Genomic DNA, 126,469 nt, shown 5'->3' with positions numbered 1-126,469 from the left:
AAGCCTGCTTTTATAAGTCCAGTGTTTTCAAACACGGAACTTGAACCTTATAATGTAAAAAACAAGATCTCAACAATGCTACACCAATCCAGAAATAATAAAATTACAATGCATCAGTGGGTTAAAAAAAAGAACTTACCTTTGCAGAAGTATATTTTGTGAACAACTAGCCACACTTAAATAAAACTACTGCTTTCCTAAGGTGAGATGATATTATGCTATTCATATTCATCTATCATTTCATCAGATATTGATAACTTTAGCGAGGTACAAATATAATTAAAGGATCTACAAGTCAAGATTGCACTGCTAACAGAGTCCAGCAGATGGCACACAAAATTTATTTGTGCACCTAGAGCAACTTCACCTGTTAGCAAAGTCCCTCTTGACCTACAAAAGCTAAAAGAGCCAGACTTCCACCATCGTAATTACTAAATACTGTTAGAGATGGAGTCATTCCAAAGTCACTGAAAATGTATAGCTGGAGACAAATCTAACCACCAATGGACAGACCTTACTAGCATTATTCTGACTGGTACTGGCATTAGAAAATTATCTTCACATACTGAAACTGTTCTCCCAGTCTACCAAGTGGAATCTATATATAAATATATATACATATTATTTGGCATCGAGGTTGATAGAACCTTAGTAAGTCCCAAAATGATTTCTGAAAAATTGTGAAGGTCTGTTGGGATTTTAAGTATAATTCATCTAAACTTCATTATTTTGATGTCTTTACACTATCTCTCTTTCCCTCAATTTGACATTTTTATATGCTATTTTACTCCATTGCCTGGTTAATTTAATTTAGTGTGTCTATGGCATTCTTCCACAGCTCATAGTATAACAGGAATATGTAATGAAATATCAGTTATTGAAGGAAGTTGATTTTTGTGTATTAAGTGATCCTTCAATGAATAATTCAAGTCCTAGTACTTCATGTGGCCTCACCACACTATCACAAGTAATTATAAGCTCATCAGTCCAAGAACTTCCATAATAACTCTTTATTCTTTAAATAATTGCTGGGCAGAATCAAGACCAGTTAACTCCACTGCAAAGAAAGATAGATTTGATACAACATGCACAAAACCATTAAGATGCCTGATTAGAGATGAAAATACCTCCCATAGGATTTCAGCCGTTTCATTCTTCCTTAGTTCTAGAAGAGCTAATTAGCATCTCACTCAATGCTTTATAAACTTATCCCTACCTTGTAATGACATAGAGATAGAGCTGAATTTCATTCTCCATTTAGCAGCCATTGAAAGATTCTTGGCAAGTAATTACAGATCATAACATCTATATTCAGAAACTTCACCTTCTAACACCTTTAAGCTTATTTGTCCTCATATTCATTCCAACAAACATTAGAAGAAACTATTATTCAACACTGAAAAATATAACGGAGACATGAGAAGATTATAAATCAGTATTATTATAATATTAAATATGGTGCTAACTGCATTAAGAAAATTGCCACTTACTTCCATTTCAGAAAGCACATTATTAAATTCTGTAAAAGGATTAGATCCAGCTACTGAACAAAAGCAGCTGCAAATGGTGCTTTTTTTTATTATATATATTTTGCGTTTGATGGAAAGTGAAATGTTTTCAAATGAAATTTCACTAGCTCAGATGTATAAATAAAAATGAAGCTACATTGATTTCATCTTCCTTCTTGCATAAAGGATAATGCAAAGAAGTCGTATTACAGAAATGTTATCATTCTCTTATATTACTTCACCTAAGGATCCCAGAGCTCTCTGTAAGTATCAATCAAGATTTGAAGGCAGAACTGACTTGGTAAACTCAGATCCCATAGAGAGGTTATGGTAAGAAAAAAAAACAACTAAAAAACAATTAACTGGTTAGCTCAGTAGCTAAATGTCTGAGAGCACCTTAACAGACAACGTTTGGTCAAAACCCCAGGGCACTCGGAACATAATCCAATTCAAACACCTTTGCCAAGTTGTCAGTATATATGGCCAGAGTCTGCTCTGTATCTGTGACATTCTGTGAATACTACGAGTAAACAAGATGGAGTATACAGTAAACATTTGTCTAGTACCACCTAAACTGTATGATCAAACAACATAGCCAAAGGTTGGTAGAGCAGGAAACACATAATACGTAGCAGTACTTCGGGCAAAACATATTGTAAGACTCAGGGATAGCAGAAAGGTTATTGTTTACATATTGTTATTAGGTAGATTACCAGTGAATTTTTGGCTCATGCCATGCATATTCTTTCACTGCTGGGAAGTATACTGCTTAGCATCTCTAGTGCTAGAACCTCAATTTTATTTTAATATTTGCTCAAAATTGTATCAAGGAATTACTGCTCCCCATTGTCAGTTCTAGCTACTACTAGGGCTCTTTGCAATAGGAGAAAATTGTCACCTATAATATATTACAGACATCTAAATTTTACTGAAATCTGAGTCAAGATCTGTGTTCAGGTAATCATGGAGCCATATTTGTATATTCATATTTGAGTAATGATGTGGTATTAACATACAAATATTATAATATATTTAAAGCCTAAGTCTGCTATGCTCTTGAAGTTATAAAGCAGTTTGCGAATATCTCAAAGCATACTACTGAGCATCCTTAAATTTAGAAACCATTTATTGAATTTGAGTTGAAGTCTGCTAACATAAATCTATTTCTTTATTGACGGGAAGGTGAGGAGTAGACAGGGAAGAGTTTACCATCTTTGAGTACCCATCTCTGTAGAAGATGGGCGCAGGGATAGAGCATGAACAGAGCAATAGAAGATTAAACCAACCCAAAAACTGTTTCAGCAACTGACTTCTGAAGAGGCTGATTAATTAGCATGGTGTTTTTGTGTAACCGCACTCTTTCAAAAGAAATACCACAGACAGAATGGATCAGAGTAAAGGAATGTAATGAATATTTCTGCCATTGAGCTTTTGAAAGGCCAGTGATATTTATATGTTAGTCCACCATTAGAAGAGTCAAAAAATAAATTGAAGTGTGACATTTATTCAACAAGACTTTTTACACAGAACTTACAAAGTGTGGTTTATAGGAATTGATTTCAATATTCTGAGCAAATATAATGAAATAAACCCCACCAATTTTGCACAAGTCTTAAGTTTTCTTCTGAGAACGTGGAAAAAATAATTCTAAACATATTGTTTTAAATTTTAAAAATTTTAAATAACAAATGTACAATACTCTTCTATTTAAATTGCAAGAAACAGCAGTGCCTATGCACGACATAAATCCCAGAGCAAGTCTAAGATAACTAGACAACTAAACCCAAACCACTACATTTATTGAACAAAAAGAATTGCTTCTACTGGGATCAAGTTGGATGTACACTTAAACACATCTGTCACACTCAGAAGGAAGGCCGAAGCCAGACACGTGAGATAAAACAATGAGGAGTGATGCTTAGACAAAAATCTTCCCAAAGAATCTTCAGTTTAACAATCCCACAATAGTAAAAATGTCAGATAATAAATCTGATTGTGCATTCAATATTAGCAGTACAAAAAAAGCCACGTCAGGATTTTTTAAATGAACTGGGGAACAAGTGCCATCAGATCTACTTTAAATCCCCTGCCTCCAGTATCTCTTTAGAATTAAAGGTCTTCTAAAGTCAAGCAACAAGAACAAAACAATCATTGCAAAGTGTTTTCAATTAATTGACAGAGCAGGTTTCATGTATTAATATCAACATGTTTTTGCCAACTCTTTATAACATCTTCAGGCCCATAGCAATGACTCACAAAAATAATGTTTGTGCACTAGGTAAACAGCTGATAACAACTGTAACAACTGTTGCTATTACTAAAGAATACCTGAGGAATTATTGTTTTAATGCAGTAACAATACTAAGTGTGTACTTGCACCCACAAAAGAAGGTGCACACTTTTCACATAGTCATTGCAGTCAATGACAAAATACTGACTGCACAGGATGCTTGATCAAGACATCATGACAAAATCACAGGCGAGCAAAGAAAATCTGATAGCATCATTAAACTCTGAACTAATTAATATTGAGGACGGGCAGTTGTTTTATAGGAATATGCTCTATAACATGTAGAGCATTCTGTGCCAGCTGTGCACCTGTCTCTATGCATTCAAGAGGAATCTGTTTGGCATAATGTATTTACAGAATATTAATCATATATGCAAAATAAAGACCCATACATATGGTACATATAGTAGGGGAGTATTAATGTTTGCCTCAAGGTTAGTATTTCTTGAGTATTTCCTAAAGTTGAAAGATATCAGTACACTGAAAGAGAATCTGTTCCTCTCAAAACTATTTTTCAGAGCACATCATTCATTAACAGCTTCAGTTTTTTCTTATTGGAAAATATGATTTTTCTCATTATTCCAATACATATAATAGATCAAACTGTTTATTTGTAGTCATCTCCTTCTGCTCATGCACCAGAATTGTATCTCTCACTATTAATTATTTTACAAGAAAGACATCTTGCTGTTCTCATGTCCTTTCTGCTAGATTAGTCTTCTCTTCACCTCTGTGACTGTTATTAGCTGAGAATAAGCAGGGAGCTAATTTTACATGAGACATCCAGTTCCAAGGAAAGTCTCAACCATCTGGAATGGATGTGAGAAGATTCTTTACACTCAATTTTATCAGGCTCCCATATGGTTCTGAATTATTCTCTTTTTTTTGCAGAATAGCAAAGAGACACTCAGCAAGATTTCCTGCAAAACGCATTCCTCCAGTATTAGTTTATTTCATGTTGTCTGGTCAGCTTGTTAAAGCCACTACAGGATAGAGAGAGTACTGGTAAAAAATAATATTGTAGAGTATCGCATCTTGCTGGCTAGAAGTGAAAGTAGTTCAACGCTCTCCAGAAATAAAGGTCTCTCAAATAACTGTTTGACTGCATTTCCCATTACTACAAACTACCACGCTACCACGTCTGACCTGTTACCTCTTTCTCAACTGTTGAGTAAGTAGGTGTTAGCCACAACTCTTCTTCTGTACTTAAGAAATTGCTTTGCTAATAGTTAGACTAACGTTTTTTAAGTTATTTTCTCCCAGCCTCTCTGCATCCTGATTTCAAGCCGATCCATAGTAAGAGGTGTTTCAAAAGAATATTAGAAAAGGGAAACTCTTATCCTCATCATTATAGAGCCCAGACCAATACCAATCTATAATTATGGTCTTGCACAAAATGGTTCAGAAAAATATCAATTAAAACACCAAACCTCAACCCATGCAATATTCCAGAGACATTAAAATATGAAAAACTTTCCAAGCTACAGAACAGATATAGTAGCATCAGCAGATCGCAATTTGCTTCTCCTCTGCTGTCACAGAATGCAGCAAGCATGACAACTGGAAGCCATTCAGCTGATCAGTAATCACTTTCATGCTTTCCAAAATGTTTTCCATCGAGGACAATAAATTCTTTTGCATTTCACAAAAAACAAAAGTGGAAAACACTTCAACAAAAAAAAGTTACTTCACTTCCACTTTATATAATTCTTACACCAAATTAGCATGTCATCCCCACACCTACACAAGCTGTACATTCACAGCAAAGACAGGAGAACTAGCTATGCTTTTGGCTGGAAAAAAAGAAAAAAAGACACTCCCTGAAACATAACCCTATGAAGAAACAAAAGCTCACTAGAAAATAGCTTTAGTAAAAGCAGAGATCATATCCAACCCTAATGATTTTTGTTCTTTGCAATCAAATACTGCTGACTACAAGAAGCCCCCGAAGGCACAGGGAGGTTTTTCCTTTATGCACTTCAGCTCAAGCTCTTTATGAATTATGAAAATTTTCTTAAAAGACTGAGAAGTGAAAAGTAGAGAAATGATGGAAAAATCTTATGTTGAAGACATTTAGAAATCTGAATCCTTCCTGCACTAAGTGCTTTCTAAAAGGTTCCATCACTGCCACATCACCTGCAGAAGCAGGCACCTGCATGTAATTTACTCCAGGCTGCTCTCTTCTTCAGCTCTCAGCCTGAACAACCAGCAGTCTGATTGCCATCAGGATCTTTTGCTATTTAACACATACTGTTGTCACACAGAAATGTGAAAGTCTAATATATTACGCCCCAGCTATATTATGTGTCCAGGTTAGCTGCCTGGGCACAATGGCTGGCATTTAACAGTGCTAGGAAGTCCTGTTGAGTGTTCTCTTTCCTCTTAATCCTCTTGCCATGAAGACATTTCAGACACTGTAGCTCTTAGAACTATATATAGGACATACTGTACTGATTTTGAAGTTGGATGGCACCTGGAGTTCTTATATCACCACAGCAAGTTGTGAACTGTGAGAGGCTCTTTTATCAAAATTAAAGATATCGCTATTGGTGTCCTGTTGGAAAAATGTGACCAAATAGCCCTACTTGAACAGTAAAAAAAAAAAAAAAAGAAAAAAAAAAAAAGCACAAAGTGTGCTCCTTCCCCTTGCTTTTCATTTAAGCTGCTATTTGACCACTCATAAATATTTTGTCTAAGATTAAACCTCAGATACTTGCTCCATCAGAGCAGCAAGCATTACTTGATTACATTTCACATAATTCTCAACAGTTTTTCACTCATGATACCTGATAAAATTCTACAGAATCCAGAAGACAAGACAAATACATATACAGTGAATTGGTTGATTGGACTATGGAAAACATTGCTGAAACAAATAGACAGCAGTCGATACAAACTCTCTCTGTCACCTCTACTAAAGTATTTGTCATAACATCAAGTATTTTGCCTTAAAGTCTAAGGGAGCTTCTGTAGCAGGGAATATAAACCTATCAAATACCATATCTTATTTTAAAAAAAAAAAAAAAAGCTCAGACCCTGTACTGCATACAAGTGACAGACACTAAAAGTCAGTAAAATATTGTTTTCTTCCCATTGTTCCATAATACTTTTGCTTTTATTTCCTTTCAGCATAATCTGACACAATTATATTATGTTTTAATCTATTAAGATTATATTAAGATTGTTTCTAAGGGCTAGACAGCAGATCAATATGACAAAGTACTGCAGCAGTATACAGTGCAGCTGAAGTTAAGCATGATACACTGAGCAAACTAATATATAACTAAGTCTTCTGGGAGTAAAAAGGAGATTTTCCTTGTTGAAGGCCTTGAATAATGCATGTTCATATTCAATCATCTTGTAAATTAATCTATAATACGATGCAAAACAATATTGAATAGGACTTGAACAGTAGGATATTTTATACAGAAGTGTGTTCTTGACTCAGGGTTATGCTCACAGAGTAACTGCCTGCTTTTGCACTTCTGAAGTCAGGGAGATGGTAATAGGATGCCTGAATAAAACCTACTTTTGAAGAATAATTTGGCAATGGAAGCCTGCATTCCACTCATGAAAAATTAATTCTTTTCTTGATTATCATTATGGTGTATGCTACAGAAAACAGTGATAGCACCAACTGATTGCCAGAAGCGCCCTTTTCTCCAAGGCTCAAGGTAGATCACATGGGGATAGACACACAGCTCAGTAATAACTGTATCTTAGGTAGTCTGAACCTGTCCTTTCCCACACCCCATTCAATAGTGCTTCCCTTAAAAGTCAAACACAGTTAAAAGGAGGGATTTGAATCGATTCCTTATAACCAGGCACACAAATGGAAATTTCTCAGTACTCTTTGGCCAAATGAAAATGAGATAATACAAACAAACAAAAAAATCAACAGATCAAACAGGGAATTCTGTTTTTCTGTGCTTTTACTTTCTTCCTCCAGCAAGTGTTCAAAGGTGCTGAAAGGGTAAAATTCAAAACTTCTCTGTAACAACATAAAATGTATATAATGATGCTAACATAGTTCATAATCTCTGCTTGACTGTATGATTTTGAATTATCAAACTGAAAGCAATTAAGGGCTCAGAATGATTAAATCCAGATGAAGACTAAATTAATTAACTTTTTAAAAAAGGAGCATTGCATCTTCTGGTAATTAAATTTTATTAGAAATTGGGAAGCAGAAGCACAAGACTAAAATAATTGATATAATTGATCCATTGTTTTCTGGATGAGAAAGAACCTTAACTAATGCATGGCACTCACCAAAGGAATCGTAATTTTTGAGAGACTGAAAAGTCTCTTCAATAAGCCTTGTTCCAAGAACAAAATCTCAGGTTAGTTCAGAAATACATGATCTTTAATTTACATTCCTGACACACAAACACACCAAATCAATCAGTTGGCAAAGATCTACACATTAAAAAAAGGGGAGGGGAGGGAAGGAGAGGGAGGGAGGAGGATTTAATTTATCAACTCTTCTTTTGCAACTCGGTTTGACATTGCTGGCTTGGCTTGGGATAGTTCAAGAGATCTGGATGATAATCACGTAACATGGATTTCTTTCTGAGCTGTGAGGAACTGAAAACCCATAGCTCCACAAAGTTAGTACATGCAAAACTACTCACAATAATTCAGGGACTGGATCCAGTGGCCTTGACTTGATTCCAAATTTTCTTCATCTCTTTTTAAAGCAGAACAGACCAAACCTGACATCACTTATCTAATCTTCCTAGTTTTCCAAACCTTACTGTGTTAAAACAATTTAACTGAAATGAAATGTTAAGAAGATGATGAGGGAAAGATCAAAAGTAACAGGAATTGGCACTGGGATTACGTTGCATCCATTTACATGCTGCATTTATGCAAATGACAGATGTGCTGCAGAGATTAAAGGTGAGCTCAACTCATTGGCAATTACGCAAAGAATACAGATCAGCAAATTAAAATGCTAAAGGATAGAAATGAACACAGCAATATGATTGTTTCTTTTTTAAAAAGTCTGTTTCTATTTCTATTGTATAATTTCCCTTTCTGTTCAGTAGTGAAGGGGAATGGATGTAAGCATCCAAGCTTGAGCCCCCATATGTGGAGAAGTTTCCACTGATGCACATTAGAAAACTAGGCGTTAATTTCTTCCAACTTCAGTTAGTCTTTCCTCTGGGACATCTGGTCTTGTGTGCAATGTTATATTATTGACACTTTCTGCTCTTCCAGGACAATCATTTTGAAATGATGTCCCCACTTTAAATACTCTACAATGTGCTTTTTAAAAATGAGAATGTCAGCACAGCCCTCTTTCTTCATTATGGCAACAGATGGATTTCTATTTCTAAATAGAGAATGTAAGATGAAACCAGATGTAATGCAACATGCACTGCAGTGAAACTTAGTCACTTAGTGACAAACTTAATGGTCCGTGTTATACAGAACAAAAGGGAAATACTTGTTCCTTGTTAACTCTATGGAATGTGTAAGTGATAAATGAGATCCAGCTCTAAATAATTCCAGATATCTTTTAAGAGCCAAAATGCATTTGCAGAACACTTTCCTAAAGCAAAATCAACACTTGTGAAAAGAAAAAAAAAAAGGGAAAAAAAGGGGGGGGGGAAGGGAGGAGAAGCTAGAACAAGAGAAAGACTGGAAAAAGGTGGAATCAATCATTCCTTTTCCATTCAAATTTCAATGAGTTTATGTAACTTTGAAGCTCTTGTTTGAAGCTTCAAAATCAACACTGCAGAGGCAAAGTTACGGCTTCATCCATCAAACAGCATTAAGTCAATTGTACTTGTAGTAGAGCTGATTGTTGAATTTCTAATAAAATATCTTCTCATCTGAAAATGTCATTTGCTGAAACTGAACACCTTCCCCAGAAGCTTTTTTCTTCCAAAAATGTATCCTCAGGCCAACGGCACTATTTGGCAGAAGGGAAATAGTAATCCCAAAAGTAAGATGGGATTATTTAAAGCTGCTCTTTCTGTTGGCAGAAACTTAGGTTGAAGCCTTTACTTTAATTAACATTTCCATTCTGCCTTGTTTTATGGGTTTGTAGTGTTTTTGGTGGTTTTTTTGTTGTTGTTGTTTGTTTTTTTTAATTTGGGTTTTAGGGGGTTGGTTTAGGTTTTTTTGTTTGGTTGTTTTTTTAAGTGTCCAATACAAGTGAAAGAATACTTAGAACAGAAAATGTATTGGAGGTCCTGTAAGTATACTGAATTAATACACTGACTAGGGTTGAAAGAAGAGGCTAAAGCTGAAGAACAGCTGAGAACTTCAGGCCATATGCATGCATAATGAGCACTAACCATCTCCACTAATTCTCTGATCAACCCAATGTTGTAATGATACAGGGAAGGTGAAGAACAATCTGACCCATGAGCAAAGGGCTTTGTTATCATTCAAAATAAGTTACTACTTCATTATACAAGGAGCACATATGGCTTTCTTATGGGGCATGCATCTAACAAGCATTCCTTAAAGCAACACTTACAGAATATCTGAACTGATTTAGAATAGATATAGGTCTAGTACAATTTAATATTTCTTCACAAAATATTTTTGCATTGTTTTGTTACTGAAGGAATTTTATTTTAGCTGCTAGTGCTAAAAGGAAAAGCATGGCAAACTTTATTCACCTCTTCTATAAGACAAATGTACAGTCCAAAGACTTAATATTTCCACTGAGCGACCTTCATCTGGACAAGAAACAAACTAATCAAATATGCTTTGAAACTTGCTAGCCTGCCGATACCCCAGCTGTGTTACTATGGCAGACAATGCAATGGGAGTGACATCCCCATCATAATAAACAGCTAAAATAGAGACAATTCTATTACAAACTAAAATGCACATTTTGTCATCTGTTACTATAATACACAACTGCTGAAAATAGGGTCTCACAAATAATGATAAATATTCATTAGGACACCATTACAAAGCTATGAAAAACATGGTCAAACCGAGCTCGCGCTGCTGGCATGGCCGTATTACAAGTCATGACACCTTCTCTCTAGATGCCCTCTCAACTGATTCTGAGCAATCCTTTGTCCTGAACATCAGGAGGTCACGTGAATGCTCAGGAATTCACTGCAGATTCTTAGTGCCTTGAATAACAAGTTTTTTAAAGAGGCACAGAAGAAGAGTCTACAGGTAGGCTGTAATCAGTCAGGGAAAAGTCAAGCTGGGATAGCCGACCAGCTAAAAAGAGAATGGATCCGGAAGACTCTCTCATGGTGGAGAGAAGGGGAAAACTTGAGGGGTCTCATACACATCTTTCTTCTTTTGCTCCTGTTTGGAGTGCAAGATATCAGAACAAAATGGAAACTGGCAAAAGACAAAAAGCAGCCCTACTCCATTCACATACCAACACACTTGGCATATTGTGTCTGCAATGGATGGCTGAAATTCAGTTTTAAGCAAATATTTCAGCCCTCCACCTGCTGGCTATACTTAGTGCCTGCAGCCTGCAAGTCAACAGTCAACGATTTAGATTCTGCACTGGCAAAGTCCAAACTCGGTATTATTACAAGGTAACACACCGTGTTCATACCTCACAATAGGAGACTGTGTCAGCTGAGAGGTTACTGAAATTACAGTCTCAAGATTATAAATGATACAGCTACAGTTCTACAGTAAGAAAAAGAAACGCTGGAAATTTAGATAGATACCAATTTAGAAACCAAGGCCTGAGGTACTAACAAAATAATTTGCTCTTTTCCCCATAGTTTTTATATAAACACTCTGCACTGCATCTCAACTGGTCATCAGCTTATCAAAGTACTCTGGGGAGATAAATGAGAATCCTTTTTTCAGAATATTAAGTTAATGAAGGCATACTCCTCTTAGCTATACATATAGAGGCGGGTTAATAATAACAGGCAAAATCTGAAAAAGGAGCAGATAAACCTTTGTAATTATCTTGATTACCAATAAAGGGAGTGAAGAAACATGAGCCAAACAAAAACATCACCACCTACAACAGGAGGTTGAGGTTTTAATAACCAAATATCTGAAACAGTCTTGAGATTATTCCAATATTCCAATTATTCCATATCCCAGCCCTTGTTCCACCCCAGGACTTGACCTACCTAAGTGCACAGGAAAGGAGAGACATTCTCTATAAACCAGAAATAAGAGAAACAGTGAATAAAGACTGAGTCATCACAACCAGAACTCCAGTTTCCACCTACACTTGCACAAACACAAGATGAACAGCATTGTTTATGAACACTGACACATCTTAATATCAAATGAGTCATTGCATAAGGTATTTCAGGATTTTTACCATAGCACGTGGCACAGATATAACAAATGGACTGCTTAAGTCAAGCCCATGTGTTCTTTGTCCAGCACTTCATAAGGTTGCCTTTTCACACAGCATGTACTTTTCTCCGCATTAAGACAATCTCACTTTAAACAGAAGTCTACTTTTGAAACTGAATTTGCTATCCTAGAGTAAGCCTTGCTGGTGTTCAGTGTAGTCTTGCATTATCTACAGCACTAACTGTCCATGCTTGTACATTTCTTACATCTGCTTTCATTTCTAAAATCAATCCTTAAAATTTTGAAAAAAAAAATTTCAAGCTGCATAACCACTTAACCAAGGAGAACATCTCCCTGCTGGATCCTGAAGTTCACATCATTTGACTGCAACAGCGCCAGCAAACTGAGCTGCTAACAGCAAACTCAGAATCAGTCCTCACTCCTCCCTGTGATGCTGTGAAGCAACAGCAGCACCACCACAGGATCCACATCTCTCTGACTGTGCTGAACGCTGCTTTTTAGAACTCACATACTCAAGAACTCATTAGAGTTCACTCATTAATCCTTCATTTAAAAAAATTAACAAACAACCAAGATTACACAGGTCCAGTTTTACCCCACATAAAACATCTTTAACTCCTGTACAACATCACGTACTATAGATCCTTCTCTTGAAATACATGGTACAAAGAGCTGCGTGGCACCTGGCTTTAACAAGGTTCTGTAGAGGCAGTTTAGAGGTCATTATCTGAGCTGAGTTTTGTGATGTGTGAATTCTTGTGAACAACTGTTCTTTAAAGCAGTGGGAATATTATTTTTTAAGCTAACCAACTATCATGCTTGCTTTGGTCCCTGATATTCTCCTGCAGCATTTATGTTTGTAGACCTTTTGATGTCTTCCCATCATTCTTCATATTCTTTCATTATAACACCTGTTGCAGCAGTCGATCTGCCCGTAGGCTTCTGATATCCACAGTGAATCCACAATGACTAAGCTTGCTACTCATTTTAACTATGGACACAGAACTGAAAGTGTGGTTATATAACCAGCTCCTGGATGCTACCCGAAATCTGTTGCTTTACTTCTGATCTCAGGAATGAAGTGGGCTTCGTAGCCTTGCACAGAGAAAGAGGGCTCACATTCTCACATTTTGAAACGCAGCATCATCTCTTCAGGTTTTGCTTACATGCTGAGTACTCCCAGCGAGGTGCTGTCTATCCACACACTCCACTACTGTACGAGTTGAATTCAACACATTCATATATTATTTTAAAGGTACATCGCATCCCTCAAATGCGTACGCAAGAGAAATAACTCACCTGGAAGCGGTCTGGACAGCAAGTTTCTATGTAATTTCATTCTCTTTACTGGGAATGTTGTAGAACTACATGTAATCTAATTGTTTACATTGCATGCTCCTAAAACAACCCATAAAATGCAATTTTAAGTCTGGGTTGATAATATTTAGTTATTTATAGATAGGTGGCTAGCAGAATGCCTTCTGCCATGCTCTTAGAAATGGTCGTGAAGTAACATCCACACACTGTCAGATGAAGATGTTTCCATACTGCTCTTTAAGTCACATCAAGCTCATCAGAAACCACAAACAAGTCTATTAACACTGTACCATTTGCAGTAAATCCATGGACATCCGTGAGCTGTTCCACATGCACAAACATCATCTATGATAACCTTTAGTTGGAAGGGTGCTATGGTGTTCATCAGAAGTTCTATACGAAGACTGATCTCAACTATTATTTTGCTGTTTCAGTCACAGGTGTATCATTCCTGGACTGAAATCCCCAGCATGCGTAGAAGAGTCAGATGGCTATAAAACAAGAATGACAGCACCCAGCACAAAGGAGCACCACATCTGGTCAGCTGCAAATCACTGCATACTTTAAGACTTCTGATAATATCTAACTTGAGAAGTGAAATTAAACGTGCAATCCTTTGCAGATCTTGGATTTTTTTTTTAATTTTTTTTATTGTTTGTGTGTGTGTGAGAAAGCACATATAGCAGATTGTAGTAATTGAAGAGGTCTAGGCAATACTGTGACGTGAATAAACATTAGCCTCCAAAACACAACGGTTTTGAAATGAAATGTCTGATGGTTTCTTTTATTTCTGTTGAATAGAGGAAAGCAGTACAGAAAAAGGAATGACTTTGTTATTTGCTAATGTATAAAACAAAAAAAAACCTTGACAAAATAATGGTATATAAAACCATTCTGAAGAGAGTACAGAATAGGTCCTCCACAGTCTCTTAGCAACAAAATTTTCTCTGCTTTCTCAGAGTATCATGAAGTTGTGGAATCCTCCTCCCACACATAATTTGAAATCAAGGATGAAAACACAAGAATGACCCACCTTACTGGCTAGAAGCTGAAAACACTTTCACAGCCTGCTGAAACACAGATCAGCAACAAGCAGCATCTGTTGCTGCCTTAACTGAATTTTACTTGCAACTTGGCCATAATCAATAGTTAAATGTAGCAATCGGAGAAGCAACCCAGGTAATAACAACAAAACCCAACAAAACGTGGAAAGAAGAGGAACGTGACATTAAAATAACTTCAGCAACCACATCAAAAATTAATGTATGGTAGTAGAGGGAAAACTGATTTTAACTGGGAGCTCTCCACTGGCTTTCTCTAGATAGCATCTGAATGAGGTCAAAGCAAAGCCCATTCCCTCCAGTATTTTCAAATGATTCCCTTAAAATAGTGCCTTTATTTTCCCAACCTAGAATAGAGAAAGCAGAAAGAAGATTCATATTCTGGCTAGTCAATTTAATCCCGTAAGATCAATAATAACAAAATTTAAAATCACAAGCTAAATAAGCATCTAATTTATTGGACCTTTGAAATAATAATAGGCCACTTCCTGGCCATGAAAACAGAGAAATTATGGCCTAACCAATGTGATTTGCTCATTGTTTCATCAGAACTTTTTCCACCAACAGAGCTAACAGGTGCATTTTCACTTCCAGAAAATAGCTTTCCTTTCTTTCATTACTTAGAATGGAATGTAATGAATGAAAGAATTTGTTAATCTCCAGCAAACGGCAGAGACGATTTGCCAGCTGGGCATCCTTGTAAGCACAGAAAGAATTACCATCCCTCAAAACAATGGCAAAGGATCTTAATAACAATAATCACTAAAGGAGTACAAAAATCCAAAATGCTCAGGAAATTCAAATTAAGGTTCAATACTGAAAGCCATAATCTACAAGCAAATTCCTACTTTTTAAGGGAATAGAAAAGCAACAAATCTAACAGCCAAAAGATTGGACATGAACGTTTACGTCATTCAGCTTTGATGGAAATCTTTTTATAAGATGAGAGAAGAAGAATAGCCCACAGTTTTAGGGAAGAGGAAGATACTTGGATCTGACCAACCTCTTACTGTTTCTACTAAACTCCTCTTGTGCTCATCAACCCCTAGGCTCAGTCTATTTTTAAGCAGGTGAAAAACATCAACTGACAGAATTATTCTTTCTGATAACCTACCAAGAGCAATGCATTTCAGTGCAAACAAAACCAGAAAAAAATTATTATTCTTCCAACATCTACCTTACTTCTTTTCACACTGAAGCTAAGCTTCAGCTCCAGCTTTAAATCCAATGCACCAAGAAATGCCACAGCATTACTTTTCTCTATCATAAAAGATCATAACTTTTCTGACACCTCCTGCTTAAAACCCAAAAAGTCAGAAGGATCGTGAGGCCCCGCTTTCACGGTCTGTATTCGTACTGAAAATCAAGATCAAGCGAGCTTTTGCCCTTCTGCTCCACGGGAGGTTTCTGGCCTCCCTGAGCTCGCCTTAGGACACCTGCGTTACGCTTTGACAGGTGTACCGCCCCAGTCAAACTCCCCATGTTTAGTGTTTTCTATGTCCCCTAGCTTTACACCAGTACCAGGATGCAGTCTGGCTGTGACTGCTCCCTCAGATCTTCTTTAAGCCCACACCACCAAGGTAGAACACAATTCAAGTCCAATTACTAAAAATGTCTGTACAACATTAAGTATTCAGAACTGATGCGCTGCATCTCTTACTATAGCAATATATACAAGCAAAAAATACTGCACTCTTTGGAATTTCTCTCCCCAACATAGGACACATGCATACTGTCTAAACAAGAAGAGTCAAAGCTCTGGATCTCTAAGTGTCTAATGGCACACAAGAATTGAAGTAATACAGACCCTTGTTCAATATTTGAATTCTAAGTTTACAATTTGAATTTGCAAATCACCCATGGATGCATTTTGCAACTACAATTTATTACAAATGCACACAAATGTAGGAGAGCTGCTCCAAAAGTAAAGCCTCCTATTTAATTATGTAACTCACTGTGGCAGAGGCAGATGTTGGTGGTATGGCAGTAGAGGCTGAACCTCCCCAAAAATGTTCCATTACATTTTGTTGACATGTGACAAAAGGCAGCTGAGGGGCGAGTTTGACAAAATGGCACCTGACATGAGAGTGCAATGAAGCAAAGGGATGGAATTTAATTCCTTCATGGGGAAGAAAGCTGCATCCATCGACATTCATCAACACTTATTGCTCATTTATGGAGACCAAACAGAAGACGTGAGCACAGCGAGGTGGTGCATTTCAGCAGTGGTGATAACATTATGAAAGACAAGCCACGCTCCACACAGCTGTGCAATTTTTATTATTTTTTTTTTTTTTAATGAGTGTGACATGCAGACTCTTATTCACTGCCTGTGAAAATGCACAGTTAATGATGGTATCCATGTAGAAACGGTGTATTGTAGCTGAGAATCTGTTCTATCAAATAATGTTATTGTCCTTTTTGTATCTGTTTTAGTTTCCATGGTAATAAATAAGAGGCATTACTTTTGGAGCAGCCTACATATACATGTGCTGGCTGGCTTCTAGACATCAGTAAGAATCTGGTAGTTCATGAGATGACAGAAGTACTGACAAAGGAACTACCAGCCTTTGGTACTGGTAATTACACTTTGCCAGTAATTATGCAGATAGATTTCAGGCTGTTTCTGATTTCCCTGTGATGTCGACATACAAGTTACCCATTTAATGAAGGTGAACCATTACACAGAATATTCCATGAGCATATCAGACTGGGGGAGATGCTGCTCTGTTGAATACACTCTGTAGAAAGAGCACTTAAAAGGCATTATCACAAGTTGTGAAGGAAAGCTTTAGGAATCAGTGCTACAAATACTGCATCCTTGATGCTATATACCTAAATACTACTAAAGCGATCTGTGAGATCAGAGCATACAATCTTACATTTCTAATGTAGAGCCAAAAAGATTTAATCCTACCCTTGTGTCTTCACAGCCTATTACAGGTAAGTGAAACATAAAGGTGATGTACAGGGGGGCCTGTGATTTAATGATGAAGAGACATGAGAGTCTGCTTGATGGGATAGGATGTAAGGCTCAGTTTGCAAGAGGAAATGTTAGGCAGGAAGGAACAGAGGCAGTTTGCCAGCTTTCTACTGTGCAGAAACTGAAAATCTAAGAGTTCAGGTAGGGCTCAAAAAAATAAAGGTAGAACCCTGTGCATCACATATGACTTTAAAAACCATATTATTATACCATTCTCCATATTTCACAACAGTCCTGTAAGATACATACATAGATGCTACTGTAGCTGGGCTACACAGGTATTTAGAATACAGTAAAATTGTATGAGCATGTAAGCATGATTTGCAGATTTGCAGTGAGGAAGCTTTTAGGATCTGTGTTTTTTTTCAGGCAGATCTCCAGCACTCAGATCAACGAGAAGGATTTCAGATAAGTTCCATATGGAGTGAAGATCAAAACCAGATGGAACAGAAATATGAATGGAGGGGCCATACAGCAACACAGCCACAACAGACAGCATGGTGCCACTGGGAGTACCTGTAACACCTGGGGCAGCTCCCATCAGCTCTGCTGCCAGCTCCCCTGGTCACTTGTGTTTGTAGGGATTTGCTGATAAGCGTATTAAATGAGCCTTGAGAAAAGACACTGTAGTTCCTAAACATCCTGAAAACCTGTGTGTACCCTGGTAATAAAGGGAAGACGCAGAGCTACGGGCAGTACTTTACTTTATAACACTAAATATTATTATGAATATACATAATTTATACTAAATACAAAAAAAAAAAAAAAAAAAAAAAAACACAAGACATCAACATCCTCTATGTGAGGTTTAGTTTAATACACATCTAACTAGTACATATATTGCTGTCAGTAAAGCTTGTGTGTTCTTCTCTGCACCAGTATTGCAATGAGTGGAAACTCTGAGGCTCAGAGCTCGAAGCATATGGAATTTTCCAGGTCACATGTGAAGCCAAGCACTGGACTCCGCTGGGCAGGCAGAGGGAGAAACTGAATTCTAACCATATGTTTTGAAATGAAACAATATGCTCTTCTGTTATAGCTGAAGACTTCAATAACCACTTTACAGTCAGCAGCAATAAAAAGGGAAAGTAATACTGAAATAACATTTGCCATGGAATAGAAAGTAATTACAGCATAGAAATGAGAATGCCCAATGTATATATCACAAGTCTGACGCACGACAATATTAAGTTATATCATTTCCATCACAATATTTATTAGGACTTTCTTTTAAAGGACAAGAATTAAAACAAGTGGGATTCAGTTGCCATACAAAATATTCCAGGCAAACACAGAAGCACTTGTGCATTTCATAGGATCACAAAAACTGATCTGTCCCTTTACCAGCTGAACGATGACCAGGGGCAGAGAAGTGTGAAAATTCAAAGCTTAACATCTAAGTGCGATGGTAACAAACATCCACACGAAGCTGGGTAAAGCCTAGCATACCTCGGAAGCACAGACAGCTGCATTGCATCAGTCTCATTCCATGACTCAGAGCACGCTGTACCAGGCAGTACACACACCCTCTTTGGGCAGGATGTGTTCTACCATTGCACGCCCCTGCAAAAATCACTTTGGTATTTTGCTTTTTCTGCCCTGCTTTGCTTTACTTCACCCAGAATTTGTGAGGATTGGAAATTACTGCTGGAACATCACTTAATCAAAAACAGTCCGGAAAATAAAGTGATTTTAAATGCAAGCCTACTGTTCCCATTAGCCTTAAATTATTGTACTATTTCATTGGGGGAGTGCTTTTAATTCCCACTCCTACCAGTAAAAAGCAAATAAATAAAACAAGAGAGATACACAGATTAAACTCTTCCCAGCTCTCAGATTCTGGTCTTGCTGTGATATCTCTGATTATCTTTTGACTTAATCTCAGCGTTTTCCTGTTGCTATGTCATTTACATCATGCTAGTAGATTCCTGCAATCGATGTGATGTGCACACACTTCAGATTTTGCATTTGCTCCTCACAGTGCAATCACAGAATCACTAAAACTTCAATGTTTTTCCTTATACTAACTTACTGCACTATAATCAGCAGTGTTTGCAATACCACTTATGGTTTAATGAAAGCAATTACAAACAAAAGTCAAAATTTGTTTCCATGGAACTGAAAACAAAGGCACTCTCATAATATCACAGGCCCAGAATCTGACAGCAACTTGCCAAATTGTTTTACATCTACTTCTCACTCTAAACATTGAAGATCATCTTCAAAATTTGCAAAATAATAAACAGATAGAAATGAGCCTTTCATGCAGTTAAACCCTGCAAACCACTGAAATTCTAATTCTAATGTGTGAAATTCTAGAATTCTAATGTGTGTGTATTCCAGGGCCAGGAAGTTCCAGGTCTGTTGCTTCTTCAAGCTCAGACAGATTAGATGGCCAAGGAACACACTAGGATTCACCTGCAGCTATAAGGCAAAGTCTGGCTCCATTAAGAGGTTCTCATTTCATGAAAACTAAACTGCCATTCTTACACCTGCACAGCACAGAATAATCACACGTCACCGAAACAAACTTGGCAGGGCCTCTTGGTTCAGCCTAGAAAACCTTTTGTCACAGTGCACACAAAATAGAGAAAAGCCTTCATGTTTTTCAAGAACATCAGGCACAGCCTGATGACAACAGGTAACCTCACACATGCAGATTGAAGGCAGCATTTGGGTATTACTATCCCCAGCAACACAAAGATCCACATGGTTCTGGGAGAGAAGCAGTGGGTGCCCCATCCCTGGAGACTTTTGAGATCAAGCAGAAACAGGCTCTGAGCACCTGACAGATCTGTGGGTGCCCCTGTTCATTACAGGGGGTTGGACTGGATGACCTTTAAAGGTCCCTTCCAACTCAAATACTTCTATGAATTACAGAACAAAGATAGATTTGTGTTCTATAGCTATAAGAATAAGCGTCTGGCTGGAGATTGCAGTGGCCCGTAAAGATGGCACCGGCCCTCATGATGCAACTTATCTACAGCCCAAATAGATATACCAAGTCTGTTTTAGGGCACAATTTGGTTCTCATTTATAAAAGTAGCCTTGCTGTGACTTCCATATGAGAATTAAAGATACGTTTGGCTTCTAATTGCAGGAAAGCAAGGAGAGAAGAGTGACCAGGGAGAGATCTGCTGGAGTCCCAGACTCACCAGCACCAAACTTGCAGCCTCAACCACCTGGCCTTTGAGATGGTAGAAGGCTACAGCAGACTGTGAGCCATACGCAAAGTGCACCACGTCTGAACTACACTTTCCATGCTCAGAGTCAAAAGCAATCTTCCAACATAGCCTTCATTCACCAAATGGTGCTGGCAAACAGCCCACCAACGGCTGCCACATTCATCTCTCCAGTACTCTGCCGGGCACTCACTAAGCAACGAGAAGTGGCACATCTCTGTTGGCCTCTGTTATCCTTTCACCGATGGCGAAGAAGACCAAACAGGGATCATTGCGGGGAAGGAGCAGTGAAGGGAAAGTGGTAACTGAAAGTCGGGGGATGCCCACAAGAACAAAAAGGGGAAAGAAGGGGGGCAGAGCGCTGTCAGTTCGGTCCCATTTTAAGCCCAGGACCCCAGCTGGGGGGGAGGCCGCAGCTGTCGGGCAGCCCCCGGCCCTCCTCCCTGAAGCCCAGCCGAACGGCCCCAAACTCGCGTAACGCTGAGGCAGACCGCTGCCTCCTCCCACCCCCTCCCCTCCCCGGAGCCCGCCCGTCCCCTCGCCCCGGCAGCCAATGGCACGGAGCGAGGTGCTGCCTGCGGCGGCCGGGCGGGGAGCAGAGGAGGAGGAGGAGGCGGCAGGCGCTGCTCGTCGCTTGCTCCCCGGCTCCGGGCGCTCCTGAGCCGCGCCCTCGGTTCCCTGCCCCACCGATACCTGCAGCATGGACTCGGACTCCGGGGAGCTTAGCGAAGGCGAGCTGGTCTCACCTGCAGGTAAGAGGACCGCGGTGATGCTGGGGCTGACTGAAAGCCGCCGATGCTCGGCGCGGGGAAGGACCGCCGCCGTCCCGCCTGAGGGAGCGGCTCGCGGGACTCGGTCAGCTCTCGGGATGGCGGGAGCTCCGCGTGCCGCACACAGGCTGCAAGGAGCAGGAGGAGCGCGGCAGCTCTCTGTCCCGGCCGTTGCCCGCCAGGGGACGGAGAGAGTTACAGCCACGCGTGACGTGACAGCCGGTTACATGAGCAGCGCTGGCGCTAATCTGAGCCATTGTGCTTTATATCCAGAGGGGGAAAAGTTTCTAAGGCTGCTCGGGCTCCCGCTGCAGGACCTCGGCTGGCGGCCGCTTGCAGGCGGTTAGCCCGCCCTCAGGCCGCCGGACGGCTTCGGTTTGCGAGCCCTAACTTTTCACCAAAAGAGCGTACAAATGCTGCTGCTGCTGCGCTGCAGCCTGCGTAGTTCTTAGATGAGGCAGAAGGAAGAGGAATAATAATAATCCCTCCTGCTTTTCCAAATCTCCACATTCTCACGTCCTGTGCAGAACAATAAAAAGGGTGTAATCAAACGGTGCCCTCTGCAAGCAATGAAATGGAGGCAAACTTGCATGAAGTCCAACGCTACAGAGGGAACCGGCTCTACCCCTGCGGCTGGTGCACAGCCGTGGGCTCAGGGCCAGCTGCCCGGCGGTGTGGGCTGTGGTGGGGGCACTGGCAAGGGCTGACCGAAGTGCAGGCAGATCCACGTCCCCTCCAGCTGCCCACCGTGCTGGCACCTCCTATGAGAGCATTAAACCAGTGTGAGACTAGCAAGTGCAATTGGAGTAAAGATCACCATAAACAGACAGGAAGTTACCGTGTTATGTTATGAAGTAGTCTGCGAGAAACACATTTTCACCTCCGTCTACTTTAGACCACAAGGATCTCTGAAATCTCATAGTAGTTCTGTTAGCACAGATGGGACAAACAACCTTAGGAAGCCATAAGATAAATAGGTGTCATCTCATCTAACCTTTATAGTCTTCAGTCTGATCCAGTTTTATCTATTAGAGGCATCTACTTGCAACAACTTGCTTTGTATTTTCTTATTTCTTTCTCTAGATTTTTAGTAAGACTGGTAACAGGTGCTACAGCTCCTTACAGACATAAAGCTCTGTTAAGCTGAAGTTATCAACAGAGATCACCAACAGTTGCAGTTTGTCATCCAGATACACAAAGCAGTGCCTGAAGTTACAAGTGTTACATTTATAAAGGAATTAACATAGTATAGCTCCACATGCCAACATCATACTCCTGCAGTAAAAAGATTTTTCTTTTAAATAAATTGAAAGTAACTATACTTAGAGACTGCCATGTGTATTTTATGTCATCACTTGCTAGCTGCCAAGAGCTGATGTTCATCATGCTCCTCTGCACTTTTCCTTCTTAGTGCTAGATGAGGGAAGAAGAGCCTGGCATTTTGACTGAACGTGGTAGATGCCTATAGAATAAAATTGGAACAGAGTGAAAACTGTTTTTGTCTTAACCAGCTGCAATCAGGTTTCCCTAAATTGAAGTGTTATTGCTTGCTGTTTGTATCCCTCACCCTCTCCTGATTTTCCCCCCCCTGCATCTCATTTGGTCTTTCTCTGTACAGTGCCATATGTGCAGTGCAGTACCTCGCTGACCGTGGGTGTCCTGCTGTCAGTCACTGCTGCAGGCACAGAAGCAGAGAGGCTGCAGCACAGCTTTCAGTCACTGTACCATACCCCACACACCCAGTGACCAGGGGCATTCTACCTGTGGATTGCAGGGCAAGCAGAGTGCCATGGAGAAATATTTGGGTTGAAGCCCCAAGAACGTCCCAGTTGTGGCCATTGATCTCAGGACAGCTAGGGTTTCATGCCAAAAGGGCCCATTTAGCTTGTTCTCCTTTAGCAGCCCTTGCACTCCAAGTACAAACAGCAGTAACTTCAGCTTGCACAGCTGCAATCTCTTATGGCCACTGTCCAGTTTTCAAGTTGTTCACACCCAATGCAATACATCACTAACATCTTAGACGCTGGTGCAACACAGATGTTTAAACCTTGTTCAGGGTCTGCTCATCCTACAGTACTTGGCCCTTTGCTCTGCCTGGGGGAGCAGCATTGCTCCCATCACTGAGACTTGGGTGTGAGCAGAGCAGGGGTCTTCTTTGTGTGCCCCCACCATCTGCCACACGTGCTCAGCATCCAGGAGCCAGCTGGAGGCTTGCACTGAGATCCCAGCAGCCTCATTTCCTTTAATAGCTCATTTAAAGCCGAATCTCCAAGGAAGCAGAAGTAGTTTTTCTGTATTCTAAATGTGTTGTCATGATAGCATCTTTATATTTCTTTGGTGCAGGCAAAAAGCTCTTTATATGCTAGTAGCTCAAGATGTTAGCTCTACTTTAAAACAACAGAAACCACAGCTCAGCACACCAGAGCATCCAACTCCACAGCCTCAGCTTCCACCAGCCCAGCCTGCTCATACTCATCCATCACTGCTTTGCATTGAGTTGTTCATATAGTCAGGAATTATATACATTTTATATATATATATATATACACATGTACACATACAAGATAGAACCCTGCTGAAAGCACTGAACAGGTCTTTGCAGTTTTGAAAAAAAAAAAAAAAAAAGTGCATTTAGCACTACATTCAGTGAAGTTTCTTGAATTTTATTATACACACTACAAGTCATACTCCTTTTCTTGTCCTATAGATAAGCTTCTGGAAGCTGAGCAAGTAATCTTAAAATAGAACATTGTTCCCATTTTTTTCCTGTCCACCTATTGAGAGGTGTGGGGGTTTTGTTTGTTGGGTTTTTTTTTTTCCCCCTCTCATTTTTCTTTTGAAGTCCTTCAGGAGAATAATGTATTTTTCCCCCAGTTCTCTCCCAGCAGCCTACCATATGAAGGTATCATCTGCTGTGTCACCTTTCAGACCAGCGTTTCACAAAAATCCAGGTCATCTCCAATAGCAATTCTTTAGCAGTGGATTTAGGAATTTTCCTTGCAAGAGAAAGGCAGCAGACCTTCATTTGGTGCACATCGCCCTAGGGCCCTCAGCTGAAACAGCAGGAATTCAGCCAAATAGGTTTTTTTTAATACAATATTGATTTAAGCTTTTCTACAAGCTACCAGGTCAGAACAGAGGTTTCTGTGTTTGTTTAATAGAACTGTTACGCTACACCATTAACATATGGTAACTAGAAGCTTGGTCTTTGAAACAATACCGATTATTTTCATTAGGCTTAACATATCCTGCAGAGTAGACTGTTGCTGGTGCCTTCTGCGGCTTTCCTCCCACTGAAGTCAAGAGAAATTTGGCCTAGGAAAGAGAGCAGCTTGTGCTCCAAGTAGAGCTTTAAATTGGTGATAGGATTTCTTGGAACATTAGCCCTGTGAAGGCTACAGCTTTGTGTGATGCCAAGGAGAACAAGATGAAAACACCCTTACGCCAGGCTTGCATCCATAAAGACAGTGGGAGTCTTATAGTCTTCAATAGGGCCAAGATCTCACCCTGTGACTGCTGGCACAAAAACATCGATGCATTCTAAAATATTTGATAATTTCTCTGAACTCTACCCTGAGGAAAAAACACGTGCTTAGTAAAAACAACAGATTTAAACATTATTTAGTGCTGTAAAATAGCCCCGACAAACATGAATATTTTTTCCAGAGCTGTAATGTTATTTGAATCACAAATGCTTAGCAATTTTTTTTCCCTGAAAATTATTTACCACGCTGTGTGAACTGCCTGTACTTTTGTGATATTCATCTCTTGATCCTTTTGCATATTTTAACAATGTTTTACAAAGCTCAGTGCCGTTTGAAAGCCAATATAGTCTTGTAAATAGGAAGTTAATTTGACAGTGTACTGTGAGATATTTAGCAACATACAAAATTATTGGCGGCGTTGGTAACATACTTGAGTGCAAGCAGGCACATCGTAGTTTTTTTGCAATATCCTGCTGGACGTTTGAACAAATATTTATTAAATCATGATAAAGTATACTTTGCCCCAGGGAACTCCTGTGTCTTTTAATAGGAAGGGTTTCAATTTAAGAAAAGAACGTTTTGCTTTTACATGGAAAAAAAGTCACATGGAACAATATCTGCTGGGCTTCAGGAAAGCAGGCAGCAGCAGTAGGTAATAGCATGCTGTAAGCATGGAAAGAAGACTATTTTTAATGGAAGCTGCAGACTCTCCAAAATGCTTCTGTAATTAAGTGCTTACTAATACCTGTTTAACAAAGTACTCTCCCTTCTGCTGAAAAACAAACAAAAAAAAGGAAAGCTGGTTTAAATGAGAAGGACAGACAAGAAGTAGCATGTCTCAGAATCCCATACTCCAAACCCTCTTTCAGGGCTCCATGGGTGAAAATGCAGGCTGTGGCAAGCATGTACCCAAGTTCTCTGCCAGGACAGGGCAGGTGAAAGACGCCTCAGATGAAAGGGCAGCAGCTGCAGGGCAAGCCATGAGCTGAGAGCCCGCCTGGGTGAGTTCTCTTGGACCGCCTCACTCTTCCCTCCAGAGAACACATGGGCTGCTGACTGGCATACAGACCCCTCTTTAGCATAGGGACTGTCAGATTAGGAGCCTCATCCAACTGAAAAAAGTAAATCTCTGAAGGGCAAGAACCCAGTCATGCTGTGTTGGTTGTACAGACCATAAGTAATCTCATCCTTGTGAAGCTGAGTAGACTATTTGTTTGAGCAGGTCAACCTGTTCAGGCTTCTGTTCTGATATAAATCAAGTGGAAATACAACGTTCATAAAGCAGTTGATTGAAACCTAAGCCCGCCTGTTTGTGCATCTGCGGACCAGACTGCTGAGCAGCAATCATGGATAGTATATGAAGTTATTATGAAGTAATACCCTTTCTCAGCAGCTTTGATGCGCTCCAGTAAGAAATTTGTACCATAGTAAAACACATCCCTCCTGCACACGTCAGAAATAAAAGGCAGATGTCATCAAGATTTTCTTCCCACTTTTGAGAGGATGGCATATTGAATCATGTGGTCTCTGAAGAGCTAGTCATCATGGATGAAGCAGATTCTGACTCTCAGATGGGGATAGTGGGCAGGCTTATTGTTGTGCATAAAAATTTGCTATTCTTAATCAGAATTTAGAAAAATCCGTGGATAAAGACAAACCTTGCCTGCTTATGCATAGGAATATAAAGCTGCAACTGGTCACAGTCAGTGATCATTTCTGTCTGCCTTGCATAAGCCTGGAATGACAGTGGATACCATTTGATATGACATGTTGGCCACAGCATATGCCCTATATAAAGCTACACACACTTCCCCTCAAAAACCATCATGCCTTTTTTGTATAAATGCTTTTGTTTTTTAAAATCTTTCTTTGCATCTGCACCAAAGACTAAAGAAGTCATAGCAGGAAAAGCAGGTCACCTGAATTTTCTTGGTAAAGTTGGAAGAATAAAGCTGCGAACCTTAGGTAAAAAGGAAAAGAGTAAATCAGCCCGATTCCTGATTACATCAGCTGAGTGAGAAAGTTCTGGAAGACCTGGCCTGCTTGAGAAGCCTTTTCTATGTTCCTTTTACCTACAGCATCACCTGGGGTGAGAGCCCTCCCCGATCTCATGAAGTAAGAGAACCTTTTAAATTCTTAAGAGCGCTTACTGTTTTCTCTAATGAACTAAACAGAGCTTGGCTGTGGGCCCTAGCAGCGGTAACTGAACTGTTTATCTATTAATATCTATTTTGGCACTGTTTGAGCCCACGCAAGATAGCCTCCCACAAAATGTCCTGGCATGACTGAGGATAACAGTGGCCTGTGCGAGTTAAACAACATTTGGAGTGTGGGAAAGAATTCAGTTTGTATCCAGATGGCACTATTACGGCACTCAGAGCAGCTACATTGGGCCAAGACCTGGGTTTGGAGCCTTACCCAAATAAAGTGAAGTTCTTTGCTGCTTACCTGCAGAAATCTCGTTCCAATTAGCTCATGAGAGGGGAATCTTATAAGCTGACAGAAGTCTAGTTCTAGGAACCGTGTGGAAAGCTGAGACACAGTTTCTGCAATAATCACAATTTCATACTCAAGTCCCAAACTTTCACTTGAGAAGCCAAGCTGAGCTCAGGAGCTGCTCGGTAGTCAGTGGTTTTCTGCTCTTTACAGAAGCCATCGTTACTGAAAAAGACTGAGGAACAGCAAGTCACTTCTCAGTCCTTCCCATGAATTCCTTCCCAGTGAAGATTCTGCCATCAGTCTGTGCTGCCTACAGTTCTCCTTCCTACAGAGAAGCCAAGTGAGCGGTCTCAGGATAGATACAGGTTTCACTAACATCTGCCAGCAGAATAACAGATTGCAGATTACTTCACCATGAAGACATTTGGTCTTCTTGCCAGTGCTAGTTTAATATGAAAGGTAATCTTCTGCTAATTTATAATATTTGTGTTTCAGAACACCTCTACCACCAATGACCATTTTATTTCTGGCATTAACTTTGTTTATCCAAGCAGCTTAAGTTTTCCTCTCTTTGAAGAGATTTATTAACACTATTACTGTGTCACTGTTTCCTCTCCAAGGAGTTTTCTGTTTACTTCCAGAGCATTTAATTTACACTGTCAAATCAATGACAAATGCAGATCAAAGAAATCTAAGTTTCCTGGACTTTGAAAAGTGAAGATTTTGAGGAGGTTATTTATTTCAGCATAACCATTTTTCAGACGATGTTTCCAGTAAAAACTCGGTACCATGTAGCATTATGCCAGGCACATGTCAGTGCTTTTTGTTTACTCATGTTTAATTTTAAACTTTGTGTATTTGTGCACGACTTCCCCCTTCACTCAAAGCAGAAGGAGATAGGAAAGAGGTATCAAGAACAACCTTCATGTTCACTTCAAAGCAAGTTATAACTATTTTGATGCATCAGCTATAAGTATCAAAATAGTGAGGCATCTTTTCATTAATGATCTCCATCGTTAAGGAAAATGTTTAACCATAGATCCAAAATTATCAGTACAGTCATGACTCACAGCTGCTGGATTTCTTAGAAAATAAAGAATCAATGAGGAAAAAACACTTCAGTTACAAATCTGGGAATGGAATAAAACAGTTCATGAGTATAATAATAATAATAATGTAAAGACCTCACAGCATGCCAGTATGACACTTCTTAACAACTTGTACTAATGGATAACCTTTAAATATATCAGGCTCACTAGCACACACAAAAGATAAATAAGAGCCATTTTTGATCAGTGTTTGTACCTGGTCTCTATCAGAACCTAACTTTTAAGGTGCAAGTCTAGCCAGAGAGAACTCCTAGCCAGGAGTATTTGTTCTCAAAGAGTGTATTCCCACGTCAGTTCTTAAAGGTTGGTGTCAGACACCGTCCTGCATAAGAAAGAAATGACAGCACTTTGCATCTCCGGAGCAGACACAGCTGAGGTTTCACTCTCACCAATCCCCTGCTTTCCCCCACTAAAAAAAAGAAAAAAGAAAAAAAAAGACCCGTACATTCATCCAGCACAGCACTGCTGGTATTGCTCCACAAAAAGTACTTCCTTTACACAAGTCATACAGAATTGAAGAAAAGCCAAGAACAAATCATCTTTTTAAAGACAGATGAATACCAGTGCTCACCATAATTCCATGATTCAAATGTTACATTTCGGATTGAATAAGATTCCTGAGAACTTAGAACACTCGCAGCTCACGGCTGGTCATCAGCCGGTATCAGTTTATCCTCCAGACCAAGATACCTCTTGCAGCTTTGAGGACTATTTCCAAACGGAACTAGGGTTCTTTCTAACCAGTTAGTATCCAGCCCAAGGTCAAAAGAAAATCATGCTGATCTCACACTGATGTTTGGTTGTTGCTGAGTGATGGGTGCGCACCCAGGGGGGTGGGGAAGAGTTTCAGTGCTGTATGGTGGCACAGGGCAGGGCCACACTGCACTGTGCTGGGTGCACATGGCCCATAGGTTGGGCAAGCCTGCACTACTCTTTTGCAAGACTCAACTCTTTCAATCTTGGTCTGATTTCTTAACTCATTTCTTTTCAAATACTCTTGAGTTCGCAACTTCTACTGTTGTGAAAAGCAAATGCTGTTCCCTTCAAAAGGGAAACTTGGAAGTAAGATACTGTCATCTTAGAGGAATTAGACCCTGGCAAACAAACAATCCCAACAGCGTGTTTACAGATGAGAAGGATGTCAACCTCGTTATTAGGGCATATCTAAAAAAAGGAAGTTCAATCTTCAAACTCCAAAGCAGGTACCTGCCCCAACAGGAGAACGTGCTACTTCTACAGGTAACAGCAGCTTCTCTCTTATTTCCAGAGTGCATTTCTGAACACCTGCTTGAAGAAACAGCATATCCTCACCTCCTAAGTTAAAATCTCTGGGCCTGAACAGCAGGACCAGGGGCAAAATTGCATTTCTCTCCAGACAGCACCCACATATTGAACAGTTGACCATTACTGATCAAATGAGGTCAGAAGAGGACACTGCTTTATAGACATAGCTTAATTAAAAGGAAAACGGAGCCTAGTCCTGTAAGAGTGTTCCGATGAACCACTGCATGCAGAACCCCTCCCAAGCTTGCCAATACATTCTTAAATGTTTTAATAAATCAGAATGAAAAGAGACTGTAGAATTCACAGGATTGCCTCCGGGAAGCAAGCAGAAGCTTTCATCCACAACAAAGGTGAGAGATGTTTGTGGAAGCAAAACTCATGTCAGCAAGATGAGAGCAGAGAGGAACAAAGGAGGCAGAAGGAAAAGAACATGAAGCAAAGGAGTTGCAGGTTCCCTACAACACCAACTCAACATGTACACCCACCTTGCCACTGCCCCCCTGACACGGCTAAGCTGAACCCAGCCAACACTACAGGCAAATCCACCCCTTGCAGGGCCAGCAGCCACCTTGACACTTGGGTTTTATTTTCATCAGAGGAAACTCACTTTTATTTTAGAGACTGCCTTAGCTTTGTGGTTTTGCCTTGGCTGATTGAGAGTGAGTTTGGAGTAGACATCCAGCAGGTAGGGAGATGACAGCTCTGCCCAGGCACAGCCCCACACAGCATCCCTCCTCCATTCTCATGCACATCACAACAGAAATGACACACATGTATTATGATTTTGCAGCCAACTCATCTGTTCAGCTTCCACATTCCCACAAGAGTTTTGTCCACAGTTGCCTGTCCATATATAGAAGGGAAGTAGCAGTTGCTGTTGCTTTGTTTAGAGCTCTGTGTATTCACCTTTTAGAACGTCTGTAGGAATGTACTGCCTTAGCAACAGCTGAGTAGTGTTAAGACTGAGACGAGTGATGTGCAGGAAGGGAGTTTAGAGGGTCTGAGGAACCACTGTTCAATGAAATTATGAACAGTACTGACTAGAGCTTAATTTCCTTAGAGTTGCTACAGTCAGTGACAAGGAGGTAGAAAGCTACACGTGAAATACTTTGGGCTGCGCACTGTTAAACACAACTAGACATACCAAAAAACCAATGCAGGCAGCCACAATTACTTGAGTTTTTTTTTTTTTTTTAATTACATACTCGTTCCTTAAACAGCTCTTCTACATTTATAGAGTTCCTTTTTCCTCATAGCCACATATGAAGGAAATTTAGATAGCATATGTGCTGTTCTATTAAACAACTAGTACTAGAATACTTTGTTTCTTCCCTCATTTCTGTAGAGGTTAAAGAAATAGTTATGCTTTCTAACAGGGCTTATAATTTAGGAACAGTTGACACTTACTCTTAGTCACTATCAGTGACACATAAGTTCTGCCTCCTCTACAGATCCTATGTTATTAAAGAGTTTGGAAATGAATCCTTACATAAGCAGTTCTTTACCATGAAAGCCATAAAAACACATATGACATCACAGAACTAACAAAACTCTCAATAGTTTGGTTGTTGAAAGCTTTACAGCTATCTGCTTGAGTTCACTTGGTTTGAAACTTGGCTTGGTCTAAAATTTTTTGAGGCTGAAAACATTTTATATGAACAACATGTGATTGAATATAGCTAGACCTTTCCCCCCTCCCCTAAAAGAGCAGATAAAAATAGTTTTCTTCAGCTATGGAAACACTATATATAGAAGAGAAGCTAAATGCTTTCAACTCAGACTTAACAGTTACTTGGTTTGTTTTTTTGTAAGCATTAATGCCTAGAGGAAGAATTACAGCAAAAAATATTAAGTTATTTCCTTCATAAGAATACAGACAGCATCAGAAACAGCTTAGTAATTAAAGACAATGTAAGGTATTACCTGTTGGTTCACATTTTTTCCACTCTGGTACTGATCATACCCTGGCAGACAGGCACATCAGTCTTAAGACCTTACTAAGGGGAGGCTCTTCATCTCAAGAGGCGCAGTGCAGAGCAGCAGCTCTGAGGAATAGAGCATTACTGGCCATTTCGTGCCATCCAATTTGCAGCCTGCTGCTGGGGATTTCCTGCCTCCCTTTCTTGCCCCTAAGGAACATCGTGGCTGGGAAACTGCCATGAGAGAACTGCACACAGTGCTGCTGCAGCAGTGCTGCAGAAATCCTGCACCTCGACCCTCTGCAAATACTTTCTGGACCTGGAGAGCCTAGATTGCGCCAGGAGTTGCAGTGGTTTCTCTCAGTATTTGGTGTGGTTATGCCTTCTTTGTTTTTAAAGCAGATCCACGAGAAATATACGCATGCATACATACAACACTGTTATTTGAAATTACTTTCATTTAGGAAATACCTGTATACACATCTTCTGCAATGAGGAGAGGTAATCAAGGGCCACCTTGCCCAAAACAAGGCTTTTTACAAGCTTAAAAAAAAAAATTCACCTCAGGAAATTACTACCTGAGCCAGTCGCAGCACATCGGCTGGTTCTGCAATACACATTCACAATACACATTCACCCACATGTGCCATACGTGTTTTTGGTTTTCATCATTAGCACTGTGCCAGGATTCCTTTCCTCATGTGATATTCCAGTAGTTGTGAACAAGTGATACCGTACTCACATTAAACATGTGCTTTGGGAAAATAGTAACTGTTTGGCCATCACTGTTATACACTGGTGGAGGTAACTGTCATCTGTATGTCTTCTAAAACAAAATTTGCTGCTTTAGTCTTTTTAAGTAATGCTTTCCTGAATTTCAAAGTGAACAGGACTTGAAATTTAAGGACATGTATTAACCACATTGTGAAGACAGCCCAATTTCTTCTTGAAAAGATCTCATGGGAGGCTGTGCAGTCTGAGGGATAACGTGCTGGACTGACAGCAGGGTCTTAATCACAGCCTTAAGCAAGTATTTCAGTTGTGTCTATTTCTCCTCCCACTTCTGATCTGCTTTGTCCATTCACCTCTACTCTTTTAAGGTCATATCTTTCACTGTGAGTCTGTGCAGTAAGGATACCAATAAATACTAACACCAGTGCATCATCGCTGCAGGTACATTTACAGGTCTGAGAAAGCTTCAATCCCTGAGGACACCTCTGCAGCTGACTTCATATGGAGAATGAAAAATACACAGGTGGCATTTCATGCTCTTTGAGAAGTCTCATAAAAGGCTGCAGGTTGAGAACTTGCTCCTTAGCCACGCTTGGCTTTCTGTTACGTTAAGCAGATGACTCTGCAGCTTCGTTTTAATTAACTAGTGCTACTGCTTGTCACGAGACAATAAAGGAATGTTACAGACAGAAGTAGAAAATGTTTTATTACGTTTTTGGGAATTCAGCTGGAAAAAAAAAAATCTCTCGTGCTTCTCCATCTTTCCATTTGCTTCCGATTTAGGCTGTCCAGCTCTCTGGCAGTGAAAGCATGTGTCAAAAATAGTTCCAAATTACAGTTTCTATTGGGAGGGGTTTTTTGTATGTTTTTTTTTCCTTCCCCTTTAATACATGAGCTGCTTACTGAAATAAAGAAAGCCTTTCACCCAGAATTTATGAGAACAAAAGAAGTCTGCCAGAACTAACGTGCTCATGACTGCTGGCATAATCTCCATTATAAGTCTTTTAAAACACAGGGTGGGATCAATCAGAAAAGAGCACTGTCAGCAGTGGAGGGATGCAGGCTGCTTTCCATGGCTGCAGTGCACGCACCATGGCTTGAGTCCACATTGTCCCCAAGAAGCCCACTGTAAATTGGAGTGACAAGCATTCCCCAGACCACCTGAATTCATCAGTTTTCTTCATAACTCCAGTTTCTGTATTTCCATGTGAACAATTTGTGTGGACTTCCCATACGAAACCCTACAGCACTGTCTTCTCAAGTCAGTCTGCATGGTGCCAAGCTCACTATTATGCAGGTCAGGAGATATAGAGGTTTTCTGAACCTGTCTGGTAAGACTTCCCTGCAGAAAGCTGGTTCCTACAGTAAGCTGGTTCCTACAGTGTGATAGGTGCTTCAGAACAGTCTACCTTCTGTCTCTTAAACTCAGATAAAGCCTTTGTGGAAGGAATAATAAATGATGATGTAAGGTGATAAGCTCTAGTAACCTGACAGCAGACCTCTTGTTCTAGGACACATGCTGAAGCCTAACCTATAGAAGTCTCCAAAACCACTTTAATCTGAGATACTAACAGAGCTGCAACAGTAGTCTTACTTACATAAACCTAAGTTGAAATCTTGCTAGTTAACAGCTTTAGTGAATGTTACCTTCCTTCTCTTACTGCGCAGTCTGTTTATTTCACTTAGAAATGAGATCACAACAGGACAACCTCCCCACTCCCCACACTGGAAGTCTGCTAAAATTCTTTACAGAGAGAGTGGTAAGGTGCTGGAACAGGCTGTCCGAAGAGGTTGTGGATGCCTCATCCTTGGAGGTGTTCAAGGCCAGACTGCGTGGAGCCTTGGGCAGCCTGGTCTGGTATTAAATGGGGAGGTTGATGGCCCTGCCTGTGGCAGGGGGGTTGGAGATTCATGATCCTTGAGGTCCCTTCCAACCCTGTGATTCTGTAAAGCTCACTAAGGCACACAGAGATTAATGTCTGCTGGAGACAGAACAGAAGCACTCCACTTATTTGTAGCCCATGAAATGATTTTTTGTACTGTCAGACTAACTGCAAGAGCTGCAAGCACTGCATTAGGCTCTGAAGGTATACTGTCTTAGAAAAGAAGCACCTCCTCTAGCCTACCTGTCCTATCCCATAAAAGAATGCATTAGATGATAGATAAAAAAATATGAGGTTGAAAAAAAATTATCTGAAATTGATACTGAAACTCAAGACATAGTGATTTAAAGCATAGTTCAACAATGCAAGATTTTTGACACCGAACCAAACTTATTCTAACTTCACTTTCCATACAAGCAAACAGAACAGCCTTTGCCAAATATATCCTCGACTCTATCTGATTTTCAAAACAGACAGACAGTTAGAGACAAGCTTTAATCTTTATGAAGGAAGATCACAACCCCAGTTAGTATCTGTATGGATAGCCCACCAGTCCCAGCAACAGCCAAGCAACCTTTACTGGCTGTAACCTCAGAACTTCCAAGCCTTGTTGATTGGTCAGTTACCTAAAAATCACCTGCAAATTGGTGATTAACACATTGATTTCCAAAATATAACTACAGCTCAGTATTGATTATTCTTACCCCCAAAACAAAATCAGAAACTTCTCTGCTTCTAGCTGGAAGATTATAGAATATGTTATGAGATCAAGTGTGCACCACTTGTATTTTATGCCATCAGGCTACATGAGGTTTTTAAATACACAGCCCCTTCTTGCCTCACTAGACTCAGTTCAAATTGTTCCCCCTTCTCTCCCTCAGCACACCTCAGGTACTGCTGGTCCATAGCAGATACAGAAGGTACTGCCCCACAGACTGCTCTCACCTGTGCAGAAGCTCATGTTCCTTCAGAAAGCCAGGTGCAGCCACCTTCTGTGCCAGCTGGCTCTGAAAGTATCACCTAAGTCATCAGCAAACTGTACCTGAAGGTCTGTCACTCATATCTTGTATTTTCATATTATGTAGCCTCGAGCACAAGTTATTACTGACAGCTAAATGAACACACACATGTGCTTTTAAATGAGACCTCTATCTCCTGTAGGTAGTCGTACATGAAACCTGGCTATTGCCTAGAAGCTGTGAGTGTAAATCACACCTGCAGAAGAAAAAGGCAAATTTCTGCGCAGTTAGGAATACACCATCCAAGCCTAGAGACCAATTACACGTTGTTTTACAGCTCAGTACTACAGTGAGGCCAAGAGGCAAATTAATACCAAGTGCAGTTGCTGAGGAGCAGATCCACTTTCTGGCAAACCTGAGAATGTCGTGTCAGACATTAAACATCTGGGGTCTTTGCAGTTTTTGTCTTGTTACAACAAAGCCATATATGGAAGGAAAAAGTCTTAGAAAAGTAGAACTGTTCCTAAAGTGACTCAAGATAGATGGTCTGTTTAGTCTATTGTAGAAATGTGATTTTTTACAAACAGGCAAACAAAAAGGAATGTTAGAACTTAAGAATTATGAGTTGCCTTAATCCTTTGTCACAGTGCTATAAGTTTCCCTAGAAAAGTCTGAACAGACTGAAGGGCATTAAAATGAGGCTTTGATATGTGCAAGAACAGGTGAAAGAAAGGAGGTCTGGTAGGTTTTAGGTTAAGCCTTAACAGATGCAGCATTCCAGAGTCCTGCTGCAAATGCCAGCCTCATCCTGACCAACAAGTGAACATAGGGAAAAGCATTTATTCTTCCTAAGTCAGCAGGCTACAAAGTCAATTGGGCTATGCAAGATGAATTCATCAGAGAACACTTATTGAAATACAATGCATGAACAAGGCTACTGCAGAAAGCAATCGGCATAATGTTCAGCTATTCCGCTGCCAGAAATAAACTAATCAAGCCTTGATGATACTTATTTGAATACTAGGATGGTTAAACATTCATCTACCTTTTACATTAAAATGAAGTACCTCAACAGAAAGCAATTAAATTATAATATGACATTATTTCCAGGGCACCTTTTAGCTTACAGGGTAAGGCTCCATGCTCTTTCAGCAAGCACCACTTCAGCATGGAGCATATACTTGTTTCTACTGATTAACCCAACTGGTTCCTCTCTTTCCCCGCCTCCCTGCCGTTGCTAGAGAGTCCTTTAAACACATAATCTGATAGATTGGCAAGCACACATGATGTCTGCAGAGATGACATGTTGGTTCACGTGGGACCCTACAGAACGTCCTTCCAGATGCCACTATCAATTTGTGGCTGAAGAATTGCAGCTTCAGATATTTATATGTTTAGAGTTTTTTTGTTTTTTGTTTCAGCAAAAGCATCAGCCTGCATTACCAGTTAGATCCATTCTCAGTTCCATGGGATAATAGACCAGAGTACACCGACCACCCAGACAAACACTAGTTTCACCGGTAGCTTTTGGCTTCCCTTCATATCCTCAAGAGCCAGGATAACACAGACTGCAGAAACCCTATACACGCTTGCTTCTTCCTACAGCTCTGTGAAAAACCACTTTTGTTTATAGACATTTCAAGACAGCTACTTGAGCTGCCCAAAGTATGCCCTGAAACAGATGAATGCTCCCTCCAGCCCAAAACACAGCCTCTCACACTGCTCAGCAACAAATGGCCACACAAGACCAGAAAAAACAAGAACACCACAATACCAGCATAGAAAATTCACAGTCTCCAACAACCAACAGCTTCAAGACCTCTCAGTAGCACCAAGCACTCACCTGACAAGTTGTGCCCAAGCCTTCCACAAGCACCTTCTTCTCTGTACTCCCTGCAGCAAGCCAGATGCCTTCCCACCACCTCTCTTCCATTTCAAGCACCAGGTGCAGGTACTCAGCAATGCCCTTGATTGGCTGCTGAGGAGCACCCTGTGCCATGTGGGGCAGGATTCCTCTTAAGATGGTCTCCCTGCTCAAAGGGAGCCCTCTGCCTGGGGGTGCCAATGTTATGTATTGGCCCCACTGTTCTTCCCTTTCTGTGCCAGGTGCATTTCCCACATAAATGGAGTTTTCAGCTGCTAGAGTGTTTTAGATTCTGTTCAGATTGTTGAAAACCAGCAATTCTATTGTTTGTCTTGCAGTGTAAAATTGGTAATGTGAAATAAGCATCTTCAGAACGCCGTAATTTAAGTGCTCAAAATACTTGATTAGAATTATGAGGAATCATCATAATTTCCCACCTTGCTATTAATAAAATCAGTTCCTTTTTTTTGTGTAGCATTGGAACAGGGCATAACCTTGCAGCTTTACACTGGTAAAACACCCACAAGGTGAGGAGATGGATGTAAGTCAGACATTATTTTGGAAGGAAACAGAAGAATATTTTTCTAATCAAATGTTACAGTTTTTCCAAAGTAGCAACAAGTAGCTGGTAGAAATCAGGTCTGTGGAAATTAAATGCTGAAATGCCATCTCAGACTGTGCAAGTCAAGCTTTTCAAGCCTGCAAGGAACATAGCACCAGAGTAGGAAAATGGAAATTTAAAATTAATTGACTACCATGCTAGCAGGTATTCTAGGTGGAAGTTCTCAATCTGGAGATGTTATTTGGGTTTCTCTTGAATATCCTTCACTCTGTCTTTCATGGTTGCTAAGAAACAGCAGCATTCCAGTACAGTAATCTTTCCTCCCCCATTCTGAATGATGGTTAATTGGCCTATGTGTGAAGCTGGCTTCCTAGCACAGCAAAGTTTATGTTCAAATACAGAAAACAGTAGAACTGGAAAACCAAGGTTTCATGCTAAGTACACAGTTTCAAATGGCATAAAGCTTTGGAAAGTTCACATTTACCAAAATACTTTTTAATACTTGTGTGTAATAAAGGAATCATGATCAGCTGTGTCCCAAAATCTCTCCTTTTTCAAACCTTCATGAAAATTCTCAGCTTGAGTGTGAAATCTGCTGGCTACAAGGACAAGGATTAGGTGATTGAATAAATTGAAAAATAATGGTGGTGTTCTCTGAGGTGGACAGCATAAATGGACAAAGATATTTGCAGTTTAAGAGAAGAAGATACTGCTGGTATTTTTTCAGAAGATTTGAAGGTAACATTTTTGTATGGAAGTTAAAAAAGGAATTTTGTACAAACTATATGAGGATACAAATGTTTAGGTTACATAGAGACAGATTACTCTCTCAGATACTTTCTAAATTGAATGTGGTGGGAGTCCAAATATAGGGCTGAGCCTCTTCATCTTAGATGTTATGTAAGCACTGTCCTTCAGGAAATATTTCAGTGAGGACATTACCTTTTCAATGATTAAGAAATTGCAATATTGAAGAGGCAGGTAGTTCTAATCCCAGCTTTCTACTTTCAACCTTTTCTTTTCAACCAAGAAATTCTTCTCTATACAATTTGATATGATTTTCCTAACTCCTGCCTGGAAGGGAAAGGGTGGGATATGCGTCTGTTTCTTTTCACTTTCCATTCCCAAACAGGAATGTTGCAGAATGACATTTCTGGCACAAATGCAATAGACTTCTCAGTTCTCATTGAGCAGAAAGAGACTCTTAGATCAGCTAGGTGCTAAGTGTTATCATTAATAACTGGCTAGGTCTGCACTCTGTCAGGTAGCCTTCATTTTAATGGCTGTTTACTAGTAGCAACACACTACATGGTGATGGTTCGTTAAGTGAGACTTATTCTACAACTGGGAATTGAAAATACGTCTTTCAGTTGTGGCATCTCTACCGATGTCTAAAGGGTTGAAGCTAAATCATCTTTGATGTTTCTCCCAACCCAAACCATTCTGTGGTTCAGCATGATTTAAGAGGGGAGCTTTCAAATTATAAAATGTAGAAAATGTTTAAAATCCTTATTCGTTGAATGTATGCAAGTATGTGTTGCTATCTGCAGATGGAGATTTATAAGTTATTATTACTCTGATTATCTCTGAAGCCTCTGTTTTCTTTCCTCTCCATAAAGGCATAAAGATTGATACATCTTGTAAGAAATCAATGATTATTTCATTTTGCTACTGATTGGGATGTCAAAGGGCTCTTAGGATGTATTGTAAATAACCAATTTGACAGAATCCGCATTGGCAGTGACTCAAAAAGAGAAGCTATGATAATTTTTGGAGCAGCTAAGTGCTATTTTGGATGTGAGCTGCTGCTAAAGGGGCTGAGAAGGTTAAACTTTATGATTAGCAGGGGCGGCTGCAGTCCTGATCTGGGAGAGGAGCACACACTGCACAGCTCCAGTAACATAACAGAACGAATGGATTGAGCTGAACTGTGGGTGAGAGGGGGATAAGGCTTTGCCTTCTCCCACTCCTTCCACTATCCTATTCCAGCTCTGGTAAAAAATTTCTCCATTTGATATACTTATATGATTTGATATATATAGTAAGGACCTATGGTCCATATGCTTGTAAGGTCTTACATTGGCCTTGTAGCAATTCTCTATATGTTGCACTACCCCAGATAATACAGCATTAAAAAAAAAAAAAAAACACCTTAAATTCTGCCTATAAATGACTGTTCATGGCTGGTCTTGTTTGGTAAGTGTTCTTAAGAAGTTAATGGCTTGTGAGAGTGCAAGCGGATATTCCATAAAAATTTGTTTAAGGGCATGTGTTTAAAGTACAGAAAGATGTATTTTTATGTGCTACTGCCCTCTGAATGTCATTGTGAAGATGTAGGGAGGTGTGTAACTCACCAGGAGGGTGGATTTTGTTCCTGATCTGATTTAAAGTACCGTTTGATTGTAAGCAATATTATCTAAGAGACTGACAGGCGTAACCATGGGGAACAGACACAGTTTTTGCTATCCATATACAACATAAAGGAAAAGCAGAGATACTTTTCACACGGCCAGAAGCTGTCCTCCCCCTGCTAAAGGTGCATCACTCATTATCTTAATTCTGTCTGTCTCTGTAAGGATGTACCATCTCCCAGGAAGACAGCTGCAATCCTGTAGAAGCATCCGTTTAGACGTAGTTCTGTGCCCTGAAAACTTGAGGTTCTAAAAAAGGTTTTATTGAAAACAGTAGATTGTTCAGTTATATGATCCCATGGATAATTCCATTCTGTAGGAAGGAGAGCAGTTTGGGTAAAGCTGTGTTCTGCCTGCAAGCCTGAGTAACTGCTGAACATTGTTTCAGGGAAGTTCTCATGAAGGCTGGTGGAGGTGTGGAAGTGTGACAGATGGATTTGGCTTCATGAATCCACTGGCTGAAGCTCCTATATGTGGTGTGAGCAATGATAGCCACTATTACAGCATATGAATTGTCATACAGGAAGGGAGGAGCTGGCAGGATGTACAGACACTAGGCAAGGACTGAAGGACCGCCTTCCTACATTCCCACTGGTGTTTTCTGGCAGATCTCTGTGGTCCAGTGTTTCAGCTTTCAAAAGAAGCTTTTGGATAAAGGCTATGGAATAGCCGCTCCATTTCCAGACAGAAAGCAGCAGTTCAGACCCACCAACTGTAGATTCTTTTTAGAGAACTGCTCCAGAAGTGCGTCAGTGAAAAGCAAAGCACAATAAGTTGCTGTTTCAATGGGCAACTGAGGAATACCCTTGTGATGAGTTATTTCTGTCTTTCTTGTACAAGAATTGTTTCCATCATTTTAAATCGTTTTTCCAAGTAACGCAATCTGGTTTCATTTTCCAGCTAAGTGGAGGAGAAACCTTTATTTTAATCTTGTGAAAGATCAATCAGTGACTAGATGAACCAGTAACACAGCTAAGTAGATCTGCCAGAGACACAGGAGCCTGCTGTCTACTCCAAAGTACTGGGGAAAAAATATTCTTTTTTGAGTGGCAAACTTCAAATAGGTAAAATAGGCAAACCTCACAATCATGACAATCCGTATGAACTCCAGAGGAGAAAAACTCCTTCATCATGGAACAAAGGCAACTCTGCAGCAGCAATGACTGTAGGCAGCAATGGGAAGACTGACCTCTCACACTCCAGTAGTTACTGCAGCAACTTTCACTGTTTTGCCTCATTTTGCAGATTACTTCACATTTCTTCAGTTGAGAGCATTTTTATAGTAAATTTAAGCTTATAGTTAATTGACTAAGTTTTCTTAATTACCTTTTTAATCGATACTTTGAAAAAAGGTCATGAGCTGCTTTGGTCTGATTATGTCCATTCAGGTCTACACAGCCTAGGATTCAGCCTAAACCAGTAACTTTCTATAACATTTTTACCTTGAAAATAGAGCCTAACATCTGTTGAGTGTTGTGACATTTTTTCACTCTATAGAGAGCTGGTACAAGTGCTATACACTGAACTGTAGTGCATAGGTGGTTCATAAACTCTCTGTAAGCTTCTGAATTTCTTCCAGTGGGAAAGTGGGAAAGTGAGTGCTTTGTGGTTTGATGGATTTGTCTTTTCTTTAGCACTTTTGTTTTTAATTAATTCATCTTTATTCCCCTTCTAATACATGAAGTCAGGGAGTTACGCCTATTTCCTTCCATAGCCTAGGCAGTGTATGCATTACTGCAGAGGTCAGTGTTTGCTGCACTGCTCTGTTTTCTGCAATTTTTTGATCACAGTCATTATCAAAGACTAAACTATAGAGATCTAAATGAGCCATCAGAAGTCAGAAGCTTTGAAGCTCCATATAACAACTCGTCCTAAAAAAAAAGCAAGAGCTTAAGCATCACCAGCAGCATTTATACGGACAAGAAAGAAACCTTTCATGTAGAAAGCACCTACAGAGACTCCTATGGATCACCACTGCATGAAAGGATACCAAAGAGGGGATGTGTGAGACTTCTGTTGTACGAGGTTAATGCGTTATCTGCTCAAATCATGAGCAGCAGAAGAACAAACACAAAACACTGAGAACTTAATGAAAAAAAGCCCATCTGATTTAATTGGAAAGCATCGCTTGGCTCACTTCTTTAGTAATTGTTGGAAGCCAGCCCAACTCTTTATATATTTAGAAGTGATATAATTCAACTCATAAATAATTTCTCAATAAGCAACAGTTCCCCAATGTATGTGATTTCATCCTGCAGTGTTTGAGAAATAGGACTGCTCGCTTCATTTCAGCCATTTACACTTTATGATAACAAGATTTAACCACTGTTTATCTTAGAAGTGGGATATCCCAATAAATGCACGTGGTAGCCTGTGAAATGACAAAGGCCTTAGACAGTAGATAATAAAACCTGAAGCAATTATTACTGTCCTGTGGAGTCACAGAGATGAAATTACAGAATTTCATTGTGGAAACCTACATGAGTGTTTGCAAGATGAGACCTGGTTAAAAGGCAAAGTCTCATTTCTCAAAAATAAGCAAAATCTAATGGTGCTATGCACACACATATGTATGTACACACATCTTTTGTGTGTGTCTAAGGGATGTTGAGTCTACAAAATGGACACCAGTATCAGCTCCATTAGTCTGAAGATGAGCAAAAAGCTGGATTTGCTATTGCACAGCACAAGCTCAGTTTTTCAAGCAATATTGTATGCAACAAACTAATGGAAACAATAAACGCAGGAAGTAAGAGCTGTCTGACAGCTTGAAATATTGACAAGAAATCCTATGGAATTTTATCAAAAATAAATGCATTTCAAATAATATTTCAGCCCTTCAACATTTTCAATCAAAGCAGTTTAATAAGAAAGTTCTCAGCTTATATTAAAGATTGGTATTTCTTATAATTCATGAATTTCCCTCTCCACAGTTGAAGAAGTGAATACAGCTATAACCAGTCTGAAGGCCCTTTCAGACCAGAGTAAATACTGTTTTTCAGTCAATCATCTATGAAAACAAAAGCAGTGATGAGGTCAGAGCTCCTTCTCTTGCTACAGAACCACACTGGTTTATCAGCATATGTGCAAGTACAGCATTTCACACCAGAGAATTTGGCTTCATATTTTAGAAAGAGCAAACAAGAGTTTCAGAGGCTGAAACTGTACCTCAGGGCAGGAGAAGAAAAGGCTGCAATTCCATTTTGGTTCAACGTTTATGTTCTCTTACAGCTTTAGCACAACTTTCAGCAAGGCTCTGACTCATCATTGGGCTATTATTCAATATGGCCATTAAACAATAGTTTGCATGAACAGGGTTATCTTTGTACAGGCAAAAAATTAGGATGCATCAGAAAAAATCAAGATTCTTTACTCTGTTTTTACTCCAAATTCCACTCAGTTTACTCAGAAAGTGTCCTGTAACAAAGCTACACAGTAAGTTTAAGCAGGGCTTGGCTGTGGAATCCCTGGCTGCCAAAGTAGCGAGTTTTGATTAGTTTCAACTCACTTTCAGTTAAAAAAAGCAACAAATAGTGCTGAGAATCTACGAGGTGCCAGGGCTGGCAAGCTGGCCTCCCCTGAGCCTTCCCAGGCACAGCGCTGCTCTGAGTGCTCTCTGGCACTGCACAAGGAAATTGCAGTGCCTTCTCTCTTTTTCTTCCCACTGCAGTGGAGTTATGGGGACAGGCAGAGCAGAACAGGTTTGTTATTGTACAAGGATGAGGATTATATATTTTCAAGTGGAGGCGGCATTGCTGGTGTTCATAACGTCTTGCAGCTATCGGGGCTTTGGGCCGTTCCACTCACCACTTAGCTCATGCCATTCAGTGCTGCACATCTCAATTAGGAAAAGCAAGCCAAACAGCTTTACTCTGCGGAACTCATTCATTAGCTACGTGCTGCTACCCAGTGCTGCACATTCTGCAAGGATTCGGAGAGGAGACTTTTTCCACTGAATCCTATAAAGGCTCTGTGCAAATACATCTGTTACCATAAAACTGAACTGTTTTCCCCTCCCCAAGTTAGCACCAAGCCTGATGCACTCAGGCAACAGTGGCCATCTTAAACTGTAACTCCAGAAATACAGCAGAAGGCCAGAACAAGAGGTAATAGACACTTTTGGAATTGTTAGAATTACAAAACAGTTCTGAGAGAAAGCGTCATACACTCTGTACTTGACAAGGAACAAAAATGTGCTTGTAGAAGGGAAGTGATGACCCTTCCAAATTCAGCACTGTACTTTTGTTATCCCGAGGGTGGAGGCTGCAGCTGTAAACCTGCTTTTTCCCATGCTGCTATTAATGCAATACAGAATGTCTGTTAAACAACAAGCAAGCTGACGCACTGGATGTCGTTCAGTACTCTGTATGGTCTTTCCTCATCTAAGTAGGGATGTGTTGTACATTTCCCAGATCATATCTATTCGAGTAGATACTCAGATAAATAACTTTGTGGTCCTACAATCAATGGGGAAAATTTAATGTCACATTTAAATCCCAGCAAAATACTGCATTTCATAGAAATATGTCCTTATCATTTGGAAATGCAGACACTGTCAGAAGTCTAACCTGGTTTGGGCACTTTTTTGGTAAAGGAAAGTCCATTTTTCTTTTATAACAAAGAAAGAGAGGAGGAGATTGCACACTTTAAGAACAGAATGTGATTATAGTTGCCCATATTTAACTAAAACACATGAGCTAGCATATGGAGTAAGAATGACAGCCAACAAATGACACAGAACTAAGAGTTCCAGAGATCTTATAAGTCGTAAGAGCTTGGCAGAATTAGATACAGCACTTCAGAATGTTGTTGGTTTGGTTGGCTGGGTGGATTCTTTTCATTTTGTGCTTTGATTGGTTGGTTGTGGTTTTTAGAACATGATCCACTGCACACATTTCATCATTCCTATCTCTGAAGCTGTTCATCTGCTGCTTTCATGACCCACAGGTCTCTTTTTGTCCTTCCACTTTTAAAACTAAAGCAAGGATAACAGTACTGAAAGTCACTCCTAATGCAGCCACTGACATAACACAATTCATCTGGAATACAGAAATATAAATCACTTATTATTTTATTAAAACAAGGAGGAATGAGGCAAAAACAGACCTGGTAAGATTCAAACTTGCTCTGTTTGTCAAGTTGTCATAGTAAAAAATAAACATAACTAAAAGAAACCAGAAAGTATTCTTCTGCACTTAGAAGATCAGACCTTGAAGATGCCAATGACAAGATTTTGGAATTCAGGACATTGTTTCAGGCCACAGCCACCGTGCAATGCATGGTTGTCCTCCATCCGCAGCAGGAAATTAGAATGCTATCACCAAACATCCTGTACAGAGCCAATACAGTCTGAGAAACATGGTACTCTGCTTTCAAAATGCATACATGTATACAAATAAATAAATAGAACCACATAAGTACTGCCTAGGGTACAAAGGAACTCCGTAAAGAGAGCAAGAGCAAACGTTTTCTTTAAACATTTTTCCTTCTGTGCTTCAGCTTGGCAGGCATAGGGACAACCTTTTCTTACCGTATCTTGGCCATCTAGTCACATTTCTATAGTTATCTTTACATGGGAAATGAAGGAGTGAACCACTTCAAGGCACACACAGTTTCTTTGTTATGTTTATCAACATACAGCTAATAGATAATGCTGCTTTTGTTTTCAAATATATGATCCTAAACAGGTAAATGTAGAAGAGGAAAGTAATGAAACAACACAGTCATACAGCCATATGCAAACTCTGCAATTCAGCTGTATATTTCTGCAATACTGAAATATGCCAAATTACTTCAACAATTTTTGGTCTGTGTTTTATTCTGGGATGAAATAAACAGCTCTAGAATTCTCAAGCACACCCTGTATGTCGGTAACATACCCAGTGCTGCCCTGAATAACTTCTTGTGCAGGGTCACATCTAAAGATTCACTCTAACCAGCACCGATATTCTGTTACCCAGAACTCACCTCTAAGACAGCAACTGCAGAGAGATTCGGATCCAACGTGCAATTCACAGGGGGGAAAAAAAGAAGTCTTAGCTGATTCTAAGCACAAACATGAGGCCAAAATGTTGGCAATGACAGATGACATTTGTTAGGTTCTTCACCCAGTGCCTCCATTTGTCAGAAATCACACATGCTCTCACACACTGCTCACATTTCTAGGCTGTTTCTCTCTATATAAGATCAGGTTTTGGTACTGAGTTTTATTTTTTTAATAAAAGCTTTCCACAAGTGATTTCCATGTATATTAAAATCAAATAAGTGTCATCTGATGCAACATTATACCAGCACCACTGGGCTGCGTTTAATGAGCTCACAAAGCAGGGAGCTGGGCTGAGAGTCTCACCGGGGTGCCCATTGCTGTAAGAAAATGTGATTTTATCATCTTTCTCGTAGGAGGACTGGCTATTAGGCATGCTGGAAGGGTAAAGCAGTCAGAAAGCTTTGCACTTTCTCTGTGAGAATGAGAATATTTAATATTTGAGGACAGGGCATTGAAAGCAGGTAGTGGTAAATCACTTTCAGGCTTTAGGTTTGAAGAAAGGGTAGACAGGCTCCCCAGATGATGAGGAGATGCTGGTAGCATCACTCCTCCATAGAACATGGAGATGCCTGGAGCTAGGGAGGGTCCAGCACTGCCAGCAGCTGAGGAACTTTGCCCGCTGCAAAGGCAGAGATCCCCAGCAGCACCATCAGGCTCAGAGGAAGAGAACAGATTGCTGCAGAAAAGAACCACTGAATAGACTTGGAGGGGGTGGAGTAATAATAAACCATGCCAGCAGCAAGTTTGGCAGCAAGTGTAGCTGACCTCCCTGTCATGGAGCTGAGTTACATTCTGTGCAGTGCTTTGCCAAAGGAAGTTTCGAATCCATGGCAGTGCAGGGCTCAATAACAACATCAGCAGCTCAAATTAGCAGTAATTGAAATGAAGCAAGGAGAATAAACAGAAAGGTTCCTATTACAGATCTGAAAAAGGACAGTTAATTCATAATGTTGAATATATGGTGTGCGATGTCTGCACGAGCAAGGCTGCAAACTTTCTGTCTTTTGGTCTAAGTCATTCCAGGAAGTTTCATTAAATGATGACTGTTAACTAAGGTAAATGATTTAGATCTATTTCAGAATATCACAGAGCCAGACTACTAGGTGATAATAATCTAAATGTTATTGCTAATATTCCATTCTCTGTGAGCAGCATAGCAATATTTGTATTTGGAGCACAAATACTGGTTTATTGTGTTTATTAGGCTTTGTGGTGCAAACCTCTAGCAAATACTTGAGATTATTTTGGTATAAAAGTTACTGCTAAAGAATGACAAGCATACGGTCACTCCTTCTTCATGCTCCTGTCATCACTGAAAAGAATACAAATACATGGTTTGATTGAGGGCTTCTTGTGGCAGTCACTGCCTTCTGCTCCTTGTTTATATCATTAGAGTTGAATGGCCCTGGATCATTGCATGGCAAGTGCAAGAATACAGATAGATGCTGTTTCAGGAAAATCTGAAACATATAAGGACACATGAGCCTGGTATCCTTCTTTCTCTAGACAAGCATATCTTGCAGACTGCCAGGCCCTCCTCATAGAATTGCCTCCAAAGGAAAAGCAGTGCATCCTGGGTCTGTTGTTTAGCATGTACTGGAGGCACTAAAAATTCATGCCTGAGATTAGAAACAGCAAAACAGAGCAAATAGCTCTAGAGGCAGCAGTTGTTTTGGTGGAATTAATTATTTCAGTAAGCACAAATACTTTCAGGAGAGCTGAAATTGTCTTTTATTCAATTGCCATTGCTTAACAGATACAGAGGCAGCAGCTCTGCTGGCATCTGAAACAGCGAGATGAGAACAGCACGGGGGCTGCGCACGTTTTAATCTTATTATTAAGCTGGGCCTGATTCAGGCTGTGTGGAGTCTCTCTAGAGACTGTTATGACTGCTGTACTCAGAGGTAGCATTTCTGCATTATACCAACATTCAGCTGGATGCCTGTATTACGTGCGTAGGTATCAGCAGGAATAAGCTCTGGACACGTGTATTCAGATTTCACAGGCCTGAAGCCTCACGAGGATGGCACATTCTGCATATCTGTGTTTATCACTGAAGCTTATCCATGGATTTTCTTCGGGTTCCATATAGTCAGGGGATTTTTCCACTTTTCCCTCTCCAAATTCAGTTCTGAATCCAAATGGCTGTGTTTTTGTATAAGGGTACGTAGAAGGAAATCATCACTGTTACTCGCATCCTTCGCCAGAATAATAAAACAGACCTCCTGAGAGCCGTCTTGACCACTGCAAGATTTTTTCCAACCTCTTTTCCATTTCTGCTTTCCTGAAATAAAAGGTTGCACTTGGAGTGAACTTCTCCACTACAGGCAGTCATTGCTACTGCCCTTAAACTTGTATGAGAGACACCTTCATGACAGAGGAAGCGTCCCCTTAATCAGGATGTTCCTCTTGATATGATAAATTTCACAATACATAGAGACAACAAATGAGATAAAAGCATGAAACCAGATTATCCCCTAAAGGAGCTCTGATTGTAAAGGCACCCTCTGTGCTTCTTGAGTGAGTTACATCGCTGTGAAAGCATTACTGTCATGCTTATCCTTTCAGTTTAAAGCTAGAACAAGAAAAACATCGTGCTTAATCTAGGCTCTCCTCCCTTTCTTTCCAGAACATCTTCAGGACTTTTCTCTCATTAGTACAGGATAGCAGGACACTGACTTTTGGCAGATAATATTCATGCAGATCTCATACTGAGGAGAAAGAGAATCAAAATAAAAATCCACCTGGTTAGACTCTGTATATTTCCACAGAAAATTATCTTCTTTTGCTCTCCTTGTTGTGAGATTTGGCATGTATTTTCATTAATTTTTACTAGGGTATACTGATGGCTTTGTGATTTAACAATTCATTCTCTAGGTTAAAGAAAAGGCTGGACAAACACTGGTCACTTGTTATGACAGGATTTCAGGGAACTCAGCAGGTGGCCCTGTTCACGTGGATGGATGCCTAACAGCATACGTCTTTTTTCCATCTCCTGTACCATTTTAGTGCTGTGCACATCCTGCCTGGGTGCTTGGCCTCATGCCACAGGTGAGCCGTGCAGAGCAGATCGCCCACAGGACACACTGAAGTCCAGATCAGGCTTCATCTTAAAGGAAAGGAGTCGTAGATCACATCTGAGGCATGCAGCAACATGTGCTTCTTCCCACCAGTAAGCCCCCGATCAGATGCACAAAGACTTGTAAGAAATGGGGAGCGTGATGGATCCCAGCTGCGCAGCACTGACCAGCATTCATTTTTTCCTTCAGGCAGGAGTTTTCCATCCAGAATCTGGGTTGGCCATCTCCCCAGTAGCTGGTCTCCTCCAGAGACATCTTAAAAAGAAATAAAGGCTTTCGCACAGCATAACGTTCTGTAACTGTAAAATCTTTATTTTTTTCTTATTTAATACAACCAGGCAAACAGTAGAGCATTGTTTTAAACCCTGAGTAGATGGAGAATCTTCTAGTTTCATTGCTCTCCTTTGGGAAAAAGCTTCTCTTTCCTTTTTTAAGTACTCCCATCTTCCGCCTTTTCAGTTTCAGCTTTGCTGTTAAATACTTCTCTAGCACGTTCAGCCTGAGAACAAGCCATCGCTTTATCCCTGGATTGACAGCACTGACATATTCAGTTTGGATTTTGCACGTAAAGGTATACATACAGGCAGTGTGTGCGTGGGCAGCTGCTTCAGTGTTACAGCCTTCATCTGCTCTCAGCTGAGGAAGAAAGCTGAGCTAAAAGGAATTCACCCATGGGCTCCTCAGCCGGGATAAGCAGAGGACTTCTCTTTTTTTTTTTTTAACTGCAAGCCCATTGGTTCATTTATCACTGTTCCACTGAACTAACTCATTAAAGATGGACCCTGTGCTACCAGTACTGAGATCATAATTAAACAGCAAATAGGTTTGGTTTCTGCACAGGGGGCTGTGTGGTACAAATCTCTCGAGGAATCCTTAAACTTTCAGTAGAAGGGAGAAAAAAAAGCACTTAAAATGAGTTACAAGAAAGCAAACCAGGCCCCATTCAGACACTGATAATATCAGCAGTTCTTACTTGGAAAGGAAGGACGCCCTCAGGCCTCGAGGACTCCAAAGGCAACATTCCCATCTGGTGTTGTGCCTTTGTTAAAAAGCTACAGCACAGAACCCCAGCTCACTGGAGCTGAGCGAAACAAAACTTTCTGCTTCAAATGGCAATGAAGTTCCATGCTGTTTATGAGGGCAGAGCAGGGGCTGATGTCCTGTCACCTATTATGGTAAAGGTTGGAGGAGCGGAGCAAAGCACCCCGTCCTGCAGGCAGTGTGGGAGCGTGCTGTGAGTGCTGCGTCCTGGGAAACGGCAGAGAGCAAAGGGGTCCTGCACGTGGGAATGGGCAAATTAACCTCTGAACTTGAGTATTCCCACACTAGGAATAAAAGTTTTGGACTGTGCTTAGGTGCTTTAACAAACCTAGGCCTTCATGTTCCTGTTGGAAAGCTTTAGTAAATACACAGGCATAAGCAGCACCCACACACCTTATAAGCAGCAGCTCTGAAGCATACAAAGTGTTATCACTGAGCATTGCTGGAGATGAAGGTTTAAAAGAATATTTCTGACATAACTGACTTGCACACCTGCAGAATCTTCTGTATGAGAAGTACTTTTTCTAAATGAAAAGCCATAGGATAAACTGCAGATCTGAGCGGTGTGGTGGAGGACGGAACTGCTGGTTCAGTCCTCTCCCCAGGAAGCCCAGCTGGTCAGCAGCAGCCCCCCACCTCCTGCACTCACAGCTCATTGTTCTTGGATCTTTGTTCACCTTGACCTTGTTTAGCAAAAATGCTTTCCCTCCCCCCCACTTTCCTTCGGCCTTGTACTGTGCTGCAGAGTAATGCCATCTTTAGTTTCATGGCATCCTTGGACCAGCTGTCCCAATTCCTTGCTTTCTCACGGAATTTTGTACATCCCCAGAGCATGGATGTGGTTATTTTTCATGCTAATCTCAATATATCACAGTCAGAAATAGAAGTACTCTATGTAAAAGGCAGAGGGGTGCATCTCTGGAGAAGGAGCAGTTACTGCAAGAAGAAAACTTCAAGCTCTGAAATAAACATACAGAATTTTCTTCCTGAGCGCATAAAAAAGAGGGAAAAAGAGAAATCAATGAAGCAGTATCAGAAGTGAAGCACACATGTACTGCACGGAGGCCATGTTTATACTTAGTGATGATACTGCCAAGCCTTGCTCTACAACATATGACCATACTCCTACTGAGAATTGCTGGCTTCTGTGCGACTGCTGGGGAAGGACTACAAAGCATCTGAGCCACGGATGCACAGCAAGACTTATGCCTCCCATTAGCCAGGAGTTATAAATGCGGTAATTACTAAGCACAGATCTCACAAAAGCCCAAATACCTCCATAGCCCTCATCTTCCCATTCATTAACAGCAATGTTAATGTGTGCAAAGGGAAAGAATCTAAACAATTCCTGAAATGGGAGTGAGGTCCCCTAAGACCTGCTGCAAGCACTCAGACATGGGAGCAGGGTGTAGCTGTTCCCTGGCTCCAAACCCACACGAGGAGAGCAGGCACAGATTGGACCAGCAGATCCATTTCTGGGCATTTGCAAGCAGCTGCTCAAAGCACAGGCCTGTGGGGCACGAAGCACCTGCCACCATCCAGGCTCTGCTGCTTCTTTTCATTTTTGGATTTGTTTTCTTTCCCCCCCTGTGGACGCACATGTAATTTGTGTGGAAGGGACAGCAGGAATGATGGTGTGCACTGAACAGAAAGCTGCAGCAGCTGTCAGTGAGGTGGTTTTGCCTGTTGCATGTCAGGGTGCCTGGCTGTATTCCCTATGGAATGCAGGCAGTGCTCACAATTACAGCTTTCCCTGTTTTTGCACAAAACAGAGTCTACCAGCTTGGAAACTGCACACGAAGCAGCACCAACAGCAAGTTCTGCAGGTCATCTGCAAGACACTGCTATACAGTAATTGTGTCTGTGTAAAAACTGGAGAGCTAGGAGACCTTACAAGGTTTGTCAGGGCTTGTGAAATTCTGTGACAAATACCTTGGCAAGAAAATCTTCCTTTCTTGATAATAATGACATGTGTAGAAGAATACGAGAGTTGCATCCTTATGAAGGATGAGACATTTTTCCCCCTCACAAGAAAATCGACTTGCTGTTCATTGCGTGCCTATATTCTGCCTATGCATAAGGCAGTTACTTAGCGTGTATCAAAGAACTTACCACTGTCCTGCTGGGAAAATCACACAGCTTAACATGCAAACAAGAATAATTTTCTATAGAGACAATGATTTATGTAACTGGACTGTTACACAGTCACCAAAATACCTTACTTGTAAAGGTTCCTCATCTTTAAGGAGAAGGTGTAAGAAGTGTGATGAACGTGGAGAAGACAAAGGAAGTTAAGAACAAAATATTTCAAAGACTGAAATTAAACTCTGAGTTAATGCCCAGGATTTGCTGTAAAGCACACTGAAAAATCACTGACAGTTTGAAGGCAGAAGAATTGGTTCATAAGCAATTCAAGATGTCCCCATTTGCCTGCACAGGGCTCCTCACTGGTTTCTATGAACTGCCCATATATACCACAGCTCCTGCTGTAATGCTGTACATATATCAGCACACCTTTCTTATCTAGAAGGTTTTCTTGATCAAACTTACAATTTAAAGAGAAATACAGCCATTAGAATTATAAACTATTTCCATCTCAAAATGCAGGGACAGCATCAATAGCAGTTGCCAACTGCCACATTTCCCACAGCATTACACAGCTAGACTTGAGCTGCTTGCGTGCAGGGCTGTAGTTTCACATTAAAGAGAGCCTCCCCCTGCAGTCTCACTGCCTGAAGCTCATTCCCAGTAACAAATGTATGGGCTATTATGGCTCCTGCTACTGCAAATTCCTCCCCTGGCTCAGCTCACAGCCACTGTGCGAGCGTTTTGTCTCACTGCATCAGCCAGAGTTACAGGGGCATTTTCTTGGGTAATGATGTTCACTACTTTTGATGTATTTTGCACTTGCTATCAAACAGCAGTAACACTGAAAGACTTGAAGTCTGTTTGTAAAATACAGTGATTGATGCATCAAAACCTTTTTCAGTTGTATAGCAAAATTGGTTCTTAAAAACCAATACTTTATTATCGCTGCTGGCAGACAGACTTACTCATCAGCACAAGACCTGAGCAATTCTAGATAAGAGGAGAGCCGTGTTTGCTGCCTGTTTGTGTAGCAGTGGTGCTGCATGAGCACTCCGCCTTGCTTACACCAACTGCCAGAAGCCAGCCAGGTGTTTGCTACTTCGGCACAGCTGTGTGCGTGTTACAAAACAGGAGGTACAAAATTTAAACTAAGCATTTGAAAGCCAGTCTACAAGGATACTGATGTGGCAACTAGATGTTAGCAGCCAGTCCTAGACCTTGCTTCTGATGCAGGTTACCAGATTAACAAAATTCAGGTGGCTGCTTTCAGAGCTGTGACCTGGTCACCCACACACACAGAAAGGACTTCCTTTGCCAGCTGTTTTTAGACACAGGACGTGTTTCAGTTCACACCCTATGAGGGCAGCAGGAGGAATGCTCAGCAGTGCTGTCAGAGCTGATCATAGAACAGCTTGGGTTGGAAGGGATCCCCAGGATCATCGAGTTCCAACCCCCTTATCACATGCAGGGCCACCAACCTCCAGATCCAGTTCTACACCAGATGTCCCAGGGCCCCATCCTTTCTGGTCTTGAATACCTCCAGGGACAGAGCACCCACCTCTCTGGGCAGCGTGTTCCAGCATCTCACCACTCTCTGTGAAGAACTTCCCCTGACACCCAATCTAAACCTTCTCTCCCTGAGCTTAAAACCATTCCCCTTTGTCCTATCACTGCCTATCCTTATAAACAGTTGAAGGAAGCAGCAGCTGAGCTGCTCCTCGCCAGCTGCAGCTGGGAGCAGGGCTGGGGCACTGCAGCAGCTCTAACCCACTGAAGGAGCTCCTCAGCTCCTATGCCAGGTGCTGAAGGCACTGTTGCAACTTTGGGTTAAAGTAGTATTTTCAAAATATAAGCCAGCTGCTGAAATAAGATCATCTTTGGGCATCTCCAATCCCTAGGCTCCCAGAAAGTGTTACTTTGCAGTGATTGCTGCTTGCATGACGTATCAAGATGAAAAAGTAGAGTTGTTTTGTTTTTTTTTCCCCTCCATTCAGTCACGTTCCCTCTGGCTGGAGCTGTTGCTGCCATTTTCAGCCTGACTTCTGAGGTTTGGACACCAGTACTTCCCCCTGGGGTTGTGCAATTACCAGTCCCCCACCTCCAGTTCCCCCTGCAGAAATGAGCAGCCTTCTTATGTACACAGTAACCATTTAGAAGTGTTAAAAGTGTGAGTGCTGGGCCCCCTGTGCTTACACGTGTTTAAACTGGCCCTCCCTGAATGCTGATATATTCCATCTGGTCTATTGGATTTCTTGGCTTAAAGTCACTGGAAGCACGGGATGTTTCTCCTGCAGCAGTCCTGCGGCTGTCCAGGAGCAGTGTGTGTGTGTGTGTGTGTGTGTGTGTGTGTGTGTGTGTGTGTGTGTGTGTGTCAGCAGCTCGCGGGTCGCTCCGTACCAAAGTGCTGTGAGAGAACTTCTTTTCCCGCATTTTTTTCTGCCTGGTCTGAGAGCTATTTTGAAATCCTGAGTTCTGCCTTCACTTCTGCTCATCTGTTCCATAGCGTGAATGATACACAAAGGAGAAGTGCAATACATGCATTTGCCTCTAGCTACCATTTTATATCACTAAACTTTTTTTATGACGGCTGCAAATTAAGCAACAGAGTTTTTTTGCTGTTTTTACACGTTCTCCTTTCTGCTTTCATGCTAGCTTTTTCTTGTCCATAGAAGCTTAATGAATCCTACTCTTATTTTCATCAGAGGTTACTTATGCTTTATAAGCTATTTATCTCAAGATAAAGAGACATTACGGTGAACCGTGTTGTACCAAAACAAGCTGTCAGCCCGAGCTGTCGATAACAGCAGCAGGTTTGAGCAGCCATAGAGATACCTGCTGCTTATTTAACTCCTGGTAGGAGCATTATGGAGCCATCCAGGCTGCAAAAGTCCAACCGTCATCCTGACCTAATGAATCGCTGAGCCACATCCCATCGTGCCACAGCTTCTGATACACTCCATGCAATGGCACAACTTTTGGCACTACTGCCCTGTTTGTTCATACCCAAACTCTACAGCTTCTGGGGCAGGTGCACAATACAACATGAAGATACATAGATTGCACATGAAGCATTGAAGTCATGAAAACAGTAAATTCCTTTTGTGCACAGCAGTGCCCAACCCCAGAGCACTTTCCGCGGTGCAGCTCTCAGGCAGTGGCAGATCAGAGGACATGCCTGTTCCTTGGCTCTGTCCCCCTCCTCCAGACCGGAGCACTGCCAGCAGCTGGATGGGTGCCCACATTTCCGGCAGCTTTGCTGACTCCTTGAAGGCTGCCTCTTGCTGCAGAGGCTGCACTGCATTTAAAAAAAAATGAGGATTCAGGAGTATTAAAAATAATTTAGCTTCCTCATCATCTTCATTCTCCTGCACACTTCCCTCTTTTTCAGTTCAAGATGCAGCCCTTCAGTAACATGCAGCACAGCTGCACGGACCCGTCTGGACTCACATCATCTCCCAGCCCTGCAGACCTCAGTACCTTCAGAGCCCTGCTCACCTCTACGGGGCTGGTGTGGGCTCAGCAGGGATCCAGCAGCACAGAGCAGCGCAGCACAGGGCAGCCAGCATTTTAGCTCAGATTCAGGTACTCTCAGTTTCAAAGAGAGGTAACACACAGCTGCAGGTGTCATTGCTTCAGGTGAGGCAGAGGAGGCATTCAGCTAATTGGTGGATCAGCACAAAAGCTGTAACAGGCACTATAGTAACAGCTCCCAGCATCAGATACCCAATCTGACCTTCACAAGTGGGGCAAAACCAGATTGATTGCTTCATATCCCTTCTCTTCAAGCAAGCCAACATAATTTTTTAAATAGCACTTGGCAAACTCCACTTCTGCAGACCAGCTCTACTCCATACATTTTTACCTGCGAATGAACACTCCCTTCAGAGTTCAAGGAAATGCCACTTGAGCCTTTTGCCAGCGATGAAAATATCTTAGCTGCAAAACTTTATTAAGGCTTTGGCTAAGAAGTGGCTAATTAGATTCATCTGCTCAGGGTGGTTGTTTCCATGTCCTTATTTCCAGAAAGTCAGTTATGTTCTCTCCCATGCATAGTGGGGGCATGTACTATGTCTGCTGTCACTTATGTAACGATTGAATGGATATTTACCAAAAAATGCATTCACTGAGCATTTGATTCTAGCCATTTTGTACTTGCTACAGCCATCTGGAATCATATTATTTTGAGAATATTACAGATGCTCTTGCCTTTTAGGCTCAAAAACTCCTAAAATTCTTACAAAAATCTTATTTCCCCTCCCTAGAGCTGCCGAACTCTTTTCACACTTCTGTCATGAGGCAGTCCTGTTATCCAGCATCCCTGTTATCAGGGTTCGTGCATACGAGGCATCGCTGTGAGGGGCAGATGGTGAGGTGGCGAGTTGTGCTCAGCACTGCTCTGCAGAGCTGAATGCAGGCAGTCCCCAGACTAGCACTGGTCAGGCTGTGGTGACCCCACCATGAAAATAGAGGTTTGTGGAGCTGTGCAGAATGGTGCTGAGGGGTCAAATCCCTTTGCATGGCCTTTTGGAAGAGCTTTCATCATGCACGACTCATTGGGTGACTTAAAGAGAGGAAAAAAGACTTGAGGCAGAACTGGTCCGTACTTCAATGAAAACTAAGACATCTGAATTTCTATAACAGGGACTAACCATTACCTTGCAAAGCACTGTGCTGGGAAGTTAGGTTTTCTTTTTTAGGTTTGGTGTAACGTTGTTGAATGCTAATAGCTTCTATAACGCTGTTTCTGATTTGTTTTGCTGTGTGAAAGAAAGCAGAAAATAGAAGCGCTGGCTGTAGGAGGCGAAGATGTTTAAAGAGAAATGTATTGCAGGAAGACTTCCACTGTAAACCTGCCGTGCTCAGAAGAGCCAGAATTTCACGCGGCTCACCTCGTGTTGTGCAAAGAGCAGTGTCCAAATGCTCCTCAAGCTCCAGCAGCTCAGGGCCGTGCTCACTGCCCTGGGGAGCTGTTCCGTGCCCACCAGCCTCTGGTGCAGACCTTCCCTCCCCTCCACCCACCCCTCTGCAGCACAGCTCCACGCTGTTCCCTCAGGCCCTGTCACTGCCCCGGACAGCAGAGCTCCCTGGCAGGAGCTGCAGCCTCCATAGGCCTCCCCTCAGCTCCTCTGCTCGGGGCTGAGCAAACCCAGGGACTCGGCCACTGCTCACACAGCACGCCCTCAGACCTTAAATGTTCTCCTAGCTCTTTGGCCACTCTCAAACAGTTTTATGTCCTTGTCAGCACAGGGACAGATGACTGGACTGGCAGCCGGTAGAGACAACACAGCAGTGGGATTGTCATAATGCAAGTAAATTAATATCCCAGAACTCCCCTGCAATTATTTGCAAGTTCTGATGAAAACAGATACTGAGCACCCGCATCCACTTAATTAATAGCAAACGCTTATTACAGAAACAGACACTAATATTCATCTTCCATTTTCCTTTGTCAAATGCACATAATTATTCATCACAGGTACTATTTATATTCCAACACACTGCAATGTGAAAGAATGCTCTCATCCTGGTTTTATCATTTCTAGATTAAATCACCGTTTTTCTATTTCTTCCAGTCAGCAGACCAGGCCCACAATTTGCTCTCCCAATGACAGGCAATTCTTTCAAGCGCATTGAATCATGTTTTCCAGGTGGTGGCTCAGCTGAAATTAAAGGGCATTCTTTTGTACAGCTCACTAGTACAGATATAGTGCACAAGGAATGATGACAACTTCAATGTGACATTCTAGTGAACTTGGAAAACAATTTAAACAGAACGATAAGGGGCTAAGACAAGGGGGAATGGTTTCAAACTAAGAGAGTGGAGGTTTACATTGGATATAAGGAAGAAGTCTTCTACAATAAGAGTGGTGAGGAGGTGGCACAGGTTGCCCAGAGAGGTGGTGGGTGCCCCGGCCCTGGAGACAGCCCACATCAGGCTGGAAGGACTTTATCAGCTGTAGGTGTCCCTGTTCATTGCAGGGGAGTTGAGCTAGATGGTCTCTGCGGGTCCCTTCCAACTCAGATAATTCTGTGACTCAAATTCCCATATCTACTGCTGCATCGTGGAATAAAGAAAGCACCAAGAGGCTGTGGTGAAGCACAACAGTTGTGAGTGAGGGAGGGCCATGTGGAACACGATACAGAGATACAGACATCTGCACCCCCAGCCACTGACAGATCCCTGCCGCACAACTGAATTACAGCAGGCTGTTACAGGCACTATTTATATGCTAATGGCTGGAAAAGGCCTAATGAGCTCAGGGTCCAAAATCAAATCAGCACTGGAACTTTTTTTAAATCTCTTAGCATTTAGGTTCCCCAGCAGCTGGCAAAGGGCCCAAGTGCTCTGTTCCTCACCTCACAGCAAGGTCCCCAAGCTACACACATGCTCATCAGTGATGAAGTACCCTTGGAGCCAATGGGGATCCTGCTACATAGTTCTAAACTGGAGCCCATTTCAGATGAAATCTTTCCATTTCCTTTATTTTGTCCACACAAAGTCCATGAAAAACAAACAACTTTAAGGTGAAAAGCAGAGGAAGGTCAAATTAATCACTACCAGTTGTTATCATAGGATGGCTTGGATTAGAAGGGACGTCAAATATCATCTAGTTCCAACCCCTGTATGGGGAGGGTTGCTAACACCAGATCAGCACTAGATCAGGTTGCCCACAGCCCCACCCAGCCCAGCCTTGAACAGCTGTAGGGATGGGGCATCCACAGCCTCACCATGAAAAACTTCTCCAACAGCTATTCTAGATCTCCTCTCCTGCAGTTTAAAGCCACTACCTACCCATGTTAAAGGTTGGTTTCCCTCCTGTTTATGAGCTCCCTTTAAACACTGGAGGGCCACTCTCAGGTCTCCTCAGAACCTTCTCTTCTCCAGACTGAGCCCAGCTCCCTCAGCCTGTCTTTGTAGGAGAGGTGCTCCAGCCCTCTGGGTCGTGCTCGTGGTCCTCCCCTCCCCTTTATTGGATCAAGTCCAACAGCAGTAGCCACGTGCTGCACATGAACTGCATGCTCTGACTCTGTCCTGAGTGAAACCTGCACAGACAGGTAAAAGAAAAATGCAAGATATTTGTATTTATTGATGAATGTACAGAAAGTAGCTGAGGTATTTTCAGCTAGCAGAATCACATGTATTGAGGCAAACGAAACCGTATCCTAGAGTTTTGCAAGTCGATAGCAAATGAGAAAGGCGTAGTTACTGGAGACGAAGCAAAATAAAAGCACATCTATGACTGCTGTAGTGGCCCGCACAGAGGGTGCTCAGACTGACCGCGCAGCAACAGTGCCTCCCAATGGCAAGAGGTAGAATTCCTTCAAGTTTGAGTAAATATTTGCAAATATTTTGTTTTTCTTATTTACATATATAGGCACAACATCAAGAGAGCTCTCTACCAAGAAAGCTTTAACACAGAACTACTGACCAGAAAAAGCTCTGCTGCTAGTGAACCAGTGGCTAGCAATGACCTGGCCTGGGGATCCCCCACCAGGACATCCAGTCCTCCATTTGTAAGAAAAAAACCTCAGTGACAGCAAGACCTGAAACATGGTTAACACTTAAACACACAGCTACTGCTTTTCTTACCTGATGGTAAAAACGATTCACCAAGTAAAATTAACATTTTCCCTCTTTTCTGCTATCCTGAAACAGGTCCCGATTGTTTCAGTTCCAAGAATCTTGCACTGCAAGCCCAGAAAAAGATCCTGAGTAAAATGGCAACCAAAACCATGGCTAACATGCTCATCGATGACACAAGCAGTGAAATCTTTGATGAGCTGTACAAGGTAACAAAGGAACACACCAGAAACAAAAAGGAAGCCCATAAAATTATGAAAGACCTGATTAAAGTGGCAATAAAAATTGGGATCCTCTATCGAAATAATCAGTTCAACCACGAAGAGATGGAAATTGTAGACAAGTTCAGGAAGAAGCTGAATCAAACTGCCATGACAATTGTCAGTTTCTATGAGGTAGAATACACTTTTGACAGAAATGTTCTTGCAGAACTCCTGAATGAGTGTAAAGACCTTGTGCATGAACTGGTAGATCGGCACCTGACACCGAAATCCCACGGGCGCATCAACCACGTCTTCAATCACTTTGCAGATGTGGAATTTCTAACTGCCCTGTACAGCCTGGATGGGGATTGTCGGCCATACCTCAAAAAGATCTGCGATGGCATCAACAAACTACTTGATGAGAAGATCCTTTGAAACTGTGCTTGGAAGCAAGAAACAAGCCAAAAAACTTCTGCCTAGAACTGGCCACCCTTCATGAGCCACGGTGAGCATGAGAGCATCCTTCCTGCGCTTCTTACTGCAGTCTCCAGCAGGAGCCAGAAGGTGCTCACTTGGCACACGATGAAGGGAAAAACCTAAACCAGAAAGCTATCAGTTATAATGTTTTGTTCACAGATAACTGAGTCTTTTCCAAGGTGTGGCATGAAAAAAAACTGCTGATATATATTGTTCAGAAATAGATTGCTGTACATCATGATCTTACTAGCTTTGTGGTCAAGGCTGAACACATGAAAAGAAAGTAAGCTCAAAAGCATGGCTGTGTTAAAATAGGTGATGGCAAAAGAGCAATGCATGGAATTTACCCAGACTGCCCTTGGTGTGTGCGTTTTTACTATTCCAACAGCAAGTGAAAAGGCTTAGAAGGTAAGGCTGTGATGCGTTAAGCTCTTTCCTTTTAAAATGATCAGGAATCAGTGTGAGACTGCATCTCTGAATTCACATGGTATTTAAGTCTATTTAGGGATAATAAATAATACAAACAAGTAAATCAGAATAAAATTTAAAGAGCTGCTCTATGAAACAATATTTCCATTAGAAATTTTTGGCTTATACTCAAAAAAAGCTTCACATGAATTTTGAAGAACAGCTCAGTGATTGAAGCTCAAAGGCAATCAAGAAAAAACATGAAGTAGTTCCTGAATTCTCCCAGTCTCAGGTGCTGCGTATTTGATAACGTTGGATGAATTCAGGCTGGAGATGCTGCTGCTCTTTGCATTCACACTGTTCTGTCAGAGCAAAATACTCCTTGCGAACATTTTGCACTTTTGAAGAGGAACACAATTAAGTAACCACTTGCTGTACAAAGCAACATTAACATCTCATATCCTCAATAGATAACATTCAGCCTCAGTAAAGCTCTCATTTTAATGTGTCCATAGTATCAATTTGTGCCAACAATGACAAAAAAGAACCCCACCTGCTTTGCTCACAGTGCCATCTGAGTGCAGTATGTCCACAGCCCTTTGAAGAGAACGCTACCAACTCTGGTGAGCTTCGTAAACAACCCACTGGTTCAGAGTGTTCTGCTTTTTTTGTTTTTAAGCAAAACGCACCGCTGTCCTGAAACAAAAGATGTTTTGCAAAGGAATACTGGTTTCTGTCAAGTTTTGCTATCATTAAGGAAGAGAACCAGAGCAGATAAGCCAGCTTGCTGCTTGCAGAATCTTACAGCTGGGTTGATGCTGGCTGACCCTACATAAAGGAAGCATGTGCAGAAATCTCTCCTTGCCCCATGCCTCTGACCTCTCAGACTCACCTCAGTCTGCCAAGACATTCAGTGTCATGGGGTTTCTCCATTCTCATGACACGGCAGACACTCCCATATATTTGAAAGCCATCCCTCCCTAAGGAGAACTTCCAAGCACTGTCACCTATTACTTCACGACAACAAAAAAAATTGTTGTCCCATTTAAAATCTTAAATACAGAGGTAAATTCTGTTCTTCTGCCTTTTCTCACTCTGAGAATAATTGCTGTACTTCCCTACATACAGCTGAGAATACACATACCTCAACTATGTGTATTCTCTGCAGTTGTGCTAGAAGCATCCATTCCCAAAAGAATGCATTTCGAAGCAAGTGAAAATGGCAGCACAAAACATTACTAGAGCAGTTTGGTATCGATGTAATTCTCCGTCATGTTTCCTTCAACCACGAAGAGTATATTCAGTAGCAGTGAATACAGACTATTCCTTTACAACTCAGCGTGGGAATGAGATATGAACTTTTGGGACTGGAAGTCTGTTAAGATTTGCCTTACAAGGTTGCAAGTTTCAACATTTGCAGAGTCATATTTACACACACCATTAGCTGCTTTCTTTCTCAGAGCACGTACCTGTCAACCAACACTTCTGAACCACAGTTATTATATCCAGAACTCCTGTTCCAGTGCACAGGTCACATCTGTGTGTTTGTTTCTCCTGTAGCAAATATGTCAGTTTGGTTGGTTGTTTGGATTTTTTTTTTTTAAGCCAGAGCAAAAGATTATTCAACACTGAAGATGTCCAAAACAAAAGGGATATCCTGTATACGTGAATTTTTGTGTGTTGCAAGTGCCGATGTTCCAGATTCTGATATTTTAGACGAGCCAGCTGAACACCTGTCATCTTATTTATAAATCAGAGTAGCCTTAAGGAAAGAAGATGTTTTTTAGTATTTATCATACTTGCATATCCAGTATATTCATTGTTTACTTTTGTACTAGTAGCTTGCTATGTAACAACATTGCTAAATACTGGCAATGGTCATCTTAAGTATATGATGTATTATCATATTCGTGGATTAAAAAAATGTGTGATTACTGCCCTTTTTTCTTTCACTTGATTTCTTTGTTCTACTACCCAAAGTAAACTGAAATTGAAATGAGTTCCTTCCTAAGAGGAAGGAATTGGTTTAATCTTGTCATCTTCAATGTTTGCAACTCTTTGAAGACCACGTTTTGTGAATGTAGGAGGAAGGAACATGGACAAATTAGGTGTTTAAAAGAAAACTGGAAAGCAGCGACAAAGGAAATCCCCATTTTTCAGACTCCTCCATCGTTAGCACTTGAGCTAACAATGACACTGCTCCATCCATCCTGCAGTATGGCTCTGGGGCTTTCAGCCTAAGAACCTCCCTGCAAACCACATGGAGGACCTGCCTTCAGGGCCCAGCCTCTCCTCAGTCAGAGCCAAGAAGGTACCTCTGTGCAAGGCCCACAGCAGCTGTAACATGCCCAAGACCCAGCTCTTTAGCAAGTGCGCCTTGCAACTGTTTCATTATTTGATTTAGTTCCTATTTAGCTACCTGTGATTTAAGTTAGAAGACATTCCTGGCACAATTCGAATTCCAGTAAAACACTGCTCTTAGGTTAATTTTATTAGTCATACCATGGCAGGACTTGATATTCTCTGCTTCATCACTGCCAACTTTATAACATAGAAACATTAATACTGAAGAAATCCTCAAGAGTGACTGCATTTGGCATCCTAATGAAGTTGCAGATGTACCACAGAACAGTACATTGCACTGAATGTGAAATCTTATTTGTGTTGAAGAAACACTCTCATAGAAAAGCATATTAAATGACTGACCCTGAAAAGACCAAGAGGTAAAACACAACTTCCTCTTACCACAGCAACAGAACTGTGAAAGCAAACCTTACCCTGCATGACCTCAGCAGGCCTACTTCTATTTTTACCAGCTATGATACACACCTCAGATCCAGAAAAAGACACGTCCTTGTCACACAGATAATACAGCCTGAGGGCTGGATGGTGGATGGACAGCACTCACTAGGAGGAAGTTTCTATCTTCCCAATATGTAAAAAACATCAGGCAATATCATTTCCAAGCTACTTGCAAACACAGAAGGCCCTGAAGACAGTGCTATTCCTTACACAAATTTATCCTAGTTCCTCACAGGAGGGGCTGGGAATACCTAACAAAGTACTTTCACCAATTTTGACTCTGTCATTAAAAATACTTGAAAATACTTTGGCAACAGGAGAAGCTGATAAAAACAGGAAAAATACTGTTCCCATACAACTTCTCTGTTGACTCCAAAAATGTCCTGAACTCTAAGATGCCTGCAGCACACCACAGTGAAACAGTGAAACCTCCTGGTACCTCAGGCTCTCCAAAATGCTGTTAATCCACCTGTTCAGAAAGTCACTACACTCAGAGCAGCCACCAGTTGTCCTTGAAAGTAAAAGTCTTCATGCTAATTAGATCACACGCTCACAGTTCCTTCTAGCCCACTTCTACACATCTTATTTCACTTTCCCAGAAATCACATTAATCCTTCAAGAAAGAAAGGAAACCAAGTCACACACCCTCCCTAAGTAAAAAAATCCCTGCATTTTTCACACCTACCATCATTAATAACTCCATACCAGAAGTGGACAGCATCACTGCTTTGCCCAGTCATGCACTGGGGGTGAAGGTTAAGGACAGGAAATACCACTTCAACTATGAACAAGGCTTCACACTGCTGCATTCTGGTGATATCTGCAGGGCACCAAACAAACTGATTACTTCTTAATTAAACTACAAGAAACATAAAGACTGTGAGAGATTAAGAAAATTATAGCTGGGCATTCTAGAAATAAAGACTAATAGGTACAAATTCTGCAAAACCCTTTATGTGATGTAAGCATAATTCTCTTAGAACTGCATATTTATAGCTTACCATGTATTATCATACAGTGGAAAAGGTCAGAGAGCATTCACACGAGTTATAGAAGGCATTGCTTTTTCTCTTTTTTAAACACTAGACCAAACAACTGAAATGCTGACATGGTTTAAATGCATAGGCCAAAAACATACTTTCATTACATTTCACATAATTAGAAAAGTCCAACTGCATAACAGAAGTCAGATTTACCAGCAGAAAAATCATTTGCTGGAGATTATCCCACTATCAATCCACTTTCATCTATATAATCTTTCTTGAAGTGACAAGTAAACATTAAAGTACGCAGAACATTAAATATATTTACAGGTTCAGTGCACTTAGATTTCTCAACAAGGTACTGAAATGGCAATAGAAAAAGAAGGAGCTTCACTTTGACAATACAAACAGCATGACTTAAAGAAAAAAAGGAACCATCAGCACATTAACATTGTTACAGTGATTTCACAAACATTTACCAAAACACAGCAAACAGTGCTTTATTCTCCTTTCCAACCAGTGCTTATTGGGTAAGAATCAACAGAACTAAAAGTTAAAACTTCCTTGTTAATATTCAATTTCATATTAACATTCATGAAAGAGAGAATCCTACCACAGACATCATTTACATAACTTCTGAGCCATCCGGACAATTTTCGTGTTCTTAAATAAAACCACAGAAGATATATATAATTTTTATAGTATTAAAGATTTCATATATTGTCTAAATAAATTGAGAATGTTGGGTTTTCAAGGCTGTTAAGTTATTACTGGAAGAAGAGGAAACGATACAAACACATTCATCGTAAACACTGGACCAACTCAGAGCTCATATGCCCTACTGCAGCTCCCAGGCACGCACACACAGTACAGCCACATCTGTCATATTGAAGCTATTCATAATTAGAAAATGTAAATGAAGTTTTCATCACATGAATTTTCTTGGACAGAGAATCTAGCCATATTAAATATAAGGTGTCTGAAAGGCACCTCCATGATCTCAGACTTGATCCACATGAAACATCTCAGATGTGGCTCGAACACTGGGGTGCTGCTGACCCCTAAGGAAAGGGAATGGGACTGGAACATGGACAAAGAACTGCAGACAGGAAGTCACTGAAGAGTCTTAGATCCCATCCCATGACATGCTTTCAACACAATTTCACATGCCTGTCTCCTACCAAGATCCTACCAAGATGTTTCCGCTTACATACTTCAGTGCTAAGCCAAGATCATGGCAGGTGCATTACTCATTAAAACTCCCATTTTTAAAATATTTAATAGCTTTTGTTGCTACATAGGTTACTCTGTACCACCACCAATGTGGGACTCGTTGCCACCAGCAGTGCTTATAAAACAATTTTAGAAAAATTTAAGATAATCAAATGAACCTGGCAAGTGTTCAAGTCTGAGTGCATAAAAGAGATCTGTTTGCTTTAAAACCATATTTAGGTAACTGCTACAAAGAGTGACTGTTGACACCTACAAAAGCTGCATAATGAAAGTAAGTACTTTCAGTCATTTACAACAAAAGAAATTTACATTTCAGTTGAACAGATAACAGTACTTTATGGATTATTTGGTAGTCACTGTACAGTCCTGAGCACGTTTTTGCAGGCATATTTTAGGTCATCATCCTTCCCTCTCAAGTCCAAGACTAGTGCCGGCTGGAAGAAAGTTGTGAATACTTCTGAGAAGCATACCTTAAATTCACTTTGGTAATTACCAGCGTAACTCTATAAATGCTTCACTTCCTTTTTGCACCCCAAATAGATTAAGGCAGGTACTATTGTTATCAGGATTCTTCCATCACCTTTTGACACTGATAGAGCAAACCATCTGGAAGAGCAGAACAAGGTGATCTGAACCACAAAGCCAGCATCCCTGAGTGAGTACGACAGTGCAGCAGACATGGCACAGATGGAAGCAGCTGGCATGCCAGTATTCCCTCATTACCTTAAAATAACAGAAGCCACAGGATAAAAAGTGAAGTAACAATTAGATACAGCCATAGCATCATTCACAAACCTCTGATTTTTTTCCACAAACATTTGTATCTTTTCCAGACCTCTTCAGTATGCTTACAAGTTTGCCCCCTTTAAAATGTACTGTTTGTTTCACAATTATACAGCAACCTTTGCACAGAGCTGAGTAAGGCCAATAAAATCCCTATATGTCCCTGTGTTTACCATGCTCCCAGATGTTCAGTTTTGAAGTGTAAGGTACCTGTGTCCATGTATTTATTTCTCTAGAAAAATAAGTCAGTAAACAATCTTACAGCATACCTGCACTCACCTATAATATCAACAATGTGGAGTTTCAGCTTTTGATGCAGTACACTCAGAGCTGCTGAGAAGGAATCCTGAGAGGATGGAATTTTAATATTCTGTTTCACATCATTGGAAAGAGACAACCACAGCTTCCCAAAGTCTTCTGTAGTCATTTCCATTGGCCTAAAGTTCACCACAGATCACAGTAGGATAAGGTACATTAATCAGAATAAATCTGGTGTCCTAAAGAAGATTCTATATACAAAACTTTCTGAATAGAGCAAACATCAAACAAGTGCAGAGTAGTTTAAGTAAACCCCTGCTCTTCACAACTTATCATTAAAGCTTCTGTATCTTGCTTTAGGTTTCTAAATTAAAATACAGATTCTATTTATGCAAAAGATCTCCCTAGTTTTGTTGGGTTTTTTTTTGTTTGTTTGTTTCGTTTTTAAGCATGAAATTAACAAATTACTATTATTAAAAGTCCAATTACATTAAAACCAGTCAACTCAAGATGAAGCCTTGTGCTTTCATAACCAATACTTAAGACAATCCCGCACTGTCCAGTATTCAATTGAATATACACATCTTTAAAACTGCAGTTTTGCTTACCTGATGAAATCCAGCAATGATAAAGGTACTGAAAATTCAAGGCGAGTTTCCATTTCTGACTGGTAATTAACAAAGCCAGAAATAACTCCCTGTGTACAGACTTCGTCCATGCACACACACCTCTGACAACTTCCCATGCTCTGAGCTTCAATCACAGAAAACTGGCAGGCAGGGCTCTCCAGAATCTGCATCATTTTTCAAAAGAAACAGAATCTTAGTGTCACTGATTAGACTTGCATTCACTTTCAAACTAAAGGAAGTGAATTCAGAAGTGAAAAATTCATACGTATTTCTTACAGAAGCACGCAGCAGGAAATCAAATCAAGATGAATAAGAGAAATGATGCAACATGTACATATCAACTCACATTTTAACTTTAGTACAGAGATTTGTCATTATCTTTTAGAAGCCTAATAGTCATATCACAGGCTTGAAGGAAATGCTTAGAGAAAAAAGAATGTCTACTATATTGAACTAAATACCACAAACTTAAACGCACATGAAACAAAAACTTGCAAGTAAATCTGAAACACGATGGAAAGTTTCTTACCTGAAAATGTTCTTCTTTTTCAAACACTACATTCACAGCCTTAAGTGCAGACGTGTTTTTATTTGAAACAAACACAACGAGCAGCAAAGAGTCAGCTTTCCACACCTTACATAAATACAGAGCTAAGGCATCACTCTGACAAAGTTCTGCTACTTCAGAGTGAGGGAGTTCTTCCAGTTCTTCTGCTAAGGAAGGGAGCAGCACTGTTTTATGGGCATTTTCACACTGAGAACTCTGAGAAGGCTGAAGAATTTCAATATTACTATCAGCAAACAAAGACAATGGGGACAGTCTACTATCTGAAAGCTTGTCATCCAGCCCATGCTGTTTTACAGACTGAGGTGTTTCTTCCACAGTATCTGAAGAACAAAGGGAAGGTTTCCTTAATGTTGTGCGTTTATCTCCATCACACTCTTCTTTAGTAACAGGGACAGTATCAAGTAAGGGACCAAAATCTGAGGCAGCCCTATTTTGCATATCCAATGCCTCCTCATTACTTTGGGTTTCATCTATCTTTGATTTTCTTTTGAACTTCTGAGTAGATAAATCCACTTTCCCCATCTGAAAAGAAAGAAGGAAAATTGAACATGGAAGGAGCTTCTACCAATAAGCTCTGTAAATGTTAACACCGAAACAGAAGGAACAAGGACAAGTAACAACCAACAAAATTAATCAAAGAACAGCTCTTAGGGAAGTGTAACAAACTGGTAACAAAACCTGAAGCACAGTAGGTAAGAAGAAGGAAGTTCTACTGAATGGAATCTACTCTGGATATTGATCAAGCAATTTCAAATCTGTTTCATGCTTAACAAATGATCAGACTACAACAGTAACTTCCAATAGTTTTCCAGTGTCTTGGTGTCATCTGTCTAGTTCTACCAAAAAATGTCCATTTGATCTCCATTTCCACATAAGTATTTCTAATTGTAAATAAGGTTATATACAAACTTTTAACTGTCAAGTCACAGCAGAACCACTTACCAGGCTGACACCAGTATTTGATCCCAGCCCAACAAACAGTGTTGATGCCAGCTGCTGCTTTTCTTTTTCTTCCTCAGAGAGGCTGGAAACTTGATCAGACTGTGACACGGGACATTCAGCCACCCGTCCTGCTAATAAGCTGCTACACGACACAGTCTGTGGCTCATCTTCTTTCCCTACTTTGCTTTCTTTTTTTGGAAGATAACCTTCTTTGCCCCAGAGCTTCCTTACTCCTTCCAGTTTCAGAGTATTTGTCCTAAAAGAGGGGAAAAAAACCAAACAGGATAAGCTATGTGAACTTCGTGCTCATAAAAGCATGCCAACACTCTGCTTTAAACACCATTTGCCACTTTGGCACTTTAATTTACATAGTGAATAATGGAGTACAAGAGAACGCTTTCCAATCTGTGGAAGTTCATGAAGAACATACTTCATTTTAGAAACAAATTAACTCACTCTTTATGCCCCATCTCAGCACTGTTACCAGACGTATCAGAACCAAACGATAAGCCAGTGGGAGACTGTCTGCCAGCCATACCAGCCGAGGACACGCTTGAAGCAAAGGACAATCCATAAGGTTCAAAATTCAGAGCTGCAATACAGACAACCTTTTAGAGTTACAGTAAAGGCTCAAACAAGTAGGAAGGAACTCTTTCTGAAAAATCAATATGTTGTATTACAACACTTCTGATGCTATCCTATTCAGGATCCTATCCTGAATTAAAAACAAATCTGTCCACTTAAGTTTCATTTAGACATGAAAGATAAACGGCATAAATGATTTTATAGAGCATCACTAAAATATCTGCCAATTCTTAATATCTGCAGAGCAAAATATTGTATCAGATCTATGCTGTTCTGTTTGCTCATGCACCTACATAACACATTCTGAGCTCATAGCAACATATCCATATACCACCATCTGCTTTACGAACATTCTTGACACTATGGGCTATAAATTTATTTTCAACACGACAGGCAAATCAGGATTCAGGCCACCCACCTTATCTATGGTTTCTGAAACAAGATGCAGTTTGAGTAACTACTAAAAATTGTTTTAGACAGTACTTTAACATAAAGCAGTCATTGTTAGGCAAGAAGCAGAGCACAGACACTCCACTACAGCCGTGAAGCTATACAGGCTATAGCTCCTTTCTCTCACTTCCACTCAGTCTTATGCTTTCTTCTTCCTAAGAAGGAGGACAGAAGTGCTGGAGATCTGAGAAAAAAGAGGCCTCCTGATGCAGGAGGAGACAGAGCTAATAAAATGTCTGTTCCTTCTTGCTTTATTTATTTATTATTTTTTTTAATATGGATGTTGTTTCTTAAAGACCCTGTGTCATATTCAGATTCAAACACAAACCACATAACAATCAGTTACCTAAAAAAAAAAAAAAAAAAAAAAAAAACCAACTTCAAATTAATAAATTTCACTAGACTGTGAAATGGATGTTCTGTAGTCACCTTTTTCCTGAGAAAGTTTTTCCTCTTGTCTCTGGTGATGGGGCTTATATGGTGCTGCACCCCGGCCAAGTCCCTCAGCCACAAACTCATCCAGAAAAGATAAGGAAGCATCTACCTACAAAGAATTAAGGAAAATGAGAAAGTAACAAATACAAATTCTATTCAAAAGCCTGATATTATCAGAATATCTTCTCTTATCAGCAAGATTAGGATCTTTTGTCTCACACGCCATATCTATCGGTAAGGCTGCTGTATTCCTCACATCCATTAAAATGGTTTTACATACAGAAATTGTTATTCAAGTACACTGAAACAAACTTTGAGCTACAGATTTGTAACTTAAATCGACTCCTCCAATATTAACTTTTTTATATAAACACGAAAAAGCAGAGTGGATGTTCCCTAAAGCAGTGGATTCTACAATTGTATGAAAATACCAAAGGAAAGAAACCTGAAGAATACCATCCATAGTTTGTTAAAGCCACTTCAGCTTACTCAGTACCATGGCACTTTATATAAACATGGGGATGTGCCAAATCCGAAAAAGTGCACCTCAAAACTCACTTTAAGCAGACTAAAGACTGGCACCAATCAGAACTATCAAATATAATTCATCCTGAAAATGTCTTTTAGCAAAATATTTAACTTCTCAGAACTACAGGAAGGTTCAAGAACACACACTGCAGACTTCTTACCACCATGTCATTACAACTAGCATCAAACGGAAGCAAGCCCCTCATCAATACTTTGTCTTCACACAGATGCTTCAATTCAAAGGTATGTTGTCTCATGCAGGTATCTAGAGAGCTACTGAATTCTTGGATTAACTCGTCAACTGTTTTAGAGAAGGAGGCACGCGATGCTATCTTGGTGACTGCAGCCATAATCCACGCTTTAGTTTCAGAGGTAACAAAAGTCTTCCTCAGTAAGTTGTGCAGCCTTGTCAAAATAATTTCTGGATCAACATTTGTAGCGAGGCTGGAATATTCCCCCAAAACCTATGCACAAACAACAGAGAAAATACACACAGTCACACATAGCAGTGCTTTCAGTTTTTAAATTAGTGTGTAGTATCAAATAGTAACAAAATTAAATGCATTCTGCAGACCATCACTGATGCTAAATAACTGTTGTGGTTTAACCTGGAAGGCAGCTGAGCACCACACAGTCGTTTGCTCACTCCCCTTCTTCCCAGTGGGAAGAGAATTGGAAAGCAAAGCAGAACTTGTGGGTTGAGATGAAGTTATTTACTAAGATAGAGGAAAGGATAATTATTATGGCAAATACATGTACACACGCAAAAAAAAAATCACATGTTGTAACTGCTCACCACCCTTCAGTAAGTGCCCAGCTGGCCCATCCAGCAGTGGAAGAGAACAAGAGATGGACTCCCAGCCCCTTCAGAATTCCTTCTGCATGATGTCATGCTGTATGGAATACTGCTTTGCCCAGTTTAATTCAGCTGTCCCAGTTGTGATCCCTCTCAGCTCCCTGAGCCATTTGCTAAGAATGGCTTTGACTCTGTACAGCACTGCTTAGCAGCAGTTACAAACATCAGTTATCAACATTGTTTTCCTCCTAGCATCATACCAGAACACTGAAGAGTTCCTTCCAGCTGAAACTAAGATAGGTCCTCTTAAAAGGACCTTCTACACAAATAAAATGAAGAGATCCTGTATGAAGTAACATCTCTCTACTGGATTTGAGCTCCAGCTTTTTTAATTTTTTCAGTTTAAAGCTGACCAACCAACTAATAACTGCTACAACAGTCAGCACCACTGAGCTGGCTCCAACTGCTCCAAAATGCTGCTGGTTTAACCGATGCTGTATGAAGGTGCTACAAGCAGTTGTGAATGTCAGAAAAATAATCTGAACATCCAACTGCATATCAAGAAGGCATTCCCAGCATTACTGATGGAAGACTGCTCTACCAAAACTACACAATTAAACTACTTCCAATGTGCTTCAACAAGACTTAGTATTTTTTCCTGGCAAATGCTTGAAACGATCTTCTTGTTTGTCTTTGTAAATTCCAACTTAGCTTTACAAAAATCAAAGAGCTGTCTGAAAAGAAAGCTACACATAGTAATTAAGGCCTTACAAAAGCACAATTTGCTTAAACCACAGCCTCTTCCTCAGATGGTAATCGCAGCTCAAGTAGGTGCTAAAAAAGCAGCACAACCAGCACAGGGGCAGTTACCAGCAAGGCTAACACTGCATTTAATAACCACAGCCGGCCTAACTGATAAAGATGGAAAAGCTTTCAGCACGCAGGCAGGTCGATGCTGCTGCTAAACTCACAACTGCGTATTCAATTTTGACCATGCGTCCACCTTACCCAACTCATGACTTGAAGGAACTTCTGTGGATAGAACACATTTTCCTCTTCAAGTAATGCTAAATAAGACCGCACTGCATACGTTCGCAGCTGTTTATCTTCTTTTCCATCATCAAATCCTGGAAAGGAAAAAAGCATACTTCACTTGTAACACAAATGCCACTTGCTGCACCAAAACACGTTTTCAGAAAGCCAGATGATTAAATAACGTTTAATTCTTCAAATCATGTGATGATTTACCTTCAGCCAAAAGCCTCAGAAAGTTGTTAGGGATATCAGGATACAAAACATCGCCTCCAACTGAAAACACTGCATTCATGGTTTGGATGAACCACTCGTTGTTAGGAGCATACCTGTCCACACGTTAAGGAATGAAGTGCTAAGGCTTAACTTCTTTTTAGTTTGCTAATCACTACATTTTAAACTGTGAACGAATGAACAAATGGTAGTGTGAAAAAATGCTTTGATGAGGCTTCACACAATAGAAAGAGATCAGTTCACAAGACTTCGATCTGGAAATCTGCTTACAATACTTGGAGCTCACACTTGCTAACTATCTGGTGTATTCTTTTTAATCTGTTCATCCAGCCTCACTTAATGAATGATAGATCAGCTCTTTTCAGCAGTTCTGCAGCTGTTTTACTAAAGAATAACAACTGTTGTTAAGTACTCAAGAGAAAGCAATGTTGTTTTCACATATATAAATGTGAACAGCCTTTGCTAACTCTGGGGATTGAAAAACATTCGTTTCTGCCTTTCCTCAAATAAATCACAATGCACTTTACTGAATGGACACTTTCAACAGTACAGAAGAAAGAATACACACACTTCCTTGTTTGCATTTTAAAGAGCAAAAAGCACAACTGTAACACTTCGTATTTCAAAAGATTATGAAAGGTGCCTTGAAAGGTACCAAAAGGCATCTGAACAATAAAAGGATATTTCTCAGCTAGTTCTGCTATTTTGCCAGCTAAGGTGATGATAGCATACTCTTCCTTGGTTTCTTTTAAGTAGTCAAGCATCTTCTGAACAATGACAATCACATTATGTCCATTTGTAATTCTATATAGAATTTCTAAAGTCTGAAAGAGAAAGCAAGATACATGTAATCAGCTCTAATGACTCAAAACAGCAATCAGGCAAATAGAAACACTTGAGGATGATACCAGAGTGAGAGCAACTGTCTTGACCTAATGAGGCTCAATTGAAACATTCTGCTTATCTACAAAGTCTGTCACTATTGTTCATAACTGTGCTCTCTCAATACCTGAGGTACTGTATGCCTTTCACACTCTTATTTTAGAAAACTTACTACCCACTCTAAAAATAACTTAATCTGCACTGCTTAAAAATTCACTGACCTCCCTTTTAATAATGGGATCAGGATGGTCCAGACACTCAATAATTGTCATCTGGTGCTCAAGTGCCAGATTAGGATCCTGCTGAATAACACAGGTCAGAGCCTTTAAACCTAGAATATAAGCAATTGGAAATTACCTAAGAGTATGCATCAATACAACAAAAGTAAAAAGTCTTTAATGAAATCCAGTGTCCTTACCTAAGTATTTCAAATTAATTTGGGGTGATAAAACAAATTTTCCAATGCACTTGGCAGCCTTTTCAAGTAACTCAGATTTGGGGTAAATTGTATAAATTGTTTGGACACACTCAAACAAGATGGCTAGGAGAAAAAAACATAATAAGTGGGTATTAGATAATTATATTATGCAAAATTAAACAAGCACACAAGTATACGTGCTAGTATGATAAAACTGAGACTGAACACTGTTCAGTTAATATTTCAAAGCAGCCTTATACCCTGCTACTGAAGGATCTACTTCTAAAGAGCTGAGTATCTGTATTTCGGCTTTCAAGCAGATATTTTGTATACAAAAACATTTCCTTTTTGCAAACAAATGATATCCTCAAGGTATTCAATTCAATTGAAACTTGGAAATATACAGCTACCACTGTGATAAAGCTTTAATTACACAGCCTAGCAGAACCACTCCTTTTGTTACCATCCATTATCATGGGAAAAATGTGAAAGAACAAACTATGATTATTCTGGTTCGGATGGTTTAAAATGCAGTACAGATAAATACTGCCACAAAAGTGCACTACAGCAGGGAATGAGACAATTTGTCACAGCTCAACATAAAAACAAATGAACTGAGAACAAGATAAAATAGAAAACTACGTGGGGACCAGTTCTGTTGCAAGTTGACTTCATTTTTTGTTGCTGTTCCTGTCTAACAGAAACAATTAAACTGAATAAACTGAACATCTGGCAGAGACTTCCTCATGTACTACTGAAAGTTAGTGCCTCTCTCTAACTTCCCTTTTCAGTGGGAGAAGAACTTACACGATGTTTTAGAAAGCAGAAGCAGGCATTACACCAGATCTAGAGCTCTGGACCACGTTCCTTTTCAAAGGAAAAAAACATTGAAAACAAACCTAAATTCCCCCTCTGTTCCATTAGCACAGGTTATTTGGCAACATCCATGTGTCTTTACTTTAAAAGATAAAATAACAGGATGGCTATGTCCTTAACATACTGTGAAACAGCTCTTAGGGCACCAGGAAATCAGACGTGGCTGCTTGGGGAAACACTGCTGTACAGAAATATATCACTTGTTTCACCATTTACTAGTCAGACACCTAAGAACACAGCTAGATTTTCAGAAGTGCTGCATATACATTTTCACATGCATAACATGCTCACCCACTCAGCCTTCCCAAATACTGATAAAGACTCTCACCTACCATAGGTAATATTATGATTTATCTCTGCTCTTCTTAGAGACTCCTCCAAAACATCATACATCAGCTCACTTGTCCTGTTTAACAACAAATATGTACAATTCTTACTTACAGCATGTAGTCTAAATTTCCAAGCAATCTACATAACAATATCAAAAAAACCTAACACAAATTATTCATACCCACAGATTCAATTTAACATGCTAGAGTTCAACAGTTCATCTCTAAATGACATCTAAATGTTTATGGCTTTCAGAAGAAACAACTGCCATAAGAATAAAAGCATCTAAGCAGGAAAAAACACCAACTAGGTACTCTTTTATGTGGCTTTTCACCATGTCGTTTGTTAACCCAGTAACAGAAACTCCAGCAAAAACATATTTCAGGCATATTCCATAATTCCATTAATTGCCTAGACAATTCAGAAGCTGAGAACCTAATTTTTCAATTTAGAAGGTACCTGCTCAGTGTATTGGTTGATAATAAAAATGTATAAGAAGTCCAACTCTAAAATCCTCTTATAAAAAAGGCAGACAAGCTGTTCATGAGATAACAGTCACAGCTGCATCCTTTGCACTTTCAGAATACTAATTACAGACAAAGAGCTGATTACCTTGGATCATCTTTTCCTAACAGCCCCAGTATTCTTAAAAGCTGAATTTGTAACCATGGTGCTGGCACGCTGTGATAATTGAAGTCAATAGGGAGCTTCCCTCCCACTACCTGCTTTAGGATGATTACAAAGCTCTCTGTCAAGTCTTTATACCCAGACGAGCTTTCCTGTGTAACAAAGAAACACAACAGAAATACTTTAAATACAGCACCTCAAAAGCACGATCTACAGACTGAATGCAGTTAAAGTAGCCACCACTTCATTTCTTTAAATCCAACTTCTACACTCTTCCCACAGCATCTCTTCCTTAAACCTACGCTGGTTTCTTGTACATTTGCAACAAAGAGTGGATGTAACTTCAAAGCAAAGGGAAAAAATCATACTGAATTCTTTAATGTTCTGTAGAAGATAAACTTTGCTGCCAGCTAAGGATGCCAGTGATACTGAAATACCTGGATATGCAAGAAGCGTCTGTCAAGCTAAATGGAGAGCTAGTGCAAACATAACACATCCATCATCACTAAGTTAACTCTTCTAACAATTAGGAGTAATACTTTGCTACAAAGCTACAGTACACTAATGCTTAAAATAAAAGATACAAGTAGCTCCGAGAGACGACTCTTGCCTACCTTAATCATTTCGAGATAAATATGCAAAGAAGCAGCCATGACTCCAACATCTCTGTCACATAAGGCTTTCCGGAACTTATCATGAATATGCTGTACTTGGTTAGGAGCAATGAGATAGAATTTGTATAAAGCCTGAACAGCTTTTCTTCGGATAATTTCCCTGAAGAAAAACGAGATTTTTACAAACCAAGACGTTGTGTATTTCAGGAACCTGACTCAGAAAAACAGAAAACTTGTTCTCATTTCTACAGCAAAGTAAAATTACAGGATCAGCCATCAGAACAGCGTGACACAGGGAGAGAGGGGAATCCCTGTTTTACAGTTTTGTGACCGAATGACTCTGTAAATACCACCTCAGTGAAGAAGCAACACAGCTAACTGAAGAATTGAGTGGTGTCTACTGTCAGATTGACAATTCTCCAAAGCAGCCACTCGATAAGCTGTGAAATTCACAACTACAAATCGCCTGTGGTCACACGTGCAGCTCCAAAGTCTAGGAGTTACTGAGTGACTCTGCTGTTTCTTACAGCTCTCTAATTAGTACAATGCTTAGAATGTTCCATCTTCTGGGTATGGGGAATGAAAAATAACTCAAATAAAGGTTTTGGAACTCTTCAGATACTCTTTTACCAAGAAAGCTACAATAAAGAGTTTCATAGAAAAGCAGCAACACTGAAGTTCTACAAGAATCCCCATCTGATTCTCCATAGACTCTACAAACACGTCTTCACCAACATATTTACTAAAAGGAGTCCAGCAGACAAGTTAAATTACATTGAGCTACTCAAAGCAGTTATAAAAGAAATGACTTGTCCAGTACTCTGCAAAGAGTACAAACAAATGAGATAAGAGTAAACGAGAAAAATGGAGAGGAACCACTTCTGAAAGTAATGACTAAAAAGGCCAAATTAAGAGAAAAAAAAACATCAGTTCACAAAAACCTCCTACAAAATTAAGTCATTCAACCTTACAAGGCCACGTGCAATTCTGTAAGCATATACCTACTTAGAATGCTGGAGTTTGTCTTCAATCAAGGGAAGAACAGCTGGAATCATCTCCCGTGGAAAGATCTGGCTGACAATGGTTAACGCCATGCTCACCTCTACTAGATTAGTGCTCTGTAAGTCCTATTGTAATCATTGAAATAAGACCATCATTTTTCATGTAGACTTCAGTTCTGCACAGACACCCCCCCTTTTGCCAGCAGGCTGGATCTAGCCCACCACAGCAAGCAACCTGCTGGTAACCAGCCTGTTGTCTGTTTGTGTTTGAGAAATGTCAGCTCTCACTGAGCTAACCAAGCTCTTCTTTCATACACAAATCAGGAGCTTCTCACACTCACCTTATGAAGCTACATTCATATTTTAAATGTACATGATTTCAACAGACTACAATCAACGTTTGCTTGCTGAAGCAGTCCAATCATTACAAAACTATGCCAAGCTCCCCCCTGAATCAGTGAGATGAGTCACACTTCATACTGAAGTCAACAGTATTCTGTCCATTGCCTTTCATCTAGCTCAAGAATTTAAAAGCCCAATTTTATTGGCAGTTACGTATTTTTACACTAACTTATTATCTACGCCTCAGAAGAGAATGCCAATTCACAGTCTGTCCCCAATACAACTAAAACCAGAAGGTACAGCTCATTGTAACCTAACACCAAAAAAAACAGCCACACCATACAAACACAGAGTCATGAAATAAGATCAGAACCCTTTTTCAAAACAAAGCACACACATTTCAGACGTCCAGCTCACAGCACTGTTCATTTGGGCTGTTTGCCACAGATAGTTCTGGTGCTCATTTTGGTTTAGCTCCTTGTGGACTCTCATTTCTCACTTCCTCCCACAAACACCAGTTTCAAACTATATTTTTAAGATTATAAAAGTTTTCTACCACAACAGTAGAATGAGCACCATTTTCAGTCTACAATGGAGCTTACTGCAACACAAAAGTAATCCTTACATAAAAAGTCAGAACTGATAACTGAGAGGCAGCACTGTAACAGAAAAGTATGAACCATCACTTTGTGACGGATTCTCAGTGTCACAAAGCATATTTCCAGTTTCTATCAAAAGAACTCTAAGAGAACTCAAAGAAGCTAACAGATACCTGCTGTCAGCTAAAAGCAAACTTTTACACAAAATGTGCACACATAGTTCCTTTTGAAGTTTACAGTTTATACAAGCAGTATATCTTATACATGGATTTTTTATGGTGCATCACCTGTTTACAATTTAAAAAAATATGGCTTCAACAAAAGAGGCACTGAGATTAAACAAAAAAAGCTAGGGGAAAGCCACTTCAAATTCTAATGTAACCAAAGAAACAGGAACTTTAAGAGCTTGAGATGTAACTCGTGAGTACACAGCTGAGATATTGTATGAAATAAATTAGGAAAAAGTGGTCCAAGGTTAGATTACCTCCAAACCTTCAAAAACACTGTACCTTCACAACTGTGTTCACAAGCAGAAGTAGCAATTCATGATTTTCATGGAGAAATAAAGAAACTGCCAAGTAACCTATAAAAGAAAGCAGCCTCCATTACTACTCAATAAGTAAGGAACTTCAAGATAGAAAACTGAATCTTGTCTGTAATACAAGATGAGTTAATTCAAACAATTAAAAAAAACAACAAAGCCATTGCTGGATGACAGCAGCTCATGTTTGCTTGGAAATAAAAGAAAGTCCTGATGTTTGAAACATTTTTAAGTTGCAATGAAGCTCAATAAATAATAGCCAAGAAACCATACCATGTCAGAAATACGATGCTGTTAAGAGCTAAAGAGCAGCCAAGAAATTCAAGAGAAAGCAATTCTTGGAAAGTGAATGTCTTCTCTGTTGATAAAATCACATTCCTACATTGCAAATGCACTTCTATTTGTTTCTCTTTCTTCAAAAATTAGAGTTTCAAATGTAATACTCAGCGTTGAATATAAAATTATTTTCCTTCCCTATGCCAAAACTCCCTCGTTACTTAACAATACAGAAGAAAAACTTCAAACTCCACATAAGAAACATGCCAGAAACCTTTTCTTCAGAAAAATAAATTCTTCTTCATTTTAAACTAAAGGAGTAAAAGCAGAGGCTTGAGGAGCATGCCACTACTCAGAAATGCAGTGCAACTATTTGTCTCAGGGATGGGTCTTGTTCAGGGCTTGATTCATTTAGAACTTAAAGATCAAAATGAGCAACTTAGGCCAAACTGCACCGTCTGGATTATCAGATACCTGAATCTATCTGATCAAGTGTAGTTTCACAAGCAGGTCAGCACCCCTGTAGAAATTTATTCAGGCTAATACAGGGAAAGAGAGTAATGTATCTTGATTGAATCAGCTGACAACGATTCTTCAATAAAGACTTTGGCATATGGCAACAAGAACAGGTAAGAGCAACCTTATGTATCACATTTAACTGCAGGATAAAATAAACAACCAACCGAATTCAAACAAAGGATATCAAACAAGCATATCTCACAAGACACTGCCTTCCTTCTGTGTATGCTGACATAGCATTGCTTGGAGTTAAACCATTTTCTCTGCAAACAAGAAGAAATGTCTTCACTAGGCAGCTGAATCAGCAACTGCAAGAAAACTCTCCAGCAAGACAGGCTGACTGCTACTTCAAACAACATCTAATGGAAGAAGTTCTATAGCTAAACTGGCAGGGCAAGGAAACAAGTCCCAGGAAGTTTCAGAGAAATCTGAAATAGCCTTTCAGATTTCCTCATGAACTTGTGCACCTACATTCTAAGGATCTCCCAGCTTGGCTCATCTCCTACAGCTGTTTCTAAACTAAAGAATACCATCCTCAGACAATAAAAACAGACAATAAAACACCTTACTGCCATTAGCAAAGAGGCCCCAAGCTCCTTATAAAAACTAAAAAATTATCTGTAACTGAAATGCTGGGAAGGCAGTACCATGTTTGTGGAAATTGTGCCATTCACAGCTTTCCTCTTAGAATTCTTAATAAAAAAAAAAAAAAAGGCAGACCCTGAGAAAAACTCGTATTTAGTTTGAAGTTGGTTTTTAACCATGTTTGTGGTAAATGACTCGTTTATTACTGCTGCAACTCAAAATACTGAAAGAACTGATGTCTGAAAGTTATTTCTCTTGCCTCCTGCTCTCCAAACTCACAAACCAGGGATTTAGTTACTTTCAGAAAGAGGACAGACTATGAAACAAGGCAACAAAGCCAAAAGAATACTTTAAATAAGTTGTTTTTCTACATGAATTACAAATTCTTCTAAGAAATCTTCACAACATGATTTGAAAATATTAAGGCTACAGCCATGTACACATACCAACTCTTTTCTCCAAAAGATTCCCTTGCTGTGCAAGCTTGATTGCATGGATATATCCAAAGGAAGACTCATATCCCAGCATTTCACAATAGATGAGCCTCACCATACATTCTTTCATCAGTCTCTAAAAGAACAAAAATAAATTATTGAAGATCTTCAGTCTTGCTTCATACTTTGCTGCTCTAACAATGTTCAAGTCATCAACAGGAACATACAAACATTTCCGTAAGTTCCTTAACACCAGATTATTTCTCATTTTTCCATTATGAATGCATTTATGTAACTCAACATTGATTTCTGAGCACAGCAGCAGAATTCTCCAGATAACTCCCTCAAAGACGTTATCTAGTTTTGACTGCCATCCACATAACAAACACCAAATTAGTTACTGAGTTATCTGAAGCGTTAGACAATCTCACTAACACATTTTTTAACCAGTCACTACATCAACTTAAGTTATTATTATACTTGAGGCAAAAGAACAAAATCACAGTGCCCTAAATGTTCAACCACAGTGCAAACCCACTGACAGCGGCCCTTTCTCATGTCAAAAACTGAGCAGCTATGCAGTAAAAAATTGTCAGTCCACTGGGCAATAAGAGGAGGCTGGGGAAACAGCGGGACAAAAGCAACCACTGGCACAACTTACAAGCGGGGTCGTGGGGGCAGAAACCATTGCTTTCAAACTGGTTATTTCCTGCTGGATTAATTTTTCTTCCTCCTAGTAAAAAGAATTAAACTTGCCTTAATTCTGTGTAATCTTTTGAGACAAGATACGATTTAAAAAAATAAAGTCAAAGGACGCATATTCACATAGCAGGACTCAATATTCTCAAAAACAGCGCGTATCTGATTCACGGCAGTAACGCCACACAACGCGTTTCAGCCTCAGCTCTTATCACCCACGTTCCCGCTCCCACACACCGTGCCCCACGCAACAGCACGACGCCGGGCACTCGCTGCACCGAGTCACCAGCGGTTCCGCAGCCCCGGGCTCGGGGCACCGCCCGCCCCTCTCCCTGAGGCGCCCCCGGGGCGGTCTGGCGGGAGGGAGGCGAACAGCGCGACCCCCCGCCTCACCTCAGCGGCCCGCGGCGCTTCGGGCTCTCAGAGAGAGACAGAGGCCCGGCCCGCAGACCCCGGGAGGAGCAAGAGGCCCGTACATGCTTGGAGGTGAGCGCCGTGACGTTCCGGATGAGGCTCCCGAGCCGAGAGGAAGCCGACGGCCTGTGGGGGCCGCCCGCACCTCCCGGCCCCGCGCCCGACTCGTGCTGCCCCAGCAGCGCAGGCAGCGCGCCCAGCGTGCGCTCCACAACGTCGCTCATGGCAGCGCCGCCGCGGCCCGCGAGCCCCAACCGGAAGCGAAGGACGCGGCCCCGCCCACCTCAGTGCGCATTTCCGGGGCGCCCGCAGTGGGACACCGCCGTCGGCCGGCAGGGGGCGCTGCGCCGGCCGCTGAGGCGGGATGGGACGTGGAGATTAGTGGCGTGGAAGCGGTGCGAGCTGCGGTCTGTTGTGTCAGTGCCTCCTAAAACGGGCGGGGAAACTACTGGAGTTGTCTTTCTCGCAAGTAAAAACGGTTTCGCTATTCCCAAAACACGTCTGGTCAGAAAGTCACGCTGAAGTGAGAAGCCATACGATGGTTTCATGCCAGAAAAAAGCCAGACGGGAACAAACAGAGCTCCGCACGTGTGAAGATACTGGAAGCTGGCATTTCCACGAGGCGAAGCTGAAATGCTGGCATTTTGTAAAGCTTTTCTCCTGTAAGCAGTGCGGTGGCTGAGGATATCCCTTCCCACCCAAAACCTTCTATTCATAGTGCAGACATCGTGCAAAATACATGACTTACTGTTAGAAGTTACAGATTTTCCTGATGCCTTGCAGAAAAATCACCAGCAGCTCTTTTCCATTTTTTTTTTTTTTCTTTTAGGCAATAGAGTCCTTGGAACATCATTTGCTATAATATGAGATAAAGCAGAGAAAGCACATCCACTGAAGCATGGAAATATTACCATGTTGGCAAGGTGGGCTGGCAGTGATTGTTGGCTTTTTCTTCTTTCATCTCCTTTCTGTTTTCATCAGCTAGATGGAAAGCCTTGAAGTGTGGTTATAAAACAACAGTAAAAATAGCACTGAGCAGCTGCATTTCAGCTATTTCTCAAGGCTCTGTATCAACTGTGTTCACCACAATAAAAACATTCTAATTGCCATTCCTTGTAATTTCTCCTTGGCATCTGATAGGCAAGTAGTATTCTTTCTGGCTCGTGAATCATTACTGGAAATAAATAGATCTAGAGTAGAAAATGAGCTGGTTCCACTTGAGCCAAAATAGAATCCAAAAAATAGAAGAGATTACGTGCTTCACTGGATTTTCTCTGCACTGTGGAGTGTGTAACAGTACGTGATGTAAATGCCAAATAAAAACAGAGATATAGCGAGAGTTAAAGACAGCACTTTTAACTTGTCATTTTTCTATGATGATTAAATGCATTTTGTTGTAATTAGCAGCGATCATTTGCTGTCCCATGCCATAGAAGCTCACCAAGGCACTAGCAAGGAGTCAAATATGCAAATGTAGAGCATGGCATTGCAGATGCACTCAGCGTTTGCGTGTCTGCATGCACCTCTATGCACCATCTGCTGAAGCAGAAATGATTAGTGAGTGTCTCAAGTCTTAGGCTTGGCTTCGATGAAGGCAGGTTTGGAATTCCTTTCTCTACCCCACTGTCACTCTCAGCTGCTGCGGAGTTCTGCACTGGTTCTTGTTAGAGAGGCTCAGTGAAGCAGAAGGTGATTTAGCTCTAGGGAAATAACAGACATTGTAGAATTGGGAGATAACATTAAAAAAAATTCTACATTATAGAAATAGAAACATTTATCTCATAAACAGAAGTGTATAATGTAAAACATGCATTGAGATGCATTTGGACATATCACTATAGACAAAAAGCCAAATGTAGACATATGACACAAATAGGTATATTTTTAACCAACAAGTTTTTTGCAGTATTATCATCAACTAGATGTTAGTTCCTTTTCTGACTTCATGTATTTACAGCTATCTTGATTGCTGTGTATTTAAAGTACATTTACTGCTTTGGTATTGCATGGTGACGTTTCTCTGAATGACTAAAGTTTATGGTCCTATAAATGGATGTGTATTTTCAATGTATGGTGGGAAATGTTGGAAGTGGGATAGAAATAAATGTCAGAAAGAGTAAACAAAGAGAAAGTTTTTTTTTTTTTTTTTTTAACTCTTGAGACCATCTGATAGGCAATGAACTATTGAATTAATACAAAGCTGAGATAGAAAGTCAAACCACATTAAAGCGAGAAATGATGTTTTCATTTTTCAGTTATTCAGGATTTCTGCTGATGTATATAAACATGATTAAGATGGCAGAGTATGAAGACACTACTTTCTTCTGGATTCTGCTTCTTTTCTGTGCTCCTAAAAGGAAGAAAAAGAATCTGTTTAATGTAATAATTTTCCCTGTAAGTTGTCAGGCAATGTGTACATTAGGCTTTTTTTAAATTATTTTTATATACAACCATGCTTGAAATGTTTTTATCTAAAATTCCCTATAATTTCTAACTCTGGAACAGCTTCACAGATAGAAGCTATATTATAGTTGAGGATTGAAAGTTACTTTCTTTCCTCTATTGCTCATCAATTTAATGAAGCAATCCTGACATAACCTAGAGCATCAGATCTTGCCAGTATTTAATGTAAATATGGAAAGACAGGAGTATTAAGTATAGTGGTTGCTAGCAGGAAAAGAAAGAAATTGCAATGTTTTCTAGTTGTTGTTGTTTTTCTTTTTTTTCTTTTGTACAACTACTGGTCATTCTCCTAACCGTTGTTTTTCCCAGCTTATACTATAATAATATCATAAGAGACTGAATGGTCTTGGATTCCAGTTATATGAGCACTGATCCCCTTCATGTCTTCACATAGCCAGTTTTAGCTATTTTTTAGCAGTCACTGCACTAAGTACTGTGGTACTCTGAGATTCCTCAGTTAAAATGTTTTCAGCTGACCCCTTTATGACTACAAAGTGAAAAGATCTTTTTTGAAGGAAGACTGCCGTTGTTTATCTTCCATGCTGGAAGCAGATCCTGCGCTTCTGAAAAGCACCGCTGTGATCCTTTGTTCTTCTGTAAAATGGGAAAATGTCTTCCCCAGGTCTCTGGGGATTTGCTGCTCCTCTGTGCCTCAGAGGGATACATTTTCATTTATGGAAATGTTCAGAATTAGCCTATGTGCTTATTGCCATCTGTTTTTTTAATTTTAAATTTGACAGAACTAGATGTGCTACATTTAAACTTCTGATGTTGTCTTTGTAGTGAAGATTCATTGATGGCTGTGTGTTTTCTCTGCCGCTGAGCCCTTGGAAAGGGTTGGTATGTATGTGATTCCTTGGCCTTCAGCACAGGACCAGGTTTCCCTTTCATGCTTTGCAGCTCAGCATTTCCCGTTTGACACATCAAAACCTCCCCATCTCTGTGGCCCAGCTGATCGGGTTTGCCGGTGGCCTGTTCCGAAGCCTTCAACTGTTCAAAAGGTGGGCAGGGCAGGCCACCCCACCCCACCCCATTTTCTGGCTCGCGTACCCTGGTGTTCGGCACACCGCCCCACTCGGAGGCCTCCAACCCCGCGCCGGCAGCGGGCAGGGGCAGCCAGTGACTGCGGCTGCCGCCCCCCAAGCGCCTTGCGGGCCGCGCATGCTCCGCCGGCGCAGCCCTCCCCCGTCTCCTCCCCCGGCCGGGCGGGCTGCGGGGCGGCCTCCACCATTTCCGCGGGCGCGGGGCGAGGAGAAAGCGGGGCCGAGTTCTGCCGGAGCAGCTCCTGCGGCTTCAGCACCGCGGCGCTGGACAGCGCCCGGAGAGCGGCGGCTCCGCGGCGCTGAGCGGCGGCCGGGGCAGGGCGGTGCGGTGCGGTGCGGTGCGGTGCGGTGCGGTGCGGTGCGGTGCGGTGCGGGCGGGACCCCAGCCGGGCTGGCCCCGGGGCTGGGCGGCTGCAGGATGCTTCTCAAGCTGGCGGTCACGCTGCAGGTGCTGTCGCTGTTGGCGAGCCGGGCGCACGGCTTCCCGAAGCCCGCGGGCAGAGGTAAGCCTCTTTGCGAACCCGTTGTCTCCGAGATGAGGAAAGTTTTGCGGGGTATCGGTGGAGGAAAGCAGAAACTTTCCCCTCGCGTGTCTAAAAGCGGTTAGATCCTAAGGAATATCTTTGGAGGCGCAAAGCAGTGTGTCGCTGGAGTTGCGGTGTGATACCGAAGCGGAGAGAGGTGGAGCGGCGTGGAGTTGAGGCGCTCTGCTCGCGGCGGTGCCCAGCTCTCGCTCGCCGTCCTCCCGACGCTCTGGATTATCAGACTTCTAAGCTCTTGCTTGTGCCAATCCGATTATTGCTATTTTAGTCAATCTCTTACTGCGTTCCTCCCCCAATTTCCTTATGTTTTCTCATCAGAAGGGGGTTACTGTGTTTCTGTTACCTCATTTTCAGAACCTCTCCCTCTGCTCCAATCAATCATGCCTTCTTTAAATGTTTGACTTTTATTATTCTTGCTCTCCAAGACATTTTTATGAGAACTTGCAGTTGGCATCGTATTTAACATACCAGGTTTCATGTGAGAAAAGTAGAAATCAAGAAAAAACTGTGCTGCCTCCCTGTATTCATGTGCATCATGTAACTGAATATACTTCTTTATTCTAGATAAAGCTATGCACAACAGGCAATTAAGTGTAGAAAGACCTTTGGAGGAACAGGTATGTAATATTAAAAATATTCTAATTGTTTTCTGTTGTTTGTATTCTCATAACCTTTTGAGCACTCAGATGAAATATGCATGAATATCCTGCTGGCTTAGCAAATGACGAACAAGTAGATTCGTCAGTAAATACTGCTGTATTTTAGGTACAAATGAGATTTTCAATAATTTTTCAGAATTTTAATAAATAATAATATATACGTATATATATAAAAAGCAGGTCATCAGCTCCAACAGCTCACATGTGAGGAACTCCCTGGTGTTCAAATGCTAGGGGAGCACACTCAGAGCTTGGGTTAAAAATGGATTTGCCCTAACGTTGAAAGTCTGTGCAGTCTCTTGCTTTATCTGATTCTAGTCAGGGGCTGTGTTGGTACTGCTAAGAAATGCCGAGAGCTTAAATGTGTACAATGCATTAAGCCAAATTCATAGTAAGAATGAAGATCAGGCATTAAGGCTTTGGCTGCTATTGATAAAGTAAGATATCATACATTTTAGTCTATTTGACTCCTTCTGCCTGCTTTTTAATTTTTATTTTTTTTTTCAATATCAGATTGCTGAAGCTGAGGCAGACAAGAATAGGAAGATAGCTCCCACAGGTAAAACACCTCTCTATCCTTTGTTGTTCTTCATAATGGTATTCAAAGAGGTATAAGATTCCATGTTGTATGTATTTTCCAGAAAATAAGCCAGAGTTCAGGAATTATTCCTTTGTTGATGACTTGAACCTGCTAAAGTCAGTAGCAGAAAGAGAGAGGAATGAAAAAGAGAGGGAGTCAATTAGAAGCTCTTTGTACGAGCAGCAATTGGCCATTGATGATGCAGACTCCACCAAGAACCGCAGGCTCGTGGATGACTACGACTCTACTAAAAGTGGGCTGGATTATAAATTCCAAGGTATTCTGTAAATCTTTAAGTAATTTTTTGGTTAGATTTCTCTTGCAAACTGATTACAGTCAGAGATACTGTGTTCATCACTAACTATGAGTTCTATTCATTGCAGCAGTGAAATTGCAGTTATTTCCAGTTGTAGAAGCTTGTCATATTGCAATTTAGCTTTGAAACACAATACAAAAGTATTGCTACTGTTGATTATTACAGTCTTCTTCTGTGGAGGAAAATCCAAATGTAATTTACATTAAGTTTTTTAGAGCTTTAGATCTGATGGGGGGAAAAATGGGACGTATTTTTAAATGAAAATATAATTATTCTGGTTTGAAAAGGAAAACCACTGTTATATAGAGCTAAATTGTATACACTCATTACAAATGTTAAGTCTGTTAAATGATTCTCCTCAACATAGCTAAAAGCAGCTAGGGAAGGCCAAAGAAATGTGCCTTTACTATAGGAGTAGATAATTAACTTGTAGTTTAAGTGAGTCCTCTGAGAGTTGGGAGAAGCATTTAGTTCAAGTGTTTTTAATTATATCAAGGTGTGCTAATCACAGGTCAAAGCTTACTCATCGCATTCACTTTCTCAGTGGTCATGATGATATTATTTTCCATAAGTAATGATTAAATGATTAAAATTTAACTTGCTTAAATCAAATAAGACTGTAATATGCTGCTTATTATGCATATTATTTGGTATCTATGGGTGAACATTATTCTCTCATTCTTACAGATTTTCTTATGATTTGTTCCTGACTCTTTTCTGTGCTCTTTCAAAAGAGCCAGTCTTAAAGGTACTTTCCAGCTGTACTAAATAGAACTGAACAACATTTCTTTAATACTGATGTAATGCATTGCAAAGTGTGTAGCAAAGAGTATTCTTAATGTGTTTTAATGAACATGGCTTTGTTCTGAAGAAGGAAAAAAAAATACAGGCAAACATTTTTGCAAGAAGTCTAATCCAAATGAGTTAGGACAGTTAGCACACAGTTAAACTGTAATCCTTTTAGATGATCCAGATGGCCTTCATCAATTAGATGGCACTCCCTTGACTGCTGAAGACATTGTTCAAAAAATTGCTACAAGGATTTATGAGGAAAACGATAGAGGAGTGTTTGACAAGATCGTTTCCAAACTTCTCAATCTGGGGCTTGTAAGTGTCTTGTTCATGTTTCACGTAGCTGTCTTGTGGGATGCTTTGGTGCTCTTTTAAAATAACAGATGGCACAAACTCTGTGTCCTGTGAACCTGAGAGAAAACTAATGAGGTTTAGACTCAAGGCAAGCTCTTTGACTATTTGGGCACATCAGTTTATGTCTGCAACATCACTGATATTCTTGGGTTGGCTTTGCAACACAATATGCCAAACTGCAGAATGTTTCTGATGAGGAGAAAACACCAGTTCTACTCCTCCCATATCCGCCCTAATGTTTTCCTTGTAAAATATCTCTTTTCATTATTTTCTATTACTTTTGGATATTTATGGAGAAAGGTCTGAGCTCATTCCTGCCCACCTACTAATTATTTCAATCAGTGGACATGTGACCATGCTGATTAGCTGAGAGTACATTTCTCATTGTTGCTGATTTGTACCGAGGCTAACTTTGACTTTAATTTCTGGATGTCTGTATGGTTTTAGCCACTGTGATATGGAATCCTTATATTTTAATCTGCTTATATTTTCTTATACTTTCTGCATGAGATTTTGCAATCAGCTGTTGCTGATTATTGATTACAAAGGAAGGCATGTAGGGACAGCTACATTAAAATGTTGTCTTTCAAGTGACAGCTGTTACAAAGCACAGAAAAAAAAACATTTTGAAGATGACCTAGAAAGCTATTTGCATTTTTCCTTTCTATATTACCATATTCTGTTGTTGTTATTCAAAAATACATACGCAGTTGCAGAGCTCTGTATGTATATACTTTGGTATACTAAACAGGCAGTTCTTCAAGCTGGACTCCACTGCTCTAACTCCTACAGGGTTACGTTTTCCTCTTGGAGGCTGTATGTGTAGGTAGGAGTTTGTATGTATGTACATATATTCGATATGTGTTTGTATATGCATACATATAGATACGTTTATATATAGGCATATGCCCATGCCTTTATATTGCATGTACGTATACACACATGTACAACAGAGAAGTTATTACACCTAATTTGGCTATGCTCAGCTTTGAAACAAACAGATTCAAAGCAACTTGTTTTAAAAGTTCGGGTTTCGTGTTGACCTTAATTCTAAGAAAACTGCAATGCTCTATAAGTGCTCTGCACAAATGTTTTAACAGATCACGGAGAGTCAGGCCTATACTCTGGAAGATGAAGTGGCAGAGGTTTTACAACAGCTAATTGCAAATGAAGCAAAGGATCGTGAGAATGAGCCTGAAGATTTTGATTACCCTCCAAGCAGAGCAGACAGTGATTCAAAGGAAAAGCAACAGGAAAAATTGGTAATTACTTAGCTAATAATTTGGACTCACTCACCAAACAATACAAATTGTCCAACAGACTGCTTTGCTTTAGCCGATAAATAGCAGAATGTTCAGAAAGAAATAATATGAGACAAAAACAAATAGTGAATTACATTGAATTGTAAAGCCGAATCCCAAATTGAAATAAGTTTGAGGAAAAAAATCTCATTTTCACCTGGGAAACGTCAGTATATAATTATGATGCTATTCATTACTCCATTTACTATCACTTAAAGCAACGTGCTTACAGATTTATTTATTTTTATGTGTGTTGTGGAGACATCAAGCAAATCTGATCAGGATAGTTTCATCAATGGGGAAATTGATGATACCCTGGATAACACATGGTCATCATCTAATATCTTGGAAAGAAGAAATGAGCTGCCTTCTGAAGATGATTTTGAAGACCTCCAGTACTTTCCAAACTTCTATGCACTATTAAAAAGTCTTAACTCAGGTGAGTTTGTCATGTGTTACAGTCATATCTGGGGAAAAACTAGGAAACTGAGTGTAGTGGAAATGCTACGTAAACAGTTTGATCCAATGATTGAACCCCTGGTGGAAAAGCAGAGCCAACCCAGGGGAACTCAGGTGCATGCAATTCAGTGCACCTGAATGACTGGAAGGGGTGCAGCCAGGATTCACCCCTTCCCGCACCACATTTAAGGGTTGTCGTTAGAAGCAAGAGCCTCTCTTGCTGGAAATCCCTGCCTACTTAAGATAAGCAGGTCTTTTCCTTCATTTCTGCATCTGTGGCAGCTGTATTTGGGCTCATTCTCATCTGCTGTAGCTAAAGACTTTGCCGCCCCGCTATTATCATCCCATTGGAGCGCTTAGATTTCCTGTTTTCTCCTGTACTTCTACCCTGTATTATCCACGACTCCCCTAGTTGCAAGAGACCACATTATAAAAATGTTCTCTAAGTTACATACCAGAAACTCATTTTGTATGGCAAAACATTGGGAGCAATAGTACTCAAACTGCATGACACGATACCTGTGTATTCCATCCTGTCTTTAGACACGCGATTCAGGAATCCTAAACTCTTTCAATTCTTGTAATGGCATGATGAAAAACTGGAAAACTGTCTTCTCCTTTGATCTTTCCCGTAATGCCCTTGTCTTCTATGCCAACAGAAATACAAGCAAGTCAGGGTAGAATTCTTGCAGTCATGCTACCAGTAAATAAGTCTGAGCCTCCCAGCCTTTTCACAAACCACAGGTTTGATGTTTATTGCAATGAAAGCTCTGCATGTCTCTTCATATTCCGGTGCTAGGCATTATTGCCTTCCAATTAGTGCAGGCAAGATTGTGGCACTCTGCCACAGTCGCTTTGTCAGCATGCTCCACCACACACCAGCCCTTACTCTCTTAGCCAGCATACCTTCGGCACAGTCAGCAGCAATTTATTCTGTAGATCCTTTGTCCTGCAGGAGCCTTAGTCTTTCCTGAGACTGTCCCTATAAACGCTTGAATGGAGAAGTAGAATGAAAAACCCAAAGGCATATTTTGCTGAAATCCAGTCTAGAAACCTCATATTCTCCTTGTTCTTTTTTATTTTCCCTTAGTAGTTTTGCATGCTTTTCCTTCCCCTTTTTCTATTCACAAAGCAGAAAAGCATGTTGAGTTTAAAAGGTTATCAAGCAAACAGAACTGGGTTCCACTGACTACACATCTCTGCCTTGTCTCCTGCTTTATCCTATTCACATGCCAACTTTTAACAAGCTGGAGGTGAGGAGATTCAGTTGCAACCTACAGACTTGTGTTAAATTGCAGAGACCAATATGAAGACCTGTTCAGTAGCTCTCCAATGAAATTGGTCCTCTGCCAAGTCTGAGAGTATGTTTCTGACTATCTCTGTCTAACAGAGCACCTGGCTCTGTTGGATCTTTCAGTGACAACCTAAGATGCAGAAGCTGCTTGTATAACAATGTGTTGGGAGAGTGTTATGCTGCTAATGCAGAAATGGCAGTAATGTTGCTCAACAGATGCAGTAGAAACAGAAAGCTAAGAATCTATGATCAGGAGGATAGTCAGAAATAGTATGTTCAACAAACATCAATTTTTATCATGTAAAAAGTTGTTTATGTCCTATTCTGAAGTCACAGTCTTCCCAAACATATAATATTACCTGTTTTCCCAGTACCTTAGTCATGATCTTGTGCACTGTCATTTGAGATGTTTGCTAGTGAACCAAATGATCTCTGAATTGTTTGTGATACAGAGCCAGATCAGTCTAAGTAGCTTTTATCTGCCCACCTGCTTTCTGAACTACTTCTGCTTTATCCCCTCATGCAGAGACAGAGACAAAAGAGAAAGAGACTTTAATAACCATCATGAAAACCCTGATTGATTTTGTGAAGATGATGGTTAAATATGGAACAATCACACCAGAAGAAGGAGTTTCCTATCTGGGTGAGAGTACATACTTTTTGCAGCAGCGTTATTAATGCTATGTTCTTACTCTACCAGCAATCATTACATTGTCATCTTCCTTGCTCTTATGATTGTTGTTTCAGACTTATTCATTTAAAATGTTAAAGCTCTACTTCTAAATGACTGACCAGATTGTACCAAGTAAAACTCCCTCCATGTGTGGGAAGCATCCTGGCATAGGAGGAGCTTTCCTGGATCTGATAGGGTCTGTGGTTAAGCAGACTTTATAGAATTGTTGTAATTTCCTAAAGATAAATTTTGGAATAGCCTGTGGTTTGTTTTTTCATTGTTTTTTTTTCTCACCAACCTCTCTTTCTGGCTTCTACAAATGCCTATAGTGACTGTTGGTAGCCTTTCTAGTTAAAGAAGCAGAGCTACAGAAGAAGGGCACATCTGCATTAGCTCTGTACAACCCTTTTATTTTTCTAAGGTATTCCTGTTCTGGGTTAGCCTGATAAATTTTTTGTTTACATCAAGACAATTTCAAAGCTTAATAAATCAGCCTGTCACAGCAGTAGGACTGGCAATGATCTTTCATGACTTCTGTAGGCTTGTTTCATATGGATGGTTGCAGATGCAGGATTGTTCGATGTTACTCTAACTGTATGGATTGATTAGCAATTGGCTGCAACATATGCAGTGATTCATGATTCACATTCAGTGCAAGGATGTATCTCCCCTCTAAAGAATTCAAGTTTTTCTTCATTTTTTTGAGAAGTCCTCGAATTTTGGAAGATTTGGACATTTTATTCTACAGTTCATTTCTTTATTTCTCTGCCTACCTGTATGCTTAAGGAAAGTGGCACATAATTAAATGCTTGATTACAAGTGACGTCAATCTACAAAGGAAGACAACATAACTTGAGTAGATATTGCCCTCACTGATAGTGTTGTGCAAGACTTTAGTAGGTTAAATTCATTCCTGATGTATCAGGATAATGGCATTACACTGGGGAAGTATTTTTGCCTGCTAAAATTCAGGATATTCACTTTAGCTTTGCTCTGGGTAAATGAATACTGTAACGGTGGAATCAAATTGCTGCGATAACATAATACAGAAGGTGGGGATTAGTTAAGAATTTGAGAGATCTGACTTAGTCTGGGTTTAAAGCAAGGCTATCAACTGATGTAGACAGATGCTGGCTTGCAAATTAGTGATTTAAGGAGAGGTGGATTTTGTACTCCATCAAAGCAACTTACTGTAGAGGAAAAAGCTTTCTCGTAGGTCTCAAGTTGCTTCTGTGGTATTCTCTACTTTCAACTTGATGTTGAGAAACGACTTTGACCTTCATTTATTGAGTTAATATTCTCAAATATTCATGAGAAGAAAACACAGAAGGAATTTAGCTTCTTGCAGGATCTACAAGCATTTCAGCATTTTATTACCCTTATTTATCTACAATTCCCAATATAATACACCTAGTAGTACTTGTATATGTACTGTGTTGCTCAGTGCAGTCTAGGTTATGGGAGTGATGCCCTGCTATGTTCATCTGCAGCAGATGAAGGAATTAGTATGAATATCTGACAGGGAGAATAAGTAATTACCAAAAGTTGGCAGCTGTTATTTGCTCCTTCAGTCCGAAATTGGATAGCAGATCCCATGTTAGTTGGCAGGAAATAACTACTGTTTCTGGGCGAGTGGAAGTACACTCTCAGTTACTTTACAGTAGGAAACTGCCTGAATCACATTTCCTCACTCTATGGGTGAAGCCATGCATAAGCTCAGTCCCAGAATTATATATCAAGTCCCAGGCTTTTGCCCCTTTTACACGAGAACAGTGAATTTGAATGCATATACTAGTAACAGCTGGCTTGAGATTTGGGAACCACAGCATTATGTCATCATCATTGTATCCTACTCTACAGGGAAAATATTTTGCTGCTGCAGTGGATGATGTTACTAGGTTTAGCTTCAAGTTACAAAGGGTCTAGCTGCAATGTGGTTCACAAGAAAAACATGCAAGCACTCATACAAATGTAAGGGAAAGGAAGCTGATGTCTTAATATACACACTCAGTATCATGTAATACATATTTAAAAGCTTTCCAAATGCTAAATATAGCCGAAGAGCAGAAACCAAAGTATTAATTTATATGAAATGAGAAAAAATACTACTTGTCTTTTACAGCATGTATTCAGAAAGTATAGCTCTGGGAGTATTAAAGAGAGACTGTAACAAACAGGCATAAACTGTACATTCAGCCAAATTGCATCACACATTTGTTAACTGCCCTGCTGATGGCATAATGCTGATGCCTTCTATCACTTTCTTAAGTTTGGGTGATATATTTTGATATACTGGGAGCAAAGTCTGTGGAATGAAAGCCCCATGATATGTTTTTACTCTATTCAGAGGGTTTCATAAATCTTTCTAGAAAGCCTGTCTTCCTTCTGAAGATTGAAATCTGCTTCACAGTCTTTTTGCATTAATAAGAACAGACAAACACAGTTGGTTCTGAAGTTATAAGGTCATATGACATGGGATCACAGTTACACCGGTAGCCTGTAGATTACACCCAATCAATTTATTTATGCTTGGGCTGCTTCTCAGCATCGAGAAAACACTGCCCAAGCAGCTGAATCCTTCTAGCTTGCCCCAACCTGCTGGATGGACAGGATATTGCTGCACAGGTTGAGAGGATGTCAGTTACTGAAACAATGATTGTTGTTGGCAAGGGTGCAGGGAGTGAATGGACTGAAAGAGGTGAAATCTCTCCACATAATGACCAGCAGAAAGCAGCAAGAAGCTCTCAGGGAAGTTGACTGATAGCATAAATTATTTCACTATTTATGGTGTTCATGCTGTTACTTTTGTATAAATGGCTGATGCTGAATTTCCCGTGCAGAACTGAGAAGATCTATATCCTTCATGGTGCTGAGTGCCTTGAGGGAAAAGGCAATGCTGTTCAAGCCAATAGGAAAACTCTCTTTGATTTCAGTAGAGCAGAGTAAGAAATGCACTGCAAGCATACTTACACTGTTAGAATATTAGTTTGTGAATAATATGGCACTTTCCTTTGTTTTTGTACTCTGTACTAGTGTCGTGGTGGAGCTTCACTCCTAGCTTTCCTATCAGAATTATACCCGGACAGATAAGTGTTAATGAAATGCTCCATCTACACTGCAGAGAGAAGAGGAACTTTGTGTGCTGAGTTTTCCTTCATGCCAGGCTGTTTTGTGGCTGATTTTAAAAATGAAGTTGTAGCAGCCCACTACCCTCCTAGTAAAAGCTCCATTTATTCTAAATGCATCAAGTAAACTAGTTTTGTAATACAGTAATGTTAATAACATTGTTGTCAGCTTTGAAGCAGAAACAGATGTTTTCTGCCAATTTGTTTAGATACATCTGTAAATCATCTCCCACTGATCAGACCAAAATAGTGAGTGAACTTTAGAACTATTGTAGGCAATATTAGACCCTGGTAAATCAAAACAAAAGTACATCTTTCAGACATGACAGACAGATGCTTAAGAGGCACCAGTGGGTATGTATGAATTCTTTTTACACAGTACAGTGATTACATTGTGCTGCTGTACACTGCTTACAAGGTTTGCTGCAAGTTTATCCACTGCCACCCCATTCCAATTGAAAGTTTTATTACCCAATGAACTGTTACCCTAGAAATGTAAATCAGCTGTGTGCAACCTTTTATTCTTGTGTGGAGTTCTCATTTATTTACTAGTGCATGTAGCACAAACTGTTGCCCTTGGTACTTTATGGTCTCACAGGCATGTCGAGGCTTCACCGTGATATTGTATATAATGAATATTTTATTGCATCTTATGATTGATGTTGGCCATTTTGGGTTGGATTTTTTTCCAATTTCTAAATCTACAACTGAAAAATACTGTGGGAAGGAAATTAAGTTTAAGCATTCTGAAAATTTGCTGTCTCTGAGGGGAGATCCCACTTCTCACCTCCTTGTTTAGCTTAGTGTAGCCACAGTGTGCACCACATGGACCACAGCAAACTGGTTTGGAAGCAAAATCCCCTTTAGTTAGGTTGGGAAGTGCTGCAGCTCATCGGTACTCAGTGTTTGAGTCACAGCCGCCTTCTTCCCTAGACCAAAGCCACCTCTTGTCTGCCTCCCCTGAGCTCTGATTCACTGTCAGGAGCTATTCTCTCCCCCACCACTGAGTAGGAGATTGTGTTGGTTAGAAATGGATGTGGACAGATGTCTCTGTTTACCTCTTCTACCCATTTTTCCATGGGCAATTGAAAAGAAGAGTATAACGAAGAGGACACACTAGTGCCAGAGAGAAGGCTCAGTGGTGAGCTGTTGCCTGGGTATACATGCACTCATTAGTTTGGTCCTTTTTTAAAGATACTGTTGGGATATTTTTCCATAGGCATACTCCCTTTCAGCCAGGCTGAGGCTGCGTGACAAAATTCTAAGGGAAATAGAAGAGACAGACAGTCCCCATGTTGATTTAACATGCCCCTGCCCCTCTGTGCTGAGGCGCATGGAATGCGCCTGTCTCACATTCATGCCTGGTACCTTTCACAGCTTCATCTCTGAGAAAGGCACAGCTCCTCAGTTTCCCCAGCGTAGAGCAGTGCACAGCAGACACATTCTGGACTTTTCCTGGGAGGTGGGAGTATTCATTTCAATACTGTGACTAATCCCTGAAGTTCTCATCAGCACAGATGCTCCAGGCCAAAGGTCTGATCCTGATATTTGTCTAATTGGGCAAGATCAGGCACTGAGCCAAGAGTATGAGGCAAAGAGCAGATCTGTGGCATCATCCCTCCCCTACTCAGTCTCCAAAAGCAAATGCTTCCTGATACAGAGTGTGTGATTTTGAAAGGGGTGAAAGAAGGTGGGGCTAGTCCAGTGCCAGAGGGTGCACTTGATATATGGACAGTGTCAGGTGGAATTTCTGTTCTTTCCTTCAACTTGACATGGAAGATGAAGTGCAGGTCCATGCATAATCATACTTTCTTCCTTTTTTTTCTTCCTTTTTTTGTAATATCGTTTTTCTCAAAGACCTTTGTTCATACCGTAAGCTTTCTTTATAAGCATTTAAACCCCTAATTTATTGTCTTTATCTGAATTTCCCTTTGGTGGTTTTCCTTGCCCAGTATGACCTTATCATATGATTACCCATACACAACTACTAGTGGGAGTCGTTTAATTTCAGGTAGCTCTTTTCTCTGCTATTTATTTTGCGACGCACTGAAGTGACAGATTTCAGCACACTGTACTGTTCCTAGAAAAATCAAGGACATCACATATCTGAGAAGCAGAAATGAGGGGCACCTCAGGTGAGGGCAGTGGGCCAAATACTGAGCAGCAGCAGTGATGATATAAAGTATATGTGAATAGTTGAACCCAAGATGAATGTAGAAAGAGTGTGCAAAGGTCTCTGAAAAGACTGGAATCTAGCAAGTACGTTGACCACAGACACCATTCCAGCTGTAAAGCTTTTCTTTCTGTAGCTTCATCCCATGCCTCATCCATATCTTTCCTGTGCTACTGCTGCATTTGCACAAAAGCATGAACGATTTTCTGGCCCCTGTTGTTTTGGTCATCTCCTGTTTTCCCTCATTCAGACTGCATAGAAAAAAAAAAAAAAGGGCATCTATGATATGCAAAGTCTGCTAACCTCAGAGTTACTAATAGATGGGACCACTAGTCACTATAGTAAGTTACTGTGGGCATTACTTAAGCAGGACAACATACATGATAGCAGAGACTTTCCAATATCCAAAGGATATAAATTTTCTCAGCCACTTTTTTGAGGGATATTCAGTAGTTTTAATATTACTGATTTTTTTTTCTCCCACTGCATTGCATGACTATCAAATCATGTGTAAAAGTCTGCAAACCAAAAATAGTATATTATGGTTCATTTCTTTTCTTAATCAATACTCACACTTTAAATCTGCAATTAGTTCCTGGGAATATTTTGCAGCTTCTTTTGTTTCCCTTTACTGTCTCCGCTGTTCTTCTCCAGCTTTGTTAGAAATCATGGTTTCCTGGTGATGTCTGTTGATAAGTAAGTGTATCACCCAGTTTCTAAAGAAAAGAGGTTGAAGCTTTGGTTTTTTTCTTACTGTATTTAATATCTACATTTTAAAAATTAATTTCTGCATTTACTATCTCTCTGACAGATGATCATTGAGACCTTAAGTTATGATTTGAGATGATTATATGTGTGTATGGTGAACAAGTTGCCACTGAACTCTCGAAATTAAACTCCAGCCCACTCCTGCAATGCAGACATCTGTGAGCTGCTGTAGTCACAAGCCATGATGTTTATAAAGTGCGTGACATCAAAGCATTTAAGGAGGGTGCACACGTCTCGTGGCAATCTCAGATGGGGAAAGGATTAAGGAAGGACTGTACCACAGAGCTCTAGGAGACCTGAAGCAGCGTAAAGGAAATGCCTCTAGAATCCTGAAGAGAGAAATCTAAGAAATGGTCTGTAAAGTAGGGAAATAAATGAGGACGATTAAGAAGACTTGGCCAGAGCTTTGTTTACCTCAAAACATGCCGATCTATATTGTGCTTCATTGTTTAAATTGCCTTTCATCTGATTTTCAAGTGATACTGCTGCTGTTTTATTTCTAATCACTCCAACCATCTTCCTGTAACCCATTTACAAGTGATGCTGTTACCTGAGGATTGTCATCTGGCATGTTGTTCCTTAAGGCACACCATTGTGACAAATCAGTCAAACGGAAGGATTCAAGATGAAAATGCCGTATCTTGACATGTAAGGCATGAAGCTGGAAAAGAACAGGAGGTTTGCAAGACAAATTTATAGGGTTTGATATATGATTGTCTTTCTGTGCTTCTTAGCGATTCTGTAAGGAGCCATCATGGCATATGAAAATATATTGATCAAATGAACCGTAGGCCTCATCCAGTGCAGCTCCCCAATTTTCTGACTAGGCATGAGATGGATTAAGACAGGAGATGATTGAAGGTTGGATTGCTTTTTGCTACAGTAGTGGTAATCCGCCGGATATTGACAGTACCGACACTCACATATGGTAAAAGGGGAATTTGGCCCCAGAATTAAGCTGGTATGCTATTTGCCATGGAACAGTCAGAAGCAGACACTGATATCCTGAGTTTCGTCACTGCTGAAAAAAGGCAGACTCTCAAGGATCACATACTGTAGGAGACAGAATTGATGCCTGAAATATGTGCATCTCATATATAAGCAGTCATCAGCACAAAGCTTTCCATCTGAAGCTGCTGCAGTGTGTGAACTCATCAAGTAAACTCATTTTGTAGCTATCGTTAAGATTGATCTTGGGTTCCACCGCCATCCTTTTTGGCCCTTTAATAAATACAGCCTTTTAGCAGGCCTTTCTGTGCAAGTCTAATGACTTGAAATCTCAGCATCAGTCAGTTTGACAAGGATAGAATGTGAAACTGCCTCCTGGGCACAAGAAAATTATGCAGATAAAAAGTCTCTGCTGGAAAATTACCAGTAGTCCAGAAAACACCATGAATCTGTCTGCAGAGAGGAGTCTGTGTCAGTGTTCCATTACCAATTCCATTAAATACTCAAATGGTAATACTCAGAAACTAGTACATCGATTTCTGTCTCTCTAATGAGGAAAAAAGTCATTTAATTTGTACTATTTTTTTTCCATAAAGTATCTTTTTCAACAGGTTTGAAGGGTGTTGTCACAGTACATTCTCCCAGAGTAAAAGTGAAGTTAAGCGTTCTGTTTTTATGTGATCCAGATTTTTTGGATCCCCCACTTGAAAAGCTTCAGCACAGAGCTTTGAAAGCGCTGGGTATTTGCATTTTCAGATTCAGCCGAGGAGATCAGTCGGCATGCAGTGCCTCCAGAAACTGGGCCTCAGCTGCCTCACGGTGCCTCCCCAAAATAGGAGCCCTCGTGAAAAATGGATGCTTGAGTGAGTCACTTGAGATCAAAGCAGCAGGCAGAAAGGGAGGTGAGGCGGAAACCAGATCTTCTGACTGCTGCTGTCTGGTTCCAGTGATGAGATGATCTGCTCCTCGGAAAGCCAGCCGCTGCAGCCGTGACCTATTTACTGACGTAGTTTGCTTCCATTAGCTCCGTTGTTATTGTTCTGTTGTTTTAATTAGTGCCATCTCAAGTAAGTGGCTGGCTCTATAGAAAGGTCATTACCTTTCTGAACTTTTACTCTGTAAAAATTACGTTGCTACGGAGATGATACCAGAAAATTAATCAGTCGGTTCCTGTTAGGCCTCCAGACACTGCATTCAGTTGCTTAGCTGCTGGCCAGGCACATCTTGGCTCAGAAGATGACTCACACCATTAGTGGAACTGAAAGCAAACACTGTTCAGCCATGGCCGAACCCCATATGATAAGTACAAACACATTTTGGAGCAATACCAGCTGTAAAAGACACTAATTCTAAAGGGGAAAAATAGGAATACATCCTCTTCAAGAAGAATTGGGATTATCTGGTAAAATTTTCTTAATTATATATGTAGATCTCCATAAACATGAACAGGCTTACAGAGAGAACGCTGTTACACAGGAAATACGGCTGCTTGTGAGATCTTGAGATTGAGGTTGGCGTGCCATGCAGCTAGTAGGAAGCTTCAATATTTCTCCTATAAAACGTAGTCCTCATTAAAAGGCTGTTCATATAAACCTGCCCATACCTTTGCTGTTAACATGAAACTTTGTAAATATAATACTTTTGTTATCATATTCAGTCCAGCTTCAGTTACAAAGCTTGGACAATTAGTGCTGTATTACACTTCATACACAGATGTAGCTGTTCAAGGGATGTGGCTGGAACACAATGCATATTGCCATCTTACTGTACTTGACAAGACAGTCCTGTATATTAGCAGTCATATGTTGAACTAAAACAAGATTGTTAGCCAGATCAAAAAGCACAGGGAAACTGTAGAATTTCTGGTGGGGTCTGTAGGAGTAATCAAATGAATCCCATTCCCTTCAGAAGTACCTCTTGGATGTGGACACCATAGTCCATCAATCATCAAACTATCATTATGCAGATATTTGAAGACATGTAAGTGGGTTATAAATCCTTCTTGTAGTAGAGCCTCGCTGTGAATTTAGTTGTGGAAAGTGGTTCTTTTTTTCCTGCTAATACAGGTTTAATGCATCAGCACCCAAATGTGAGCACCCTGGGGACAGAGCCCGACAGGCATTCACAAATCAGTGTGCTTACATATGTGTGCCATTTTAAACATTTGAATACTTCTTCATATTTTAACATCTACTTGTAAGCCTAATTTACTAGATTTTGCCTGATTTGATAGATTTTGCTGGACATTTATGCAGTTGTATGAATTAGTGGAGAATAATGTATTCATTTGGATTTAGAAAGGGCTTTTTAGTGAATATATTTACATGATGAATACCAGGTTAAAGTTCTGCTTTCATTAAGATGTTTTAATGAAGCACAATGTTCTTAGCTATGTAATCTTACCCTAAAAGCTGCGCTTTTTGCAACAGAGAAATCTTTATATTCCTGCCAGAATATTAGTATGGTACTGATTCAAGTTGATAAATAGAATCTTAAGTTCAGCTGAAAGAAATGTTTACAGCCTTCACAATAAGTTCTGGATCCAGTGATAGTAAGGCATCAGTGCCACCACTGTAACACCAGTTTGTTTTTTCTCTTTATCACTGTGTCTGAGGCAGTTTGTAACCCTGCCCAGACCTGCTTAGGTCATAAGACAAGGTCACAAATCAGATTAAAATAGTTGCACACACACAAAAAAACAAACAAACAAAGAAAACCACCACCAATCCAATGTGATGTAGAATTGACAGGTTGCAATTGGGCAGCTTGCCTGCAAAAACTGCTTACATTTCAGTTTTATGTAAACAACAAAACATAGATGATGCAGGCAGACAGGATTATGTTGCTTCTCATCAAATGCCAGGCAGAATTGCTCATGGTGAGCTGCCATGAGAACTGTGCTTACTGAGGAAACAAATCCTTACATTTCAGTGCTGAGCAATCTCTGATAGAAAAACCCATTTCTAGCTGATGGATAAAATGGTTGGTCCAATACCTAAGACAATCTAAAATATTTACTACCCCTGTAATATCTATTCTGTTACCACATCTAATACTGAATACTTCAGCCACTTACACAAAGGGAATATTGACTGAGAAAATATGACAGTTATGAGGTTATCCATACTGTGGATATTTATTGTCTTGCATAGGCATTTGATTATTGTATCTGAAAAATACATGTTGATGGAAAAGTGCTTTTACTTGAGTTCAGCCCTAAAACTAGCATAGAAAAATATTTGCTAGATTTTAGGTGATTTTAGGTTTTTAGATTTGCTAAATTTTGGATGTATACGTGGCCACTGCCATCCACTGGGTTTTCACTTAAATGCTTGACCTTGGGAACTCTGAAAATCAGTTCAGTTTAAGCATTTATTTAATCTAAATATCATTTTAAACCTTTTATTAGAGATGCAGTATGGGAGAATAGGAGAATATTATGCTAGCAGGATGAACTACATATTTCACAGTCTGGATACTAAGCCCTTTCATTGCTTTTACCTGAGTAAATTGCTAACAGACATTGCTATATACGTTTTGTGACTGATGTGATTTAAAAAGTAACTCATATCCACACTTTTACTCTGTTTATGCATACTGGCCATATTTGGTACTCCTATTGTCATGGTTTAGTACTTTTCCTCGCTAAATATTAATCAAGATTTAGTGTCAGCTCTGCATTAATTCATCAGAGAACAGAATGAAGACTGTTCTTACGGAGTTCTACTCACCATTGAAACTGGTGTAGTACAGAACATAGTATAGTTTCTGTATCATATCTGATGAAAAATGACTGGAGTTTGGTTTCCTTTTGCCTCCATTTCTAGAAAACTTAGATACAATGATAGCTGTGCAGACAAAGAAGAAACTCGAGAATCCTTCCACTAAAAGCAAACCAAAGCAACCAGCAGGTACTAATTCTATAATTTTCTCTCCTGAAAAACTGCTGTTTAACAACACATTGTTCAATCCATTCAGTTAAAAACTGGTAAATTGCATCAGAATATAGACTGTTAATTAGAGATATTGTCTCTCAAGGGCCTGTAGCGACAGTGTTGATGTCTAAATGACAAGAAGAGAAGAATTTTTGCTTAAGTGTTCACTTTGGGAAGTACATTCACATGAACTCCCTTTTCTTCAGTGAAGTCCAAATGTTGCTCATATACAAAAACAAGCCATACGATGCTTTTAAAGAGTCAGGTAAAAAAAAATTCTTTGTCAACTTTGGATCTGGTGAATGACAAATTTTCTTTTTTTTTCTGCACAAAGAATGTGCCCTCATGATCTACATATTATTGTATTTTAATTGCCTGTATTCAGCTGCTTTTTAAAGAGCAGACACAGACATTCAGGAGGGATGGGGTAGATTTGATCTTTAGAAACTGATTTGAGATGGTGTCCAATAGATTTATTCCTCAATCACCAGTCATAATGTTTTACTTCCTAGAGATCATACTCACATAATGTAGAAATGCTTTTGGAATGTAGGATACAAAATTAATCTTATTTTTGTTTTCTTAGACAAGAGTAGTGAAGAAGCAGACAGTACGAAGGAGGAAGCAGCTAAAATGGAGAAGGAATATGAAATCTCAAAGGATTCCACAAAAAATGAAGAACAAAACCCAGCAGGAAACAGTGAAGAGCCCAGAGGTACAAAATAGCCATTGTTTTTGCTATACGTGCCTGAAGTGATTAGCATCTTTTCTTATCTTTGGTGTTACTTTTCCATTAAAAATATATTCAGTTTCTGTGGCATCCAGCACAGCTCTCAAATACCTACATACTTTCTTTTGTGTCTCTCTCAGTTTGTAGTAGAAATAATCTTTAGAAGTGGTTTGTGTGTAAGCTTATAAGAAAAGAGGTCATTCATTCTATGTCTGTGTGTGGATGAAGGGCTTACTGAGAGAAGGTGAAGTTGGAGAAATTAGTTTGGCAAGTACAGAGTGTAGCTTCAAACTCAGCCATATCTTTTGACAGGGTGGGTTCCATAGTCTGGATGCACCTCCAGCGTATGCTCTTGCTTATGTACTCAAAAACCTTCATGAGAAACTTACTGACCAGACTTGGAGGGCTTCCTTAAGAAGGGAAGTACAGACAGGAGATTTGTCAGGCTGAACTTGTGAAGGAGGTGTGTATGTTAGGGCAGAGGCCTTTCAGTGGGTTCTTATTGCTAAGTATCCAGCATCAAGATTTATTTTTGTTTAAAAACAAACAAAAGAGCAGTGTAACCTGCTTTGAACTGCTCCTTTCATGGTTTGCATGTTTCCACTGCAAGTTGTTCAGTGACGAATCACAGTTCTCAAGGCTACAGATTATTGTCCACGTTGCATGGTTCCACCCCATGGGCAGTGTAAACTTACAAATTATTAGCCAGTCACGGATGGTGGAAAACATTTTTTCTGACAGTGGTGAAAATGAGCAGAAGAGAAAAATATCTGAAGGTGGCAGTCCAATTTCACAGTAAAGAGAAATTGTCTCAGTACCCATGGGAAGTGATAAATAGCATGTTTACCTTGTCTATCGAAGATTTATCTGTGCAGTTTGGTTCAGGTTATTTTATTTTACCTTCAGAAAAAAAAATCCAGCCTCTTTAGACATTGAAGTTAAATCAATATTTGGTTCTTTGTCTCACGCAATATTCTATGCTCTTTCATAGAATAACTTCTATAAAACTAGCTCTGCACTCTCAGCTCAAATTTTGCAGTCTATCTGGTACTGTACCCCGTTACTAACGGTGTAACTTTCTACAGGTTAATCACAGTAGGTTTTTTTCCCTGACGAATGTTAGAGCATTACATCAATGCAGCTCCAGCCAAGTTAAGAATTCAAAATCCATTAGCTGGAATATTTCCTTAGGGGCTTTATTAGGTAATCCTGGAACTAATTCTATCGTGTGCGCTTTCTGGTCCAAAAATAGCCATACTTTAAAATTTTGGCTATAAAAAGGACTTATGATCATTTTAATGCTTTTAGTGCTTCCTTTCTCTCAGCAGGTGTAAGTAGCTGTATTTCAGCTTGTCTTTCCAAAACATTCACAGTGTTATATCCCTGATATGCTGTTAATACTGATGAATGAAGATTTCTGACACTTTGTATACAAGCAGACAGTCAGTGCTTTCAGTCTTATTAAATCAACCCCTACTGTCTTAACAGCTTCATTTTTGCTGAACAGTTGTTATGATCCAAAAGATAAAGCTTGCCTACAATTCTCATACATGATAGCTGGGGATGCCGCCAAAACTTATGCATAGAGATAGGAAAAAAAAAGACCTGATTCTACATTTGTTAGTGACTAATTTTGGCCAGATAAAACCCCGTAGCGTCTGCAGGAATTCTCAGTGACTAAGGTTGACAGGACTCAGCTTTTAAACAGAAACTAAGAATAGTTTTAATCTGCCTTTGCTGTAACCACCTTCACTCAGTTAAACAGCGTGCATCAATCATTGAAGTAAGTGCTTAACTTCTCTTATCCTTTTCTCTAGGAAAAGCTGAGGCATATTTGGAAGCAATCAAGAAGAACATAGAATGGCTAAAAAAGCACAACAAACAAGGTAACAAAGAAGGTATGAAGTAAAATGCAGCGTGTACATTGCAAAACATATAACTTAAATTGTATAACTTAGCATTGTATTACCAGTTAAATAATAGTAACATAAAACTGCATGTCTGCTGCAGTGATAGTGGGTTACCTTACAAGTTAACTCATAACATGACCTGTATTATTTATATCAATAAATGAAAATAGCAGACTAAGGCAAACTCTTGGAAACTGTCTTGAAGTGCCATTGCCCACAAAAAATACAGTGACTAATCTGGAAGGTATTCACATACCACCCAGAAAGATACTGCTGTCTACCTGTCACCAGCCAACAGTACGTTAATTACATCATTTCATTTCTTAGTTCAACATATCTTTTAATTATGACTTTGTACAGGAGATAAACATCTGTTTAAATGCCTGCATATGTCTAGAAAAGCTTGGTGCATCTGGCTAGCACTGTGCGTGCCATCACAAATAGCAGTGAGATTTGATTTATAATTGTGAATTAAATAGTTAAAATACAAACCTATGTCACTAGCACTGTATTACATTGGATTGCAGCCCAAATCTAAGCTAATGACCTGTGTCTCTCACATGCAAAGCTGTGTAGAAGGGGAGCACTGGCTGAAGCAGCTGCACAGGGTCTGCTCACCAGCTGCTCCACCATTTGACTCTTCCTCGGAGACATGGCTGTGTGAGAGCTGGAGGGAGGAGTCCAACAGCAGCAGGATTTCTAGCTTATTTTTCACAGGCCTTTATTTATCTATATCATGTTTTCCCTCAAGATCCTTTGTGAAACCAGCCTCTTACCCTCTCTTTCTGCTGTTGCCGGGATTTCTGCTGTCACCCGCTCTGTAAGTGACGGTTCCTAGCTAAGGGATCCATCCCTCGGGTATGAGTGGAGCCTGGCGAAAAAAATCCTTCATGTGCCAGCCGAGCAGAAGGGGATCTGAGATAAGATTAGCCCTGGGTAATCTAGCCTCCCCCTCTGTGAGCCATAGTGTATATAAATCACATTTCAGAGACAAGGGCATGCCTACAGCCCAGCACATTCATTTTCCTATACAGAAACTCTGTACTAGGAGGGACTTTTTCTTTCAAGGCTACAGTTATTTTTTCCCATCTTAAAACCATTTCCACACAATAGCAACAACTACAGTTGTGCTTTTTTGCTCAAGATTTCCTGCCACTTCAAATATATATGTCTGTTTTAAAAAAGTGATAATATAATAATCAGCTCTCAGTCACACGTCATTATTTCTCTGTATCACACGTACTGACAGGGCAGCCCCTAACCACTGCTCGTCAGTTTCCTTTCATCTCGTGCTGCTGCAGCCTGAAAATGGCTGTGCAGATCGATAGCGTTTTATCTGCTTGGAAATGATGTTAATACTTCCAGAAAATGGATCCATTGGGTTAGTGCTGAATGCATGGCTTTCTGTGTAAATGGATTTTCATCTACACTAAAATATCTCTACTGTCCTCTGGCAATGGAAATGAGCCTTAAAGTGAGTGTAAGTTATGACCAAATCAGAAAACACTCCTTAGTCTTCCCATACATCATAGTTATTGTATTTTTTCCATAATTGTCATTTTTGTAAAATGCTAATTCAGTTCTCCTGCAGTGATGATAAGGGAAGTACAGTCAGTGCATGCATTGTTGTGTTCCTTCAGTACAAGATTAGGTGTTATTTATGTGCCCATCAATCACTTCTCTACTACCATCTACCATCCGGGAGCTGGCAGGAGAATGATTTACAAAGTAATTCATGTATTAAAAGAGCCACGCTTCTCTATTTTACGCATGGATTGTTTTACTCCCTGCATATATTTAAATAGGTTTAGGTTTTTTTCAGGCAAGTAGACCATTACATGAATTTCAGTGGAAGTTAGAATTCATTCAATGACTGATGACCTTAGGAAACATTTATTTGCAGTTTCCCAGTTTGAAAACATCAGTTGTCTCATTAGAAATCAAGTTATCTTCAGTGGCCTGGCTGCATGAAAGAGAAATGTGCCACGGGCCCAAATTTTGGCCTGTCTTTTGCATCCAGAGTTTGTCTGCATATACAGACAGAACAGAACCCTGTCCCTCTGATGCTCTGGGTCTGTCCTTACTGTCTCCCAGAGCTAGCTTGACCTGTGAAACCTGTGCTCTTTAAAGCGCAGCTCCGCGCTGGTGTGGAAATAACATCTCTCCCAGCGCTGGGTGTGGGCCGCTGTGTGTGCTGTTACGTGGTTGTCTCCAAAGAGCGCAGCTGTGACTCACCTCTCACGTGCACATAGCACGATGGGGTTTTTCACAGAATACTGAGGGAGTTCCACCACACTAAGAGTTGCCATGGGAATAAAAGTAAACTCTGCAATTTGTTGCAGGATGCGCAGCAAACGGCTGGATTTGAATGTGCAAATAAGACCTCACTTTATATACTGTAGCCGTTTCAACAGCTCAGTGTAATGCTGCAGCTGTTGTTATTTATCTAATTACTTGCACAAATTAATAGCCTGTAAATAAGCGTTAGAAATTAACAGACTTAAAAAAAAAAATCAGATTAAATTGCCATGAAATACACAAATTAGCCAGAATTTGGTATCTTAATGGTTGTAATCTCATGCAGATTGTATTTGAAATTCAACTTTCGTATATCTCTTTAATGATGGAGTTGTTAATACTGCTATAGAAAAAAAAAAGCCTAGGAATTGTAATGTGGGTAATTTGGATGTTATATTAATTTAGTATTTGTCATTCTATTCATTTCTATTCCACAATTCCATGGTGCTTTTTACTGTCTCATATCAACCTGGATCAAATCTCACAACCTTGTTCCTAAATTGCTATTTCATGCCATATTACTGAGATAAGATGAAGTCACAAATGAGTTAAGTTTTCTTAAGCCCATAACAAAGTGAAAGTGAAATCCTGGCCTCAGTACAGCAAATGGCGAAATTCCTGCTAGCTCAGATATGGAGAAGATACCCCTGAAGCAGTGGGGAGCTTTGAATGTGTTTTCTGAATTAGTCACTTTTAATTGCCTTATGCTGTTTTTAAAAAGACCACAAGCATAAATTCACTTATTTAATATTTTTCTACTTCTACACATTCTTGGCCACTTAGCTATAAAAAGTCAGAAAAATAATGTTCTGTTTTGATAACAACATTGAGTTTGAAAGCAAGTCCTTCCATGTATTGTTATACGGTGAAATGCATTGGGTTGCATTACAAAATCAGTACTAATATAATATATACTGAAATATTCAGGATGAATCTGGTTTTGTGAAAGATATTAATTCATTTAACTTGGTATAAAGCCCTAAGACATCAATGTTTTCCAGACTACTAAGTTGTGATTCTAACAAATGAAGCTTTATATTCTGTTCACGGGAAACAGGGACATTTTCTACCATAGGAAAACACATTTGATGTATAGATGATGAATCATGCTGCACAGATGCAACCATCTATCAGAAAAGCAGAAAGAATTTTCCTGTGCTGTACTGCAGATTGACATACAGACTCTCTAAGACTTCTTTGACAGTAACACTGTCGTGAAGTCTACTCTGCAATACTTTTCAAATCAGGATGGTATATTCTGTATCGATGTAAATATTTATGTTGTTGCCATTTAGTTTCAGGCAGTTAATTTCCTGAGTTTTCTAAAAAGCCCATATTTGGTGCAGGTGTCTGCAATAAGTGAGGATTTTACTGGAAACAGTCCGTGTAATACTTCTGATTTGAATCCATGACAACTGTGAAAATAATAGAGCTTTAACACCAGCTTTCACATGCACACTAGAGCACCAGAGCTCTGAACCAGAAAATATTCTTACTTGGGCATTTACCATCAAACAAGCAAGAGCAAGAGATGACTATTACTCTTGAGTAGTAAAACCGCCAAGAGGTGGAAGAAGACTTTGTGTGGGTGGTTCTCTTTTTTACTGCTTCACAAGCTGTACTTGTGGTGAATTCCCTTTGCCTTAGATAAGTGCCTTTGTGGGACTGACTTTGCAATGGCACTGTTCTTCAGTGGAGCAATATTATGGGTATAACATTGTGTAAATTAATTCTTATTTTTCAGATTATGATCTTTCAAAGCTGAGAGATTTCATTGATCAGCAAGCAGATGCATATGTGGACAAGGGCATCCTGGACAAGGAAGAAGCGGATGTAATTAAGCGCATATATGGCAGCCTGTAAAAAGCTGGTGGCTGCCCACCATGTAGAAAACTAGTGTAGCTTTCCCCCGTCCCAGCTCAATGACTTATGGTCTGTTGTTTTGAAGGTATCATTAGAAATTCCTTTACATTACTGATAACTTTTTAGGAAAGGAGAGCTATAGTGCTCTGTACACTGACTGCATACTGTATTTTCCTACACTCGCAAATCAAATCTAAACACCAACTTCTGACACCGACTTTCTATTTGACAGGGTAAATATTTACGTAACGCTCTCTTTGATTTGTGTTTGGTTTACTTGGTAGATAAGCCTACCATTTCTGATGGAGAAGTCTTTTAATGCTACACCTTTTTGCTCTCATTCCCTAGCTTTCTATAGATGCAACTATGTAAAGGGCATTATTAGGAAATAGTTCATAGATCTTTAAATAAAATATTTGAAAATAATTTACCTATTAAAGTTCTTATCAATCTTAATATTTCACATCCAGAGATCTTGTTTTAAAATCCTAATAGCATGTCTTTTGTTGACTTTTTTCTTTCTTTTGTGTAGTATTCTCTAACTTGGAGCACAGTGTCATGAGCTAATGGACTCATCTCTGACCCTACAACTGCCTTTCTTTTTAAAGAGCTCCGTTCTCCCCAGTGGCTTCATTCAGCATGTGTTAAAGTTCTCTTTAGTGCACCATTTTGTCACTTTGCATGCATTAGCTGGATTCCTATGTCAGTAGTCTGATAACAAGTGTAAATAACCATTACTTTCTTATTTAAAAAAAAAAAAAAAAGGAAAGCAATTAAAGCCATTTTGCAGGGAAGTAATTTGCAACTGGAGGTGCTTTTAGAAACATGAGCCCTGTTTTTCTGAAGGACTGGATGAACCCATCAGATCTCAGCATCTCTGAATATCAAGTCCACGGTCTGCTTACTGACTTGGCTCTGTTTTTAGTAGTACCTATCATGCTGAAAAACTATTTTGTCACATACTTGCTGTCACTAGGCAATTAGTTGGTACCCAAAGGGTAAAAAAGGGAAACAAGAATTCCACTCTTCCTCAACTTGCAGAGTTTGCGAAGAATGGCGTGAGAAATCTTTTCACATTTAAGTGAATGGATGATTCTATTCCTGAAGAACTCACAAAGTAAGAGCAGTGAAGGAAGACTTAGAGTACTGCTGCATAGCACACAGTTCAGTAAGCACTAAATAGGCAGACCAGTTCCTTTCCTATTCCTTCAGCACAATTGGACACTGAGGAAGATTGGAACAACGTTTCACAGCCAACTTAAGTAAACTTTGGCATCCTTGCAAAACATAAATCATCAACTGAGCATCATCAATAGAACATTGTTGGTAATAAACATTGAATGAATGTGATAGCAATGAGGTGAAACAACATAGCTCTTTGAGAGCAGATGGCATGTAAGCTAATGAATGCTTCCTAGCATCCAAAAAGTACATCTTGGTATGGATCACCAAATTATAGTATCAGTCACTACCTGTGATATTTTTGTTAAAACAGTATTCAAAAGTGTAGCCAAAGCAACCTTATGGATAGTTTGTAAAATGCAAGGTTTCTTTTCCCATCGATATAATGTGTAGTATAATAATATTTTAGTTTTGTTAGAAGTTTGTTTCTCTCTTTGGCCTCTGAGGCGTCAATGCAGGAGTCTGGAACTAACAGAAAGACGTCACGTAACATCAACCTGTGATTATAAAACTGTTTGTGTCTACAAAGTCTGGTCCAATATTTTTAACCTCTCAATTTGCCAAATGTTACAACTTCAACAAAATGCATATGACATCATTTACCAAAAAAAATCCAAACAGTGTGTATGACCAATCCCAATTCAGAGTATCCATATTCCTGAGCCTGTTTAGTGCTTACCCTGCTGCTCTGTAAACTTAAAACATATGTAGACACGATTCCACCAACACAGTGTCTAGCTGAGAACTGATCAAGCCCTCTGATGTTTAGGTAAGCAATCCCAGCAATGGTTCTTCAGACAAGATTCACTTCCCATCCTGCCAACCCCAAACATTTAACTTGTTATTTGAATGCCTCAAATACTGGTTTGATTGTACACCAAATGAATATCTATCAGTTACTCACCTTTCAGAACTGAAAAGTAAATGTACAGCCAGCCTGACAAACCACCCTGCATTTCTGAAAGGCTTTGATTTACACTAAATAAAATTAAATGTAGTGACTTGAGTTTCAACTTGCACTACAGCCCTTACTAGTCCTTATTTTGAAGGCATGCTAACACTGGACATCTGCTGTTGGGTATTTAATACATAAACCATAAATCATATTCTGTCAGTGCTTTCCTTTTTCCTGGTGAGAAAGGTATGTTCAACACTTGCACAACCCCAGCTCTAAAATGAGAAAAAACAGTTTCTATGTTGTTTGTATCTCTGCCTGATCCTTCAGAAAACCTTCACTCTCAGAATTATCACTGAAAATGTAACAACATATATGGTATTCACGTTTTAAGTTTTTCTATTAAACTACTGTGTCTGATATTGTACTTTATTAAACACTTTACTACAAGCCATAGTAGTATAAGGCTGCTTTTGTGCGTTAAGGAGAGAGCATCTTTTCTATCCAGTGCCCAGCCTTTGGATGAGGCCTTGAGTACAGAGCAACAGGAGTTGTTCACTAATGGCTGCAGAAAGGGGAAAGCCCTTTCTGAGAACACTGAGGGGAACTGCAGAACCTGATAGCTGAGTCAGTTGGGCAGAGAGGTTTAATAGGCTCCAGCCACATTGCTAATGGATTCCAAACGAAAATGTTTTATCAAGTATGTCCCACATTTCTTTAAAAACATTTAGTTCAAATCTGCCCAAGACTTCTCAGGCTTTAACTCAAGAAATTTATCAAAGCTACAGATGTGCAGGTTTGTCCAGTTGAGCAGCTGCAAAACAAGGAATATAATCTGCACTGTGCACTTCCCTTCTGCCTGAAATTCAATCCCTGTGACTGGTAAAAAAAAAAAAAAAAAATAAATATATATATATATATAAAAATAAGCAAAAAAAAAGAAAAAAAAAAAAAAGAAAAAAAAGTTACAAGCGTAGGAAGATTGAAGATGGAGTGAAAAACAAAATATATAGGTGTAGGGAAAATGCTAAGTCATGGCTTGAACCAGTGATTGAGCACCTGGGGGGAAGGCAGGGCCAACCTAGGGGAGCTTAGGTGCATGCAATGAAATGCTCCTGAGTGACTGAAAGGAGTGCAGCCAGGATCCACCCCTTCCCAGACCTCATTTAAGGTTTGGAAGTGGAGATGAGAGTATTTTGCTAGAGATCCTTACTTACCTGAGGTCTTCTGAAGGTAAGCAGCTACTTTCCTCTATTTCCTTCCTTTTGGCTGTTGTGTTTGAGCTAATCCTTACTTGTAGCCTGGGATCTTGCTGCTGTGCTTTCCATTGTATTACAACAAGAAAGGCCAAATAACAGTTATTTATGGAGTAGAAAGACTCTATCTTTAATTACTCTTTCAATATTGCAGATATGTTGTTTCCAGGCATTGCTTTTCTTGGGCTGGCTGCTCCTGGTCAATGCTCAAGCAGGCACAGGCTGCTCAGAGCAGCCCTCTGACTTGCCAGCACCACTGAGGAGAGCCAGCAGAGCTCTTAGGGCTTGGCTAGACCCAGCTGTGCTCTGCAGGCCCTGTGGCCTGCTAGGAGGCCCAAAAAGTCATAACAAATACTCTGTCCCATGGTTGGCTGCGTGGAATACTCTGGTTTGGGAACTCAAGTGCTGAAGACGTGTTCTTGTGGAGGTGAGGCCTGTTCCTGCTGAGCTGAGGAGCAGCACTCGCCCTGGGCTGTGGCTGGTGAGGTAAGGCCTCCTGCGGTTGCTGCTGCTGTTAGCGGTTGTGTTGAAGTTCCCTGTGGGGTCTGCATTTGTGTGGGACAGAGGGGCTGGGTGACCCTGCTGAGCTATGTCAACGGGGGCTGTGCTGAACGCTGCTGTGCTGAGGCTTCCTGTGAGAAGAAGCCTCGTGGGTCAGTCGGGGCGCTGCTGTGGCCTCAGCTGGAGGCCTGACCGAAACCTGAGGGGATGGTGCCTGCCTGTGTTTCTGACCCGTTTGACAAAGTGCCTCAGTGCTGTGGGCTGGACAGGAGAAGGTACTGGAACTGCAAGTCTTCAGAAGGAAGAGCTTAATTTTTTTTTCTGAAAGGTTACAAAATATTTCCAGACCTTAAACTGGGACTTCTTTGAAAAAGTTTATTCTGGCTCTGGGAATGTCCTACTGGAGCTAACTGACAACAGCTGAAATGAGCGTCTCTAAGCGACAATCACAAATATCTACTGCAATTTTTGTAATTGATTTTAAAGCTCTATCGCTGGTTTCTTTAAAGGCTAGTGCTTTCTTTTTCTTTACTCTAAAGTTCCCTAGTTTCTTGGTAGCTTGTATGACAGTGCAAATTTATACAACGTCAGTGTTAAGAGAGAACCTGAATGAGTTTGCTGGGTGTGAATTACTGTAAGCTCTGTGGGAATACCAATTCACATTTTATTTCAAGGTGTATGGGAATTTTTTGTTTGGGGTTTTTTTGGTGTGGCTTATTTCTAGTCTTAGTGGCTTTGGAGGCTAATAAAGAAATAGCATCTGTTGTAGCAGGGATGCAGCAATTCTTCACTGAAAAGATTTGTAAAGCTTATTAAATGACTAAGGAAAAAAATCTAGTATGATTAAGAAGTTGCTCAGCTACAGGACAAAGACTGAATGTGGTCTGCACTCCGTCTTCCTGAGATCAGGTGGGTCTATCTGCATACCTGAATACTTAAAATAGTGAAGGCTTGCCAGTGTTTATTGTTAACTTTAATGAAAGGTTTTGGTTGACTGTACAACTCATAGATCAAATAGTCATTAGGAGTCTCATTAGCAGTAAATATTTCTCATAAACGGTAAACACATGGGTTAAGAAATTCCTAGTACATAGAGCAGAGCTTTATATATGGGACCCTATTTGCCATGGAATTAGCATCTAACAGATAATGTAATTGGACAAGTCATTCTTCACAAAAGCCAGACTGGAATCAAGTTGACTTCATAATGAGCAAACACACTGGAATTTCTTTATTTATTAAATTAAAACCACACAATGTATCACACAAGAACACACATCTGATATTCCAATGCTGTATTTCACAGAGGAAAACTCTCTCGCTGTAACTCTTCCATTTTACTAGCAAAAATCTAGTTTGCAGACAGTTCATTAATGATAAAGACCTTAACTAATCAAAACAAGTCAAATACCCCTCTCAAGCAATAAACCAGTGTTCTTATAACCACACAGACACACAGTTCAGAGGCAAATTCTGCAGCCCTGAAGCAGACACAGCTTCCACAGCAAACTTGTCTGTGTCTGCAGAGTAAGTAAATTTTCATTTGATTTTTTACAAGCGAACTTATTTAACATTTTAAATACTTAAAACAAATTTCACTTTAACAAGTATTTACAAAATCTTTACTAAAGATCAACATCCTGCTTAAAGGGTGACCTCAAGGATATATTGTTGCTACCATGCTACAATTTGCACAGAAGGGGCATAAAGGCCATTGCTAGATTTGGAAGGCTTAAACCCTTTGTTGATATAGCATAAGGACATTAACCTACGGAAGGCAGAAGAGGTCAATTTCAGTGCAATTACCCATTCATGATTTATATAAAGTACATCATGACGATGAGTCCAAAAGACTTTTTTGAATTACTGACCACTTAGTTCTTTAAGAACTGATTTCATGGGAAGTTTTCAGGCTATCACATCTGTCTTCTACTGGTGATATGAAGAAGTTGCATAGGGACCTTCCTCATTCTCCTCCTCTCTAGAAAAAGAACGATCATAAGCATCAGATTAGGAACAGATATCATGCTTCAGCAGTAAAGTTGTCACAAAAATGCAAATAGCCAGTTTTCCTAGTGGGTCAAAATAGATGAGACTGGCATTTCCTAATAAGAATAACACTGTTGTATGCTACTGTTCCTTATGTATGTCTGGAATTCCCATTATTTTCAGAACAGAAAGTTGATAGTAAGTAAAGCTGAAAAAGTTCAACATCAGAACATGTACAGTTCAATGACTCTATACAGTATTTCTTATTTGGCACTAGTATGAAGGATAAACAAGTAGAAGCATGCTGAAGTTCCAGCACTGTTGCTCTCCATCTTTCTTTAAAAAAAGTCTACTTTTACTTACTGCCTTCTGAGTGGCAGAGGATGTGGAATGGGGCAAACAAGGCCATGATGGGAGCAGTCCATCAGAGCTGTAGCCATATCTGTGTTTTGTTGCTGCAAGGATATTTCCTGAATGAATCTGTTAATGTATACACCCTGTGTACCTATCAACATTTAGACTGATTGCTCTGATTTTTATTAGCAGAAAATAGTTGCCTACCATCTCTAGTGTAATGACTGCAAATACCAAAGTAGTGTTGCTATTACAAATTCTCAGGAAACTTCAATCTGCTTATTTTTTACTTGATTATACTGCTATTTTAAAAAGTTTGTATGAAAGCAATGCAGTGCAATGATCAGTGCTAATTCAAACATGGTGACCACTCTGGAGATCACTCTTTTTCGGAAGTATATCTTCAAGAACAGTTCAGTAACATAACTTTAGAGCTGCTGCCAATTCTGCTGCTTTTGTGAGAACAGACTTCTCAGTTGTTGCACTGTGAGCCTCACAGGATTTATTTTTAGTGTTGCATGTGCCTGCATGCAAAGATAAGGTTATTCACATAGCCCAATAATAGCACAAACTATACCAAACTCCATCGTGCAGACTTTCGTGGTACTTCTAAACATCATTAGCTACAATTCAAGCAGCTTAGTAAATTATGCTCATTTTCCCAATCCTTTCCTTTTTCTGAGTAGTGCAGCCAAAATCATCTTATGATACTGCTTTTATCTTGATGCAACTTGTTGAAAAAATTAAGCCTCTGAGAAAGCAAGGTTTTGGTTAACATGTAGTTACTGCAGGGCTGTGTGGTGATGGCAGAATCAAATAAACTAGCCTACCAAAGTAACAAGACCACAAAACTAGTCCAAGCTGTTCATCTCTGGTACAAGACTGGCATTTGGGTCACAGCCAACTCTGAGAGATTCCTGTATGTGGCAGGGACATAAAATAGGGGATTGCTTGAACCAACGCAGGGGGGAAAAAATCTTCTGACCAAGGCTCAGGTATACTGTGATAAGGGTTAGAACAGCTTCCAGCCTTTTATTTCAGGCTGCAGAACTGTGAAATACTACTATTGCAGATCTTTAGACCTGTATATAGTAAATGCGACTTATTACAGACGGTTTAAAAACAAAAAAAAGCTTTACGTGAAGGAAGATTATACAGCAGTAGCTTTGGTCCAGGGCCATAAGCAACAAGGCAGTGTGCATATGTTTAACAACTGAACAATTTTCTTCCTTCACTTTAAGATGCTTAAAATAGCAACGTGATAAGTCACTGCAACGTCCCCTTTCAGGAGAAGAAATGGCAAAACATTACAATGTTTTGTAGTGCTGTCTCTTCTTGTATGCTGTTGCCACTTAACCCAGCAGGATGCAAGCACAGGAGACCTGCTGCAAGCTATTGCATGTTGTTATGGCCTGAAGCACACTAATAACTACATCTGTAAGACTGAGCACACTTGCAAATGAGCAAGTAAACTTGAATTCAACCTTTAGATGCTTCTAAACATCCACACAAACAAGACAGCAATCTAAGCTCATGAACTCAGCTTTTACAAACTTGAAAATGTGGTTCTTCACAAGTATCCTCCTTTGAATTATCTGTTCTCTTAGCTGATGGCTAACGATGGTGAGCAATTATTGGACAAATAACTGAACTTGTTACAAATTTCAAATCTTTTTTACTCTTAGCTCTAGGCAACTGAGCACATAACAACATAAGGTTCTGTTCCAGTGCTGCATGCTGGTTAATTACATTGGCTCATATAAGCCATAATGATTAGAATGGCTGTATTCTATTACAGCGTTTCCAAAATCTGTCACTGAAAATGCAGTTGCAGAAAGACAGGACCCATCCCAGAAGCACAGCAGATGGCCTTAGTGTTCTAGCCTACTGCACTACCCTAAAATATTAAGTATCTTACAAAGAGATTGTATTAGATTGTCAACTGTTTGATACAAAAAGTGTTGCTGAGCTTAATTTCATTTTCAGCATCCTGAGACATATGTAATAGCAAGATGAAGCACTAGCATATCCTTAAACTACAAGCTGCTTTTCTGCCATGTGTAGGTAGAAGTAAATAATAGATATTCTTTCCTGAAATGTAACTACATGAGTTCACTACATACTACAAATAACTCTTTTAATAACTACTGCATTCCTTTTGGTCTCCTGTAAAAGTACTGCCCCCCAAAACATGCCTTACTCCCTTAGGCTGCTCATGGAGCTGCACCATGGGTCAATATGCCTGCTTGGAGAATTCCTAAGCAGTAATTTCTTGCCAGAGAGGCTGCGGATGCCCCATCTCTGATGACATTCAAGGTCAGGCTGGATGGAGCCCTGGACAACTGATTTAGGGGTTGGCAATCCTGCCCATGGCAGTGTGGCTGGATCTAGATCTGTAAGATCCCCTCCAACCTAAGCCATTTTACGATGCTTAGTGAAACTCCCCAGTAAAAGGAGTATTAAATATAGATCTAACTATATGCTTCCATAAACTCTAGGAGTGAAAGGCAGTGAGCACAAATTGAGTAGATTATATTCTATATTCTCTGGCAATTGTCTACTTGCATTGCTATTGAAGTTAAATTTAGAAGTTAATATACCCCATTCCTTTGTGAGTACTTAAAGGACTGAGTTCAAGAGTTAAGATTAAAGAAAAAATCACCAAAAGTCTTCTATGTAGCAGGAGACTGAAACAGATACCTGTACCTCAGAAAGATACCAAATAAGCATGATCAGAATTGGTGTGTGTATACGCACGAATTCTTGGTTACATTAAGCAATAAAGAGTATAAAGAGTGACTTGGTATGTTAGAACATCTACTAAATCAGGATTATGAGTATGGTGAGAAGTTCTGACTTGAAGTTTTGAAACAGATAGAAAACTGCAAGCAGAAGCAGACTTTCTCAGTAATGTCACTTGTTCTATTGTATCCATTTTCTATCCAGCAGTGGCGAGCTGCGTGTGCGTGGAGTGCAACAGAAAACAAATTCCATTCTCCTGTTTGTCTTATGTGGTATTTTCCCAAATGAGACTTGTCCAATTAATAAATTCAATATACTGTTTCCCTCCAATTTTTCCCAGTAACTGAAGCTTAAGTTGCTGGAATGACCCTTTACCTAATTTTTTCTTTTTTTTTAAAAAACAAAAAAGGACTCTAAGCTCTACAGCTTTGATCCTTGAAGGCATCAGTATTTGAAAGTGAATTGGGATGATGGAAGCTCTGCATTAAACAATTTGCAAAAGCAAAGTATGTATTTGCTCGCATAACCTCTCTCCAGATCCCATAGTAAGAGAAGTGATGCTAGTTCCCTGCAGGGGTTCCCTGTGTTATTGTCATGGGAAATGCTATCACTGTGGCAAATGTTAAAAGGATTTTCTAGGATTAAAATACATAGGGACTTCTGGTTGCAATAGAAAATACTGAAGAAGTCTACATAGCTGGATCCACGAAGGGGGGGGAGTATAGGGAAAGGAGGTAAGATTGTTAAGTGAAAGAAACTGCAGTGTGGAGCATGTTGTGAGCTAGCTTGGGACAGGAGAAACAGCTTCCTGTGTCAGCTTCCATGTAGGCTTTGGCTTAGTACTCTACAGCAAACTGGGTTTGCTCAATGAGTTGCCTACTTACATTGCAAGACATCTTGGACAAGACATCTGGCACTATAGCTTTCATAGGGTAGTATTAGTACTGAAATTCTGTGAACAATGCATATTAAGGCAGCCTCCAGCCATCGTGTCAAGGCACGTGCTAGTGGTGTACTGCATATGTGTCTTGTGCATGATGATAGTGTAGGCATGCTGTGGACAAAACAACAGCTGCTATCTGAGATGCACCCACAAAGAGGGTTCAGTTTAGACCGAAAAGCTTCTAGGATGAAATGAAGGTGCTTAATACTGAAAGTGGCATTTACCTGACGCTGTCATCTTTTAGTTTTCTGGCTGCTTGTTTGGATAACTTAATCTGCAAGTCCAATCTTTGAAGAAAATCTTTGGCAGACAGTTCTTCCGGTGCAGTGGGCTGATTGTCAGGTTCTTGAGGACTGGGAGAAGAACTACTTTCTTCCTGAACTGTCACTAGCCCTTCTTCACAAGAAGGGGAGCTGTCAACTGTTTCATTCTCAGGAGACTCCAATGAGTTAAGTCCATTGAACAGTAACGGTTTCTCTGATATAACAGGAATACTCAGGGTTTTCCTCAGAAATATACAGTCATTAGTGAACAGTTTATTTGCCCTCTTTATTTGTTCCATCTGAAAAAGATAGGAAAAAATGTAAATGATTAGGTTTTGGTGAAGCATAAAATGCTGCCTTTCTGAAGTGCTACAGTAACCTCTACTTCCAGTAGGACTACACTTAGCAGTAGGAATGATTTCAAAAAGATTATTTCACATTCAAAGTGACTTTAGAGATTCAACATTCTAGCTTTTCCTTTGCATACAGACTTGATGCCACACTTGGTCCTCCCAGAAGTCTTGTACTACCTGAAGATGTGTTTCTCAAATGGTCTTCCAATCTCATTACAGGCTCACATGAACATTTAGGGAAAAGCAGAGGGGCTGCTGGTTTGGATTTACATTAAAGCAAGGCTCAGAACTGCTAACAGCTGCTACAGGGAAACCATTCTGGTGAAAAGCATGCATAGTACAAACAAGGGGTTGATAGTTAAATCAAACATTCTTAGGATGTTAGTTAAGAACAGGGAGCGCTACAAACGCTGGGAGAGCAGTATATGCCTCATGCATGCCAATTTTTCTCCATAGCTGATATAAGTTCAGATTTCAGCTGAAGTTTCAGTGAGGAGTTGGGAAAAGGATAAAGGCCCTGTAAGCAATATGCACTACAGCTATATAGACTACATGCTGCGTCTCCATTAAACTGAATTCTGTGGCATGATTAACAAACACTTCTACATCAGAATGCATATGAACCACTACGTAACTTCGCTATTATCTATGCAACTTTTACTCACGACACTCCATAACCTTCATCAGCAAATGCTACATCATAGCAGAAGGAAGAATGAAGTGGACACATCCTTATCAGCAGTAATGTGTATGAAACCTCAACTGTTCCGTACTTAACTGAATTCATAATAGCACCTCAAGTTGCTCTACAAAGAACAGGCTGTAATGTGTGCTTATTACTGCCTCCTTACAAAGAATATTAAGTTTTCACTCATCAAAATTTCCTTTCAGGTCAGTGAGCTAAGCTGACTTTCTATTTCTCAACTGCAATCTTTGCACCAGGAAAGACTGTACACTATTAAATGACTTCTGTTATAACTTGAGCTCAAGACTTTACCAGGAAAAGTCCTAGTCCCCTGGTGACTGCAATAGGCAGGGACCCGTAATCACGATTATGCTGCAGTGATAAACGCACTCTAAATAAAACCTGCTTGAAAACAAATGTAGCAACAAGTGAAAATATTCCTCTAATGCAGCAGTGTTATACCTCCATATTAAACTAAAAGGAGTGGAATTGTGTAAGAATAAAAACTGTTAAGTCTTGTCATAATAGGAATTTCACTGCTACATTTTTCCCCAGAAACAAATGCGGAGGGCTGCAAACACTAGCCATTCACTCCTTCAGAGTGAACTCCTTCAGAGTTTGCAGCATCTTGAGTTTACTAATGGATAATGAAAAATGGCTCTGTTTATCTTATGCTTGCCATTTTTAAGCTCTTCTAAATTTTTTCTGCCACTGCTTTGTGTCCCTCCCAATGGGAAGAGAAGTTGATGTGTTAAACCAGTTCCTTTCTCACACTGAAGATGCTACTGGGGGAAGCAGTCTAAAACCAGTGGAAAGCAGTGGAGATGCTAATCTGCGTCTTCTGAATGTGCTCTACCTCATAGCAGACTTGAGAAGAAAATGTAGGAGAAAGGTGTAAAGAGCTTCCACATGGTCTGCTCTGGCCAGACTGCTTTTGTTTACATACGAAAAAAGACTAGAAACTATCTTTAGTGCACCTTACGTAGTATAGGGCATATCTCCCAGCTCTTTCCCAAGCAAAGTACCATCAGAATGCCATAAAGGAAGCTTTGCCTGGCTCAATAACAAGATTCATAATAGCATCAGATGCAAACTTAAATGTTTATTTTCAACACTTTTAAAAGTCAATAGTGTTTTTTTGAAGGATACCGAAAACTCGCATTTAAAATGCTAAGTGGAGCTCCTCTCTGAAAATAAGATGAAACATTCTATTTTAACCTTTGATTCCTTCAACAAGGGGACTAGGGAGCCAGTATTTCAGCAGGTGCTAAATAATGCATTGTACTGCTGCTCTCTATCCCCCTTCACTGCAACACTATCCCTGGTTAATTCTTCCTGTAATACCCTTTAAATACTATCTGGTGACATTTGGAAAAAGACTGCGTATCTGCATTAGTAACAATGTAATAAGAAATATGTCTCTCAAATATCATTTTAGAGTCTTGAAAACAATGTGCTATATTCTCCAACTGTAACTTCTGCATTCATAGGTGTTTGGAGAACAGAATTTAACACCAGTTTTCTCTGTGCAAGGAAACTGATTTGTTAGCTAGATCTACAATAGCAAAAGCCTTTTCTCTTAATGTAACTGAAGCAGCACTAATGGGTAAACTGGTGCTGAATTCATCAAAACTGCTTCACAGCAAAACAAGTAGACTTCATCCTTCTCACCCCACTAAAAGGGATCCCTTTGTAAGACACAAAGTGGTACTCCATGTGAACCATAAATATGATACTAAACACATGAGCTATTAATTCCCAGATTACCTAAGTGTTCAAAGGAATATCTCACGAACCTCAGCCATGCAAGATTAATAGCATTTGGGGGAAAAAAGGTGAAGGGCAGCAGGGGATGAGACCAAACAAATCATGCTGCTATCTCTCTAAAATGTTCTTTCCATCCATCTCAAATTGCTTATGTGTCATGGCATCTCAGGCACTGGACAGGATGTCTTCTGCTACGAAGTAACTCCCTTTGAGGAAAACCACATGGAGAAACTTACAGCAACAGTAATACTGGAGGCAGTGACAGCCTAAGTTAATTGTGATGCTGCAAAGCGCCCCTTAGTCTTAGACAACTATACAGGGTGTAGGAAGTCAGTGTAGTGGTCCTCAGAGGAAGTCGGTCCTTGTCCCTGTGTGAACATGTAAGAGCCTTCATTTTGTTTAAAGCCAGCTTGTTTGCATGCATTCATACCTTGGGATGAAACCATTAGAGCAATAACAAATGACTGATGGCAGCTAACTTGGCAGTACCCTGAGGGAGATTCCATATCAGTTTAACCTTTCTGAATTGGAGCCTACAGTGAAGCAGCTCTGGTTTCCTAGGCAAAAATACTAACAACAAAGAAACAGCAAATGAGATCTTAAAACCAGCATTTATATTTGAAATGTGTCATTGGAACAGCAAAAGTTTATTAACACATCATAGTACAAAGTTATTGTCTGTAAATTAAACACTTCAGATGGGACAGGTCTGATCCACAACTTTATTTCAGCTGAGAGGGAACCATAGAGTGTTCAGCATAGTTTCTAAAAACTGCTTTAATAATCCGTGCATATAATTTTTCTACTTAGTGCAGTGAGCAAATATACTTCTGAATAAAAACATCACTAAATCATTTAGCCCAGAGACTTCAGTATGGAAAATGCTACCCAAAATATTTTTTTTAATTGGTAAGATAATGTTACTTTGCTTGCCTTGGTATTCCACAAAACTTTGTTTTAATGTATGCCTATATAAATTGCAAATGCCAAGAATGCCGTTAATGAGATTTGGTCAAAAGTTCCTCAAACCTTTTCACAACGAAGGCTGAATACTGTTGAAGCCTCAGCAGTTTTTGGAGCTAGAGGAAGGCAAGGAAACCCATTATATTCAACCTACTAATTTGGGACTGCACTGTACCTCCTCTGGAGAGAGCCCAGCTGGAAGGTGCTCTCTGCAGCTGGTGTGAAAGTGACGTTCACTGTGTGCCTGCACTGTACTGCTGGCTGTGCTTCAGCCCATGCAGTTGTGCACATTGGTACCACTGAAATGCTGACAGCCTGCAGGGCTTCACGTGCGTGGGGAGGTCGGTGAGGTAGGGAGCAACCCGGGCTGTTAGGGGCTGCTGGTAAACCTCACGGACTGGGCTGGGAGAAGCCTTTAACGCGTTCCATGGGGATGCATTCTCCTTTCTAGGGGATGCAAAAACAGCAGCGCTTTTGAGCCGGCCGGGAGTCAGGTGAGCAGGGGGAGCATTTGGGCCTGAAGCTGTCGGGAGAAAATCTTTCGGCCGCAGCCAGCACATTGTATCAGCGTAACGCGCTTTCTGAAGGCAAAATGTAATCCCCGTTCTCTGCAATCCGAGCAGAGCGCGGCGGTGGTCAGCGTGCTGCCAGCGCGGATTCCCCATCGCCGCAGCCGTGGCACCGAAAGGCGACCAGTGCCGCCTCCCCGCCGTGCCGGGACAGAGCCGCCGCCGCGCGGGCCTTACCGTGACGCCGTACTTGAGGGCGATGCCCTGCAGCGTGTCCCCGGCGCTGAGCCGGTGCTCCACGTAGCGCTCCGCCAGCGGCGCCGCCACGCTCGCCGTACTGCCATACGAGCGGGCCTTGATGAGGGCCAGCCGCTGAGACAGCTCGGCCTCCGACTCCGGCCCGCCGGGCGGCTCCTCGCGCGGCGACTCGGCCATGCTCCCCCGACGTGCCTTAGCGCCCGCGGCCCCGCGCCCGCTCGGCAGCCGCCGGGCTCCCTCCCGGCATGGTGCGGCCCAGGCGCCGCCCGCCCGCCGGCGGCAACGGCGGCAGCGCACGGTCTCGAGGCGGGCGCTCTGCGCATGCGCCACGCAGCGTCCCGGAGTCGGCGCGCGTGCGCCGTTGGCCCGAGGCGGCGCTGTGTGGCGCCGTTCGCGCAGCGCAGGGCGCGATCCGCGGCTCGGCAGCGGCAGCGCAGTCCGGCGGAAGAGCCGAGCAGCTGCGGCGCTGAGCGCCTGCCGTGTGCGGCGTGGAGCCGGGCCCGCTTCAGCCTCTCGTCTGGACTCGAAGTGCTGGCAAGATCCCGGATCGGATCAGCTGTCTGCCCGCTATTTACAGTGAATACCCTCTAAAATGAAAAGCGTTAAATGTTTGAACCTGAGCTGAAGTCAGGGAGCCCATTTGTACCTGCGTTTCTTACGTGCCTTCAAAGTAATTTACAGAAGAATCTAGAAGTGTCTTACCAATGGGAATTTTGTTTTACGGAAGAGAATTGCTAGCTGTAGGGATGTGTCCGTGATGCTGAAGTTCATGGAACAGTTGGTGTCCCTGAGGAATGGTGGGGAAATACTGGCTTGCCTGGAGCTCCCTGGCGTTGCACTAAGGACGAGGGCCCTGCTGGGCTGGTAGTTACTCACCTGACAGGAGCTCATGTGCTTCAGTGCCAGACTCCTTACTATGCAGGGATCCTCGCTATGCTCCCTGCTCATCTGTACCAGCAACTTACTGGTGCATCTGCAATTAAAGCTTTAATTGCTTGGTTTAGTTCCAGGTCGTGACTTCTGTTCAGCACGGAGTCTCTTGGCAGCACTGACTGCTGCTTTCCTTCCCACTGTTTTCTGTCCTTGGTCTTCCTTTGTTACTGTTCCTGTGACCTCTGCCATGTGAGCTTCCAGTTCAGATGAGCTGTGCTTGCCCAGACCTATTTCTTGAGCTAAATTGATCGGTAATTCTTTAGGTA

The 126,469-nt window shown here is 40.5% G+C and overlaps 4 protein-coding genes across 7 annotated transcripts; 2 read left to right on the top strand and 2 right to left on the bottom strand.

Moving 5' to 3' along the window:
* The first annotated feature begins 21,239 nt into the window (after nt 1-21,239).
* TNFAIP8L3 (TNF alpha induced protein 8 like 3) lies at nt 21,240-62,901 on the top strand. The gene is made up of 2 exons (XM_042875544.1): nt 21,240-21,379; nt 59,957-62,901. Exons 1-2 carry the CDS (start codon nt 21,328-21,330, stop codon nt 60,517-60,519), a joined length of 615 nt encoding a protein of 204 aa, XP_042731478.1. The 5' UTR covers nt 21,240-21,327; the 3' UTR covers nt 60,520-62,901.
* Nucleotides 62,902-64,709: 1,808 nt separating this feature from the next.
* Nucleotides 64,710-82,608, bottom strand: AP4E1 (adaptor related protein complex 4 subunit epsilon 1). 3 transcript variants are annotated; one of them, XM_042875541.1, is made up of 21 exons: nt 82,447-82,608; nt 81,933-82,004; nt 81,284-81,407; nt 79,426-79,499; nt 77,980-78,101; nt 76,975-77,134; nt 76,346-76,512; nt 75,736-75,809; nt 74,528-74,650; nt 74,331-74,440; nt 73,912-74,051; nt 73,210-73,322; nt 72,970-73,088; nt 71,327-71,629; nt 70,632-70,746; nt 69,624-69,759; nt 69,168-69,423; nt 68,187-68,747; nt 67,637-67,821; nt 67,050-67,207; nt 64,710-66,710 (listed from the first exon to the last, which is right to left on the bottom strand). In XM_042875541.1, exons 1-21 carry the CDS (start codon nt 82,606-82,608, stop codon nt 66,550-66,552), a joined length of 3,435 nt encoding a protein of 1,144 aa, XP_042731475.1. In that variant the 3' UTR covers nt 64,710-66,549. The 3 variants fall into 3 exon arrangements, with proteins under 3 accessions (XP_042731475.1, XP_042731477.1, XP_042731476.1); XM_042875543.1 differs by having other exon boundaries at nt 82,364-82,516; XM_042875542.1 differs by having other exon boundaries at nt 66,623-66,710; nt 67,040-67,207.
* A 3,661-nt stretch (nt 82,609-86,269) lies between these two features.
* SCG3 (secretogranin III) lies at nt 86,270-113,107 on the top strand. Of its 2 annotated transcripts, none has more exons than XM_042875883.1 (12): nt 86,270-86,393; nt 86,997-87,049; nt 87,605-87,650; nt 87,733-87,948; nt 88,952-89,094; nt 90,234-90,395; nt 90,696-90,873; nt 92,714-92,830; nt 103,702-103,785; nt 104,396-104,524; nt 106,357-106,425; nt 110,492-113,107. In XM_042875883.1, the coding sequence occupies exons 1-12, from the start codon at nt 86,309-86,311 to the stop codon at nt 110,608-110,610; spliced, it is 1,401 nt and encodes a 466-aa protein (XP_042731817.1). In that variant the 5' UTR covers nt 86,270-86,308; the 3' UTR covers nt 110,611-113,107. The 2 variants fall into 2 exon arrangements, with proteins under 2 accessions (XP_042731817.1, XP_042731816.1); XM_042875882.1 differs by having other exon boundaries at nt 106,357-106,437.
* Nucleotides 113,108-115,640: 2,533 nt separating this feature from the next.
* On the bottom strand, nt 115,641-125,447 carry LYSMD2 (LysM domain containing 2). The gene is made up of 3 exons (XM_042876147.1): nt 125,250-125,447; nt 120,697-121,034; nt 115,641-116,425 (listed from the first exon to the last, which is right to left on the bottom strand). Exons 1-3 carry the CDS (start codon nt 125,445-125,447, stop codon nt 116,374-116,376), a joined length of 588 nt encoding a protein of 195 aa, XP_042732081.1. The 3' UTR covers nt 115,641-116,373.
* Nucleotides 125,448-126,469: the final 1,022 nt, after the last annotated feature.

Source organism: Lagopus leucura, unplaced genomic scaffold (assembly GCF_019238085.1).
Source record: "Lagopus leucura isolate 7727_CA_CO unplaced genomic scaffold, USGS_WTPT01 Super-Scaffold_100015, whole genome shotgun sequence".
NCBI lineage: Eukaryota > Metazoa > Chordata > Aves > Galliformes > Phasianidae > Lagopus > Lagopus leucura.
The sequence above is the reverse complement of the archived record's forward strand: the minus strand, read 5'-3'. Positions and strand labels throughout refer to the sequence as shown.

What these genes read in the sequence shown, in the direction of transcription:
- AP4E1 (XM_042875541.1), bottom strand. Translation starts at nt 82,608, where the DNA reads ATGAGCGACGTTGTGGAGCGCACGCTGGGCGCGCTGCCTGCGCTGCTG. An exon ending in TCCTTCAAGTCATGAGTTGG is followed by an intron (nt 71,630 to 72,969) that starts GTAAGGTGGACG and finishes GTTTGTGCATAG; the next exon opens with GTTTTGGGGGAATATTCCAG. An exon ending in CTAGTTGTAATGACATGGTG is followed by an intron (nt 70,747 to 71,326) that starts GTAAGAAGTCTG and finishes AATTCTTTGTAG; the next exon opens with GTAGATGCTTCCTTATCTTT.
- LYSMD2 (XM_042876147.1), bottom strand. Translation starts at nt 125,447, where the DNA reads ATGGCCGAGTCGCCGCGCGAGGAGCCGCCCGGCGGGCCGGAGTCGGAG. An exon ending in CCCTCAAGTACGGCGTCACG is followed by an intron (nt 121,035 to 125,249) that starts GTAAGGCCCGCG and finishes TATCTTTTTCAG; the next exon opens with ATGGAACAAATAAAGAGGGC. An exon ending in CTAAAAGATGACAGCGTCAG is followed by an intron (nt 116,426 to 120,696) that starts GTAAATGCCACT and finishes TTCTTTTTCTAG; the next exon opens with AGAGGAGGAGAATGAGGAAG.
- SCG3 (XM_042875882.1), top strand. Translation starts at nt 86,309, where the DNA reads ATGCTTCTCAAGCTGGCGGTCACGCTGCAGGTGCTGTCGCTGTTGGCG. An exon ending in AAAGACCTTTGGAGGAACAG is followed by an intron (nt 87,050 to 87,604) that starts GTATGTAATATT and finishes TTTCAATATCAG; the next exon opens with ATTGCTGAAGCTGAGGCAGA. An exon ending in CAAACCAAAGCAACCAGCAG is followed by an intron (nt 103,786 to 104,395) that starts GTACTAATTCTA and finishes TTGTTTTCTTAG; the next exon opens with ACAAGAGTAGTGAAGAAGCA.
- TNFAIP8L3 (XM_042875544.1), top strand. Translation starts at nt 21,328, where the DNA reads ATGGACTCGGACTCCGGGGAGCTTAGCGAAGGCGAGCTGGTCTCACCT. An exon ending in CGAGCTGGTCTCACCTGCAG is followed by an intron (nt 21,380 to 59,956) that starts GTAAGAGGACCG and finishes ATCCTGAAACAG; the next exon opens with GTCCCGATTGTTTCAGTTCC.